Raw genomic sequence first — 144,179 nt, 5'->3', positions numbered from 1 at the left:
GGGGGAGGAATACTCAGAGTTTTTTGTTTTTTATGTGTTTTTTGCGTTTTCCTTTGGGTTTTCCTGGTAGGGGGATGTCTTCTTGGGCTAATAGGATGTTGAGTGTTGGCGGGAGACACGTCAGGATCCGGCTCCACAATTTCACAGTCCGTTTCCATTGTGGAGCGCTCGGCAATGCCAGAGTCCAACTGCATCGTAGTGGGGGGGAAACATAAAGCCCTGCCAGGGTCCTGGTGCAGCGTTGGGGGGGAACATAAACCCCTCCCAGGATCCTGGTGCATCGTTGGGGGGGGGACCTAAACCCCTCCCAGGGTCCTGCTGCATTGCTGGAGGGGGGGAACATAATGCCCTCCCAGGGTCCCGCTGCATTGCTGGTGGGGGGGAACATAAAGCCCTGGCAGGGTCCTGCTGCATCGGGGTGGGTCCTGCCCGGAAAGCCATGGCTGGGTCCTGCTGCATCGTGGGGGGGCCAGTGTGATACGCCATGCCTGGGTCCTGCTGCATGGGGGGGCGGTCCTATACGCCATGCCTGGGTCCTGCTGCATCGGGGGGGTGTCCTGCCCGGAAAGCAATGCCTCGGTCCTGCTGCATCGGGGGGGGGCCGGTCCGATATGCCATGCCTGGGTCCTGCTGCATCGGGAGGGGGCCGGGCCGATAAGCCACGCCAGGGTCCTGCATCATCGTGGTGTCAGCGGAGGAGGTCCAAGCCGGAGCAGCGGTTGTCACGGTGGTGGCGGTGGGATGTCCAACAGCACTCGTCATCGTGTTGGCGCTGTAGTGGAGTACACCTGTGGATGGAATAGAGGTGGCCGTGCAGTGGTATGCAGCAGAGGTAGGAATGGTGGTTAATCGTGACAGTGACGGCACAGTTGGATATGCCGCCACTGTCTGCTGTAAATTACGACTCTGACTCTGCTGCATAGCCTGCACAAAAGCAACATTGCAGGCCTGCATCACACTCAGCTGGAGATCAGGGCTAAGGTGCTCCAACATGCCCTGCTGTATTTGGTTAAAAAAATGATGAGCTGGCCTCTGGAGGTCGGCTTTAACTTGATCAAGGCTTTTGGCGACATCCTGGATCCGGCAATCTAACAGGTTATGGGACACATCCATTCTGTCACCTAAAGCCTTGATTGCTTCATGTAAAACCGAGCTCAAGTGCAAAAAATCGGGCATGAGTGACCTATCCGAAGCCCTCTGTCGCTGCCGGGATGAGCCCGCAAAAATGGGTGCAGTGAAAGAGGACTGCGAAAGGGGAATACCTGATGGGCCAGCTCCCTGGTCTCCAGTGAGTGTGGAAGGCCCACCTGCTGCTGCGCTGCTGGATGGCTGGGACAGGTCCGTGGCTGCCTGCTGAAGGACCGCTCCAGAACCTGTTGCGACAGTCGTGCTGTGTGTGCTGTGAAAGAAGAAAACAAAAAATTAAAACCAAAATATAACAAGATGGTACATCCTGTGGAATTTAAAATTACATATTATGGCAATGCAATACAAGCGGAAGCATGTGAGAAATACTTACGTTCTCATGAGAAGGACCGGTCTTAAAAAGGCCAGCACACGGTGGTATTTGTACAGCCGGTGCCTTGCTCCGGAACCACTTGCAGCACGATTCTCTGTGCGAAGGTCCTTGTTGAAGCGGTCCTTCATGGAACGCCAACGTGTTCTTATTTTGTCCACTGTGAAATAACAATAAAATATAATGGTCAGAAAATGTACTTTTGGCCGTGCTCTCTTGACTGTGTGATGACAGAAACTCCGGAAAGGTAACTTTCATCACACACAGTCAAGAGAGCCCGGCCAAGGTCTCTGCTGCTTCACACTGCAGTGCAATACTTACCAAATGCATTACGGACCCGTGGCGGGGAATTCTCCCAGCCATCCCACAACGCTTGGGCCACCTCACTCCACAACCGACGGAGCGTACTGTTGACTGCGTGCTGTGGATCCCGGCTGTCCCACAACGGGACTCGCTCCTGGACCAGGGTGATTAGGAGGTCATTATCGATCCGGTCATTGTCCCGTTGTGAAACCTAAAATTAAAAGAAAATCATATAACTTTACTCAATCACATTGGGGAAAAAAAATACCAGAAGATGAGAAATGGCAGGAATATGAAAGTCAACTTTCAGAAAAGGATCATACCAGAAAAATTAAAAATAAATCAAGGGTACAGAAAGGAAGATTCAAGAATATTACAATGAGGACAGTCTGCCTTCTATACATACCCGCTGCCGTCTTCCCACCGGACCTTGACTCCGCTGCACCGTCCCTCTCTGTTCCTCAGTAGAAGTGCTCTATAAAAAAAAAAAATCAAATTGTCTCATGTGTCGATGTGACAGTCAATACTTACCAAGCTGAAGGACAAAAAACTAACCTCACTGACATGATCCACTCCTGACTGACGTGGCTCAAACTCCTCATCAGATGAAGACTCCGCAGAAGACATTCTGATGCATGTTGAAAGAAAAAAAAGGAAGAAATTGGGACATGTAGATCCAAAAAATTGAAAATAAATGCATTGGCTAGGATATACTCACATTGCTCTGGGTCTTGTCCACCAATGCGTCCGGGCAGTGTCTTGTCTTCTTTGGAGTCTGATGAGAAGTGACCAGAAACTTCCCCCAACCTTCCTTTTATCACCCTGCTGCTATGGGGGAGGCTTATCAGTGTCTAGACAATCTTATCTACAGTCTAGTCAACCTTAGCTAAAAAAACGCATGCGTCAAAAAAACGCATGCAAACGCATGCACAAAAAAAGTATGCGTCCCCATTGACTCCAATGTATTTTTTGACCCAAAAAAATGCATGAAAACGCATGCGTTTTTATGTGTCCAAAAAACGCCTCTCAAAAATACTACAAGTTGCATTTCTGAAAATGAACGCAGGCAGGAAAAAAATGCATGCGATTGAAAACGCGACCAAACGCGTACACAAAAAAACGCATGCATTTTCAATGTTAAATATAGGGAAAAAAACGCATGCGTTTTTTGTGCAAAAAACGCTGCAGACAAAAACGCAAGTGTGAAACCACCCTCACCGAGGTCGCGACTGGGAGAGGCATGTCTGGATGATGCGGCTGGCGGTGCAGCCTGATGACGCGGCGGGGCATGCGCAGTGGGACCACGCCGGCCGATGATGTCACTATCGCGTCCGCACCTGATCCAGGTACCCGGCGATTATGCAGTGGGGGCAGGTTTGCGGATGGGCCTTCAGAGGGGGGTCCGAAGCCTGTTACAGTCGGTCTGGGGTGCGGCCCTGGGGGAGGCACTCCAACAGTTAAACATGGTACCGGGCAGATCACCTGGAGCCTGCTGGCCCCCATCAGGGGGCGGTACCTTGGGGGTATTTAATGAGGAGTCTGACAACTGCTGAGTGCTTCTGACTCATTGTGATGATGGAGTCGCTAGAGCAGGGAGCACCACTGCCTGACAAGCAGCAGCAGCAGATTCAGGCCATTGACGAGCCTCGAATTTTATCCCAGCGGTGATCTAGTGGCAGCAGTCGCACTGGGGGATGCAAGAATATCCAAAAATCGAGGCAGAGCAAGTCCCGTTTGCCGGCTAGGAAGGACCCCCCACTGATTACGGTACCAATCACTGCACGTTTGGGTAAGTGATCTACGTGAAAGTTCACTTAGTGATTTCCTGTTCCTACTTATATTCCCTCTCTCCTTTTTGGGGGAGAAAATGTTCTGCCAACACAGAAAGCTTAATTGAGGAAGAAGCCCTTGACCTTACTTCCACTCTAAGGGATATGGTTAGACAGGAAGTTAAAGGTTCTATTAAATACATGTCCCAGAAAACGGATGTCAGGAGAAGCAAACATATTAGGTCCCCAGTTTCGGATTTTGGGTTTGTTCTCGGGTGAACAGAGCTCTGATTCCTTTCCGTCATCCTCTTCATCCATATAGACCAACTCTGGTCACTCCTGCTTGCCGCTAGACAGAGTAAACCATCTTGTTAAAGCGGTAAACAACACAATGGGGATCGAGGAGACCCAGTCGGAATGCTCCATGCAGGACATTATGTTTAAAGCCTAGATCGAAGGTCTTTTCCGGTGGTGGATAAGATAAATATGTTGATTACAAGGGAGTGGAAAAAACCCGAAAGGAAAGGTTTGCTTCCACCAGCATTTAAGAGGAGATAGCCATTCGAGGAGGAAGCTTCGTCCTCATGGGACAGGGCTCCGAAACTGGACGCAGCAGTGGCCAAGGCGTGTAAAAGGACCTCTCTTCCGTTTGAAGATCTAGGAAATCTAAAAGATCCGCTAGATAGGAAGGCGGACGTTTTCCTGAAAGGGGCTTGGGAAACATCAGCAGGATCCCTAAGACCAGCAATTGCAGCCACTTGCACAGCACGGTCACTGATGGTGTGGCTTGACTGCTTAGAGGATCACTCAAAAATAAGGCTCCCAGGAATGAGATCCTATCCTCCCTACCTATAATTCAGGAGGCAGCTAATTTTCTGTCAGACGCATAGGCAGATTTTGTTAAATTAGCCTCCTGATCTTCAACCCTTTCTAATGCAGCCCGTAGAGCTCTATGGATTAAATGTTGGCCTGGAGATTTGTAAGCCAGATCAAAACAGTGTAGCATTCCATGTGAAGGGGCACATTTATTTGGACCAGTTCTTGATGAACTATTAGAAAATGCGGGTGATAATAAGAAACGGTTCCCTTACCTAGGAAGACCCTCTTATAGACGGGATTACAATAATGGATGGTTTAGCCGCAGAAGGTCGAATAGAGAAAGACCCAGATATGATAACAATAGAAAGAAAGGTAGAGGATATATGGTTAATACCTCTCGGGACTATAAAAAACCTCAATGACTGCCGGACCTGGTAGGGGGTAGGCTTTCAGCCTTCTATCTTGCCTGGTTACAAATTTCCAACAGTCTATGGATTCTTAGTGTTATTGAAACTGGCCTAAAGTTTGAGTTCCAACGGATTCCTTATGATAAATTTACTTTAACACCTATTCATTCTTCTTCTGCAGAACAATTGGCACTAGAGGCCGAAGTTCAGGAACTTCAGAAAATAGGGGTTCTGATTATTAAAGTGCCCACGGTACAAAGAGTTAAAGGGTTCTACACCCCTCTCTTTCTGGTCAAAAAACCTGACGGATCTTTTCGTGCCATCATTAATTTGAAAGGCCTGAATAAATTTTTGCTGGTCCCGTCTTTTAAAATGGAATCTGTAAAGATGGCAATAAAAGTTCTCTTTAACAATTGCTTCATGGTTGTCCTAGATCTGAAAGACGCCTATTATCATGTCCCGATACACGTAGATCACCAACAGTTCCTTAGGGTGGCGGTTTCACTAAACGGCTCAATGCAGCACTTACAATATCGTGCACTTCCCCTCGGAGTCGTGGTTGCACCCCGGGTTTTTATTAAAGTCATGGTAGAGGTTATGGCACACCTTCACGAACAGGACATATTAATAGTTCCCTACCTAGATGACTTATTGATTGTGGGACATTCAGAGTCACATTGCAAAATTCAACTGGAGAAGGTGACATCCATGTTACACAAATTAGTGTGGATTATAAATTTTACAGCCTTTAAAAGTTCAGGAGTTTCTGGGTCTTACCATAGACTCCAGTCGGCAGGAGTGTCGTCTGCCGGATTCAAAAGTCGATGGTATCCAGTGACTATCCAGAATGATTAATAATCCGTCAGTCTCTGTAAGAGGGGCGATGTCACTATTGGGTTCACTCCCATCGTGTATTCCGGCGGTTCTCTGGGCTCAATAACATACCAGAACACTACAGTGGGACGTTTTACAGAATTCCTGTCGCCTAAAAGCTCAACTTGACAATAAATTTAATTGTCTGTTGAATCCATTCAATCACTACATTGGTGGACACACGTACCAAATTTATGTAGGGGGGTTCCCTGGACAAATCATATAACTCGGATAATAACTACAGATGCTAGCCCCAGGGGATGGGGGCACACTTGGAAAGTAGCTGGGTCCAGGGGCTGTGGTCTCAGTCCGAACAGAGTTTGTCATCCAATCTAAAGGAGTTATTAGTGGTAGAACGCGCTTTAAAGGGACTCTGTCACCTGAATTTGGAGGGAACAATCTTCAGCCATGAAGGGGGGGTTTCGGGTGTTTGATTCACCCTTTCCTTACCTGCTGGCTGCATGCTGGCTCCAATATTAGAGTGAAGTTCATTCTCTGTCCTCCTTGCCAATCTTGCCTTGCGCAGGCGTGTACTATGGAGGACAGAGAATGAACTTCAATCCAATATTGCAGCCAGCGGGTAAGGAAAGGGTGAATCAAACACCCGAAAACCCCACCCCTATGGCTGAAGATTGTTCCCTCCAAATTCAGGTGACAGAGTCCCTTTAAGTAGTTTTCTTATACCCCCACAGGGTCGGCATGTCAGACTTTTCTCCGACAACCAGGTAACCGTAGCCTACATTAACCATCAAGGAGGTACTCAGTTCGGTTCATTAATGGAGGTCGCGGATCGTATTTTTCAGATGGCAGAAAATTATCTACTATCACTCATGGCTCTTCGCATAAAAGGGAAGTACAATATCATGGCCGACTATCTAAGCCGCAACCAACTCAGACAGGGAGATTAGACACTAAACTCATCCATCTTCAATCAGATCATACAATTGTGGGGATGTCCAGACATAGATCTCTTTGCCAACCGAGAAAACAGAAAGCTACATCGATTCTGCTCCTTAAACCCCAGAGACAGTCCGTATGCGGTAGACGCTCTTCTAATTCTATGGCACTTCAATCTCGCCTATGCGTTTCCCCCTCTGAACTTAATCCCAATAGTTCTGAGGAAAATACAGGAAGACTTGGCCCGAATAATCCTGATAGCCCCATTCTGGCCCAGAAGATCATGGTTTCCTTGGCCGAGGAAGATGTCCATTTCCCAGCCATGGATTCTTCCAGAAATACCAAATCTCCTCTCCCAGGGGCCAATCCTCCCTCCACGAGTGGCCAATTTACATCTAGCGGCGTGGAATTTGAAAGGTCGTTACTAAGGGGGAGGGGTTTTTCGCGGGACTTGGTAAATACATTACTTAAAAGTAGAAAAGACTCTACAACAAAAAGAAACACGGATTGGTCAGGAACCCTGTATTAACCAAATTTTAGAATTCCTGCAAAAAGGATTAGATATGGGCCTAGCCACAAGTACTCTTAGGGTTCAAGTATCGGCTCTATGGGCACTTTTCAATAGAAATTTGGCCAGCAATCAGGTTCTTCAAGGCGGTTACGAGATCTAGACCAAACATTAAACCAAAAGTAGTTCCGTGGGACCTAAATCTTGTTCTCTCAGCTTTAACGCAAGCTCCATTTGAACCTATTGATGATGCCCCAATTAAAATCCTATCCTTGAAAACAGCTCTCTTGGTGGCACTTACATCCGTGAGAAGGATTGGTGATATACAAGCTTTGTCCAGACAGCCTCCGTACATGCAGTTTAGGGAAGATAGAGTTGTTATGATACCTGATCCTCTTTATCTTTAAAAGGTAGCTTCAAAATTTCATAGGTTATAAGAGGTTGTTCTTCCCTCATTTGGTCCTAATCCCACTAATGATAAGGAACATAAATTTAATGCTTTGGATGTGTTAAAGAAATGGTTAATCTACATTTTGTTAAATATCAGAAAAATAGCAGAAAAACAAAGTATTGCACAAGGTTATCATCTGAGTCTCATTTCCTGGATATTTTACATAACAGTGGTCAATAATTCCCAGAAAATGTCAAGGACGTCTGGTTGTTATTGCCCAGATTCTGTTTCTGTCCGAAGACGCCCCAAAAATGTTGAATGTTCAGCCAGAATTTCATAAAACCACAGACATGTGCAAAGCCTCCCCGCATTCTTTCACCTAATTTATCTTGCATACTAGGATGTGTCTGACAACTAGTGTTGAGCATTCCGATACCGCAAGTATCGGGTATCGGTCGATACTTGCGGTATCGGAATTCCGATACCGAGTTCCGATACTTTTGTGGTATCGGGAATCGGTATCGGATCCATATTAATGTGTAAAATAAAGAATTAAAATAAAAAATATTGATATACTTACCTCTCCGGAGGCCCCTGGACATCACCGCTGGTAACCGGCAGCCTTCTTTGCTTAAAATGAGCGCGTTTAGAGCCTTCCATGACGTCACGGCTTCTGATTGGTCGCGTGCCGCTCATGTGACCGCCACGCGACCAATCACAAGCCGCGACGTCATTCTCAGGCCCTAAACTCCTCATTCTAGGAATTTAGGACCTGAGAATGACGTTGCAGCTTGTGATTGGTCGCGTGGCGGTCACATGAGACCCTGGGAACCATCAGGATACCTTCCAATACTTGGTGTCCCATTGACTTGTATTGGTATCGGGTATCGGTATCGGCGATATCTGATACTTTTCGGGTATCGGCCGATACTATCCGATACCGATACTTTCAAGTATCGGACGGTATCGCTCTACACTACGGACAACCCATTGCCAATTTATTATGTAACTCGACATTTCCTTTTGATCTTGGGCCTCTAAAAGCCCAACCCTAAAAATAAAGACCAGAGACTATTTGGACAGACAACGAGCGTGTGTCTCTCTGATTATTGCTTCATTGCGTAGGTACCTAAAAGACAGAACACCTGAGTAGGTTGGAAATCCCTTCTCTAACAACTTGGAGGCCTTCAGCGGGATAATATAATTTCTCCTTCGACTTTTATCTTAGACTGAACAATTGACTGCCTCCGTCCTAAACAGAAAACCAGATGCCGGGTAAATGAGTAGATTTATTACTCACACAGTTTTCTCTCCGGGAAAGGAGGCTTTCTAGAGTCAGTCTTTGGGGATTTCTAATGGGAAAGCTCTCAGGTAAAAGAAAGTATCTGTTATTTGTTTTGTTGTCTCTTGCTTGTCTTTGTCTGTTTTGGTCTGTTGTTTGTTTAAGTGCTGTTAACAATTGTTTTTGTTTCATTATGAAGTACGATGATTTTCCATCATTTGTTTTGTCTGTATATATAATAATGGTTCCTGTCTGTTTGTAATGATGTCAATGTTTGTTAATACTGTAAAGATTGTAAGTGAAGTGTCTTGATCCTGCTCTGTTCTGCTATGCTATATTTGTACTATGTTTGTTCTATTGTTTCTTTCCTTCTTTATTACTCTTATTCTGCTTTTGGTTAGTTAATTATATTAGTTGAGTTTATTGGTGCCTTGTCAGTTGATAATTGATAAGTAGTACTGATAGTTCTGATTATACTGGGTTTCTGATATATTGCTGAATCTGTGTTGTAGGGTACGAAGCAGCGCTCATGATATGATGTATGGAGACTAAATGATGTGTGCTCAGTATATAAATAACCTTCTCATTAAAAGCAGTAAGATAAAATTCTCCGGTTAGTTGCTACTTGAAAAAACTTACAGGAAGGTCTCGGGTGGGAGTTTGTAGTGAAGTGGGAAAGAGCACGTGAAGACAATCTATGTGAACATGAATGCTCATTTTTGTATACAATCCCGTACTCAGATAGGAAATGAATTAGAGGATATAGTGAACCAAGTAAGAGATTCCATAAATAGATGTGATTTATGTTTTTGTCCATTGGCACTAGAGCATTTTGATAAAATGTGAGGAGCGAGAAAGTGCAGAAGTACTGTGTGTATGGATGTGATTGAAAAATCAGACAAATGCTTCCCATGTGCCCAACACATGCTGTGTGAAAAGTGTCTATGTTCAGTTCACCAGTTTAGGCGCAGAGAATACCTTTGTCATTTAGTAACTCATCCTCATGGATTGATCAGAAGCTGGGTAGATATATCAGACTCTAGATGGTATATGCCAAGGTGGGAAGATAATGTCATGCACGAATATTATCTTATTGAACCCGGAGTGGGTTCAGGAATAGACCTTGCATATTCAGAGTCTAGTGAGGACTCAGATCCAGATGTATGAGGAGTATATAGCGCTTGTGGTTGGAACTGTGTTGTTCATAGTGATCTACTTTTTCAGGACAGTGTGCAACAACATCAGGACAGAACAGAGGACTGCGGTTCAGCTTATTGCTTTGGAAGCAGGATTGCTGGCTAGATAGTAGACCAGTGGGATCAAGCTTATACATAACAGGGCTGAAGATAGGGGTCGCAACCTTTGACAGCAGTTATGGGTGATAGATTAACCAGGTCAGGATAGATTACGGATCCGAGATATAATGTAAAGGACCTGGTGGGAAATAAAGCAGATAAGGATACCGCTGATAATTCTAAAAAGGCAGGAATGCCAAGGAATGGATGTTTGGATGCTGAGAGATGGAAGCATTTAAGTAAGACGCATGCCACATGGATTGATAAATATGACTATGGGATACAAATTGCAGTGTGGATCAGAACCTCTGAATGGCATGGTCCGTTTTAAATACTGAGAATGAGGAACGTTATTGAAGTTACAATGTGAGAATGTATGTAATGTGATTTGCAGCATTCCCCCACAGGCACATGCAGCCCCCCTTACCGAGTCTGTGTCTTCATAGCTCCCTCCAACCCTGTAACGGAGGGGGGATGAGATCAGCCCCCTTCCAGCAGCAGCAGCCAAGTAAAGAGTGAGTCTATGTGTGAAAAAGGAATGCTCTGTAGCTTCTCTGAGTCCCCAGCCTGAACCTCTGTGGCTAGCACAATACCTTATTTACCTAGTTTTATATCCACCCCTTCATTCGCATCTCCCATTGGGGTGCAAGCCCTGGTGATCTGCCAGCAGCCGCTTCTCCAGCAAGGGACACCATGGATGTCCTTGATGGGAGGAGGGTGGATGCCGGTGCCAGGGCAGGTACAGTTAGAATATCCAGCTTGTGAGGCTTCCCCTCTGGGATTTTTAGCTACAAACCAATACCCTGGGCTGCCAAAAGGATCCCCGAATAGTTTTTCCACTCCAATAAATAGTCCCCAGCAGCAGGGGGTCTTCACGGAACAGAGTGAAGATAGGTTTCACTTACAGACTACCCCTACACCTCCTCCGGGTGACAATAAAGCAGAGTAGACAGTGAATGCAGGTGTTTAGGAGATGACCAGTCCAGTGAAGGGTTGGTGGGGGGGGCTACAGAAAGTAGTCCCACACACCCACAACCCCCAGTGCACGCAGGCAATCAACAGGATAGGCAGAGGGATAAAAGAGCCATGAGATCCACTACCTGGATCTGTAATAAATGTAACAAGCCACAAGATAATGGAAAAACCCAATGTGACTTCTGTGCTATGACTGAGAGGGGTGACACTGCAATAGCCCTCCCTGTAATAACACAGACCACCAGCAAACCACCGGATATTGGAGAGGAAAACACAAGGATAGATACAACTACTTGGTATAAACCATGGAGCAGATATGAGCAACTTGCCATGGCAAATAGTTTCCCAGACCCATATAAAAATCCCCTTGGGTTTTATAAAGCCATGGAGGGTACAGCTGATAGCTATGATGCTGCATGGAATGATTTGGAGCCATTATGCTGCATCTCTGATGGGGTGTCGCTAGCTGAGAAAATAAAAGCAATTCAGGGGAATGCCATAATACAGGAGATACCAGCAGACAAGAAAACTAGGGAGTCGGGACAGCAATTTCTAGCCAGGTTACTTGTGGTTGCCAGAAAGCAGACAGAGGACTTACGTAGCTTCAGGATTACAAGAAGTATTTTAGGGTTCAGAGGAGCCTATTGACAGATTTTATGCTAAATGTACAGCAGTGTTCACAGATCATGATTATGACCTGAAAAATCATAGGGAAATTAGGTTTCTTAAAAATATGTTGCTGACAGGATAAGAGAAGAGTGAGGCCAGAATGTATCTATGCTACACTCGATCAGTTCCTTCCCATGTTTAGGGGGATAGAGGACCAGATTTAACAGTAGGAAAGCAAAAGCAGAAAAAGCCAAGCCCTGTTATGGTGAATATACCTCCGGATGTATTTAATAATGCTGTGAAAACTGTGGTGCAGGGGACAGGTATATATCACAAGGGAACAGGGGGAGAGAAGAAAAGGAAAAATGGGATTCTTCACCAGAAAAGAGTAAACAAAAATAGTGGTCCCCACAGGATGGCAATCACTTTCACACAATTAGAATGCCTGATTGATACATGGGCGAGTCGTACTGATATAAGAAAATGGATATGCCACAACGGGTCATGACAGGGAAAACAGTCCAGGGTGTAGGGACAGATGGGGCAGTCTATCCCTTGCATAAAACAGAACCCAAGAATGTGTGAATAGCAAGTACTACGGACTTGTGTGCCCAATTGCTAGTCTCAGATAAATGTCCTAAGCTTGATAGGTGCTGATATCCTAAGTGCAATGCATGCAGTTATTAATTGTTTGGAAGAAGAGTATTACTGTTACAGGCCCATTGTCTGGAGCAACCCTCTCCACTATGATGTCGCTAATTTAGCTAGATGATGAAAAACTGCAAATTGACAAAGATGAGGACATTCAGCAAATGATCGAACAAACAGCTGCAGTATGGGTAAAGGATAAGAAAGATGTTGGTTTGTTAAGGATAACACAAGTATCCATGAAATTGAAGCCAGGTATTGTACCGGTGTGTATTAGACAATATCCCCTGAGCAGAGAGCAACCGGGTATGTCTAATTGAAGCAGATTCTTTGCTAATCTTTTTGTACTATGAAGGATGTAAGGTTTCAAGAGATAAACAGCGGAAAAAAAAAGAAGAAAAAGTTGTTTTCTTAGGTCGTTGCACTTCACCTCAGCTGAAACACATAACACCAGAAAGGGTAAAAGGCCATAAGCTAAGCAATTGTTCCCACTTCCATAAGTACACTGAGGACATTCCTAGGGCTGATCAGCTACTGTAGAGAATGGATTCCCTCTGCATCACAGATCATGCACCCTCTACTTGATGTGTTGTTAATGTGAAACAAGGGTCAGCCATACCAACTGACCACAGAAGCAAAAGAGCGGTTTAAGGACCGGAAGGAAGCCATTCTCTTAGCCCTAGCACTAGGAATCCCAAGTTATGACCTCCCTTTCCATTTGTACTGTCATAAATTCGGGGGGACATGTTATGGGTGTACTGTTTTAAAACAAATACTTGCTAATATGCAAGAGACACCAATCTCTAATGTAAATCTAGAGCTTTATGTAAATGGTTCACAGTTTTTTTTCAAAGATATAGCACCTCATAGAGGTTGTGCAATAGTTGATCAACACGAGGTGGTAAAAAGTGAAGCTATACGTTCTAGAATGTCTGCTCGGGAAGCTGAATTGAAAGCACTCCCTGAGGCATGTATAATGGCAGAGCATTTACTGATAGTGCCACGCATTCGGCATTTTCCATGATTGTGGTCCCATATGGAAGAGCAGAAAGTTTATTGGTTCTTCTGGTAAACACGTTAAAAATGCAGACTTGGTTGCTCAGCTCCTCAGGGCGCTAGAACTGCCAAAGAAAGTTGTAATAATCAAGGTGCAGGCTCATACTAGAGAGTGTACTAGGGAAGCCGAAGGCAACAACAGAGCTGACCTTGCAGCAAAAGCTGCTGCGCTGCTACCTCTCCCCGCAGAAATATAAACGGTGCAGGTGTCCGGGGGGATGGACTTACAACTACTTCAGAGCCTGCAAGATCAGGCCTCTGCACCGGAAAAAGAAGATTGGCAAAGGCACTCCTGTGCGAAGGAAGAAGATGGACTGAGGAGAGCGGACAGTAAGTACTGCCTTCCTAGGGCACTGTTCCCCATGATGTGCGCTCTCTCTCATGGACTGGTGCATCAGTCCAAAGATGCAATGGTAAGTTAGGTAAAAGCTAATTGAGTGACCACAGAATTCCATTGTGCTGCTGCTAGATTCGTATAGGGATGCGTAGTGTGTGTATGCCTAAATGTGGGAAAAGTGCACCGCCTGACCATTGTACCTGCTCCAGCTGCCTCAAATTATTTTCAGACAGCTTCTAGAGGTAGGCATCTATGAATATGTATTGGTATGTATCGACTAGGTGACTTTTTGATAGTATAACTGATTATTTATTTGATGCTCTAAATGTTGAATCAGCCTACATGAAACAGCTTATAGCTATTATTAATCATCATTCTATAGTACATAATTATCTCACAGCCTCTCAAGGAGGATTCTGTCAGGTGGTAGGACCTGCCTGCTGCCACTATATAGATCCTTCCGGACTAATGAGAGTTACTCCTGATATAGAATAACTTGAAATGATAAAGGGAAGGGGTGAAAAAAGCTAATTCACTGGATGATTTACCCCTCCCTGAATGGCTCTTATGGTTACACCCAGTGAACCTGTTCAAAGAAATAGGTGGATGGATATCGGGTGTAATTCATGTCCTAATTCAAGCAGTTTTAGTGATTCTAATCATTGCAGTGATGATAAAGTTATTTGTGATGCAATAAAGAAAATTCTTAGTTCTAATTGCAAATGTTTTCCAGGTAAACGTAAAGCTAAAATCGATACTGACTCTGAGATGCAAACTCAAGTAATCACTACCATGATAAGAAAGTAAACCCAAGTGATGACTACCTCAATAACTGCACTCCAACCTGAATGCATATTCTGCAACAAGCAACTTCAGTAGACTTGGCGGATTGTATTTCAGAAGACCAAAGGTCTGATAAAAGACAAAGAGCCCACAGAGAACTTACAAAGACTCATTGACAATATGGACTCTATGAATTATACTAACAAACAAAAACTATATTCTATTTTCTAATACATATTTTAATATATTAATATAAATGTCTATATTTCTATGTCATAAAAATGTATCTATATCATCCCCTTATAATAATCCCTCGATAGAAATAGGGTTAGAAGGAACAGAAGGTCTGACCCACAAGTATAATTTGAATGGATACCCAGCATGTCGGTATCCCATGATATACACTGGATAAGCCATGTATTTCGTGAAGTAGGGTTATCTTGCAGACCTGAGTAACAGGAAGGAATCAGTTAGGGCAAGGTAGATCAGATGATAAAAAGAGGGGAATTGTTAAAGAAATGGTTAATCTACATTTTGTTAAATAGCAGAAAAACAAAGTATTGCAGAAGGTTATCATCTGAGTCTCATTTCCCGAATATTTTACATAACAGTGGTCAATAATTCCCAGAAAATGTAGACACTATAGACTAAATCTCTTTAGCTCCTCTGATCTCACGTTTGGGAGAAGGGTGCTTGAAGCAGTTATCCCTCCCTAGTCCTTTTTACTTCTCTTGAAAGTCTCTCATGGTGCTGTCATGGCAACTGAATAAATACGTAATCTACTTACCGGTAGCGGTGTTTTTCAGGAGCCCATGACAGCACCCTTATATTCCCTACCCTATTTTCTCGTATGGGTCAACACTTTCTTTTCCTTTTAAGTGCTAAGTTTATTCACATGGTGAATTGTATCATATTTTAAATTGATTATGTGTTACTAACCAGGGAGGTCCTCTCATGCTCTGTAAACCAACTGATGCTGGAGAGAGGTGCCGCCCTTTTATGTTTGTAGGTTTCCTGTCCCTGAAGGGCAGATCCCCTCTCTCGTGGTGCTGTCATGGGCTCCTGAAAAACACCGCTACCGGTAAGTAGCTTACGTATTTTGGCACCTGAACAGGTACTGTGTCAAATCAGCCTATTCGGAAGCTGTACTGAGGATTCCTGAGAAAGTGAAACTTCCAGCTGCAGTGTAAGCAGGTGGTCGAATGCAACAGACAGAGGAACATGAGGCGGGAACAAGTAATGAGCTATTTGTTTCCTCTGGTATGGTGGCAAATGTGCAATAGTTATAGCAACAGTTAACAAGATGCGATAAGTAAATTATACAATACAGAGCAAACAATGAGTCTTTACCTTCTTCACCTCTGGGCCTTTTTTTTTTTCGTTTTTGCGTTTCTTATTTTTGCTCCCCTTCTTCCCAGAGCCACAACTTTCTTATTTTTCCATCAATATGGCCATGTGAGGGCTTGTTTTTTGCAGGACAAGTTGTACTTTTGTATGACACCATTGATTTTACCATATTGTGTACTGGAAAATGGGAATAAATTCCAATACTCAAATTGACCTTTCATTATGATTCTTTAGGCCATTATGAGTTCATAGATGCAAACATGTATAAGTTATTTTTATTTTGAGTGGTGAAAAGTTTGTTTAAAAATAAAAAAGGTGCCATTTTCGAGATTCTTAGTGTCTCCATTTTTCGGGATCTGGGGCTGGGTGAGGGCTTATTTTTTGCACGTCAAGCTGACGATACCATTTTGGTATAGATAAGATGTTTTGATCACCTGTTATTGCATTTTATTGCAATGTTGTGGAGACCAAAAAACATAACTCTAGCCTTTTGAATTATTTTCTCGTTACGCCGTTTACCGATCTGATTAATTATTTTTTTTATATTTTGATAGATTGGGTGTTTTTGAATGTGGCGATAACAAATATGTGTATTTTTGATATTTTTATTGTTTAATTTTGAATTGGGTGATTTGAGTTTTTATATTTTTGCATTTTTTAATATTTTTCAAAACATATTTTTTTCACTTTTAACAAGCTTTTATAGTCTCCATTGGAGACTTGAATCTGCGATGTTCTTCAGCCCTGCTCTTTGTTGCAGAAATGTTCATCTGCTATGAACGCCGACCACTGGGCAGCTCTCATAGCATATCAACTACGATAACCACAGGGGTCTCCTGCAGACCCCGGATTGTCATGCCAACCCTTTGGTGCCCCATGATCATGTGACGGGGATGCCAATGGGCATAGTTTGTGACGTGCTTCCGGCTTGTGCATGTTAAACACTGCTGTCAGAGTTTGACAGTGGCATTTAGCATGTTAACAGCTGCAGGTAGATTGTGCTAGAGAACCTGTCAGTTGATTAAATAAGCTGTCATATGGTGCTGGAAAAGATGTGAGCTCCGGCACTGAGACACCACGTGTCGTGAAGGCGTTACATTTCTATTTAAACATTTGAATGCTTCTTGAGGATTACACTTTTGTCTTTCTAACAGGGGTAAATACACATTTCAGTGTACCTACATGGAGAGTAAAAAGCAGAAGTCCAGCATGGGTGATGTCCATAAAAAATATCTTTTATTCCATATTCATTAAAAGCACCTAAATCCAAAGTCCATCTTCATATCCATAGACACAAAAACGGGTGATTCCTACCAGTGACAGTCACAGGCTTAAAGTGCATTAAAATCATACGCGTTTCAACGGTCGTGCCGCCTTACTCATTGTACACAATGAGTAAGGCGGCACGACCTTATCTGAAGCCAAAGGCAGTAAGGGACCACAACACCACAGCGCTAGAGGAAAGCTTTGATTTCCACCTGGATAAGGGGACTCCTAACTTGCCTCCAAGCTGGCCGGACCCTGCCTGCCCTGTGATCTGGTGCCCTGGACTATGGCTGTCTGAAGTCTTCAGTAAACAAGGTAAAGAGACTGCAAAACTGCCTCCTCCTTTTTTACTGCGCGATTCACCATCTTCCATCTACACACTGGGAGCCCTGGAGATACACTTCATCTGTGGGAAGTTATACCATCTAGCTGCCATAACATCACCCCAGAGGATCCCTTAAAGCAGCGTCAGTCCCCACTGACCGAATACCACAGGTGGCGTCATGAACATAAACTTTATTCCCTTTAAAGATTCCCTTTAAAGATCTTCCCCTTTTACATGGGCGCCCTGGGCCATGGACCGGGTCGCCACCGTGACATCCCCCTGTGAACTCAGGACCCGGTACCGAGTACCCCACAGCCCAGGAGGGGTGACTCACAGATACATAGTGCTATTAAGTGCATGGAGTGTGTTTAAATAGATGTTACAAGAGACCAGATTTGAAGGAAAATGTTGGAAGGGCAAAACAGGAATAGTTAGAGAAGTGAGGTGACAGGCCAGTCTAAAGAAATGCATTTTAGGGCACACTTAAACTAGTTTTTTGCAGTTTTTTGCAGTTAATTGAACTGTGCATGCCAGAGAATTGGAGAAGCATGCGAGAAGTCTTGGAGTGGGAGGTTCTGATTATTGAGCATGTTAGTCTTAGGTCACTAGCAGAATGGAGGACACGTTTAAGGTGGTAGACAGAGGGGAGGGAGGCGATGTGGGGTGGTACAGAACTGTGGAACGCTTTGTTGGTGAGAGAGATAATGTTATATTGTATTCTATAGATGAGCAACTAGGGCAATGGCTAGCACAGACCGATTAGTTGAGAGAGACAATAGTTCAGATGAGAATGAATAAGAGCAAAAGTTACAGTTTTGCAGAGTAAATAATAAGAAAAGGTCGAATTCTAGTGATGTTTTTGAAGTGCAGCTGACATGAGCGAGTGAGTGATTGGATGTAGGAAGTGAAGAAAAGATCTGCGTCAATTATAACCCCCAAGATACTGGATGTGCTTGCTTGGGAGTTATGGTAGAACCCACAAATAGGGTCGAGCGACTTTTAGTTTTTTAGGGTCGAGTCGGGTTTCGTGAAACCCAACTATCTCAAAAGTCGAGTCGAGTGGAATCGGCCGATTATTGCGAAAGGTCGGGGATCGACCGAAACACGAAACCCAATGCAAGTCAATGGGGGAGCATAGTCGGCAGTGAGTGGAGGCCAGGAAAACATGTACAGTGCCCATTTTAATGGCAAAAACATACATTCTTGTTACTGAAGCTTGTCAATCTTAATTTACCTTATAATAATAGTAAGGCATTGGAAATTGGGGGTCATTTGGCTAAAGTTGTGGGGGGTAGGGCTGGTTCAAGTATTTAGTGGGCCCAGGAAATCTGGACCACGTCACGGCAGTGGAGCAGGGAGAGGTAAGTATTTTAACTTTGCAAGTGTTGTGATCCTGAGCAAGCAGGGGGGGCCCACTCGTTGGCATTGGCACTGGCACAGGGCCCCTCAAAGTACGGCGGTGTGTTTGCACGGCGGGGGCGCCTCCCACCGGCAGCGACACTTTTGCATACTATGAGGGGCCCTGTGCCAGTGACGTCGCCAACGAGTATTCCTCCCCCCACCTGATGAAGGAACCTGCACTTTCATCTGCACCTTCCTCTTTGTCCCCGTGTAAGGTGGTATGGTATGCGGGAAGGGGAACCTGGCTTTCAGCAGGGTCACAATCTTGCTGTGTAGCGTGCACGGGAAATTTTGAGTTATGGGTCAATGTACCAGCAGACTCATCTATCACTGGCTGGGCAATGGGCAGGATGAGGAGGAAACACAGATATAGGCCCAAAGAATAAAGTGGGCTAAATGCAGTTCAAAATTGGTAACAGGACTAACCAGGGGGCATTGCTTTGTTCAGTGGAGTACAACTGTAATGAGAGGCTGACACAGTGAGTAGGCCCAAATCAGTAAGTAGGCTAAATGCAGTTCAAAATTGGTAACAGAAGTAAACAGGCGGCAATGGTTTGTTCAGTGGAGGAGATCAGCAAGGAGCGGCAGACACCGATAGTAGGCCCCAACCCAACTAGTAGGCCAAATGCAGTTTAACATTAACAACTACTTAACGAGAGCCTGAAAATGGAATTTCAGGACAGGAAACCAGGAGAACAGCAAGGAGCGGCAGACACTTTTAGTAGGCCCCAACCCAACTAGTAGGCCAAATGCAGTTGTTCCATTTAAAAACTATTTAACAAGAGCCTGAAGATAGAAGCTCAGGAAAGGCAACCAGGAGAACACCTTGGAGCGGCAGACACTGTTAGTAGGCCCCAACTAAACTAGTAGCCCCACTGCAGTTTCAAAATTCCGATAGGCTGAAAACCTGATAATTGCAGGTCATTTTGTTAAAGAGGACAGCTGTATTGAGTGGCGCAGCCAGACACTGCAAGTAGGCCTTACACCACAAAGTTGGCTGGACGCAGGTTTAAAAAAGGTTACATGGGTACACGGTCTTCATTGGTGTGCTCAGTGGAGGACAATTGGAAGGAGGGACCACAGAAAGACTTAGTAGGCCTAAAATAACAAAATAGGCTCTATGCAGCTTTGATTATGTGGCAACCTGGAGAACACCTTGGAGCGGGAGACACCGTCTCTACAACCCAGACCCAACTTGTAGGCCTAATGCAGTGTTGTTTCAACAACTACTTAACGAGAGCTAGAAGATAGAAGCTATGGAGAGGCAACCTGGAGAACACCATGGAGAGGCAACCTGGAGAACACCTTGGAGCGGCAGACACCGTCTCTACAACCCAGACCCAACTTGTAGGCCTAATGCAGTGTTGTTTCAACAACTATTTAACAAGAGCATGAAGATTGAAGCTATGGAGAGGCAACCTGGAGAACACCTTGGAGCGGGAGACACCGTCTCTACAACCCAGACCCAACTTGTAGGCCTAATGCAGTGTTGTTTCAACAACTACTTAACAAGAGCATGAAGATTGAAGCTATGGAGAGGCAACCTGGAGAACACCTTGGAGCGGGAGACAACGTCTCTACAACCCAGACCCAACTTGTAGGCCTAATGCAGTGTTGTTTCAACAACTACTTAACGAGAGCTAGAAGATAGACGCTATGGAGAGGCAACCTGGAGAACACCATGGAGAGGCAACCCGGAGAACACCTTGGAGCGGCAGACACCGTCTCCACAACCCAGACCCAACTTGTAGGCCTAATGCAGTGTTGTTTCAACAACTACTTAACAAGAGCATGAAGATTGAAGCTATGGAGAGGCAACCTGGAGAACACCTTGGAGCGGGAGACACCGTCTCTACAACCCAGACCCAACTTGTAGGCCTAATGCAGTGTTGTTTCAACAACTACTTAACAAGAGCATGAAGATTGAAGCTATGGAGAGGCAACCTGGAGAACACCTTGGAGCGGGAGACACCGTCTCTACAACCCAGACCCAACTTGTAGGCCTAATGCAGTGTTGTTTCAACAACTACTTAACAAGAGCATGAAGATTGAAGCTATGGAGAGGCAACCTGGAGAACACCTTGGAGCGGGAGACACCGTCTCTACAACCCAGACCCAACTTGTAGGCCTAATGCAGTGTTGTTTCAACAACTACTTAACGAGAGCTAGAAGATAGAAGCTATGGAGAGGTAACCTGGAGAACACCATGGAGAGGCAACCTGGAGAACACCTTGGAGCAGCAGACACCGTCTCTACAACCCAGACCCAACTTGTAGGCCTAATGCAGTGTTGTTTCAACAACTACTTAACAAGAGCATGAAGATTGAAGCTATGGAGAGGCAACCTGAAGAACACCTTGCAGCGGGAGACACCGTCTCTACAACCCAGACCCAACTTGTAGGCCTAATGCAGTGTTGTTTCAACAACTACTTAACAATAGCTTCAAGATAGAAGCGAAGGAGAGGCAACAGAGAGAACACCTTGGAGCGGAAGACTCAGTATGTAGACCACAACGAAACTTGTGGCCCCAATGCAGTTTTATAATTCTGACAAGCTGAAAATCCGCCATTTTTTTTTAGAGGATGACAGCTGTATTAAGTGGCGCAGACAGACACTGCTAGTAGGCCTTACACCACAAAGTAGGCTCACTGCAGGATGACAAAAAGTTACATGGGTACACGGTCGGCATTGGTGTGCTCAGCGGAGGACAAATGGAAGGAGGGACCACAGACAGACTTAGTAGGCCTAAAATAAAAAAAATTAGCCTCAAAGCAATTTCAATTATCTTGCAGGGGTACACAGGCAGCATTGGTGTGTTCAGTGGAGGACAATTGGAAGGTGGGACCGCAGACAGACTTAGTAGGCCTAAAATAAAAAAATTAGGCTCAAGGCAGTTTCAATTATCTTGCAGGGGTACACAGGCAGCATTGTTGTGTTCAGCGGAGGACAATTGGAAGGAGGGACCGCAGACAGACTTAGTAGGCCTAAAATAAAAAATATTAGGCTCAAAGCAGTTTGAATTATCTTGCAGAGGTACACAGGCAGCATTGGTGTGGTCAGCGGAGGACGATTGGAAGGAGTGTCTGACACAGTACTCCCAAAAAATAAATAGATGTTAATGTCTCGCAAAACAACAAAAACAAAAAACAAAAGGGTGGCATACTTAGGTACAGGGGTGGGCTCCTCTGCTGAGTTTCAAACATTGTAATTTGGCGCTAAGTATTTACTGGTATCAATATAGGACACTGACCCTGACTATTTTAACTAGCATCATACATGTCAACAAATTGGTATTGTCAGTGCCAGGCATTGAAGGATGTCAGAGCATAGACTAAACATTGGTGGAGCTGTGAGAGATAATTTTGCAAGTGGTAGAGCACTGTTTGAGCTGGGGGGGAACTCTCTTGTGGCCGGCGGTACAGGCCCAGGGCCCCTCATGTTACAACGGTGTGTCTGACGTTGGGTGCGCACCACCACCGCCAGAGACACTTTATTGCACTATGAGGGACCCAGTTGCAGTGCCGTTGACCAAAAGCGGGCACACCCACCTCTTCAGACAAACGGCACTCTCATGGGTGCTTGCGCCAAGTGGCGCGACCACGGCCCCGTGGGGGGAGTTAGCCCATTTAGGGAGGTGTAAACATGTATGCTGGACAAACAGCTGCTGCAAATTAAGAGATTGGAACAGTCAGTAAGACAAGTCCACAAGCAAGACCTTTTTATAGGAAAGCTAGGTGTCAGCCGGGAAAGTTGGGGCAAAATAATTCGAAATCCATGAGTGGTTCATTTTAATGAAGGTTAGATCATCAACATTTTGGTTAGCCAGACGAGTCCTTTTTTCGGTCAATATTGAACCAGCAGCACTGAATACTCTTTCTGATAGCACACTAGCTGCTGGGCAAGCAAGCTCCTGCAATGCATATTCTGCCAATTCAGGCCAGGTGTCTATTTTGGATGCCCAGTAATCAAATGGGAATGACGGTTGAGGGAGAACATCGATAAGGGATGAAAAATAGTTAGTAACCATACTGGACAAATGTTGTCTCCTGTCACTTTGAATTGATGCTGCAGTACCTGTCCTGTCTGCGGTCATTGCGAAATCACTCCACAACCTGGTCAGAAAACCCCTCTGTCCAACGCCACTTCTGGTTTGTGCAACTCTAACACCTCTGCCCTGTTGCCCCCTGCAGCTCGTGTGAGAACCATCACCGGCGCTGTGTGCTGGGAATGCCTGAATCAAACGGTCTACAAGAGTTGCTTGTTTGGTTGCTAATATTTGTTCGAGGTTCTCATGTGGCATGATATTTTGCAATTTGCCTTTATAGCGAGGATCAAGGAGGCAGGCCAACCAGTAATCGTCATCGGTCATCATTTTAATAATGCGTGGGTCCCTTTTGAGGATACGTAAGGCATAATCCGCCATGTGGGCCAAAGTTCCAGTTGGCAAATCTGCGGTTGTGCTGGGTTGAGGGGCAGTTTCAGGCAAATCTACGTCACTTCTCTCCCTAAAAAACCCTGAACCCGGCCTTGCAACGCCACCAGTTGCTATTGGCCCCGGAGAAGCTTCCTCATACAAAAAATCCTCATCCCCATCATCCCCCTCGTCCTCCTCCTCTTCGCCCGCTACCTCGTCCTGTAGACTGCCCTGACCAGACAATGGCTGACTGTCATCAAGGCTTCCCTCTTCCTCGGCTGCAGACGCCTGCTCCTTTATGTGCGTCAAACTTTGCATCAGCAGACGCATTAGGGGGATGCTCATGCTTATTATGGCGTTGTCTGCACTAACCAGCCGTGTGCATTACTCAAAACACTGAAGGACTTGACACAGGTCTTGTACCTTCGACCACTGCACACCTGACAACTCCATGTCTGGCATCCAACTGCCTGCCCGTGTATGTGTATCCTCCCACAAATACATAACAGCACGCCTCTGTTCGCACAGTCTCTGAAGCATGTGCAGTGTGGAGTTCCACCTTGTTGCAACGTCGATGAATAGGCGATGCTGGGGAAGGTTCAAAGACCGCTGATGGTTCTGCATACGGCTGGAGTGCACGGGCGAACGGCGGATATGCGAGCAAAGTCTGCTCACTTGGAGGAGCAGGTCGGATAATCCCGGATAACTTTTCAGGAAGCACTGCACCACCAGGTTTAAGGTGTGAGCCAGGCAAGGAATGTGTTTCAGTTGTGAAAGGGCTATGGCAGCCATAAAATTCCTTCCGTTATCACTCACTACCTTGCCTGCCTCAAGATGTACAGTGCCCAGCCATGACTGAGTTTCTTTCTGCAAGAACTCGGACAGAACTTCTGCGGTGTGTTTGTTGTCGCCCAAACACTGCGGATGGAGTGCTCGTGCGACTGCGGTCTGTGGACGAGCTCTTGCTTCTGCAGGAGGACGAGGAGGAGGAGGGGGGCGAACGCCAAAGCCAACTGTTTCCTAGACCGTGGGCTAGGCAGAACTGTCCCAATATTGCTGTCCCCTGTGGACCCTGCATCCACCACATTAACCCAGTGAGCCGTGATGGACACGTAACGTCCCTGGCCATGCCTACTGGTCCATGCATCTGTTGTCAGGTGCACCTTTGTACTCACAGATTGCCTGAGTGCATGGACGATGCGGTCTTTTATATGCTGGTGGAGGGCTGGGATGGCTTTTCTCGAAAAGAAGTGTCGACTGGGTAGCTCGTAGCGTGGTTCTGCGTAGTCCATCAGGGCTTTGAAAGCTTCACTTTCAACTAACCGGTAGGGCATCATCTCTAATGAGATTAGTCTAGCAATGTGGGCGTTCAAACCCTGTGTACGCGTATGTGAGGATGAGTACTTCCTTTTCCTAACGAGAGTCTCATGTAGGGTGAGCTGGACTGGAGAGCTGCAGATCGTGGAACTAGCGGGGGTGCCGGTGGACATGGCAGACTGAGAGAGGGTTGGAGATGGTATTCTTGCTGGTGCCCTACATGCAGTGTGTAAGTACTCGGGCAGAAATCCGAGAGTGGACCCTCTGGGTCGTGACTCTAGAGCCCCCGGGGTCGAGCGGACCAGATGGAATCACCCCCTATACAGGGAGTGTTAGGAGCAGGACCTCGAGGGAATGGAGACACAACAGCTAGAGCCAAAGGGGCGACCCAAGATAAAGAAGGAAACCACAGGCTATAAGGATGGCAGGGAATAATAGGAAAACAAGACTTAACTGAAAATGACTGGAACACGGAACGGCAGAACACAGCAGGAACATGGACTGGCAGGGTACAGCAGGAACATGGACTGGCAGGACACAGCAGGAACACGGACTGGCAGGATACAGCAGGAACACGGACTGGCAGGATACAGCAGGAACACGGACTGGCAGGATACAGCAGGAACACGGACAGGCAGGATACAGCAGGAACACGGGCTGGCAGGACACAGCAGGAACACGGACAGGCAGGACACTGAGACAAAGTAAAGACTGGGCTGAGAAAAGACACTGGTACAGGGGAGCCTAGGGCATAGGGACACTGACGGCAGACAGTGCACCTACAAATCAAAGGCGTCTTACCTAGGAAGACGCCGGGAAGAAATAGCCGATGGGCGCCGCCATGTTGGGGCGGAGCTATCGGATCGCGACCTCCCAGAGGGCTCAGCGCTGGAGGAGACGCGACCGCGCATGCGCAAAGACGCTGGACGCCGGGAGCCAGAGAAAGAAGCAGCAGAGCGGCGAGGAACGGGATCGCGAGTGCGCCGCTGGATGGAAGAAGATGGGTAAGTATGTGCGGGCGTGACACAGTGTTTCCTACTACGAAACTGGTGATTCCCTGACTGCTTTGGCCTGGCTGCAGGTGGTGCGGGAAATGGTGGGCTTACAGTGAGGGAAGGGATGTAGCGTTGCTGACTAGCTTCATTGGCCGAGGGTGCTACAACCTTAAGGGACGTTTGGTAGTGAGTCCAGGCTTGCAAATGCATGGTGGTTAAATGTCTACGCATGCAACTTGTATTTAGACTTTTAAGATTCTGACCTCTGCTTAAGGTAGTTGAACATTTTTGACAGATGACTTTGCGCTGATCATTTGGATGTTGTTTAAAAAAATGCCAGACTGCACCTTTCTACTATCGGATACCTTTTCAGGCATTGCAGACTAAGCTTCTTTAACCGGATGTCCACGCTGTCCTACAACTGGTTTTGCCACGCGTTTTTGGCCAGATACGGGCCTGGCAGATGGAACCTGTTGCGATGTTGATGCCTTCTGCGGCTCCTCCTCCTCCGCATCAGAGCTACTGCTGCCTGCACCCTGTTCCCCCAATGGCTGCCAATCGGGGTCAACAACTGGGTCTTCTATGACCTCCTCTTCTATCTCGTGTGCAACTTCGTCTGTGTCACCGTGTAAGCCGGTGGTATAGCGTTTGTGACGGGGCACCATAGTCTCATCAGGGTCTGATTCTGGATCAGTACACTGCAAGGGCAATGTTGTGGTCTGAGTCAAAGGAACAGCATAGTAATCTGGCTGTGGCTGTGCATCTGTGCACTCCATGTCCGATTCAACTTGTAATGGGCATGGCCTGTTAACTGTTTCACTTTCTAACCCAGGTATGTGTAAAGAGCTCCATGGAGTAACCCGTTGTGTCGCCTGACGCATCCTTCTCTGTTGTTCTTGGTGAAGAAGACAAGGAAGCGACTTGTCCCTGACTGTGAACATCCACTAACGACGCGCTGCTTTTACATTTAGCAGTTTCAGAAGAGGAGGCGAAAGAGCTAGAGGCTGAGTCAGCAAGGAAAGCCAAAACTTGTTCTTGCTGCTCCGGCTTTAAAAGCGGTTTTCCTACTCCCAGAAAAGGGAGCGTTCGAGGCCTTATGTAGCCAGACGACGAACCAGGCTCCACAACTCGAGACTTAGGTGCTATATTGCTTTTCCCACGACCACCTGATGCTCCACCACCACTACCATCATTACCAGCTGGCAATGACCGCCCACGGCCACGACCTCTTCCACCAGACTTCCTCATTGTTTTGAAAACGTAACCAAACTAACGGTATTTGTTACTGTAAAACCAGTTACAAGGTGAACTCAAACTTCTGTTGGATTTATATATCCCTTTATAGGTGGGTCAGACTGCAGGGAAAATCAGGCCCAATGTGTAACAGTACACAGCTTCAGTGGCAGACAGATATGCCACTAACAGGAATGACGCTGATGCAGACACTAACAATTCAAATCTCCCCCTTTTTATTTTTTCTGGGAGAATATTGAAGAAATGTGGCTCACTCTCATACAGTATATGTTCTGTGGCACAAAATTTGAGACAGGTGGCACACACAGGAGTGCCACTGAAGCTGAAATGCCAATCTTAATCTCCCACAATTTTTTTTTTCAGTGAGAATTTAAAAGAAATCTGACCCAGTATTACACACTAGGTTTAATGTGGCACACAATTTGAGACAGGTGGCACACACAGGAGTGGCTCTGAAGCAGAAATGCCAATCTTAATCTCCCACTATTTTTTTTTCAGGGAGAATTTAAAAGAATTCTGACCCAGTATTACACACTAGGTTTAATGTGGCACACAATTTGAGACAGGTGCCATACACAGGACTGCCACTGATACAGATTTGCCAATTTTAATCTGCACTCTTTCTTCTTCAGGGAAGACTAGTTAATAAATCTGGGCCACTGTATTAGGCCGGCGTCACACACAGCGTAAAACAATACGGTCCGTATATTACGGCCGTAATACGCTGAAAAGTCCCGAAAAAAGTGGTCCGTAGCTCCTCCGTAGGCAGGGTGTGTCAGCGTTTTTTGCGCATGGCATCCTCCGTATGTAATCCGTACTGCGTGGTTTTCTCGCAGGCTAGCAAAACCAACATACCGCTATAGAAGTGATCCATGTGTCCCAAAAAGAATATGAATATATCTATATCTATATCTATATCTATATCTATATCTATATCTATATCTATATCTATATCTATATCTATATCTATATCTATATCTATATCTATATCTATATCTATATCTATATCTATATCTATATCTATATCTATATCTATATCTATATCTATATCTATATCTATATCTATATCTATATCTATATCTATATCTATATCTATATCTATATCTATATCTATATCTATATCTATATCTATATCTATATCTATATCTATATCTATATCTATATCTATATCTATATCTATATCTATATCTATATCTATATCTATATCTATATCTATATCTATATCTATATCTATATCTATATCTATATCTATATCTATATCTATATCTATATCTATATCTATATCTATATCTATATCTATATCTATATCTATATCTATATCTATATCTATATCTATATCTATATCTATATCTATATCTATATCTATATCTATATCTATATCTATATCTATATCTATATCTATATCTATATCTATATCTATATCTATATCTATATCTATATCTATATCTATATCTATATCTATATCTATATCTATATCTATATCTATATCTATATCTATATCTATATCTATATCTATATCTATATCTATATCTATATCTATATCTATATCTATATCTATATCTATATCTATATCTATATCTATATCTATATCTATATCTATATCTATATCTATATCTATATCTATATCTATATCTATATCTATATCTATATCTATATCTATATCTATATCTATATCTATATCTATATCTATATCTATATCTATATCTATATCTATATCTATATCTATATCTATATCTATATCTATATCTATATCTATATCTATATCTATATCTATATCTATATCTATATCTATATCTATATCTATATCTATATCTATATCTATATCTATATCTATATCTATATCTATATCTATATCTATATCTATATCTATATCTATATCTATATCTATATCTATATCTATATCTATATCTATATCTATATCTATATCTATATCTATATCTATATCTATATCTATATCTATATCTATATCTATATCTATATCTATATCTATATCTATATCTATATCTATATCTATATCTATATCTATATCTATATCTATATCTATATCTATATCTATATCTATATCTATATCTATATCTATATCTATATCTATATCTATATCTATATCTATATCTATATCTATATCTATATCTATATCTATATCTATATCTATATCTATATCTATATCTATATCTATATCTATATCTATATCTATATCTATATCTATATCTATATCTATATCTATATCTATATCTATATCTATATCTATATCTATATCTATATCTATATCTATATCTATATCTATATCTATATCTATATCTATATCTATATCTATATCTATATCTATATCTATATGTCAGTAGACACATATATTAGAGAGAAAAGCCGGTAATTCAGTGCGGTGTACAGTAAAATCACACTGACAGCTTACAGTAGAATAGGTAGAATAAATGTGTACACATAGAATAGGTATATATATATATATATATATGTCAGTGAGACACATATATGTATATATCTTAATATTTATTCCAGCGCTAGACAGCTTGAAAGCCGGTAATTCAATTACCGGCTTTTTCCTTCTCCTTCCTAAAACCCGACATGATTTGAGACATGGTTTGCATACAGTAAACCATGTCTTCTCTCCATTTTTTTTGCAGATTCCACACTACTAATGTCAGTAGTGTGTATCTGCAAAATTTGGCCGTTCTAGCTCTTAAAATAAAGGGTTAAATGGCGGAAAAAATTGGCGTGGGCTCCCGCGCAATTTTCTCCGCCAGAGTAGTAAAGCCAGTGACTGAGGGCAGATATTAATAGCCTGGAGAGGGTCCACGGTTATTGGCCCCCCCTGGCTAAAAATATCTGCCCCCAGCCACCCCAGAAAAGGCACATCTGGAAGATGCGCCTATTCTGGCACTTAGCCACTCTCTTCCCATTCCCGTGTAGCGGTGGGATATGGGGTAATGAAGGGTTAATGCCACCTTGCTATTGTAAGGTGACATTAAGCCTAATTAATAATGGAGAGGCGTCAATTATGACACCTATCCATTATTAATCCAATACTAGTAAAGGGTTAAATAAAACACAAACACATTTTTTAAAATTATTTTAATGAAATAAAAACAATGGTTGTTGCAGTATTTTATTCAACGCCCAATCCAGTCACTGAAGACCCTCGTTCTGTGAGTAAAAAAACATAATAAACCAACAATATACTTACCCTCCGCAGATCTGTAACGTCCAACGATGTAAATCCTTCTGAAGGGGTTAAAACATTTTGCAGCAAGGAGCTGTGCTAATGCACGCTGCTCCTCGCTGCAAAACCCCAGGGAATGAGGCTAAAAATAGATCAATGATCTATATTTAGCTTCATTTGCGGTGAGGCGCCCTCTGCTGGCTGTTCATAGATCGTGGGAAATTACCTAGAAAGCTCCCTGGCTTTCTAGGTAATTTCCCACGATCTATGAACAGCCAGCAGAGGGCGCCTCACCGCAAATAAAGCTAAATATAGATCATTGATCTATTTTTAGCCTCATTCCCTGGGGTTTTGCAGCGAGGAGCAGCCTGCATTAGCACAGCTCCTTGCTGCAAAATGTTTTAACCCCTTCAGAAGGATTTACATCGTTGGACGTTACAGATCTGCGGAGGGTAAGTATATTGTTGGTTTATTATGTTTTTTTACTCACAGAACGAGGGTCTTCAGTGACTGGATTGGGCGTTGAATAAAATACTGCAACAACCATTGTTTTTATTTCATTAAAATAATTTTAAAAAATGTGTTTGTGTTTTATTTAACCCTTTACTAGTATTGGATTAATAATGGATAGGTGTCATAATTGACGCCTCTCCATTATTAATTAGGCTTAATGTCACCTTACAATAGCAAGGTGGCATTAACCCTTCATTACCCCATATCCCACCGCTACACGGGAATGGGAAGAGAGTGGCCAAGTGCCAGAATAGGCGCATCTTCCAGATGTGCCTTTTCTGGGGTGGCTGGGGGCAGATATTTTTAGCCAGGGGGGGGCCAATAACCGTGGACCCTCTCCAGGCTATTAATATCTGCCCTCAGTCACTGGCTTTACTACTCTGGCGGAGAAAATTGCGCGGGAGCCCACGCCAATTTTTTCCGCCATTTAACCCTTTATTTTAAGAGCTAGAACGGCCAAATTTTGCAGATACACACTACTGACATTAGTAGTGTGGAATCTGCAAAAAAAAGGGAGAGAAGACATGGTTTACTGTATGCAAACCATGTCTCAAATCATGTCGGGTTTTAGGAAGGAGAAGGAAAAAGCCGGTAATTGAATTACCGGCTTTCAAGCTGTCTAGCGCTGGAATAAATATTAAGATATATACATATATGTGTCTAATGACATATATATATATATATATATATATATATATACCTATTCTATGTGTACACATTTATTCTACCTATTCTACTGTAAGCTGTCAGTGTGATTTTACTGTACACCGCACTGAATTACCGGCTTTTCTCTCTAACAGCGCTGCGTATTTCTCGCAAGTCACACTGCTTGTCCGTGTGTAATCCGTATTTTTCACGCTTCCATAGACTTTCATTGGCGTATTTCTTGCGCAGTACGGTGACAAACGCAGCATGCTGCGATTTTGTACGGCCGTAGAAAGCCGTATAATACTGATCAGTAAAATACGGCAAATAGGAGCAGGGGCATAGAGAATAATTGTGCCGTATTTTTTGCGAGTTTTACGGACGTTGATTCTGCGCTCTTACGTCCGTAAAACTCGCAAGTGTGACGCCGGCCTTAGAGTATATTTTCTGTGGCAGAAAGTGGCTTGAAGAGGTATAACGAAACAAAAAAAAAAAAAAAAGAGACTGTCCTACAATTACTATCTCCCTGCAGTAATCTCAGCAATGTATGGCAGGCAGCAATAACAAGGAGTGGACTGCTGCACAAAAAAAGTCAACAATGTGGACAAACAAACAAGGAAGCTGTGCAGAAAGGAAGCAGCAACAGGACTTGTGCTTTGAAAAAAGCAGTTGGTTTGCACAGCGGTGTACAAACAGCAATGCAGCTATCTGGGAGCCTTCTAGGGCAGCCCAATGAGCTACAGCGCTGAGGCAAAAAAATGTAGCCTCCACTGTCCCTGCAAACAAAAGGTGGTGTTGGACAGTGGAAATCGCTACAGCACAAGCGGTTTGGGGGTTAATGGACCCTGCCTAACGCTATCCCTGCTTCTGACGAAGTGGCAGCAACCTCTCCCTATGCTCAGATCAGCAGCAGTAAGATGGCGGTCGGCAGGAATGCCCCTTTATAGCCCCTGTGACGCCGCAGAAAGCAAGCCAATCACTGCAATGCCCTTCTCTAAGATGGTGGGGACTGAGACCTATGTCATCACGCTGCCCACACTCTGCGTCCACCTTCATTGGCTGAGAAATGGCACTTTTCACGTCATTGAAACACGACTTTGGCGCGAAAGTCGCATACCGCATGGCCGACCCCACACAGGGATCGGGTCGGGTTTCATGAAACTCGACTTTGCCAAAAGTCGGCGACTTATGAAAATGACCGACCCGTTTCGCTCAACCCTACCCACAAACGTTGATGGTGATATTGGGTTTAGGAAGGTTAGTCAAGGGAGAAAACACAACGAGTACAGTTCTTGACAGATTCAGTTGTAGACAAATAGACGACATTATGTTAGAGACTGGAGACAGACAATTCCTGGTATTTTGTAGTCATGCAGGTGAAGCGCCCCCAATGGCCGTGGGGTACTCTGTATGGGACGGTTCTTAAAAGGGATGTGTGACGGCAGTAGTGACCCGGTCCATGGCCCTGGATGTCCAATATAAGGGGAGTAAGGGGAATAAAGTTTATGGGATAAATGCTCATGGCGCCACCTGTTGTACTCGGCAATAAAGATGTTAGCCGACACTGCTTGAAGAATCCGCTAGGGCTGATGGTGATGCAGCAGAGTTGGTACAGCTCTACACAGGTAAAGCTTTAGTCCCAGGGCACTTAGGTTGTAAATGATGGTGATGCTGATGGTGTATGTGGTGCAGGGTGGATGGTGCAGTAAATAAATGTGAGGACACAGCATGGTGGAGTTTCCAATGCTTTACTCACAGTTCTTAGTTGCCCCAGCTGGGGTGCTGTGTCCTTCAGATTTGTGGCCCAGCCAGCTCTCAAGCAATTTGGATTCACTTTCCAGAACCCTCTTTCTATATTCCTTTCTCTGGACATCTCTCTGTGCTGGCTTTGCCTCTCCTGCCCTGTGCCTGCCACATAGTGTCCCAAGCCAGCAGCCTCGGATCTTGTCGGGCGGCGAGCTTCTATGTCCCTCTGGATCCTATATGGCTGCCTTTTCAGCGAATGTGTGCAGATGTGACTGTGCTTACTGCAAAAGCCACAGTCTCTGGTTATTTAGCTGAGTCCTTAGTTTCTCCACTAGAATGGGGCTTGTCACCATGCCTGCGACCTGCTCCCTCCACCTGACTCTGGTCAGCATGAATACCAGCCCCACGGGTGGACTTCCCACTACCTCTCGGCCTCTAGGACCCCTTCTGGGAGCTTCCTTCTGCTTCTCCCTCTCATTTCTCTGTTGTTTTTCAGGAGCTGCAGATCCTCACTTCTGCTCAGCTCCCCTCCTCTCACAATCTAACTAACTTTCCCTCCTAATGAGCTCTTCCTCTACCTACCCCATCCACTCCTCCAACACCCTTTCCTGTCCAGCCTGGGATGAGTCCTTCCTCCTTTAGGGTACGCCCAGGTGCCCTAACTGAAGTGTCTAATGTTGGATGCAGGTGTAGGGTTCTGTGCCATGCCCCCTCCTCACCTGAAAGTGGAATACCACACCTCTGGATAAGGTGCAGTACTCTGTGGCGATTGGACCCTCAGGGGTGCCACACGGGGGTGATGTCAGGAGGTGATGTATAACTGGATGTCATAGACATAGCACTGGAAACCAAGAGGTTTCTGACGTCACTGCTTGGTCTCAAACCCGTGTGACTACCCTTCTTGCCTCCAACTTGCTCCATCGATTATCTGCTGACTCCATGACCCCAGCCCAAGGGTCCCTGTGTAAGCCCAGATCCCTATACAGCAGTGAAAGGGTGAAATCCAGAAACTCTGTGATCTGGTAAACTGAGTGTCTTGTGCTAAGCTTGTCTATGGAAGCTTTGCTAACAGCTGCCAGGCTTACAGTGCAACTGTGGCACCCTAGTTGTCCAGTTTGCCTCAGCTATCATTTTATTACCAGTATCCCACATAGATGGTAAAGTGCTTACTAGATCATCAAATTATTCAGAATCTGTGTATTTTTGTTTGTTTTAGCCTTAATTTTAACTTGTGACATTTTATTTTCAGAGGATTTACAAATTTACACCAAACTTTATTATTTGAATAGTTTTTATTGACTGATTTAAACAGCAAAATGATAGTTTCATATGAGAATTTAATATCAGTTAAGACGTGAGACCTAAGATTTCAGTTAACTAGATTTCGCCTGGATTCAGATTGCCATATTCATGGTCTGTATAAAATGCCTCAACTGCCTGCAATGTAAGTTCGATAAGGAGAACCATGGTCAGTCCGGGCATGGCTCCATGTACAGTTCATATGCAGACTGTAAAATATGGCCATCTGTCCCTGTCCCTAAGGATCATTCTAAAAAGTAAACCATGTAAATTGGGGAAACTCAATTAAGACATGCATTGCTTTATCAAAAACATCGCGCAAGTGAGTATGAGCCCTAAGTGTTATATACATGTGTTACTATTAGTGTTGAGCATTCCAATACTGCAAGTATCGGGTATCGGCCGATACTTGCTGTATCGGAATTCCGATACCGAGTTCCGATATTTTTGTGATATCAGAAATCGGTATCGGAGTGTGCGGTGCGTATGGTTCCAAGGGTCTGAAGGAGAGGAAACTCTTCTTCAGGCCCTGGGATCCATATTAATGTAAAAAATAAAGAATAAAAATAAAAAATATGGCTATACTCACCCCTCCGAAGAACCCTGGCTGTCACCGCTGCGAGCGTCTGCCTCCATTCCTGAGAGTTGCAGAGAGTGAAGGACCTTCGATGACGTCGCGGTCAGGTGAGCGGTCACGTGAGCGGTCAGGTGACTGGTCACCTGACCGCGACGTCATCGAAGGTCCTTCACTCTCTGCAATTCTCAGGAACGGAGGCGGACGCTTGCAGTGGTGACAGCCAGGGTTCGTCCGAGGGGTGAGTATAGCCATATTTTTTATTTTTATTCTTTATTTTTTACATTAATATGGCTCCCAGGGCCTGAAGGAGAGTTTCCTCTCCTTCAGACCCTGGGAACCATCGAGGATACATTCCGATATTTGTGTCCCATTGACTTGTATTGGTATCGGTATCGGCGAGATCCGATATTTTGCCGGCATCGGCCGATACCATCCGATACCGATACTTTCAAATATCGGAAGGTATCGCTCAACACTAGTTACTACTATTTCATTATTTATTTACTTAAGGCAGCGTGTTTGCTAATTGTTTTTATCCTAGGTTTTGTCTAAAAGATCCTAAGAAGTGATCAACTATGGCTAGTTAGATGTTACTTTATGCTATCTTCTGAAGTATCTACCACTTGCAATACTTTTCATAGTTCAGCATCTTTCCCAGTTTTGTTCCTGAAAGATATTTTTCAAACATGGCATCCACCACTTTGCTCTGATCTTCAGTAAAATAATTCTTCCAGTCACCAATCTCTCCTATTGATATAAAAAGTGCAAATTATTATCTTCAATGTGAGAAACAAAAGTATGACTGAAATGACAACACAATGAATTATAGCAAGCGTAAAAGTATAACTAGTCATAAGAAAATGGCAGCTTGTATTCTGACTGATATTTATATCAATTGTTAGATTCCCATTCTTCGAATTCTATCAGACTCAGAGATGGACATACCATTGGTGAAGCCTGTGCAGCAGCTCAGGGGCCCAAGAGGTAAGGGGGCCCATGTCTACCTCCAAAGCAGGTGAAATTGTGCATTATGATGCGCTATTGGACTGCAAAGGGCCCATGTATTGTGCTTGTACAGGATTCCTTTTCTGTCTGGGTCCTCTCTTGACTAGACATTACGTTAGTTAGTAGTAAACTGTGAATATTGCCTTCTTCCTTCTAGAAAGATACAATCTTCATCACAAGGATGTGTGTAGCAATGCAACTACATATATTCCTCATGTACCGCATTTTTGGACTATAAGACGCAGGTTTTTGCTCCAAAAATGTAGAGGAAAATTGGGGGTGTGCCTTATAGTCTGGATTTACCGACTCTGGCTGTGGTGGGGAGGTGGGGGAGCGGCAGCAGCGGAGCCCGTGGGCAAGGAGGGCAATGAATATTAATTTCCTTCAGCTTGTAAGCAGCGCATGACATCCCTGCCACGTGCTGCTTACAAGCATAAAGCAGCTGCTGGCACCGGATCACCGCTGCGAGGGAGCAGAGTAAGGCAAGTGTAAGGCCATGTTCACACGTTCCTGATTTCCCTGCTGTTTTTTCTGCACTAAAAACCGCAGCTCTTGGCAGAAGACGCAGGTCCTTTTTTTGGTGCGTTTTTTGATGCGTTTTTTTAGTGCGTTTTTTATGCAGTTTTCTATGCAGAGTCTGTGTGTTTTCTAGGAAGTTTTTTAGGGTTAAAATGGCTGAAAATACCCTAACCCTACCCCTAAAACTACCCCTACCCCGAACCCTACCCCTATTCTAACCTTAGTGGAAAAAAAAAAAAATTCTTTATTTTTTTATTGTCCCTACCTATGGGGGTGACAAAGGGGGGGGGGTCATTTACTATTTCTTTTATTTTGATCACTGAGATATAACCTATTTCAGTGATCAAAATGCACTTTGGAACGAATCTGCCGGCCGATTCGGCGGGCGCACTGTGCATGCGCCAGCCATTTTGGAAGATGGCGGCGCCCAGGGAGAAGACGGACACCGGGAGGCCGGGTAAGTATAAGGGGGGAGATGAGGGCACGGGGGGGGCGTCGGAGCACGGGGGTGGCATCGGAGCATGGGGGGGTGGGATTGGGGCACGGGGGGCAGCCACACTGCAGCGGTTCTGCACCACAAACCGCAGAAAACCCGCAGATATTTTTTTCATCTGCGGGTTTTACTGCGGGTTTGACCTCACAATGGAGGTCTACGGGTGCAGAACCGCTGCAGTTCTGCAAAAAGAAGTGACATGGTAATTCTTTTTTACCGCAGCTATTCAGCGCAGCTTTTTTAGTTAATTCCCGCATCATGTGCACAGTGGTTCCTGTTTTCCATAGGGTACAGTGTACTGTACCCTGCATGGAAAACAGCTGCGGACCCGCAGCGGCAAAATCGCGGCGGTTCCGCAGTAAAAAACGCACTGTGTGAACATGGCCTAATGGTTTGGGTTTTTAATGTTTTTTTGAGGGGGCCATGCATACCAGGATAAGGATGAGGGGGCCCATACACATCAGAATGGGGATGAGGACACCATGCATGCCAGGATAGGGATGAGGGGGCCATGGACACTAGGATGGGGATGAGGACACCATGCATACCAGGATAGAGATGAGGGGGCTATGTGTACCAGGATAGAGATGAGGGGGCTATGTGTACCAGGATAGAGATGAGGGTGCCATGCATACCAGGAAGGGGATGTAGGAACCATAATTACCATGCATACCAGGATGGGGATGTAGGAACCATAATTAGGATAGGGGATTTTAAGTACAGAATTGACCACATTTTTTGCTTCAATTTTTTCATCCTAATTTCCTCCTCTAAGACCTAGGTGCGTCTTATGGTACAGTGCGTCTTATAGTCCGAAAAATACAGTAGCTCCATTTTGTCTGCTTTTATGCAGTTTTCTTGTGTCAAATGATGTTTAAAGCCACCAATTGCTCCTTAAGAAAATATGGTAAGAAAAAGGCCAAGTCTGGAATAAAATGTTGGCAATGTTACCCAGAAACCCCATAGTTATAGGAATAGGTATGGTATAAATTAACAAGGCAATATAGTTATATCCACATTTGTATTTCATGGATTTTTTTGGAACACATTATCAAAATGGAATTCATTTTGCTATTTACTTAAAGGGAATCTTTCATCTTTCTACCCCATCTTAGGGCAGCATGATTTAGGGGGCAGAGATCCTGAATCCAGTGATGTGTCATTTACTTGGCTGTTTGCTGTACTTTTGATAAAAATCACTGTGTTATCGACTGCAGATATACCAGTTCTCTGAATGCAGAGCTATATATTGATTGGTAGCTTTTTGTGTACACTGTGCATAGGCAGAAAGCTGACAATCAGCAGTATGGGTTGGGTTATACAGCATTAATAAATATAGAGAACTACGTGGCAGCAGGTTTACTAGTCCTCTAGTGTTGCTCTCCTAATAATGAGACAGATGTTTTATCAAAACTATAGCAAGCAGCCCAGTAAGTGGCACAACGCTAGAATCAGGGTCTCTGTCTGTGCATTATGCTGCTCTCAGATTAAGTGGCAAAAAGTTGGTGGCAGATTGAATTTAATATTTGAAGTGGTGTTGTTTTCTTTAACCCCTTTACCCCCAAGGGTGGTTTGCACGTTAATGACCGGGTCAATTTTTACAATTCTGACCACTGTCCCTTTATGAGGTTATAACTCTGGAACGCTTCAACGGATCCCAGTGAATCTGACATTGTTTTCTCGTGACATATTGTACTTCATGACAATGGTAAAAATTCTTTGATAGTACCTGCGTTTGTGAAAAAAACGGAAATTTGGCGAAAATTATGAAAATTTCGCAATTTTCCAACTTTGAATTTTTATGCAATTAAATCACAGAGATATGTCGCACAAAATACTTAATAAGTAACATTTCCCACATGTCTACTTTACATCAGCACAATTTTGGAACCAAAATTTTTTTTTGTTAGGGAGTTATAAGGGTGAAAAGTTGACCAGCAATTTCTCATATCTACAACACCTTTCTTTTTTAGGGACCACATCTCATTTGAAGTCATTTTGAGGGGTCTATATGATAGAAAATACCCAAGTGTGACACCATTCTAAAAACTACACCCCTCAAGGTGCTCAAAACCACATTCAAGAAGTTTATTAACCCTTCTGGTGCTTCACAGGAATTTTTTGAATGTTTAAATAAAAATGAACATTTAACTTTTTTTCACAAAAATTATCTTTTCTCCCCCAATTTTTTATTTTTCCAAGGGTAATAGAAGAAATTGGACCCCAAAAGTTGTTGTATAATTTGTCCTGAGTACGCCGATCCCCCATATGTGGGGGTAAACCACTGTTTGGGCGGATGGGAGAGCTCGGAAGGGAAGGAGCGCCGTTTGACTTTTCAATGCAAAATTGACAGGAATTGAGATGGGACGTCATGTTGCGTTTGGAGAGCCACTGATGTGCCTAAACATTGAAACCCCCCACAAGTGACACCATTTTGGAAAGTAGACCCCCTAAGGAACTTATCTAGAGGTGTGGTGAGCACTTTGACCCAACAAGTGCTTCACAGAAGTTTATAATGCAGAACCGTAAAAATAAAAAACCATATTTTTTCACAATAATTATCTTTTCGCCCCCAATTTTTTATTTTCCCAAGGGTAAGAGAAGAAATTGGACCCCAAAAGTTGTTATACAATTTGTCCTGAGTACGCTGATACCCAATATGTTGGGGGGAACCACCGTTTGGGCGCATGGGAGGGTTCGGAAGGGAAGGAGTGCCATTTGGAATGCAGACTTAGATGGATTGGTCTGCAGTCGTCACATTGCGTTTGCAGAACCCCTAATGTACCTAAACAGTAGAAACCCCCCACAAGTGACCCCATATTGGAAACTAGACCCCCCAGGGAACTTATCTAGATGTGTTGTGAGAACTTTGAACCGCCAAGTGTTTCACTACAGTTTATAACGCAGAGCCGTAAAGATAAAAATAAAAATTTCCCACAAAATTTTTTTTTTACCCTCCAGTTTTGTATTTTCCCAAGGGTAACAGGAGAAATTGGACCCCAACAGTTGTTGTCCTATTTGTCCTGAGTACGCTGATACCCCATATGTTGGGGTAAACCCCTGTTTGGGCACACGGGAGAGCTCGGAAGGGAAGAAACACTGTTTTACTTTTTCAACGCAGAATTGGCTGGAATTGAGATCAGATGCCATGTCGCGTTTGGAGAGCCCCTGATGTGCCTAAACAGTGGAAACCCCCCAATTATAACTGAAACCCTAATCCAAACACACCCCTAACCCTAATTCCAACGGTAACCCTAACCACACCTCTAACCCTGACACACCCCTAACCTTAATCCCAACCCTATTCCCAACTGTAAATGTAATCTAAACCCTAACTGTAACTTTAGCCCCAACCCAAACTGTAGCCCTAGCCCTAACCCTAGCCCTTACCCTAGCCCTAACCCTAACCCTAGCCCTAGCTCTAACCCTAGCCCTAACCCTAGCCCTAACCCTAGCCCTAATCCTAGTCCTAACCCTAGCCCTAACGGGAAAATGGAAATAAATACATTTTTTTAATTTTTCCCTAACTAAGGGGGTGATGAAGGGGGGTTTGATTTACTTTTATAGCGGGTTTTTTAGCGGATTTTTATGATTGGCAGCCATCACACACTGAAAGACGCTTTTTATTGCAAAAAATATTTTTTGCGTTACCACATTTTGAGAGCTATAATTTTTCCATATTTTGGTTCACAGAGTTATGTGAGGTCTTGATTTTTGCGGGACGAGTTGTCGTTTTTATTGGTAACATTTTTGGGCACGTGACTTTTTTTAATCGCTTTTTATTCCGATTTTTGTGAGGCAGAATGACCAAAAACCAGCTATTCATGAATTTCTTTTTGGGGGAGGCGTTTATACTGTTCCACGTTTGGTAAAATTGATGAAGCAGTTTTATTCTTCGGGTCAGTACGATTACAGCGACACCTCATTTATATCATTTTTTAATGTTTTGGCGCTTTTATACGATAAAAACTATTTTATAGAAAAAATAATTATTTTTGCATCGCTTTATTCTCAGGACTATAACTTTTTTATTTTTTTGCTGACGATGCTGTATGGCGGCTCGTTTTTTGCGGGACAAGATGACGTTTTCAGCAGTTCCATGGTTATTTATATCTGTCCTTTTGAGCGCGTGTTATTCCACTTTTTGTTCGGCGGTATGATAATAAAGCGTTGTTTTTTGCCTCGTTTTTTTTTTTTACGGTGTTTACTGAAGGGGTTAACTAGTGGGCCAGTTTTATAGGTCGGGCCGTTACGGACGCGGTAATACTAAATATGTGTACTATTGTTTTTTTTTTATTTATTTTGATATAGAAATGTATTTATGGGAATATTATATATTTTTTTTTCATTATTTAGGAATATTTTTTTTTTATTTTTTTTTTTTACACATTTGGAAAAAATTTTTTTTACTTTTTTACTTTGTCCCAGGGGGGGACATCACAGATCGGTGATCTGACAGTGTGCACAGCACTCTGTCAGATCACTGATCTCACTTAGAGCAGTACAGCCTTCACAGTGCCTGCTCTGAGCAGGCGCTGTGAAGCCACCTCCCTCCCTGCAGAACCCGGATCCGTGGCCATCTTGGATCCGGGTCTGGAGCAGGCAGAGAGGGAGGTAAGACCCTCGCAGCAACGCGATCACATCGCGTTGCTGCGGGGGTCTCAGGGAAGCACGCAGGGAGCCCCCTCCCTGCGCGATGTTTCCCTGCACCGCCGACACATTGCGATCATCTTTGATCGCGGTGTGCCAGGGGTTAATGTGCCGGGGGCGGTCCGTGACCGCTCCTGGCACATAGTGCCGGATGTCAGCTGCGATAGGCAGCTGACACCCGGCCGCGATCGGCCGCGCTCCCCCCGTGAGCGCCGTCGATCGCGCTGGACGTACTATCCCATCCGTGGTCATAGGGGCCCACCCCACCTCGACGGGATAGTACGTCCGATGTCAGAAAGGGGTTAAAGGAGTTGTCCAGCCTCAGGGTACACATATGCTGTTGCTTTATTTGACTGCAGCAGACTTGTAAATCCTCACAGTGCCGACACTAGGAGAAGGCGGTCATGTGACTGCAAGTATTACATTTCCATACTATCGGCCATATTCCAACTAGTCATGACTTTCCTTGCTCAATACTCTTGTATTGCCTGAGGCCATGCATGTTTAGTCTAGTATTTAGTAATTGTCCAAAAATCGGGCCTTTAAGTTCAGAGATAACTGTTGGCGATAATAATGGCACAATTGGTGAAATTATTAACCTGTGGAGAGAATCATCATCACTTCACAGATCTTAATCAAATGACAGAATTCACATTTTTTTCTATGTTTTTAAGCTCTTCACCTAGCAATTTAAATGTTATGTGACGTTTATCATATGGTTTGCTCTCTTCAAAAAAAGGAGGAAAGGACCTTACAGCAACGATAAGCACACGTGTCTGTAAATATAAAAAACTTATTGAGACCATATTATATGCACTATGCTAAAATTATTAAAAACGAAATACCCACAACACTGACACCGACTAAAAATAATGACGATGATTGTATGACGCCCGCTATAGTTATTACTATCCCTATGATATATCTCAGGTTTCTGGATCCCATATTATGGACCAGATCTTAGTAGTATGGTATATTGGTTAGCTATTTTGAGGCATTACCTGTTTTATATATCGCTAATTTTTATTATTATTATTATTATTTTTATGATTATTATCATTTATATATTATATACTACTTTGTTTCATTGCATCATTTATATATGAAATACATTATGCATTTGTATTTTATTGGTAATCTGTGATGCTTCTCTAATATTCTTATCTGCCATATCTTTACTTATTGCACAGTGATGCTTTTTTTTCAGGTTCTGGTTACCAAGTTCAGATTGCTGGACACATTTCATGAAAAATATAGTGGGTGTCATGCAGTCATTATCATTATTTTTATTGGGAGTCAGTGTTGTGGGTATTTTGGTCTTATTTGATTTTAACCCCTTCAAGACATGCGCCGTACTAGTACTGCACATTTTGTGTCTCCCCTTTGATGTGTCCTCCGGCGCTGAGCCCACATCTTTCCTGGCACATGTCATCTGTTCAAAACAGCTGGCATGTGCCTCTAACTGCCACGGGTGGAATCCCGTAAAATGCCGCTGTCAATCCCGCCCATCTGTGACCCAGTCACGTGATTGCGGGTCACCGATGGGTTGGCATGACAACCAGAGGTCTCCAACAGACCTCTATGGTTGTCACTGCTGGATTGCTATTAGCACCGCCAGGTGGTCAGGGCTCATAGCAAGTCAGCAATTCTGCTACATACAGGCGATCTGATCATCGCCTGTTTGTAGCAGAGCCGATCGGGTTATGGCAGCTTCGAGTCTCCCATGGAGACTATTGAAGCATGCAAAAAGTGAAAAAAAAAAGTTTTTAAAAATAAAAAATATATAAAAATTCAACAGTAATCAGTGTCGCGAAAAAAAAGTCAAAATGCCAGAATTACTTTTTTTTGAAAATGCAATACTGGGAAATCAGAAGATCGTATCCACACAAAAACGGTATTAAAAATGTCAACTTAGCACACAAAAGATAAGCTCTCACCCAACCCAAGATCACGAAAAATGGAGACACTACAGGTCTCGGAAAATGACGCAAATTTTTTTTTAACAAATTTTGGACTTTTTTTCACCACTTAATTTAGAAAGAACCTAAACATGTTTGGTGTCTGTAAACTCATAATGACCTAGAGAATCAGAATGACAGCTCAGTTTAAGGATTTGGTGAACATGGTAAAAACAAATCCAAAAAAAGTTATGGAATTGCACTTTTTTTTGCAACTTCACTGTACTTGGATTTTATTTTACCATTTTCCAGTACACGATATGTTAAAACCAATGGTGTAATTCAAAAGTACAACTCGTCCCACAAAAAACAAGCCCTCATATGGCCAAACTGACAGACAAATAAAAAATGGCTCTGGGAAGAAGCGGAGCGAAATACAGAAACGCAAAACAAAAAGGGTTCCGTCATGAAGGGGTTAATATTGAGTATGTAATATGGTCTCAATATCGTTACTGAAATACCCTTTCCTCCTTTTTTGTTGTTCACTTGTCACAATACCATATATATAATTTAGGTCCAGAAATATTTGGATAGTGACACAAGTTTTGGTATGAGTGCTGTTTACCAAAACATATTCAAGATACATCTCACCATAATGGTCTGTAATGGATTTAATCAGACATAATTTCACCCAGAGATTATACTCAAAAAGGTTGTAAAAATATATTTAAAGGGACACTGTCACCTGAATTTGGAGGGAACAATCTTCAGCCATGGAGGTGGGGTTTTGGGGTTTTTGATTCACCCTTTCCTTACCCGCTGGCTGCATGCTGGCTGCAATATTGGATTGAAGTTCATTCTCTGTCCTCCATAGTACACACCTGCGCAAGGCAAGATTGCCTTGTGCACGCATGTACTACGGAGGACAGAGAATGAACTTCAATCCAATATTGCAGCCAGCATGCAGCCAGCGGGTAAGGAAAGGGTGAATCAAACACCCAAAAACCCCGCCTCCATGGCTGAAGATTGTTCCCTCCGAATTCAGGTGACAGTGTCCCTTTAAAGTCATATCAGGTGTAATACTTTTTAAACATATACATACTTCATTATCAAGTTTCCCATAGGAAACATGACTTGAGGTATATGCTGCTAATTTTCTTTTGCATTGGTGCACTCAGATGTACACTTCTGATGAGATGCATATGTTAGGACTATAGCTACCTTGGTATCCCCATAGTGAGGAACAGTGTGACTCATTGTTTCTGACAACTATTATATATTGTCATAACACAGATTGCTTATCTGTCATGGGTCTACCACAATAGAGAGGAGCTAGAAGTCTGCAGACTCTGATATCTCCTACTCCTGCACTGATTAGAAGCACTTCAAACAATATAAATTTATTTTAGCAGTGCAGGGGTAATCTCAGTTGAGAGCTCCTGAAGTGTTAAGGCTCTCAGCTGGGCACTGTTAGCCACTCCAATCTCCTATATAAACTGGTCCCTGGCTAGCACTCATTGTCAGAGTTAAGGTACTGTCACACATAACGATTTTGTTAACGATATTGTTGCTTTTTGTGACATAGCAACGATATCGTTAAGGAAATCGTTATGTGTGACAACGACCAACGATCAGGCCCTTGCTGGGAGATCGTTGGTCGCTGGGCAAAGTCCAGCACTTTATTTTGTCACTGGACCTCCCGCAGACATCGCTGAATCGGCATGTGTGACGCCGATCCAGCGATGTCTTCACTGGTAACCAGGGTAAACATCGGGTTACTAAGCGCAGGGCCGCGCTTAGTAACCCGATGTTTACCCTGGTTACCAGCGTAAACGTAAAAAAAACAAACACTACATACTTACCTTCCGTGTCTGTCCCCGGCGCTCTGCTTCCCTGCACTGGCTGTGAGCGCCGGCCAGCCAGAAAGCACAGCGGTGACGTCACCGCTCTGCTTTCCGGCTGGCCGGCGCTGACAGTGCAGAGGAAAGCAGAGCGCCGGAGGACAGACACGGAAGGTAAGTATGTAGTGTTTGTTTTTTTACGTTTACGCTGGTAACTAGGGTAAACATCGGGTTACTAAGCGCGGCCCTGCGCTTAGTAACCCGATGTTTACCCTGGTTACCCTGGGACTTCGGGATCGTTGGTCGCTGGAGAGCTGTCGGTGTGACAGCTCTCCAGCGATCAAACAGCGACGCTGCAGCGATCGACATCATTGTCGGTATCGCTGCAGCGTCACTTAGCGTGACGGTACCTTTAGCTTATGCTGCGTGTCTGGAGTTTCTTGATTATTATTGGAGAAGGCTTTTGGTGGATTTATCTGTGATTATTGCTAGGTTTTCAGTGTGTGACATGTCCCTTTCCTCTCCTACGTTGGTTTAACCCCATCCTGCACTCCCCAATGCATTCCTCTGTTATATGTATGAGTATATTTGTATATTTGGTATTTTTCGTTACCCCTGTTCGTACTACCTTGTTAGACTGTTTGGGGTACTACATTACACTGCTACTCCCCTCTTCCCTGAGGCGGATTCAGGAGCTAAGGCAAGGTACGTGGCCCCTGCGTCTTCACTATCAGACGTAATCTGGGGAGCGGGGTGAGCATTAGGGACAGAAGGAGCCCCTGGTCCCGGGACACCCAAAAACAAAGCCGTGACATTATCCATATCATCTTGCTTTACCATGTTCTTATTTAACCTCACTGATGGAATACATGTTATACTGGCATTCTGTGTATAGATGAGTCATTACTATATGCCATGCGTATGGGTAATGAATGTTAGCTAAAATTGTTTTTGCAGGCCGACAACTGCTGACATCATATAAGTGTACCATCTGTTAAACAATTGTATTACAAATATTTGTTTTGGACTCTGCACTATTAGATGGCCCTCATAGTCAGTGTTGCATGCTCTACCATTCATTTCCCACAGGATATTTAAATTGGGATAGTGGGGCCTCAACGCCGCCTTTTGCTGTTTGTCTATTTTAACTGATCTTGTGTGATGACTAAATATTTATCTATTTAATAAAGTATTTCATTTGATATCACTGTAAAGATGTTTCTCACAACCTTTGTGAGCATGAACTCTAGGTGAAATTGTGTGTGATTAAAACCATAAAACGGTTAGATTCTAAGTTTAGTATATGATTATGAGCAACCCCTCAGGGTGTAAAGGGAGTTACACCTAATAATTTCAGAGGATTGTTTAGGTTTTTATATTCAATATACAGTGTAGACTTTCAGCTTTAATTTGAGGCTAATCACATCCTAATTACAGCAAGGGTTTAGGAATTGCCTTTCCTTAATATGTAGTTGCCTCTTTTTCAAGGCACCAAAAGTAATTGGACAATTATCCCAAAAGCTGTTTAAAGGGCTGCATAGGCTTTTCCCTGGTTAATCTATCATTAATTAATCAGGTAAATGGTCTGGAGCTGATTCCTGTTGTGGCATTTGCAAGCTATTTGCTATGATGCAACATGCGATCAAAGGAGCTCTCAATGGGAATAAAACAGACCATCATTAGGGTAAAAAAAAAGAAATCCATCAGTAGAGAGATAGATGAAATGTTAGGAGTAGCCAAATCAACAGTTTGGTACATTCTGGAAAAAAATCAAACACTGATGAGCTTGGAAACTCAAAAAAAGTCTAGACATCCACGGCCAACAACAGTGGGGGATGATCACAGAATCCTTTCCATGGTGAAGAAAAACCCCTTCACAACATCCAGTAAAGGTACCGTTACACTAAACGATTTACCAACGATCACGACCACCGATACGACCTGGCCGTGATCGTTGGTAAGCTGTTACGACCTGGTGGTAAGGACAATAATGGACCTGGTGGTTAAGAGCACACGGAATGACCTGATAGTTACTAATAATAAAGGACGAGCTCTGAGACGTGGGAACTCTGCTGACCGCAATCCCTAATCCTATCACACACACTAGAAACAGCCGTGGATTGCTCCTAAAGCTCCCTATGCAACTCGACACAGCCTAAGAAACTAGCTAGCCCTAGAGATAGAAAAATAAAGCCTACCTTGCCTCAGAGAAATTCCCCAAAGGAAAAGGCAGCCCCCCACATATAATGACTGTGAGTAAAGATGAAAATTACAAACACATAGATGAAATAGATTTAGCAAAGTAGCAAAGTGAGGCCCGACTTACTGAACAGACTGAGGATAGGAAAGGTAACTTTGCGGTCAGCACAAAAAACTACAAAAAGACCACGCAGAGGGTGCAAAAAGACCCTCCGCACCGACTCACGGTGCGGAGGCGCTCCCTCTGCGTCCCAGAGCTTCCAGCAAGCAAGACAAAAAATCAAAATAGCAAGCTGGACTGAAAAATAGCAAACCAGAAAAAAAACAAGCAGGAACTTAGCTTCTGCTGGGAAGACAGGTCACAAGAACGATCCAGGAGAGAACTAGACCAATACTGGAACATTGACAGGTGGCATGGAGCAATGATCTAAGTGGAGTTAAATAGAGCAGCCAGCTAACGAATTAACCTCGTCACCTGTGGAAGGAAACTCAGAAGCCGCAGCTCCACTCACAACCACCAGAGGAAGCCCATGGACAGAACCAGCCGAAGTACCATTCATGACCACAGGAGGGAGCTTGACAACAGAATTCACAACAGTAAGCCATTGTGTGGTCGCTGGAGAGCTGTCACGCAGACAGCTCTCCAGCGACCAATGATGCCGAAGTCCCTGGGTCACCAGGGTAAACATCGCGTTAGTAAGCGCCGGCCGTAAAGCAAAGGTGTTAGCGCCGGCCGTAAAGCAGAGCGGTGACGTCACCGATGTGCTCTGCTTTATGGCCGGCCGGCGCTGACACAGGACGCAGGAGGAGTACAGGGAAGCGGACGCCGGGGGACGTGACAGGCACCGGAATGTGAGTATGTTTTTTTTTTTTACATTTACAATGGTAACTAGGGTAAACATCGGGTTACTAAGCATGGCCCTACGCTTAGTAACCCGATATTTACCCTGGTTACCAGTGAACACATCTCTGGATTGGCATCACACACGCCGATCCAGCGATGACAGCGGGTGATCAGCGACCAAATAAAGGTCCTGATCATTCGCAGCAACCAACGATCTCCCAGCAGGGGCCTGATCGTTGGTCGCTGTCACGCATAACGATTTTGTTAACGATATCGTTGCTACGTCACAAAAAGCAACGATATCGTTAACGAAATCAATGTGTGGCGGTACCTTAAAAGTAAAGAAAACTTATCAGGAATTAGGTGTTTCAGTATCTAAGTCTCCCATAAAGGCAAGACTTCCTGAAAGCAAATACAGAGGGTTCACCACAAGGTGCAAACCATTAATCAGCCTTAAAAATAGAAAGGCCTAACTAGACTTTGTCAAAAAAACATCTAAATAAGCCAGCCCAGTACTGGAAAAGTATTCTTTGGACAGATGAAAGTAAGATCAACCTATATCAGAATGATGAGAAGAAGAACGTATAGAGAAGGCTTGGAATGGCTTATGATCCAAAGCACACCACATCATCTGTAAAACATGGTAGCTGCAGTGTGATGCCATGTGCATGCATGGCTTCCAATGGCACTGGGTCACTAGTGTTTATTGATGATGTGAAAGAAGACAGAAGCAGCCAGAGAGAGCAGGCGGCAACTGATAGGAGTAGTATTTTACTGCCAATCAGAAGTGATGTTTGCCGTGCTGTCATGCACATGACAGCATGGAAAACACTGGATGTTTGGGCCTCCCATTCAAGTGGTACCCGAATCCGAACTTTTTCTAACTGTTCAGCCGAACCCACCGGACCCGAACATCCAGGTGTCCACCCATCTCTACCCAGAAGTTTTTTAACACAGAGAAGTAGAATATTCTGCTATCGCTGAATCGATCACCAGATCTTAACTCCATGGAGACTGCATTTTACATGCTTAAGACAAAACTTAAGGCAGAAAGACCCACCAACAAACAGTTGGCTGCAGTAAAGGCCTGGTAAAGCAACACAAAGGAAGAAACCCAGCGTTTCGTGACATCCATGGTTTCCAGACTACAGGCAGTCATTGCTTGCAAAGGATTCACTACAAAGTATTACAAATGAACATTTTATTTATAGTATACCAAAGAAAGTATAAAAAACACCAAAGAGTAGATAATTAAAAAGTAATTTTTATTAAATAATTAGACATAAAAAAAAAAAAATCACATAAAACATAATTCAGAAAAATAAGAAAAAAGGAGGAAACAAAAACAGGTACACAAATGGAAGGTCACAAGTCCACTGTGCGACCTGGGAAAGCAAGGGAAGTGTTGCTATGTAAACAATCAACAAAAACCAGGTGCAAAGATTAACAATCAGGCAGTAATCCCACAAGTGTCACACTAAGGCTATGAGCACACGTTCAGGTTTTGTTGCTTTTTTTCATGTTTTTTTTGCAGTAAAAACGTTATAAAAACTCATTAAAAACGCATACATTATGCATCCTATCACTTAGAATGTATTCTGCATGTTTGTGCACATGATGCGTTTTTTTCCGCGAAAAAAACGCATCGTGGTAAAAAAGCAGCATGGTTATTAATTTTGCGTATTTTCTGTGTTTTTCCCGCTATTCTATGCATTTGGGAAAAACGCACAAAATAACATACCAAAAACGCGTCAAAAACGCATGCGGATTTCTGGCAGAAATGTCCTGTTTTTGTCAGGAACATTTCTGCAAGAAATCCTGACGTGTGCACATACCCTAAACAGAGCACCACCAGGTCAAATCAGCACATGTTAATGTACTAAAATCAATGCTCACCCATAGTAAGTCAGGACTACAAGATGACCTTCCCATGACCCCTGACACGCATTTCGCGTGATGACTTTCTCGAAGGAGAGATGAGGGGCCTTTGATAGTAGAACGTGCTTATTGATTATTGTATTTGATTTTATTTATAGTAAAGTTAATTTGTTCAATTACTCTTGAGCCCTTGAAATGAGGAGTGTAGTGACACGGGGACAGTGTCACTAGGATTTAGGCCAGGGGGCTAGCCGGAAACGCGAGTCAATACACAAGGAGCGAGAAGACAGAGGTGTGTAGAGTGAACAGGACCTGAGCTAGGCCAGTCATGTGATCACAGGGGCAGCACTAAGACGGTCACATAACCAAAGGGGGCGGAGCTATCCTGTGAGCTGACGGAGAGCCGACCGTGGTGCCAAGAAAGGTGCACGAACCAAATAATGAAGTCTAAGCAAAGCCAAGGGTGAGAAGCCAGACAAGTATCAGGTAACAAAGGGCAAAACAAATGAGTAAACAGGGCCGATCCAAGGGGTCAGAATACCAGGAGGGACAAAGCAGTACCGAGCAGGAAGACAGAGACAGTGGTAAAGGGACAAACTGAGTTATACACAGCTAAACTCACACACGCAGAGGAACAGCGATTACAGAAGAGTAATCTGGGTCAGCAATCTCTAGCCGAGTAAACAGAAGTATCACTGGACCCAGGAACTACCAGCTTTAAATAGCCACCCCAGAGCCAAAGAGAGGAGGACAAATTAACCTTGACCTGATCAGGATGGAGCAGAACCACACCTTCCTTTGTCATGACAAGAAGGCCTTGTAGGAAAACATTTGCAATTCCTAAATGCTTCACAGAATATTTTTGTTCAACCCCTTTATTAACGTGAAAGTCTACACTTCAATTGCATCTCAGTTGTTTCATTTTAAATAAAAAAAATAGTGACATGCAGAGCCCAGATCACAAAGATTCAGTCACTATCCAAATATTTCTGGTTGTAACTGTGTATGGGGGGGGAGGGGGGTGTTCTAGTGCTTTTTCAAAATATCAAAATATAACCAAATTTTATGCATTTACTAACCTTTTTAATTTGAATAATAAAAATATTTTTTTGTCTAACTAGGTGACTTTAAAATGCAATCTGCTCCTTTTAGGCTAATAGGTATACAGCTATAGTACCCTTGGATTTTTTTTTAATAAAAGCCCTACTTGGCATGGCAGCCTATTTAGACCTCACAATTGTAAACGTGTAAGCCAAGTGGGTGCTCAAAAAAGATGGCTTCCGGACCTTTTGGTTAAGATCAAGTGTAGTATAGTTTGAAAAGACAGATTTTTTTGCCTGGGCTGCTCTTTTGCATCATTATATCATGCACACTGGGTATGGTGTACTGGACAGTACACCGTGTGGGATATTATAATCATCTGGTGGAGACCACAGCCCTCCAGGATTGAGGTCATTAGGTTAGGTACATTTAAGTGCATGAGGTGCACAGTGTCCCCGAGTTGGTGACCCTCGGGTGCCTTAACTCACTGAGTGTGGAAAACACACTTGAGATTATGGCTCTTTTGCACTGTACTTCAATTTTTTATTCTTTTTGTGCACAAACACTTTTACAGGCTTTTTGGCTAATATGGGAAATTTTTAAATTCCATTCAAAGGTCGGGCTAATATTACACTAAGACCGGCGTCACACTCAGCGTATGAAAATACAGTCCGTTTTTTACGTCCGTAATACGCAGAAATGTCCCCAATATAGTGATCTGTATGTCATTCGTAGGCAGGGTGTGGCAGCGTATTTTGCGCATGGCATCCTCCGTATGTAATCCGTATGGCATCCGTACTGCGAGATTTTCTCGCAGGCTTGCAAAACCGACATACGGACATACAATGGAGCCATGGGCTCAAATATTCGTAAAAACATATATACTGTCTCTCTCTCTCTCTCTCTATATATATATATATATATATATATATATATATATATATATATATATATATATATATATATATATATATATATATACACACATATACAGTGGGGCAAAAAAGTATTTAGTCAGTCAGCAATAGTGCAAGTTCCACCACTTAAAAAGATGAGAGGCGTCTGTAATTTACATCATAGGTAGACCTCAACTATGGGAGACAAACTGAGAAAAATAAATCCAGAAAATCACATTCAATGCCCTTGCTGATGGAAGGATGTTTGCACTCAAAATCTCACGATACATGGCCCCATTCATTCTTTCATGTACCCGGATCAGTCGTCCTGGCCCCTTTGCAGAGAAACAGCCCCAAAGCATGATGTTTCCACCACCATGCTTTACAGTAGGTATGGTGTTTGATGGATGCAACTCAGTATTCTTTTTCCTCCAAACACGACAAGTTGTGTTTCTACCAAACAGTTCCAGTTTGGTTTCATCAGACCATAGGACATTCTCCTAAAACTCCTCTGGATCATCCAAATGCACTCTAGCAAACTTCAGACGGGCCCACACATGTACTGGCTTAAGCAGTGGGACCCGTCAGGCACTGCAGGATCTGAGTCCATGGTGGCGTAGTGTGTTACTTATGGTAGGCCTTGTTACATTGGTCCCAGCTCTCTGCAGTTCATTCACTAGGTCCCCTCGCGTGGTTCTGGGATTTTTGCTCACCGTTCTTGTGATCATTCTGACCCCACGGGGTGGGATTTTGCGTGGAGCCCCAGATCAAGGGAGATTATCAGTGGTCTTGTATGTCTTCCATTTTCTAATTATTGCTCCCACTGTTGATTTCTTCACTCCAAGCTGGTTGGCTATTGCAGATTCAGTCTTCCCAGCCTGGTGCAGGGCTGCAATTTCGTTTCTGGTGTCCTTTGACAGCTCTTTGGTCTTCACCATAGTGGAGTTTGGAGTCAGACTGTTTGAGGGTGTGCACAGGTGTCTTTTTATACTGATAACAAAGTTTAAACAGGTGCCATTACTACAGGTAATGAGTGGAGGAAAGAGGAGACTCTTAAAGAAGAAGTTACAGGTCTGTGAGAGCCAGAAATCTTGATTGTTTGTTTCTGACCAAATACTTATTTTCCACCATAATATGCAAATAAAATGTTAAAAAAACAGACAATGTAACATAGTAACATAGTTAGTAAGGCCGAAAAAAGACATTTGTCCATCCAGTTCAGCCTATATTCCATCATAATATATCCCCAGATCTACGTCTTTCTACAGAACCTAATAATTGTATGATACAATATTGTTCTGCTCTAGGAAGACAATGTGATTTTCTGGATTTTGTTTTCTCAGTTTGTCTCCCATAGTTGAGGTCTACCTATGATGTAAATTACAGACGCCTCTCATCTTTTTAAGTGGTGGAACTTGCACTATTGCTGACTGACTAAATACTTTTTTGCCCCACTATATATATATTTCATACAGCGCTAGATAGCAGAAAAGCTAATTGTCCTGTAGTTTCCTTGAGTCGCGGAGATGCACCCTCTGTTGGATGTCCTCATATGAACTCGAGCATGGGAAAATATTCAGAAAAGATCCCAGGCTCGAGTTCATATGAGAACATCCAGCAGGGGGCGCATCACCGCAACTCGAGGTAACTACAGGTCATTCACCTACATTCCATTCATTCCCCGGGTTTTTACAGGCAGGGGCGGGTGCATCAGCAGGCTTCTGCTTGTAAAATGATTTATCCCCTTCAGAAGGATTTACATCGTGGGACGTGACAGAACGACGGAAGGTATGGGATATTGTTGATCTTTTATTTTTCCTTTTTTACAGAACGAGGGTCTTCAGGTGGATTAAGAGTATAATAAAATATTAAAACACCCTGTGTCTTTATTTCATTAAAATACTTTGTAATAGTGTGTGTGTGTGTGTGTGTGTGTGTGTGTGTGTGTGTGTGTGTGTGTGTGTGTGTGTGTGTGTGTGTGTGTGTGTGTGTTTTTAACCATTTCGTACTATTGGATTAATAATGGATAGGTGTCATAATTGACGCCTCTCCATTATTAATCTGGCTTAATGACACCTTACAATAGCAAGGTGACATTAACCTCTCATTACCCCATATCCCACGGCTACACGGGAGTGGGAAGAGAGTGGCCAAGTGCCAGAATAGGCGCATCTTCCAGATGTGCCTTTTCTGGGGTGGCTGGGGGCAGGTGTTTTTAGCCGGGGGGGGGGGGGGCCAATAACCATGGACCCTCTCCAGGCTATTAATATCTGCCCTCAGTCACTGGCTTTTTTCGCTGGCGGAGAAAATTGCGCGGGAGCCCATGCCAATTTTTTCCGCGATTTAACCCTTTAATTTAATAGCTAGAGCGCCCAAATTTTGCACATACACACTACTAACATTAGTAGTGTGGAATATGCAAAAAAAAGGGATATGAGATGGTTTACTGTATGTAAACCATGTCTCATATCCTGTCGGGTTTAGGAAGGAGATAGCAAAAGCCAGCAATTGAATTACCGGCTTTTAAGCTATCTAGCGATGTATGAAATATAAATACACATATATATATATATATATATATATATATATATATATATATATATATATATACGGTATAGACCTGAAGTTTGGCACTCCTTCTCATTTAAAGATTTTTCTGTATTTTCATGACTATGAAAATTGTCCCAACCCCATTTATAAGGCAATAAATCCCACTTATTAAACCTGACAGGGCACACCTGGGAAGTGAAAACCATACCCGGTGACTACCTCTTGACGCTCATCAAGAGAATGCCAAGAGTGTGCAAAGCAGTCATCAAAGCAAAAGGTGGCTACTTTAAAGAACCTAGAATATAAGACATAATTTCAGTTGTTTCACACTTTTTTGTTAAGTATATAATTCCACATGTGTTAATTCATAGTTTTGATGCTTTCAGTGTGAATGTACAATTTTCACAGTCATGAAAATACAGAAAAATCTTTAAATGAGGTGTGTCCAAACTGTATGTGTGTCTCACTGAGATATATATATATATATATACCACTATACTATGTGTAGACATTTTAGCTATTCTATTCTAACCTGTAAGTGTGATTTTACTGTACACCGCACTGAATTGTTGGCTTTTCTACAGAACACCGCTGCGTATTTCTCGCAAGTCACACTGCTTGTCCATGTGTAATCCGTATTTTTTGCTCCCCCATAGACTTTCATTGGCGTATTTTTTGCGCAATACGGTGACAAACGCAGCATGCTGCGATTTTCTATGGCCGTACAATACCATATATTACGGTTGCGTAATATACGGCTGATAGGAGCAGCCCGATAGAGATTCATTGGGCCGTGTGTAATGCGTAGTTTACGGACGTATTTTATGCGCTCATATGTCCGTAAAACTCACTAGTGTGACGCCGGCCTAAAAAAACTTCACTAGTTATTTAATTGTTTTCACTTTTGTGTCTCGCAATCACTGTATGTCCTGGCACTTGGACTTTTCAGCGTGAGGCTCCTCATGGGTTCCCTCTTGATTGGTCTAGAAGGCGAGTGTGTGGCCATCAGGTTCCAATCTCCCCTGAAAAAAAAAACAGATTCTCTTTTCTCAGGAGAGGAGCTGACAAACATTTTTCTTAGTTTTGCTATTGAGACTGAGATTGAGTCTCCCTTGGCTTTGGCTAAGATTGCTACTAGTCACGGACTTCCATCATGGCCTTTTGGGTCTTAGTTATTGGAAGCCTCTCTTCTGTTAGACATCATCCATATTGACCGCATTCTAGTGCACTTTTGGAGTAACCTTTTTTGCACATTTGTGCTCAAATAAAAAAAAAAAAAAGTCTCTAGAACTATTTATAAACCACATGGAAAATGTAATTGGTGACAGATTGAGAGTTACTTATTGAAAGATAATTGGATACATACAAACAGACAGACATGGTAAGAAAAACAAGGGATTCTCCCAAGCAATATAGTGACATACAAATAAATGCTGGTTAAACACTTGTTGTTATAGAGGACAAATAAATAGAAAATTACCTAATGTGAACAGTATAAAAATGTACAAGATGTACAAATCAGATCACATTGTGCAGAAAAGGGCAAATTTCTGCATTTTGGGTATAGAGGGACCGTGTCTGAATAAAAGTAATTCTGAAAGGCATTGATGGCAATTTAAAATGTAGATTAGTCATTTTGGCCTCCAGAGGAGCCAAACTTTCATAAGGTTGAAATGGTGGAATTAGCTTTCTCAAAGTCATGTTATGTACACACCTCATATAGAGAGACCAGGTCCTATATTTATTGGCAATGTGTATTCTTTTAGCCATTTTTATATATTGAAAAAATGTATAAGCAATTATAAAAGACGGAACCACTGCTGTTTTGTGTCTGTGACCTACCTTTTCTGAAGAATGAATCACCAAGTTTTCCATGAGTATTTTCTGATTGTTCTTTCATAGAGTTAAAAGAAGTGCGGCTTGTTACAAGTTCAATTTGTTCTTCATTCAATGGAAGCTGATAGAATTCTGATATTTTTTTCAGTGCTGTGGGAAAGTCCTTAATTCAAGGAAAAATAAATAAAAGGTGTATATTCTTTAACTGGAATCTAACAGCTAATATATGCTGCCCAATCTATGGGCAGCATTGATCAGACACTGGCTGTATGCTATCAGCAATATATTTGAATCTAAAACTCTACATTAAGAGAAAAAAACACTTTTAAAACTAATTCACTATATTGGCATGATATACATGCACGTTTGAGTAAAAATTCAGTCTTCCTCTGTTTTTATCATTTAAATTAAGAATATTTTCTGTACTATTGCTATAATTAGCTTAGCTCCTTAACCCTGCTGTTGTCTTCGGTCTGGGGAAACCGATTTTGAACTTTGGTATTTTTTGGGGTGTTCAAGATGTGGTTCTGAAACTTGTGGTTGATTGACTTAAATGAGGATGGGTCGGTCGGCCACGGATTTCAGAGCCGCATCTTGAATAATTTAAAGAATATTGAAGTTCAAGGTCGGTCGTTTTTGACCAAAGACAACAGCAGGGTTAAGGGCTGCAATCCCTTTTTCCTCAGAAGAGTCCCCCAAATATCACAGAGAGTAATGCTAGCGGGACCTTCAGCAATGTATGGTAACTCAGTTTTCCTGCAGCACCTCAAGAGAGCAACTGATAATTGCACAGTGCCTAGTGACAGTACCCATAGAAAAGCCAAGTTCTGAAATTCAGAGAAACTCCGATTATTAATGGAGGACTTAAGCAGAGTCATAGAATCATAGAATGCTAGAGTTGGAAGGGACCTCCAGGGTCATTGTGTCCATCCCCCTACTCAATGCAGGATTTAATAAACCATCTCAGACTGAAGTCTGTCCAGCCTTTGTTTGAAGACTTCCATTGAAGGAGAACTCACCACCTTTCATGGCAGCCTGTTTCACTCATTGCTCACCTTCACTGTCAAAAAGCATTTTCTAATACCTGATCTCTAAAAATGATGCGGGGGGGGGGGTCTGAACTTATTAAATATAGTCTGCCTAACAGTATGTGCACAAGATGCTCTTTTCAGGCAGATTTCAGAATGGAAACTGCCTAAAAAACCCTGAAAACACTCAAAAGAATGGAAATATGCATTTCTACATAAAAAAAAAAAACCTTTCTGTTCATATATTCAGCCCTTTCAATGTCTTTTAACTGCTTCAGGTTTCTAAACGTGCTAAATGGTTTAAAAAAAACATGGCTTTTCCATCCTTCTGGCGTTTTCCCCTCGAAAATGCCCTGTTCTTTACAAATAACCCAAAATAAATAATTAAAAAACACGGCATGCCCCCCCCCCCCCCCCTATTTTTGGCAACCAGTCTTGTTGAAGCAGACAGCCGAGTGTTGCAGTCCCCAGCTGTGAGTTTTGCCTGGTTGGTTATCAAAAATAGGGGGGGAACTCACGCCGGGTTTTTCATTCGTTTATTTAGTTATAGTGTAGGCGGCGGGTGAGGAATACCCCCGCCAGCCTCTCCTTCTGTCAGTGTTATTAGTGGCAGCAGGTGTACTTTGAAAGGAATAATAGTCCCAATAGCCCCCACCTGCTGTCATTATTCTGACTTGAATATACAGTGAGGGAAATAAGTATTTGATCCCTTGCTGATTTTGTAAGTTTGCCCACTGACAAAGATATGAACAGTCTATAATTTTAAGGGTATTTTAATTTTAACATTGAGAGATAGAATATCAAAAATAAAATCCAGAAAATCACATTGTATAAATTGCATAAATTTGTATTTTGCAGTGAGAAATAAGTATTTGATCCCCTACCAACCAATAAGAGTTCTGGCTCCTACAGACCACTTAGACACACCTAATCAACTCGTTACCTGCTTTAAAAGACAGCTATCTTACATAGTCACCTTTATAAAAGACTCCTGTCCACAGTCTCAATTAATCAGTCTGACTAACCTCTACAACATGGGCAAGACCAAAGAGCTTTATAAGGATGTCAGGGACAAGATCATAGACCTGCACAAAGCTGGAATGGGCTACAAAACCATAAGATGCATGGTGAGAAGGAGACAACTGTTGGTGCAATATTAAGAAACTGGAAGAAATACAAAATGACTGACAATTGACATCGATCTAAGGCACCATGCAAAATCTCACCTCATGGGGTATCCTTGATCATGAGGAAGGTGAGAGATCAGCCTAAAACTACACAGGGGGAACTTGTTAATGATCTCAAGGCAGCTGGGTCCACAGTCGCCAAGCAAACCATTGGCAACACATTACGCAGGTCCCCCTGCTCAAGAAGGCACATGTGCATGCCTGTCTGAAGTTTGCCAATGAATACCTGGATGATTCTGTGAGTGATTGGGAGAAGGTGCTGTGGTCAGATGAGACAAAAAAATGGAGGCGTTTTGGCATTAACTCAACTCGCCGTGTTTGGAGAAAGAGAAATGCTGTCTATGACCCAAAGAACACCGTCCCCACTGTCAAGCATGGAGGTGGAAACATTATGTTTTGGGGGTGTTTCTCTGCTAAGGGCACAGGACTACTTTACTGCATCAATGGGAGAATGGATGGAGCCATGTACCGTAAAATCCTGAGTGACAACCCTACACCAGGACATTAAAAATCAGTCGTGGCTGGGTCTTCAAGCAAGACAATGACCCAAAACATACAGCCAAGGCAACAGAGGAGTGGCGCAAAAAGATGCACATTAAAGTCATGGCCTAGCCAGTCTCCAGACCTTAATCACAAAAAACTTATAGAGGGAGTTGAAGATCTGAGTTGCCAAGCAACAGCCTCAAAATCTTAATGATTTAGAGATGATCTTCAAAGAGGAGTGGACCAAAATTCCTTCTGACATGTGCGCAAACCTCATCATCAACTACAAAAAAGTCTGACTGCTGTGCTTGGTAACAAGGGTTTAAGTCTTGTTTGCTAGAGGGATCAAATACTTATTTCTTACTGCAAAATGCAAATAAATTTATATAATTTATACAATGGGATTTTCTGGAATTTATTTTTGATATTCTATCTGTCATTGTTAAAACTAACCTACCCTTAAAATTATAGACTGTTCATGTATTTGTCAGTGGGAAAACTTACAAAATCAGCAATGGATCAAATACTTATTTCCCCCACTGTAATTCTCATCATTTTCCTCTGCTTGTGCCGATCGCCGGCAGAGCAGGGGAGAATAATGAGAGCCGTCTTCAGCACCTGCCACTGGGGAAAAAGCAAAAAAAAGCAAAAAAAGATATAAGATTGTATGGATGGAGCACCAACATAGGGGTATCTAGGAGATTTGAAGGGTGAGCCGCCGAGGAGCGGGAGCGCAATCTATCATTTTTTTGTGTTTTAGGGTGCCAACCTCCGCTGTTAGGCAGATATTCAGCCTAGGGATTATAGCATAGAGTGAACATAGGGAGCACTATATCTGCACGGTGATTGTTGTTGGTCTTTTTTTAGATACGGTGTTCTCAATAAAAGTTATATTTTATTGTATCTACCATACATGAGGGTTTTCTTTTGTTGCCTTTTCTTGATTCATTAAAACCCCAGACATATAATTTTCTATAAAATTTGACAGCACCTGCCACTGGGGAACAGCGCTTACTGTAGCGCTTCTGCGCTGGTGCCGATGCGTGTCACACAGATGACTTCCATGTGTGTTCTCCATGTGCACGTGTGCAGGATGTTTCGCGGCCCATGCTGACGGTAAAAAACAGACATGTCTACGTGTGGGGCACACGGACACATGGTCCGTGGAAACAGACTGACATGTGCACAGAAAATGAATGGGTCTACATGTGTCAGTGTCTCCGGTACGTGTGAAAACTGTCACCACACATACCGGAGACATGGATGTATGAAAGAGGCCTTAGGCATAGGTCCTAGGATTATCCGGGGGAAACCCTTATATATAATACTAATTTAATATGTCATATAAATATAACTGCTTATCCTTCATAGTACAATGTATCTCATAAATATTATGCAAGTGTGTGTTATATGAATGGTTATTCACAAATGGCATAGTTAAAGGGAGTTAGAGGAAAATATCGACTCCTCTGTAACAGGTGGTAAAGAAGTCTCAGTCCCTTTTTACTGCATATCTCAAGTATGGTTGGATAAATGACCAAAAAGAATACTGGATAATTGATAAATAAAATGTCCAAACAAGAAGAAATCCTGGGTGGATTGCGGAAGTTACAAGATTGAAAGATGTTTTCTGGGCTTATGTAAAATAAACTTTAATCATTATAGAAATTAAAATTTTTAAAACTTTCTTATATTAATGATCAAGAGCTGTGATTTCAGTCTATAATCAGAAACTACAGTATTTGCTTCCTTATCCTGAAGACTTGCCCCGGTATTGATCAGCTATAAAAAAGTACACGGTTCATTACATGGTAGACTTAATGAAGTTGTATGAAAGTAAAAAAAATATGTTTTTTTTTTTCAGAAAAAGCAACCTTCATGCCCAGGAGCTGCATATGGTAATTATGATAAAGATGATCAGTCTCATATAAATAAATCTATATTTTTTACTCTGCCTCTTCCATTCATGCAGTAGATAATGACAGAATATACGGCAAAAGCCAGCTCACCGATCATTGCAAGAAGCCCGGAACTTCGTCCTGACAAGACGCAGTAGGATTCCATAAATGAAAAGAGAATGGTTCCAGCTTCAATAAAATCATGAAAATTTATTCCAATTTTTAAAATGGAGAAACAACTCCTGGGACAGCACCATAGCACATGCGAGGTAGGCTACGCGTTTCGACCGACACAGCAGTCTTTATCACAGCTGATCTACTCACTGATTCCTCAGGTATAAAAAGAACCAGGAACCAATAAAATGATAGTGAGTCCTCACATGACCCGAAGGTCCTAAATACTAACAATGAACCTCTATATAAAATGCGTAAATTTGTGCAAAACTAACAATTAAATACACATAAACATATAGAAAAATACACACATACAATATTTCTAAAGTTAATGCAAAAAATACAAAAATAGCAAAAAATAAGATTGAAAAACGAAAAAAAAAAAAAAAAAACTGAAAATCTCTTTTTTTTTTTTTTTTTTTTTCTCTTCCTTTTTTTTTTTAAATGCATGAAAACTTTTTACAATACATGAAGAGACTATCAATAATGGAACATTAATTCATTCCTTCTATTTAGACCATTAGGAAACCTAGTGCCAAGGTTAAAAATCCAAAAAGCCTCCCTGTTTAACAACATTCTCTGAATGTCACCTCCTCGTGAAGGTTTTTTTATTTTCTCAATCCCTGTTACTCTCAATGATATTGTACTGCGAGAATGGTAATCAATAAAATGTTTGGCTGCTGCTGAAACAGTGCGACTATTATTTAAAGTACAGGAGATATCGTATAGATGTTCTGATATCCGATTTTTCAGTTTTCTAGTTGTACAGCCAATATATGTTTTATCGCAGTCAACGCAATCAATCTTATATATAACACATTTTGTGTTGCAGTTAATAAAGCTTTGGATTTTGTGCAGGCTATTATTTTCTGCGGTGCCAAATGATTTAGTGGTCACCAGGTGTTTGCACGTAGTGCAATTAGTCACATTACATTTGTAGCTCCCTGTACACTTGAGCCATGTGCTACTGCGTTTTTGAGACAAAAAATTATTGGGAGACAATTTGTTACCAAGAGTAGGTGCTCTTCTGGCTACAATATTACACCCTTCACTCAATATTTGGGAGAGAATGCGATCTTCATATAAGATAGGGATGGCTTTATTTATAATAGTTTTAATTTTATTAAATTGTGGGCTGAATTGTAAACAAACGAATGGTTTATTCATGACACTGTTTTTATTAATTAATTTCTTTGGCGTTGGTTTTAAACAATTGTTTGGGGGATTTGTCCCTGAACACATAGGGTTACTTTGCGATTTTGTATCGTTATTTACTAGATGTAACGCTCTATTCAGCATCCAATTTGGATATCCACGATGATGGAATTTCTTACAGGATTTTACAAGATCGTTTTGAAGTTCAGCATTATTGTTACAATTTCGTTTTAACCTAGTGAATTCACCTACAGGGATAGATTTGACACTAGGTTAAAACGAAATTGTAACAATAATGCTGAACTTCAAAACGATCTTGTAAAATCCTGTAAGAAATTCCATCATCGTGGATATCCAAATTGGATGCTGAATAGGGCGTTACATCTAGTAAATAAAGATACAAAATCGCAAAGTAACCCTATGTGTTCAGGGACAAATCCCCCAAACAATTGTTTAAAACCAACGCCAAAGAAATTAATTAATAAAAACAGTGTCATGAATAAACCATTCGTTTGTTTACAATTCAGCCCACAATTTAATAAAATTAAAACTATTATAAATAAAGCCATCCCTATCATATATGAAGATCGCATTCTCTCCCAAATATTGAGTGAAGGGTGTAATATTGTAGCCAGAAGAGCACCTACTCTTGGTAACAAATTGTCTCCCAATAATTTTTTGTCTCAAAAATGCAGTAGCACATGGCTCAAGTGTACAGGGAGCTACAAATGTAATGTGACTAATTGCACTACGTGCAAACACCTGGTGACCACTAAATCATTTGGCACCGCAGAAAATAATAGCCTGCACAAAATCCAAAGCTTTATTAACTGCAACACAAAATGTGTTATATATAAGATTGATTGCGTTGACTGCGATAAAACATATATTGGCTGTACAACTAGAAAACTGAAAAATCGGATATCAGAACATCTATACGATATCTCCTGTACTTTAAATAATAGTCGCACTGTTTCAGCAGCAGCCAAACATTTTATTGATTACCATTCTCGCAGTACAATATCATTGAGAGTAACAGGGATTGAGAAAATAAAAAAACCTTCACGAGGAGGTGACATTCAGAGAATGTTGTTAAACAGGGAGGCTTTCTGGATTTTTAACCTTGGCACTAGGTTTCCTAATGGTCTAAATAGAAGGAATGAATTAATGTTCCATTATTGATAATCTCTTCATGTATTGTAAAAAGTTTTCATGCATTTAAAAAAAAAGGAAGAGAAAAAAAAAAAAAAGAGATTTTCAGTTTTTTTTTTTTTCGTTTTTCAATCTTATTTTTTGCTATTTTTGTATTTTTTGCATTAACTTTAGAAATATTGTATGTGTGTATTTTTCTATATGTTTATGTGTATTTAATTGTTAGTTTTGCACAAATTTACGCATTTTATATAGAGGTTCATTGTTAGTATTTAGGACCTTCGGGTCATGTGAGGACTCACTATCATTTTATTGGTTCCTGGTTCTTTTTATACCTGAGGAATCAGTGAGTAGATCAGCTGTGATAAAGACCGCTGTGTCGGTCGAAACGCGTAGCCTACCTCGCATGTGCTATGGTGCTGTCCCAGGAGTTGTTTCTCCATTTTAAAAATTGGAATAAATTTTCATGATTTTATTGAAGCTGGAACCATTCTCTTTTCATTTATGGAATTAGTAGATAATGACCACAAGATTTTATGGAAGCCCAGCTTTGTGCAACCTCTTAATTAATGACTGACAGCCTTCTGTACGAGTACTTACAGAAATAACTGTACATTTATAATTAGCTCTACCAATTAACTACTAAACCCAGAATGAGCAGAGATTTTAAGAAAATAAAATCATATTTATATGAAATTTTTCCATCAATCTGCTCAGTTTCCCATGCTCGGTATCCTGCTGCTGGCAGATCAGACTGCATGTCCAATAATATAACAGGTTCCCTTAAAGGGACAGGAAGTCACACTTACCATTTTCATTTCTTCAAATGTTATTGCCATCATGGTTTTATCATTGAAGTGCTTCTCCCAGGCCACAACAAAATCAAAATACTGCCCATAACACACTTTAGAAAAAAATAGAAAAAAAGTTTGTAGATGAGGAATTTGAAGCAAACAAACAAATCAAAATGTCACATTCACTCTACATTGAAGGCTATTTAAAGTCTACCTTTTCATTCACCTCAAATGTGTAGAAAAGCATCGCCTTCTCGCTGTCTGCAACTTGCTATCTATTCCTTTTAAGTGAATAGATATTCAACAGCATTTTGCCAACAATGTAGGAGCTGCAACATCTTTTCTCTCACTTTTCATCTTGCATTCTTTCTGCGGTTATTTTCTTGCTTGTCCTGAACTGAAAGCTCACCCCACAATTATGGCTACAATCAGTTTCACAGACAGGAGAGCAAGAGCAGAGGGCCCATGAATGGGGCATTATAAATAACAAGGCAGGACTCCAGATCAGATTAAAAAAGTGTATTGTAAGCCACAAAGGTGCAATAATTTGGCAATACAATCGCTTTTGTCAAGCATGAAGTCAAAAATACAGCTGAAACATGGTTTTCTTTTTTGACTATGATACACTTTTTATGGCATCTGATGTAGAATGCTGTCTTGTTCTTTATATTTATTGATAGACTTCTCATTGGGTGAGTAGTGAAAAATTGTTCCCATCAGCGGGTGATCATTCTCTTCATTAAGTAAGCCAGGTATTCTGTTCCACTCTTTTGTTATTACAAGGCCTGACATCCTGCAATCTGTCTCAAGCTGGCCATGCACATTAGATGGCTGTCTGCTGATCACTCAGCCGACAGACATCTTGGCCATCTCTCTCATACTCTGCAGTGCTTACTCAGCAGAGTGCTCCTGTGTTCTCCATGAGTTCTCCAAGAGAACTAAGTGAATGTCAGTTTAAAATCAGACATGCCCAAACAACATCTTTCCCGACCATCAGTTGTCCAGTGCCCCCATACGCACTAGAATGTCAATCGAACCTGTTGATATCTATAGTCTAATGTGCATGGTGAACTTCAGTGTCTCTTCTGCTGAAGGTACTGCTGAACCCTGCTAAACCCTAACCACAAACCTAACCCCAACACATCCCTAACTCTAATCCCAACCCTAACCCTAATCCCAACCATAATCCAAAACCTAACCCTAATCCCAACCCTAACCCTAATCCTAATCCCAACTCTAATCCTAATCCCAACTTTAACCCTAATCCCAACTCTAACCCTAATCCCAACCCTAACCCTAATCCCAACCCTAACTTTAGCCCCAACCTTAATTTTAGCCCCAACACTAACCCTAACATTAGCCCAACTCACTTTAGCACCACTGTAACCTAATGGGAAAATGGAAATAAATATATTTTCCTTATTTTATTATTTTTTCCTAACTAAGGGGGTGATAAAGGGGGGTTTATTTACTATTTTTTTTTATTTTGATCACTGTGATAGGGTCTATCACAGTGACCAAAATGAACCAATAGGAAAAATCTACCTATTGTTGCCAGGTGCTGGCCAGCAGTTCTCGACGGGCACATGCGCATGCGCCCACCATTTCCTTCCTGGAAGAAGACGTGGGGGGACACAGGAGGATGAAAGCGGGCACAGGCATACCGTGGGACACCGGGAGGTACAGGGAGGGTCTGGGACCCTATTTCTCTCTCTAATATATGCTCTCAGCCTTTAATCTGTATAGGTCATAACTCCACTTATGACAGTACTTTTATAAAATATTTGTAATATTTTTCCTATATTACAATCATTATTAAAAATTATAATTTTAAATCTTGCCATTTTTACACTGACCACTGGGGCTTTTTGAGACTCTAACTTCCTGTTGTTTCAGGAAATCTAGATGCACATTAGCAGCAATGAACTGACCCTATATTTCATATTAAAACATCTAATAAATGTGTGCAAAGGTCTTTGGTAAGAGAGCAGAAGCACAAAAGCTGTGGCATCTTCTGTTGTTGGTGGATCCTATGTTATCATCTGAGAATAGAGTTTATTATCAGTTTTTTAAATTCTGCTTTTGATGGTAAGAAGGCTGCTGTAAATTTTAATGAAAGGATGGGAAGTATGAGTCTAAACAAGCCCACTTGGCCCTTGAAAAAAATGCAAGATTACCATTTTTTAAGTAAAGACTAGTGTTGAGCATTCTGATACTGCAATCATCGGGTATCGGACGATATTCGCGATATCGGAGTTCCGATACTGAGTTCCGATACTTTTGCAATATCGAATACCAGAATCGGAAGTTCCCATAATGCTATGAGCCAGTTTGATTTAATTCAGCCAATGAGGAATCCTAAGAAGTGCGGGCACATCCTGTTATGCATGCTAGGCATGTAACTAATGGCATTGCTGTGATTGGCTGCTGAAATGATGTCATGATGCACTATAAAAGCCACCGCCGCCATTTTTGGTTCACTCTGCTGTGAATTCAGTTAGGGACAGGACGCTGCTGTTCTGACTGAGGGACAGTTTGAGATAGCAATTTGCTTCATTGTGCTTTACCCAGGCTACTGTAGCAACCGCTGTTTGAGAACCTTTTTTTATTTGCCTTGCAGCACTGTTCACGGCTGTCTGCAAGGTCTCTGTGTGTGAATGCAGCTCACGCTGCAGTGTGTTCTGCAGCCACATCAGGTTGTAGTTCCCTCAGCGTGCGTCACTGCCTCATACTGTTACATTGTCCTTTTTTGCATTTGTGCTGCTGCACATTTTTCCTGATTTCTCCTATTAGTGTGTTTCCATCCGTATCCAGCTGGATAGCGTGCACATACTATATAGGAGTAGATAGAGGAACTTTTCTGCAGTCTTGCAGCGCCGTTCACGGCTGTCTGCAAGGTCTCTGTGTGTGAGTGCAGCTCTTGCTGCAGTGAGTTCTGCAGCCACATCTGGTTGTAGTCCACTCAGCGTGCATCACTGCCTCATACATTGTCCTTTTTTTCATTAGTGCAGCCCATTTTTCCTGATTTCTCCTATTAGTGGTGTGTTTCAATCCGTATCCAGCTAGATTGCGTGCACTATATAGGAGTGGATAGAGGAGCCTTTCTGCAGCCTTGTGCCCTGCAGCCCCAGCCAGATTAGTATTAGCCTATTTTTTGGTGTCTCATCTATTGCATTGTAGGTTACCTTCCTGTATTGTAATAGCTACAAAAAGTTTGTGATACTATCGGTTTTACATCTTTGGGCACATCCATTTTTTTTTGTAAAAAAAAACCTAAATAAAGTTCACCAAACACTCCACTTTACAGTTGTGTAGGCCACATTAGCTCATATTAAAGTCTAGTCCACACTTTATTGAATTAGTGTTTCTTATACCTGTTAGCAGCTGTTCAGGAATAAGCACACTAAGTCCTTAGTACTTTTCTCCCTATCTTTATCAGTTTACCAAGATGAAGAAGGCAGGGAGTAAGGCACATGGTCGTGGCCGTGGAGTTTCTGCAGGGAGAGGACGTGGGGATTCTGTGCCTGCTGCGGGCACCAGGGACTTAGCATCCCCCAGTTTTACCAGGGAACAGTCCTTTATGCGCAGCTTTGTAGGAGCTTGCCGTACCCCACTGCTGCAGGACGAACAAATTGAAGCCGTTGTCGGATGGATGGCAGCTAACGCATCGACTTCAATTAGTGTCACATCCTCTCAGGTCCAGAGCAATGACGAGCACCCATCTGTCTCTTCACCACCTGCCAAATTGCCCAGGCAGTCAGAGAGCCCTGGACAGGAGCCATCTCTACTTCTGTTCTCTGAATCTCTTGGCTTGGAAAGAGGGGGCCAGCCAAGCAGCATTCGAGAAATGGAAGAAGAGGCAGTATGCAGTGATGCACAACTGCTTTGTCTCTCTGAATCTGAAGAGGCAGGTGGGCCAGTGCCTATGGTCAGCACACCTCAGTGCGCATCTGATGATCAGACTCAGGTGTCACTTTCTGGTACGTACTGTGCTGCCGAGACTACCCAGGAGAAGCAGTTGTTGGAAGAGGGTAGTGCAGATGATGAGGTCCTTGACCCATCATGGCATGAGGTACAGGAAGGTGGTGGGAGCAGCTCTGAGGAAGAGATTCCCTGAACGGCCCAAAAAGGAGGGAGAGGGAGGGGGCAGACTGGGTTGCCTGTAGCGTCCACCTCGGACACCCATTAGGAGCATGCCTCTTCCAAAACCCAAAACGGGCGCTCCCAAGACTTGCAGTGCCTGGTCCTTTTTTGACACAGTTGCAGATGACATTTGCTTTGTCAAATGCAAGCTGTGTCATCAGAAAGTGAAAAGAGGGAAAAGTGTCAGCAACCTCAATACCACAAATATGTGGAAACATGTGCGGACCAAGTACGTGGTGGAGTTACAAAAACACACTGAAGACCTAGGCCAACCTACAGCGCCACCTACCACCTCTTCAGCTCGTGTTATAGCCTCTTCCTCCAGCTCACATACAGCTGGTTCGGCATCCTCACAGGATCGCCATGGAAGAAACTCTGGCAGTGTTGTACAGAGACCTAGTGTAATTCCACCCACAGCACCACGTTCCCTGTCATCCTCACACTCCCTGCCCAGTCTGCAGCCATCGGTAGCACAGGCATGGGCGAAAAGGCGGCCATTCTAGGCAAATCACCCCCGAGCACAGGCTCTGAATGCTGGCATTGCAAAACTACTATCCCTTGAAGTGCTCTCATTCAGGCTGGTGGAGACTGACACCTTCCGTAACTTGATGGCATTGGCAGTCCCACAATACAATGTGCCCAGCCGCTTTTATTTCAGCAGGCAAGCCATCCCTGCCCTGCAAAAGCATGTGGAGGGAAACATTAAACATGCGCTTCTAAACGCCAACAGTAGCAAGGTCCACCTGACCATCGATGCGTGGACCAGTCACCATGGACAGGAATGATACCATTCCCTCTCTGCCCATTGGGTAAATGTTGTGGAGCCGGGTACAGATCTTGAGAGTGGCACTGTACGTGTTCTGCCAACTCCAAGGATTGCAGGAATCCAGTCTGTACACATTGACTCCTCCTCATACTCCAGTTCCTGCAGGAGCCGTCACAGTCTACCCCCACATGGACCCGTGAACGCTTACCTGTTACGACCGACATGAGCACAGCCGTGGCCAAACATCAACAGGCGTATTGAATTTAATTTCTTTGGGGAATTAAAGCCACACAGTGCAGGAGCTCTGAAATGCCATCAAGCATGAGAGCAACATGTGGTTTGTGCCAGCGAATCTCCAGCCAGGCATAGTAGTGTGTGACAATGGCCGAAATCTGGTGGCAGCTCTGAGCCTAGGCAACCTCACTCACATCCCATGTCTGGCACATGTGCTCAACTTGGTCATGAAGAGATTTTTGAGGGACTATCCGGATTGTGATGCACTGCTGCACAAGGTCCACCTAGAGTGTGCTCACTTGCGGCGTTCCAGTATGGCAAGATCGCACATTGCAGCTCTGCAGTGCCGATTCTGCCTTCCGGAACATCGCATCACATGTGACCTACCCACCAGGTGGAATTCAACGTTACATATGTTGGAGAGGTTGTGTGAGCAGCAGGCAGCAGTAATGGAGTACCAGCTGCATCAGGTGCAAAAAAGTCACACTGCACGCTGTTCTGACTTCACCACCACTGAGTGGGCCACTATGAAGGACATCTGCCAGGTTTTGTGTGCCTTCGATGATTCCACGCAGATGGCAAGTGCAGATGATGCACTAGTCAGCATGACTATCCCCCTTATCTGCCTGCTTGAAAAATCACTGCAAGCGCTAAGGGAGGAGGTTGTGGACGAGGTGGAGGATGAGGAGTCACAAATGCCATCTGCGTCTGGACAGTCTGCACAACGTGGTTCCTTACAAAGGCCTAGGCAGGGGACACTTTGTGAGGAGGATGAGGAGGAGTCAATGGAGGAGGAAGACATCTGTCCAGAGGAGGGAGTTACACAATGCTCTAGTAGTCAGTATGTATAGCAAGGGTGGGGTGATGCAGAGCTGGCAGAGATCACGCCTCAAGCAGGGGACAGCATTTCTTGGCCAGTTGACAGTCTGCAGCACATGGTTGATTTCATGCTGCAGTGCCTGAGAAACGACCGCCGCATCGGCTCTTCCCCCTTCAAGTTTTGGGGCTCTAAGCTGGATACATGGCCAGATCTTAGCCAGTATGCATTGGAGGTGCTGGCTTGCCCTGCTGCTAGTGTATTATCGGAACGCATCTTTAGTGCCGCAGGTGGTGTACTAACAGACCGTCGCATGCGACTATCTTCCGATAACGTTGACCGGCTTACTTTTCTGAAAATGAGCAAGGCCTGGATCTCGCAGGATTTTGCCACTCCTCTCCCAGATTAAATAATTGGTTAGCAACAGTATCCAGGTCTCATGTTGTGTTCATGTTTCTACCACCTGAACTGTAATCCCTGGGCTCCAACACGACCAGTTGCTGCTCAGAAGTGCCGTATGCACAGTCAACACATGACCCAGTGTTATTGGGTTTCAGTAACGTCAGCTGATCACCAGCTGTGTATCCGGCAATTTCTCCTGCTCCGTCCACACTCACACTGCAACAGATATTAAACTTGCTCCAATTAGGCTTCAGTCTACACTCTGTTTCTAGCATTGACCCTGGGCTCCAACACTGCCAGTTGCTGCTCAGAAGTGCCGTCTGCACAGTCAACACTTGCTGCCGTGTTATTGGGGTTCAGCTGCTCCCCTGCTGTGTATTCAGCAATTTCTCCTGCTCCGTCCACGCTCACACTACAACAGATATTAAACTTGCTCCAATTAGGCCTCAGCCTACACTCGGTTTCTAGCATTGACCCTGGGCTCCAAAACTGCCAGTTGCTGCTCAGAAGTGTCGTCTGCACAGTCAACACTTGCTGCCATGTCATTGGGTTTCAGCTGCTCCCCTGCTGTGTATCCGGCAATTTCTCCTGCTCCCTCCACATTCTCACTACAACAGATATTAAACTTGCTCCAATTAGGCCTCAGCCTACACTCTGTTTCTCCTGTAATCCCTGTGCTCCAACACCGCCAGTTGCAGCTCAGAAGTGCCGTCTGCACAGTCAACACTTGCTCCTGTGTTATTGGGGTTCAGTAACGCCAACTGCTCCCCTGCTGTGTATCCGGCAATTTCTCCTGCTCCCTCCACATTCACACTAAAACATATATTAAACTGCCTTCAATTAGGCCTCAGCCTACACTCTGTTTCTCCTGTAATCCCTGGGCTCCAACACCGCCAGTTGCTGCGCAGAAGTGTCTTTGGCACGGGTACTCCCTCCTGCCCAGCCTGGTTCCAGCACGCCAGCTGTTTCCGTGTAGTATCAAGGTCACTTTGCCTGCAATACGTTGTCCTGTCAGGTTGCGGTCGGGTTAGCCGACTCTATGGTGCCTGCAGTTTAGGTGCTTCCTATGTGGGCTGCGGGAACTGGCAATTAAAGCTGGTTCCGTAGTGCCAATAGGACAAGCTCCCCCTGTAGGATTGTGGGTTTTCGGTAACTCCGGCCGGCTCGCGGCCTTGCAATTTTTTTTTCATGTGAACCTTCTGCTGCCTATCTGAGTTCCAGCACCATTAGCTGGTTCTTTGGAAGTCAATCATGAATAGGTCTCCCTGGGTTCCAGTACCGTCAGCTGGTTCCAGGCAGAGCCTTTGGCTTAGGTGCCTCCTTCTCGGCATCCGAGTTCCACCAACCTCTGGTGGTCCTTGGTAGTGCTTTCTGGCACGGGTACCTCCTGCTTAGTAACCAGGTTCCAGTACCGTCAGCTGGTCCTCGGTAGTTCCATTGGCTCTTGTACCTTCTGCTCCCCATCCTGGTTCCAGTACCATCAGCTGGTTCCAGGCAGAGCCTTTGGCTTAGGTGCCTCCTTCTCGGTATCCGAGTTCCATCAACGTCTGGTGGTCCTTGGTAGTACTTTCTGGCACGAGTACCTCCTGCTTAGTAACCGGTGTCCAGAACCATCAGCTCGTCCTCGGTAGTTCCATTGGCTCTTGTACCTTCGGCTACCCATCCGGGTTCCAGTACCATCAGCTGGTTCTCGGCAGTGTCTTTGGCACGGGTACTCCCTCCTGCCCAGCCTGTTTCCAGCATGCCAGCTGTTTCCGGGTAGTGTCAAGGTCACTTTTGCCTCCAATACATTGTCCTGTCGGGTTGCGGTTGGGTTAGCCAACTCTATCGTACCTGCAGTTTAGGTGCTTCCTATGTGGGCTGTGGGAACTGGCAATCAAAGCTGGTTCCGTAATGCCAATAGAACAAGCTCCCCCTGCAGGACTGTGGGTTTTTGGTAACTCCGGCCGGCTCGCGGCCTTGCAATTTTTTTTCATGTGGACCTTCTGCTGCCTATCTGAGTTCCTGCACCATTAGCTGTTTTTTTGTAAGTCAATCTTGAATAGGTCCCCCTGGGTTCCAGTAACGTCAGCTGGTTCCAGGCAGAGCCTTTGGCTTAGGTGCCTCCTTCTCGGTATCCGAGTTCCACCAACGTTTGGTGGTCCTTAGTATTGTTTTCTGGCACGGGTACCTCCTGCTTAGTAACCAGGTTCCAGTACCGTCAGCTGGTCCTCGGTAGTTCTATTGGCTCTTGTACCTTCGGCTACCCATCCGGGTTCCGGTACCGTCAGCTGGTTCTCGGCAGTTCCTCAGCCTTCTTGTACCTTCTGCTACATTTCCAAATTCAAGCTTTTTGAAATGGTTTTTGGTAATCACTCTGGATCTCCCTGATGATGACCCTAAAGATGATGACCCTGAAGACGAACACCCTGAAGACTACCCCGAAGAAGACAACGACCCTGGAGACGACGACCCCAGAGATGACGACTCTGGAGACGAACACCCTGAAGACTACCCCGAAGAAGATGACGACCCTAGAGACGACGACCCCAGAGACGACGACCCCGGAGACGACGACCCTGGAGATGACGACCCTGAAGACCACCCCTAAGAAGACCAAGAAGAAGATGACCAAAAGGACAAAGAACAACAAGACAACCACCAAGATACAGAAGAACAAGAGACAGAAGACCAAGAAGCAGAAGAACAAGAAGCTGCAGAACAAAAAGCAGAAGAACATTAAGCATAAGACTAAAAATCAGAGCAAAAGGTATTAACTAAATTATAAGCAGAAGAAGACTAAGCAGTGTATGGGGGTGAGTCCGTTCCTCCTCATGGTGCCCCTGGAAAAACCCTGCTGCTGCAGGCCAAACTGAACGCGGACAAATCCCGTTGTAAATCTTTTATGACAGGCAGAACGGAAGGTGTAATCTTCAAACTTTTATGGATAACAACTACAGGAATGCCTGTCACAAATAAGAATATGATGAAGAAGAAGAATATGAAGAAGATGAAGAAGTAGAATATGAAGAAGAATAATAGTTGAATAAAAAGAATATGAAGAATGTAAAAAAAAGAATAATAGGAAGAAGGTGAAGAAGACAAAGATGAATAAGGTGAAGAAGAAGTTGATGAAAAAGATGCTGCTGCTGAGGATGATGAAGGAGAAAGTGTGAGAGAAGTAAAAAGGAAAGTGAAGCGCATGGAAGTAGTGAAACATAAATATCTTAAAAAAAAAAAATTAATTCCTGCTATTCAATTTGATTGGGCTAAACCTCTATGCCTTTCATATCTACTCCACCTCCTCCAATACATTCTACATTTTTCTTAGTTGTTTTCCTTCATGTAGAATTAACCTACAAGGAAAGAAAGGGTTTATTTTAATTCCGATATTTTTGTCCCATTGACTTGCATTGGTTTCCGATATCGGAATCGGCAATACCCGATATTTTTTGGGTATCGGTCCGATCCAATCCGATCCGATATTTTCGGATATCGGAAGGTATCGCTCAACACTAGTAAAGACTGTGATAAGCTAAAAAAGAATGCCAAAATGTTTCAAAATAATATACTTAATAAAAAAAAAGCTTTATTTAAACACGTTCATTTTATTTTGTCTTTTTGCCTTTAAAGTTCACTGAAAAAAATGTTGATACAACTAAGTGTGTAAGTCTATGTTCACATTAGCGTTGTGCGGGGCTGCGTCGGGCGCAGCCACGGCGATGCATGCGCCATGCACCCCTATATTTAACATGGGGGCGCATGGACATGCGTTGTCTTGCGTTTTGTGACGCATGCGTCTGTTTGGCGCAACAGAAAATGCTGCATGATGCAGTTTTTTCTGCGCCAAAAATCATGAAAAAATGAACGCATGCGTCACAAAAAGCTGCGTTTTGCATGCGTTTTTGCATGCGTTGTGCGTTGCATCGCCGACGCAGCACCACACAACGCAAATGTGAACGTAGCCTTATATGAGCTTTAGTTTGAGCTTTTAGTGTCTGTAGAATAAATACCTTTTCCGCTTGTAAAGTCCTTAAAGAACATGTCCCAGGAATTATAGGAAGGAAGAGGAGGCATGCTATTATGAAAATTATAAAAGGAGATAGCTGTGTCTTTTGGGTTACGAAGAACCAGCAATATCTGTCAAAATATTAAAACAGTAAATATTACATTTTTGACCAATTTTCTACATGTTTTACAATATTTTATAATTTTTTGTTTGGCCCAGTCTTTTGCTTTCTTGTTTGAGCATGGATGTACTCCTATGCCTACAGTACTGTTAATATTTAAGTAAAATAGTTTTAAAAATGAATATCATATTCAGGGCCGGCTCCAGGTTTCTGAGGGCCCCGGGCGAAAGAGTCTCAGTGGGCCCCCCCCCCACCCCTCTAACACATACCATGATTCATAATGCACAGATACAGGAGAGAAATATAGCACAGCCACGTAGCATATTATAGCACAGCCCACGTAGTATATAGCACAGCCCACGTGGTATATAGCACAGCCACGTAGTGTATAACAGCCCACATAGTATATAGCACAGCCTTGTAGTGTATAACCGACCACATAGCATATAACACAACCCACGTAGTGTATAGCACAGCCCACGTAGTGTATAGCACAGCCCACGTAGTGTATAGCACAGCCCACGTAGTGTATAGCACAGCCCACGTAGTGTATAGCACAGCCCACGTAGTGTATAGCACAGCCCACGTAGTGTATAGCACAGCCCACGTAGTGTATAGCACAGCCCACGTAGTGTATAGCACAGCCCACGTAGTGTATAGCACAGCCACGTAGTGTATAGCACAGCCCACGGAGTATATAACACATCCATATAGTATATAGCACAGCCAGTCATGTAGTATATAGTCTATAAGTCCCACCCACACCTAGCATCACTCAGATGCCATACTGTAGGTCTGTGGTGGCCCCGTACAGTCGCACCTTGTCCTCCCAGGCTGCATCCCCCGCAATGCTTTGGGACCAGCCTGGAACTTGGAAGGATTGCTTTCACCGTCACTCACGTTGTACAGGGTGCACCGTTCACTGACTGCTGGCTGCTCGTGCTTGTCATCGTCTTCCTGCTTGGCGCTGGACCTGGCTGGACAGTGGATGATCGCTGAGCGCCTGAGCTCACCTGGAAGTGACGACACAGACAGCCCGGAAGTGACTCTTCATATCCATGGTGACGGGTGAGTATTCCAGCACCTGCGCAGCGAAACTCAGTCACAGAGAGAGCTCTGTGCCGCACCTGCTGCCAGGGATGGCTCCGCCTCCGAGTCCTGGCTGGGAGACGGAGATCACGGAGCTCAGCTGATCTTTTAATACACACACAGCACAGCCGGATGTAGTCTGGCTGCGGGGGCCCCCCGGCTCCAGGTCATCAGTGTAGTATCGTCCGTGTCTGTACTGCTACTACCTTAAATGGGCCCCACGTCTCGCCAGGGCCCCGGCATTTGCCCGGGTACGCCGGGTGCTGACGCCGGCCCTGATCATATTGTAGAGGCTCTTGTTTGTGTATATATATATAGGCTGTACTCTGTGCTAGTAATGTAGAAGTAAGTGGGTTTACGTAATTCTAAACTGTTCCATATTGTGAAGTATTTTTTGTTTTTATTCTGCATACCATTATCTATTTAAGGAAAAAATCAAATAAAATATTGCAATATTACATTTGTGACTAATCCTAATATTAGGAAAATGCTATTTGTACAGTAATGTAGTCAAAATGACAGAATTGCTTTTGAGTCACCTCACCTGCCTAAAGCAGGGTTCACATTAGCGTTTCTGTGCGCTGCGTATGATCTGCATACATCCGCATGCGTCATGCGTACATATTTTTAACATGGTGTACGCAGGGACATACTTTTGCGTACGTTCGCATGCTTCATTCACGGTGTGCGGCGGTTTCTGGTGAACGCAACATGTTGCATTTTTTTAGGTAACAAATATTGCGCAATCATGCGCATGTGGATTATTGTGGATGAATGCATAAAAAAACCGCATTACTATCTATGGAAACGCATTGGTATGCAAGGACATGCATATGCATGCATTCAATACGCATGCGTACTTTAGACTGTGCATGTCCAGGAAATTATGTCACCACCTCCACCATGCGCATAAACAACGCAAACGCATGTCAAAATGCATTTAAACGCATGCACACGCAGCATTTTTTTTGTGTGTCATGTGCGAAGGCGTAAGCATGCATTTGCATGCGCTTTGGCATGCGTTTGCATATGCAGATGATACGCTGCGCACAGAAACGCTAATCTGAACCTAGCCTAACAGCTACATCGATGGAAAAGTAAAAATGTGAGTTTTTTCAACAACTTAACCCCTTAATGACAGAGCCAATTTGGTTCTTAATGACCAAGCAAATTTTAACAATTCTGACCTCTGTCACTTTATGAGGTTATACCTCTAGAACGCTTCAACGTATCCCACTGATTCTGAGACTGTTTTTTTCGTGACATATTGTACTTCATGTTAATGGTAAAATTTCTTCGATATGGCTTGCGTTTATTTATAAAAAATGGAAGTTTGGAAAAAAATTGCAAATTTAGAAAATTTTCAAACTTTTAGTTGTTGTACACTTAAGGCCAGGGTTACACTTGCGAGTGTTATGTGAGAAACTTGCGCGAGTCTTTCGCATCAATACCTGGCACTGCCGCCTGCACTCGGACTGGAGCGTATGGCTGCATGTATTTCTATGCAACTGCAGTCCGAGTGCAGGCGGCAGTGCCGGTTATTGATGCGAAAGACTCGCGCAAGTTTCTCACATCACACTCGCAAGTGTGACCCTGGCCCAAATCAGAGAGTGGTGTCACACAAAATAGTTAATAAATAACATTTCCCAGATGTCTACTTTGCATCAGCACAATTTTGGAAACATAATTCTTTTTGTTAGGATGTCATAAGGGTTAAACGTTGACCAGCGGTTTCTAATTTTTTCCAACAAAATTTACAAAAAATTTTTTAGGGACCACCTCACATATCTAGCAGCATAAAATCATGGCTCTTTCTACTAACTCCATTGCCTTGCAATAATTTAAATATGGTCATATATTTGTTTGTGAGATACAATTCATGTAATGATATATAACATATTTATGCATGCCTGTTATTTCATGCATGAACCACGCTACCCTAACTGGTTTTAAGGATTTGTTAAGGAGCTTTTTGTACTGTCACCTTTTCACTGTGTGATTTATGTAATGAAGATGTTTTGCTTAATTATGAAACTATTTCAATACATATTCTTTACATTATATTTAAAGTGGCGGTATTTGTCTAAATAGAATTCTTACAGTGGTTACCCCCACATATTACTACTTTTTTCTTATACGTTATGGGTCTAAAAATCCTTTTAGAAAAACACAATGGAGCAACCATCAGCTCACAGGTTGAGAAATTCCTAGGATAGGGGTGTGGTGCACGGAGACTTCAGGATGATTTCCTAAGTTAGGGTATGTGCACACGTTGCGGATTCGTGTGCGGATTTTTCAGCACAGATTCTGAAAAATTCGCATTGTGTGCACATACCCTAAGTGAACCGTGAAAAAAAGAGAAAATCCAGCAACCGCAAAAATCCTTTTATCTGTATTTTTTAATGAAGACAGTGGATGTTAATATACAGTACCTTTAAGTTATACAACAGAAAGTTGATTTTATGTCATGCATTTCTGATAAATTTCTGAGAATATTCTAGATTTATTTTTAAAGTCACATAATAGGAACCTTCATTTTTACTTCCAGTGAATAGATATTTCATATCTGTTCAGGTTCATGGCACTTGACAAGGACAGAAGCGCTTTCCATGGTGAATCCACTGAACTAAGAAAGGAATTGGAAGGTTTTCTTTTTGCGCTGAACACCTACCTTAACCTTTTTTTCAAACATAGACTTTGGAATATTATTGAATTGCAAATGAGTTGAAATAATCCTTGGTGAAGGGCGATCTTTAAATCTCTAAACAGAAAAAAACAGTAACACTTGGGGACCATTTATTTAATTGGTAAAATGTTCTAGATCACAAAGCAAGTCAAAGCAATGACAATTTTTCAAACATACAGTAGGGAAAATATTTGATACTCTGACGATTTTGCAACTTTTCCCACCTACAAAGAATGAAGAGGACTATAATTTTTATCGTAGGTACACTTCACGTATGGGAGACAAAATCTAAAAATAAAACCCAGAAAAACATTGTATGATTTTTAAATAATGAAATTGCATTTTATTGCATAAAATAAGTACTATATTTTTCGGACTATAAGATGCTCTTTTTCCCCAAAATTTTGGGGGAAAATGGGGGGTGTCTTATAGTCCAAATGTACTTACCAGTAGTGTGGAGGTAGCAGGAGTTGGGGGATTTTGCCGGCCCTTCACTGGGAAGAGGGGGTGTACGGTGGTCCGAAACCCTTGGGAGATGAGATCTCAGTGCCGAGATCTCAATCTGTGCATGCATGGCCTCCGATGGCCATTTTCCTAGATGCCACTGCATTGCAGCAATGGATGTACAGGGGTTCCAGGCTTTCACAAAATGTCAATATAGCCCCCGCACCACCGAAACCGCTGCACCAGCCTGGGAAGCCAATTCATCGCCGGGCCCTGAACACCTATTGTGACACTGCTCCATCAGCGCTGCCAATCCCCCCGGTAAGCTGAATTCGGACTTTAAGACAGACCCCCATTCTCCCTATTTTCCTTCTGAAAATTTGGGGTGCGTCTTATGGTCTGGTGCATCTAATAGTCTGAAAAATATGGTGTTTGATCTCCTACCAAGCAGCAAGAATTGTGTCTCTCACAGACCTGGTAATTTTTCTTTAAGATGCCCTTCTACTCTGCACTTATTACCTGTATTACTTGCACCTGTTTTAACTCATTACCCATATAAAAGACACCTGTTCACACACTCCCACCTCGCCACCATGGCCAAGATCAAAGAGCTGCCTAAGGACAACAGGGACAAAATTGTAGACCTGGACAAGGCTGGGATGGGCTACAGGAAAATAGGCAAGCAGCTTGGTGAGAATGCAACAACTGTTGGTACAATTATTAGAAACTGTAAGGAACACAAGATGATTGTCAATATTCCTCAGTCTTAGTCTCCATGCAAGATCTCGCCTCATGGGGAAAGGGTGATTCTGAGAAAGGTCAGGAATCAGCCCAGAAATACATGGGAGGACCTAGTCAATGACCTGAAGAGAACTGGGACCAAAGTCCCAAATATTACTGTTGGTAACACACTACGCCATCATGGATTAAAATCCTACAGGGCACACAAGGTCCACCTGCCCATGTCAGCACATGTCCAGCCCATTTGAAGTTTACCAGTGACCACTTGGATGATGGATGATTCAGAGTAGGCATGCGAGATGATCATGTGATCAGGTGAGACCAAAATAGAACTTTTTGGTATCAACTCCACTCGGCATGTTTGGAGGAAGAAGAAGGATGAGGATGAAGAAGGATGAGTACAACCCCAAGAGCACCGTCCCAACCATGAAGCATGGTCGTGGAAACATCATACTTTGAGGGTGCTGTTGTGCAAAGGGGACAGGATGACTGCACCATATTGAAGGTAGGATGAATGTTTCACGAGATTTTGGCGAACAACCTCTTTGCTTCAGTAAGCGCATTGAAGATGGGTTCTGGCTGGGTTTTCCAGCATAACAATGATCCAAAACACACAGCCAGGGCAACTAAAGAGTGGCTCCATAAAAAGCATTTCAAGGTCCTGGAGTGGCCTAGCCAGTCTCCAGATCTGAACCAAATAGAAAACCTTTGGAGGGAGCTGAAACTTAATGTTGCCCATCAACAACCCAAATCCTGAAAGATCTGGAGAAGATCTGTATGTAGGAGTAGGCCAAACTCCTTGCTGCAGTGTGTGCAAACTTGATCAAGAGCTATAGGAAACGTGTGACCTATGTACAGTAATTGCAAACATAGGTTTCTGTTTCAAATATTAAGTTCTGTTTTTCTATTGCATCAAAAACTTATTTTATGCAACATAAATGCAAATTAATTATGTAAAAATCATACTATGTGATTTCCTTGATTTTGTTTTAAAGATTCTGTCTCTTACAATTGAAGCGTGGCCTGGATTCATTTTAACTTTCCTCGTGCTTCAGATCATCACTACTGCATACTGCTGCCAACCAGTTACTTATTTGAGGATCACGACCTGGTAATCTGACACATTAAGTCCAAAAATTTCTTCTGGTAAATTATATTAGGATTTCTTAGACTCTGCACCTCACTTTAGTAAGTGCCAGATTTTGGTGGTATGTAGTTCCACTGTCTTATTGTACTAATCCTAAAAGTGTACTTAGGAAGCAAGCAGACATTGCTCAAGTGATTGTTTTGCTGAAAAAGTCACATTACAAGAGCAATTTCAGAAAGAGAGTATTCAGTTCCTCTAGCGCCAGGATGCACAATATGTTTTGGTTCAAGGGCCGTAATGCCTTACTGAACCATTCCCAAGGGCCACAAAAAAATATATATAATGAGCTTCTATTAGTACATAATACATCACCAGAACCAAGTTTAGAGTATTTGAGGAGGACTTGATGAAACTGCTCAGTTTCTGTTTCAAAAAATAAGTCTGAACATACAGTAATTTAGAACGCGTTTTTGGAGCAGAGTCTCACCAAATCCTCCTCATAATCTCAAAAATCTAAGTTTTATGGATTTTTAAGTTTTAGGATAGCCATGAAGCACGTTTTGGATTTCTAATTGTGTACAGTTTTAAAACCACTATCAGCACATGAACACTGCACCAGAACAACCATCAGTACATGAAAGAGCTTAAATGTACTGTCCTGAAATGTTGTGCTAAACAAAGCTTGAGAAATGCTATAAATCTGAGTTTCACTTGTTTACATCATGTCTGCCCAGCATTTGAAAATAGGCACAAACAAGGTGTCTACTATCCAGCTACATGACAGCTACTACAGACAATGAATACATACCTTTTCTTTGGTAGCTGTTCTTACCACTGGCACACATATGTAATGTAAAAGGTTAAAGTGTCACTCTTGATCTGAAGTGACAGTGTTAAAAAGATATACTGTATGTCTTTGTGTTAGGTTCATTCCGATATTCTTCGGTCACTACTTGTTCATGCACAGCCTTGGACAGACACCTCCATGGGTTTTTTTGAACAAATTTCCAGAAATGACACCTTTTGTTTTCTTGTAGAGATTGCCCTGACCTCCATTTGGCCAAACATTGTTTAAGGAAATGTTTCATAACTTTGACCTCACCATATGGTTTCAGATTTTTATTTTTGCCCAAATTCTTTAGGTCTTTTTGCACACTTCTGGAACTTTCTCTGTAAAGCTATCATACCTACACCAATATATAGACTGAAAAGGAGTGTTGTTACTTCTCATTTTCTGGTTTTGACTCCTGGACAGAAATTTGATTTTACCTTTATTTTCTCTTTCAAGGATTGTGCAGTTAATTGATATTCTTATTTTATCCCATGGCTTCATAATGCTACCCTCAGTTCTGTCATTGCTGCATACTGCTACCAATTGGTGGCTACTTTGATGACTGTAACCTCAAAATCAGACTGTGGAGTAGTGCAAAGGGAACTACCATTACGGACACTCAAAATGAGACTACCGTAGTTAAGTTCAAATGTATGGTCCTATAAACTCTGCACCTCAGTTCAGTCAGTGGGAGACTGGTTACAGTGCTTAATTCCACTGTCTCAAGGTATGCGGCCTTACAGCTGCCTGGTAATTTCATTAAAGGGACACTGTCACCTGAATTTGGAGGGAACAATCTTCAGCCATGGAGGCGGGGTTTTGGGGTTTTTGATTCACCCTTTCCTTACCCGCTGGCTGCATGCTGGCTGCAATATTGGATTGAAGTTCATTCTCTGTCCTCTGTAGTACATGCCTGCACAAGACAATCTTGCCTTGCGCAGGCATGTACTACGGAGGACAGAGAATGAACTTCAATCCAATATTGCAGCCAGCATGCAGCCAGCGGGTAAGGAAAGGGTGAATCAAAAACCCCAAAACCCCGCCTCCATGGCTGAAGATTGTTCCCTCCAAATTCAGGTGACAGTGTCCCTTTAAGAGGTAGTAGAAGGGAGCTGCTACTAGTTGCAACTATTGTGAAGTTTAGTATTTTGAGTTATCTGTCACCCTTAATTGAACCAGTGATTCAATATTATAAAAATTTTCAAATACATTATAGAAACTAGCATCTGTGTTATTAATTCATCCCTTACTCACCGCAAGTATTTCTGGACTCCCAAATTCAATCATTGTTGTATCAAGCAATGCTTCTTTATTGTGAATGACTGACACCATTTCATATAGTATCTGAATTAACCAATTTGTTCCTGAAACAAATAACATATGTTTGTTCAATATAACTATGTATTTTACAGATTGCTTTTCTTTATTAAGTTTCTATATGCAGGATGGAAAGGTTGAGAGGACAATACAAGTGCAATAGGGTCTTATCCAATAAACTGGTATAGGAATAAAGGATATGGTTACTGCTTACCTTGTGAGGTTGGCTGACCCCCAACAGAAGTTGTACGTATAAGAGAAAAATTATTCCAGCTGCTGCAACACCAACATGTTGTAAGCATCAATATGCCAATCAAGTAGTGATTTTTCCACCACTCGATATTTTTGCACAAGGCACCTTAGTTGTGAATTTGTTATACCTATTTATTATATCATCCATATCAGCCATATCCTCCTTCTTCTCTTCTCGCTTCCTCAAACTCAATGTGGACAAACCTGAACTCATCATCTTTCCTCCATCTCATAGATCTTCCTTACCTGACCTATCTATCACAATTAACGACATCATGTTTTCCCCCGTACCAGAAGTCCGCTGCCTCGGAGTAACCCTTGACTCTGCCCTGTCCTTCAAACCACACATCCAAGCTCTTTCCACCTCCAGTCGCCTCCAGCTCAAAAATATGTCCAGAATCCATCCTTTCCTCAACCCGTCAATCTACTAACATGCTTGTGCATGCCCTCATGACCTCCCACCTTGACTACTGCAACATCCTTTTCTGTGGCCTCCCTGCTAACACCCTTGCACCTCTCCAGTCCATCCATAACTCTACTGCCCGACTAAAGGATCTCCTCCCACGATTGCTCTGTTTGGCTGGAGGGCCAGGTCTAGGAAGACTTCTAGTGGTCCCAAACTTTTGCATTTCATGATTATGGAGGCCACTGTGCTCTTAGGAACCTTGAGTACAGCAGAAATTTGTTTGTAACTTTGGCCAGATCTGTGCCTTTCCACAATTCTGTCTCTGAGCTCCTTGGCCAGTTCCTTTGACCTCATGATTCTCATTTGGTCTGAAATGCACTGTGAGCTGTGAGTTCTTATATAGACAGGTGTGTGCCTTTCCAAATCAAGTCCTATCAGTTTAATTAAACACAGCTGGACTTCAATGAAGGCGTAGAACCATCTCAAGGAGGATCACAAGGAAATGGATGGCATGTGACTTAAATATGAGTGTCTGAGCAAAGGGTCTGAATTCTTATGACCATGGGATATTTCAGTTTTCCTTTTTAAATAAAGATGCAAACATTTCAACATTTCTGTTTTTTTTTTAGTCAAGATGGGGTGCAGAGTGTACATTAATGAAAAAAAAATGATTTTTTTTTTAATTTGCCAAATGACTGCAATGAAACAAAGAGTGAAAAAAGGGGTCTTAATACTTTCCATACCCTCTGTATATCATCATATAATGAAAAAACGTACTCTAGAATCAACAATTACAAACATATTTATTAACCCCTTTAATAAATCCATAAATGTGACCTGAGCCTTATAGCCCAGGAATGGGATAGTAAGTCAAATGCTATTAAACGTGATTGGACGCGCTCACAATTGCTGCCGGGTGTCAGCTGATTCTCACAGCTGACACCCGGCACCAAGTGCCAGGAATGGTCACGGACCACTCCCGACATTTTAACCACCGGGACACTTCGATCAAAGATGAACGCAGCATTACGCCGGCTGCACACAGGCTGACTACTCCTCTGCCTTTGGATCGGAGACCCTGCGGGGTCCCGATCCTTCCCATGGAGACCCAATATCATCACGACAACATACGGGTCTCCAGAGCAAAGAAACTTCCTGACATGCGCAGTGCATGTCAGGAAGTCTCAGGTTAGTGCACAGAGAAGCTGCAGCGCTGCAAGCGTCATGGAGTTACCGTGACAGAGCAGTACCTGAAGATACAAAAAATTGGATCTGAAGTAAATATTTTGTGAAAAAAAGTTAAATGTTCATTTTTTTTTAAACATTCCAAAAATTCCTGTGAAGCACCTGAAGAGTTAACAATCTTCTTGAATGTGGTTTTGAGCACATTGAGGGGTGCAGTTTTTAGAATGGTGTCACTTTTGGGTATTTTCTATCCTATAGACCCTTCAAAGTGACTTCAAATGTGATGTGGTTCCTGAAAAAAAACGGTGTTGTACAAACGAGAAATTGCTGGTCATGGTCATCTTTTAACCCTTATAAGTTCCTAACAAAAAAAAATTTTGGTTCCTAAATTGCACTGAAGTAAAATATTTAGTTACTATTTTGTGCGATATATCTCTCTGATTTAAGGGCATAAAAATTCAAAGTTTGAAAATTGAAACATTTTCAAAATTTTTGCCATATTTCCATTTTTTTCATAAATAAACGCAAGTTTTTGCAACTGCACTTGGGGACATTTTCAAAGTTTTCCCAATTTTTCGGACTGACTGACCTTCATTTCTGAAAGTAATGATTGCCACTGGTTTTTCTTTACTTTGCTGCTTTTTCTTGCCATAATACAAATTCTAACAGTCTATTCAAGTAGGACTATCAGCTGTGTATCCACCAGACTTCTGCACAACACAACTGATGGTCCCAACCCCATTTATAAGGCAAGAAATCCCACTTATTAAACGTGACAGGGTGTGAAGTGAAAACCATTTCCGGTGACTACCTCTTGAAGCTCATCAAGAGAATGCCAAGAGTGTGCAAAGCAGTCATCAAAGCAAAAGGTGGCTACTTTGAAGAACCTAGAATATGACATATTTTCAGTTGTTTCACACTTTTTTGTTAAGTATATAATTCCACATGTGTTAATTCATAGTTTTGATGCCTTCAGTGTGAATTTACAATTTTCATAGTCATGAAAATACAGAAAAATCTTTAAATGAGAAGGTGTGTCCAAACTATTGGTCTGTACTGTATATCGAAGAAATTTTACCACTAGCATGAAGTACAATATGTCGTAAGAAAACAGTGTCAGAATTGCCAAGATCCGTTGAAGCGCTCCATAGTTATAACCTCATAAAGGGACAGTGGTCAGAATTGTAAAAATTGGTCCGGTCATTAACATGCAAACAACCCTCGAGAGTAAAAGTCAGGGCCGGCTCCAGGTTTTTGAGAGCCCCGGGCAAAAGTGTCTCAGTGGGCCCCCCCTTTAACACATGCCACGATTCATGATGCACAGATACAGCAGAGAAATATAGGTATAGTACAATGCCAGATTTCAGTTCTTACATGAGTGATAGCTATTGTAATTTAAATGCTACAATAACATACAGCTGAGGGGCTTTATATAAGTCAACCCCTTATATGCCAATTATGCAAGAGCGATGTACGAGTCTTGCATTGCATCACCCAAAACATCCATATTTCTATGCAGCTGCACACTCCTATCCAAAGAACGGGCGGCTGTGCAGGGTGAAGTGATGCAAGGCTCTCGCAAGTGGAACTCCGAGTCCGACGTAATATATAGTAATGATTGGTCACTTAGTCATCCACATGTGTGTTCTGAAAAATAAGTCCTGATAGTGGCGTTTCTGCACTGTGTCACTCTTGGAGTAGGTGACATGTAGATCCTGTGCTTTAGCAGATGGCTAACTCTGGTAATCTAAGGTCCACAGGTCTCAGGGTATCAGTACCTGTAGTATTAGAGGCAAATCAACATTATAGAATAAAAGGGGGGAACACACAAGCGCTAATCCTATACACAAAGTCCCTAGCAGCTGGAGTCAGGGCAGGTGAGTGCCAATCCTGCTATAAAAGTACTAAAGATAGAAAATACAGCTGAAACCGCGCATAAAGGGACCAAAACCACGTGTGGAAATGTAGAAACACACATGCAAACAATGGAAATGGCAACTGGGGGGCTGCTGGAGACTAGACAGAACCTCCCAGGAAGCAGGCAGAAGAACCAAGGGTCCGTTGCCGCTACTACAGAGCGACACAAAGACCAGCAATAATAATATGGCAGGCCCCCTACCAGATCTAAAGTATGATCTAAAGGATATGGGCGGGCCGCCTGGGGGTTGATTGACAGGGCTCCTGCATAAATCACCTGAGCACCCAGGGACCGGTAACCCTGACGAAGGAGGACGGAGTTCCTCTGAAATGCGTTGGTTTAGTCTGGTCCCAGTGCCACTCCGTAGTTGTGACGTCACACGCTGAGTCTCCTGTCGGCCATCTTCCCCCTCGCTCGTATCCAGGGACGCCACCGGCCGGGGCTTTCCATGGCTATACGCAGCTACCGCACAGCGTCTCTGTGCCCGTTTATCTGCAGGTTTGCCCGCACATCCATTCCTTCACTGGACTCAGGGCTTCCCTGCGCAGTACCTACATGTATTCACACACTGACCCTGTTGGACCTATATCTCGGTGCACCGCTGTGCTGCAGCCCCTTTCAGGCTTGCTTGCCTGCACGCCTATTCATCTTTCTGGTGCTGGGCTCTCCACCACAGAACCCCATGTGCGCCCACCTCACCGACATCGTTGCATCTGAACCCTGGTAAGTCCCCCCCTTTTTTTACACATTTGTGCTTCTATTTGCATATATCATTTGATACTTTAGATCTGGTAGGGGGCCTGCCATATTATTATTGCTGGTCTTTGTGTTGCTCTGTAGTAGCGGCCACGGGTGGACCCTTGGTTCTTCTGCCTGCTTCCTGGGAGGTTCTGTCTAGCCTCTAGCAGCCCCCAGTTGCCATTTCCATTGTTTGCACGGGTAATTCTACATTTCCACACGTGGTTTTGGTCCCTTTATGCGCGGTTTCAGCTGTATTTTCTAACATTATAGAATACTTTTGGGTTTTCATTGGCTGTAAGCCATAATCATCTACATTAACAGAAATATACACTTGAAATAGTTCACTAGGTTTATTATGACTATATAATATGGAGTTTCATTTTTTGTATTGAGGAACTGAAATAAATTAACTTTGATGATATTCTAATTTTGTGAACAGCACCTGTATGCATACAACTTGATGAATGGGCAGCATTTTGTTTAGTATAATACACCCCATAGTCCTCCATATATTATAATGTTCACCACAGTCCTCCATATAGTATAATACAGTCCTCAGTCCTCCATATAGTATAATACACTCCTCAGTCCTCCATATAGTATAATACACTCGTCAGTCCTCCATATAGTATAATACACTCCTCATAGTCCTCCATATATTAAAATACACTGCTCAGTACTCCATATAGTATAATACACTCCTCATAGTGCTTCATATAGTATAATGCACCACCATAGTCATCCATGTAGTACAAGTCACTTCCCATAGTATAATGCACCCCATAGTTCATATAGTGTAATGTACAGTTAGGGCCAGAAATATTTGGACAGTGACACAATTTTCGCGAGTTGGGCTCTGCATGCCACCACATTGGATTTGAAATGAAACCTCTACAACAGAATTCAAGTGCAGATTGTAACGTTTAATTTGAAGGGTTGAACAAAAATATCTGATAGAAAATGTAGGAATTGTACACATTTCTTTACAAACACTCCACATTTTAGGAGGTCAAAAGTAATTGGACAAATAAACATAACCCAAACAAAATATTTTTATTTTCAATATTTTGTTGCAAATCCTTTGGAGGCAATCACTGCCTTAAGTCTGGAACCCATGGACATCACCAAACGCTGGGTTTCCTCCTTCTTAATGCTTTGCCAGGCCTTTACAGCCGCAGCCTTCAGGTCTTGCTTGTTTGTGGGTCTTTCCATCTTAAGTCTGGATTTGAGCAAGTGAAATGCATGCTCAATTGGGTTTAGATCTGGAGATTGACTTGGCCATTGCAGAATGTTCCACTTTTTGGCACTCATGAACTCCTGGGTAGCTTTGGCTGTATGCTTGGGGTCATTGTCCATCTGTACTATGAAGCGCCGTCCAATCAACTTTGCAGCATTTGGCTGAATCTGGGCTGAAAGTATATCCCGGTACACTTCAGAATTCATCCGGCTACTCTTGTCTGCTCTTATGTCATCAATAAACACAAGTGACCAAGTGCCATTGAAAGCCATGCATGCCCATGCCATCACGTTGCCTCCACCATGTTTTACAGAGGATGTGGTGTGCCTTGGATCATGTGCCATTCCCTTTCTTCTCCAAACTTTTTTCTTCCCATCATTCTGGTACAGGTTGATCTGTGTCTCATCTGTCCATAGAATACTTTTCCAGAACTGAGCTGGCTTCTTGAGGTGTTTTTCTGCAAATTTAACTCTGGCCTGTCTATTTTTGGTATTGATGAATGGTTTGCATCTAGATGTGAACCCTTTGTATTTACTGTCATGGAGTCTTCTCTTTACTGTTGACTTAGAGACAGATACACCTACTTCACTGAGAGTGTTCTGGACTTCAGTTGATGTTGTGAACGGGTTCTTCTTCACCAAATTAAGTATGCGGCGATCATCCACCACTGTTGTCATCCGTGGACGCACAGGCCTTTTTGAGTTCCCAAGCTCACCAGTCAATTCCTTTTTTCTCAGAATGTACCCAACTGTTGATTTTGCTACTCCAAGCATGTCTGCTATCTCTCTGATGGATTTTTTCTTTTTTTTTCAGCCTCAGGATGTTCTGCTTCACCTCAATTGAGAGTTCCTTTGACCGCATGTTGTCTGCTCACAGCAACAGCTTCCAAATGCAAAACCACACACCTGGAATCCACCCCTGACCTTTTAACTACTTCATTGATTACAGGTTAACGAGGGAGACGCCTTCAGAGTTAATTGCAGCCCTTAGAGTCCATTGTCCAATTACTTTTGGTCCCTTGAAAAAGAGGACGCTATGCATTACAGAGCTATGATTCCTAAACCCTTTCTCCGATTTGGATGTGGAAACTATCATATTGCAGCTGGGAGTGTGCACTTTCAGCCCATATTATATATATAATTGTATTTCTGAACATGTTTTTGTAAACAGCTAAAATAACAAAACTTGTGTCACTGTCCAAATATTTCTGGCCCTAACTGTATTTCCCATAGTCTTCGATACAGTATAATGCAGCCCACATATAGTATAATGCTGCCACCTCACAGAGTATGATGCAGCCACCCCACAGAATATATTGTAGCCCCCTGAGTATAATGTAACCCCCAGAGAATTTTAATGCAGCCCCTGCATATATAATATATGGTAGCCCCCCATAGAGTATAATGCAGCCCCCATAGAATATAAAGTAGCCCCTCCATAGAATACAATGCAGCCCCCCTCATATAGTATAATGCCGCCCCCATAGAATATAATGTAGCCCCTTCATAGAGTATAATGCAATCACCCCTAATAGAATATAATAAATGTAATACATAGAATACATTTAATACATAGAATATAATACAGCCTACCTCCACATAGAATATAATGTAGCCGCATAAAAGAGTATGATGCAATCCTCCCACATAGAATATAATACATCCCCATAGAATATAATGTAGCCCCCCAGAGAATATAATACAGCCCCCCATAGAATGTAATACAGTCCCCCATAGAATATAATACAGCACCCCATAGAATGTAATACTGCCCCCATATAATATAATACAGCCCCCATAGAATGTAATATAGCCTCTCATAGAATATAATACAGCACCCCATAGAATGTAATACAGCACCCCATAGAATATAATACAGCCCCTCCATAGAATATAATACAGCCCCACACAGAATGTAATACAACCCCCCATAGAATATAATGCAGCACCCCATAGAATGTAATACAGCCCCCACAGAATGTAATATAGCCCCACATAGAATATAATACAGCACAGCACCCCATAGAATGTAATACAGCCCCACATAGAATGTAATATAATACAGCCCCCCATAGACTGTAATGTAATACAGCCCCCCATAGAATGTAAAGTAATACAGCCCCCATAGAATATAATACAGTCCCCCATAGAATATAATACAACCCGCATAGAATATATTGTAGCCCCCCGAGAATGGCCACACAATCCAGTTGTCACTCATTGATAGATTTAAAGAAAAAACACACAATCCTCACCTCTCCTTCTGCCCCGCGCTGCTCCAGGCTCGGCTCCGGTCTCAACGGCTGCAGTCTGCCCATTACACAGCTGGTATGCGATGATATGACATCATTGCACACCCGCAGTGTCAGAGGCAGAGGGGAATGATGGGAGAGGGAGTGTCATCCGACGCTTTCTCCTCCATCATTGCATTGAACTGTACCGGCATCATAGACGCCCGAGTATTTGAATGCGGCGGCGCTGGCGGGAGGGTGAGTCGGCGCTGGCGGGGGGTGAGTCGGCGCTGGCGGGGGGGTGAATCACATGTATTCCAGACAGCGTAAGTGGGCCCCCCCATCTCGCCAGAGCCCCGGTACTTGCATCGGGTGCTAACGATGACCCTGGTAAAGAGGTTAAATACTGAAAGATTTTTACATATATAGACTAAGCATATTAAAAAGTGTGAAACCACAAAGTGGTGCAAAAATGCTAAAAACCTCCAGACACAAAGCTTACGAGTAATTGATAAATTGTGAGTGAAAATAGGTCAATTAAACAGATACCTATGGTGGATATATGCATATGAAAAAGGGAGTAGGTACCTATGGTTAGATGTTAACCAAGGGCCCTACATGGTCAAACATTACTTGCCACTCTGATAAATCCACACCTAATGTGAAACAAAAAGACCCATTCCACTTCAACTGCAGTATACAAATGTATTACACATGAAGCAATACTTGCACACACATAAGATCCTTGTTATATATAGTATAATGTACCCCATAGTGATATAATGCACCCTATAGTATAATGCACCCCTATAGTAGAATAATGCACCCCCATAGTAGTATAATGCACCTCCTTGTCATATATAGTATAATGCACCCCATGGCAGTATAATGTTCCCCTTGTCATATATAATAAATTGCACCCCCATAGTATAATGCACCCCTTTGTAATATATAGTATAATACACCCCTGTAGTATAATGCACCACGTTGTCATATATTATAATGCACCCTCAATTTATAATGTACCCTTTTGTCATATATAGTATAATGCACCCCAAAGCAGTATAATGCAGCCCCATACTGCAGCTTTAAAAATCAAAAAAATAAAAAGATTCTCCTTACCTAGCTGAGGTCCAGCGGTAATCTCCCCTATGATTCAGTTGAGGCATGCTGCGTCGTTCCGGCGTATGACAGTGACATCATGCATTAGCGACGTGCGTACTGATGTCAGCTGCCGGCCTCTAATTAGCTGGCAGCTGTTAACTGTTGCTGTGCGGGAGGAATCTCCTGCACAGCAAGAGATTTTAACTGCTTCTCTTGATATCTCACTTAACTACTCATCCCCTCACAGTCCAATGTGATGCTTACATACAGTAGCTCTTTCCAACTCTAATCCCCTTTACTCTATAGTAACAACAGCCAACAAAAAGTAGCACTTCAAGGTGTTCAAGTTCTATTATAGAATTTACATACGGACATTACACACTTAATCCTTTTTTCACGGACAACTGTGTAATAAAATATGGGCTTAATTTTCACCTTTCTCAGGCATATCATATTTTCAGGAGGTATACTGTATAAGCATAAACTAGATAAAACTGCAATATGCTAGTGCTGAAAAAAATGGAGAAAAACATTATATCATGTTGACCATTTCAAAACTCTGACATTTTTACAATTTTAAGGAAAATAGATTTAATTTTCATAGTGATTTCCATTCCCTAGGTTAACAAATATATTTAACACAATGCTCCACTGCAACATACTGAAATGTTAAATCTGCAACCATTGGACTAACGCAGATGCAGACTTATTTAGTAGATGAACTATATCGACAGTATGTACAGTGGGGGAAATAAATATTTGATCCCTTGCTAATTTTGTAAGTTTTCCCACTGACAAAGACATGAAGAGGAGTAGTGTAGCATCCATATGTTTCGTCAAACTCAATCTGACAGGTGCCCCGCCCCTATCAAAGTGTATCAAAGTGTGTAACCCCTCCCCTCCCCTTGTCTGACGGCTGGTATCCAGCTGTCCCTCCTTGTTTGATTTCCCCTTTTGATATAGTTTGATATAGTTTGATATTATTCCCGTATTTGTTTTATATTAGATTTTATATGTAGTTCGAGCTTGATTCTGTAAGCTGTGTTTTATTCACAGTGTACACATATAGTGCAGAACTTTGTTTTATAACACACTCAGCTGTTTATTTGTGTCTCTACTGACCATTAACTAAATGATGGTCACCTTATTTACACAAACAGAAAAGACAGATTTTCTGTTTGTGCCTCAGAGGTCATTTGCCGGGCAGTGTGTTTTATTTATGTTTTTATAACGCAGCTGTTTATTTGTGTCTCTACTGACCATTAACTAAATGATGGTCACCTTATTTACACAAACAGAAAAGACAGATTTTCTGTTTGTGCCTCAGAGGTCATTTGCCGGGCAGTGTGTTTTATTTATGTTTTATAACGCACCAATGTTTAGTACTGTCATATGTTGCATAATTTTAGCACATTTCCTGTACCACAGTATATTTTATCATGTGCATCATTATTAGTCATTTAGGACTTATTTATGTTATCATGTTTTTGCACTTTATTAATATGCTGACCACATAGGTCAGTGATTTTTTGCACTTTATTAATATGCTGGCCACATAGGTCAGTGATTTTTGCACTTTATTAATATGCTGTCCACATATAGTATTTTTTGATATCTCAAAAGGGTGTGACAAATTCCCATATATTATTCCAGCTTTCTTTATTTCTACATTATTTTAGCACATATTAATTTTACAGGTGCCTGTGCTGTCTATAATTTGACTCCTTTTTATTCAAAGACATCTAACATATACAGACTTTTAAAGCTTTTTTACATTTCTATTGGTGTTACATTTCTATTGGTGTTACTTTTGCACATGTATTACTGGCGTCTTTAAAAATATGAATATTATCTAGTTTACTTATGTTGCAGATTATGTTGCAGTATTTTATTTCCCTGGTGTTACTTTTGCACATGTATTACTGGCTTCTTTAAAAATATGAATATTATTTAGTTTACTTATGTTGCAGTATTTTATTTTCCTGGTGTTACTTTTGCACATGTATTACTGGCGTCTTTAAAAAAATATGAATATTATTAACCTTATGTTTTTGCACTTTGCCTGTGCTGCCTATAATTTGACTCCTTTTTATTCAAAGACAGCTAACATATGCAGACTTTTAAAGCTTTTTTACATTTCTATTGGTGTTACATTTCTATTGGTGTTACTTTTGCACATGTATTACTGGATTCTTTAAAAATATGAATATTATCTAGTTTACTTATGTTGCAGTATTTTATTTTCCTGGTGTTACTTTTGCACATGTATTACTGGCGTCTTTAAAAAATATGAATATTATTTAGTTTACTTATGTTACAGTATTTTATTTTCCTGGTGTTACTTTTGCACATGTATTACTGTTTTTCTTGTTTTTGTGTAAAATCTCGGTCAGGCAGGCACGAACACACACACACACACACACAACACAGAACCCACACACAACAAACACACATAACATACAAAACACACACAACACATACAACACACACGACAAACATACACACACAACATACAGAACACACACACACACAAGAAATAGACATTTAGGACTTATTTATGTTATTATGTTTATGCACTTTGCCTGTGCTGTCTATAATTTGACTCCTTTTTATTCAAAGACAGCTAACATATGCAGACTTTTAAAGCTTTTTTACATTTCTATTGGTGTTATATTTCTATTGGTGTTACTTTTGCACATGTATTACTGGATTCTTTAAAAATATGAATATTATCTAGTTTACTTATGTTGCAGTATTTTATTTTCCTGGTGTTACTTTTGCACATGTATTACTGGCGTCTTTAAAAAATATGAATATTATTTAGTTTACCTATGTTACAGTATTTTATTTTCCGTGTGTTACTTATGCACATGTATTACTGGCGTCTTCAACAGTTATGATCCATACCTTTTCTATATAAATATGGGTAAATGAATACACCATTATAGAACCATTTCGAATCCATGTTTTGTTGAAAATAACTGGGCATACATAAGAAACCGTGCAATATATCTTTATAGAAATAACACTACTGCACCCACGGGCGCGTCTCAGCAACCCCTGCATCCGGTACTCATCAGGCACTGTGAAATAATGCAAAAATACAGCTGTGTGCGGCTGGCGGGATCAACATTTTGCTATTATAAGTTTATGGTTCTGTAAAAGAACACACAACACATACAGAACACACACACACAACACACAACAAGCACATATTATGAAAAAATGACAATTATTGTATGTGATTTAAAAGACTTTAGTCGCTCACACGTATCACAGAAAGATTTAGTTTAAAAACTGCTTAGTCATGGGGATTTAGATTTATCAGGGGTGATTTAGTTTGAAAGCACACAGCTCCGCGATAATGTCGGGGGTTGGGCAGGCATTTAACAGTCTTTCATATGTATCACAGAAAGATTTTAGTTCCATCTGTGCGAGTTTGCTTTGAGCGTACTGCGCAGCCATGTCAGTAAACATTTTGACATGGTCATCATCCCACGAAGGACGACCTGTGTAAGGTGTATGTACAGCAACTTTCTGTTTTTTTACCTACACGGCGATGGGATACTGCGCGTTTCTTTAGATGTAATACAGGGGCAAAAACGCTGCAGATTGCACAGACTGGCACACAGGTATATTGAGGGGATCTATGGGTGACCACATACCCTCGGAGAGCTGTTCAATTTCTCTGTTTTCAGGAGTAGCTTGCGGTATGGCGACTGCGCTATTGGCGTCCCGAGTTATGCAGGGACTAGCGTTCTGCGATGCACGTCTCTCTCTTGAAACGTGCGTATATTTCTGATGGGGAATCTTGGGGCTTGGATTCCCGGGTTGTTTTGGTGCCGCGTAGCATTCATCACGATCCACAACACAGATGGGCGAAAGAGATGTTGTTCTCGCCGCCGTATTAGCTCTTTGTGGTTGATTCTCTGCAGCTCCGTAATTACGCCGGTGCAAAACTCGTTGCTGAAGAGCCGACGTATCTAAAAGAAAAGACACAAGTGGCGGTTAGCCGTGAAACGGAGCAAAATTGGAAGAGCTAAACGGCGACGCCTAGCTATGATCCTGCATAATATTTGAAAAGTTAACGGGGACAGTTACCCATGAAATCATTGTAACAATATTTACATAAACCTGTATAGAGCAGTCCAGATATATACTTACAAGTATGAAGCGGGAATTGACCCACAACAGCTCCTGGTTTAACGGACGGCGCAATGCTCAAACTCGTCGAGATGGGAATATTCTCTTTTTTAAGCTGTATTTTCTGGGCAACTAGATTAGCGGGTCTAAGTAAAAATATAACGATTAGCTAACACAGAATTGATTTTCTACACAAAACTGCAGCGTTGAGACGGATATATATATATATATATATATATATATATATTTTTTTTTTTTTTTTTTCAAAATGAATTTTCTGACAGTTAGTTAGCAGCTGTAAGTAAATATGAGCATTACACAAAAGTGAGAATCGCCTGTATTTCAAGTGAACAGATACCTTTTCTATTCTTGAAACACCTGCGTAACGAGCTGCCGCGTCTTTTAGGTGCATCGGGTATCAATGAAATTGCAGGGTTCATGACATCTATGATCTCCACGTCTGAACCCAGCGTATCGCATGGCTCGGGAACACACCAGTTTTCAGCCATTTCGGCCGATGTCTTCGTGTCAGTATCTGTATGAGAAATTGCGTGTAGTTCGTGTTTACATACAGTGGATTAAAGCAACTGACATAGTATAATATAGTTTTACGGCATAAACATATTTGCGGTGTAAAATTAATATAGCAAGACTTATGCTGCTATATATTAATAATTCAGTCTTATATTGGTGGCTACCGCTATTATTTGTTTTATTAATTTAATCATATATTTATTATGACATAATTTGTGTAATACAATAGTTAATAGATGCTATAGTTTTACGCCATGAACAGTATATATTAACATAGATAATATATATATATATATATATTTAGCTTTCTTACATGTGATACATGAAAGATAAATATCTTTGTACCGTGTTACAATGACATTTTTCCCTATCTAAAAGCAAAAAGGCGCGCCTAATTACCCATGATGAGGTGAAGAGCAGGCCCATTATCGGCTAGCGGCTCCATGGCTTCAACGCGCTCATAATTCTGCGTTATGAAATTATTGCGCCAATCGGGCGACATACACGGCTCTTAAATAAGAAAGAATGCATGAATATATAATTAATATAAATTACTTATAATATAATGACACAATCAGAATGAGTCAATACTCTGTACATTATACGCGTATAATACTGAGTTAATACATGCATTAATTGCATGTATGGTTGTGTTCTGGGTGTTAACAGAAGGCGTGTGGTGGGGCGTAACTGGGTGTGTTTCTGGGTGTTAACAGCGGGCTTGTTTTCTGACACTCAGGATAAATCGGTGGGTGGTAATTTCTCTTTAAATACATGGATAGTTCCTCCAAGCTTGAGAAGCAGAATCTTAAACACCATTTTTCTGGGACTCTGATCAGCTGCGCTACTCTCTGAAAAAGTAAGTGTTAACTGTTTTATTTGCGGCCTAATATTATCATTGCCTGTAACGCATATTTTTGTAACATAGTTTTAAACTGTATTTATTGGCGGCGCAGTTATAGATAAAACTTTTCCCCTATTTATTTAAGATGGAAGTCCAATACCCTCGCGATCAATGCAGCCCACTTCTTGCAAGCACACAATTAGGTATTATACGCGTATAATGTACAGAGTATTGACTCATTCTGATTGTGTCATTATATTATAAGTAATTTATATTAATTATATATTCATGCATTCTTTCTTATTTAAGAGCCGTGTATGTCGCCCGATTGGCGCAATAATTTTATAACGCAGAATTATGAGCGCGTTGAAGCCATGGAGCCGCTAGCCGATAATGGGCCTGCTCTTCACCTCATCATGGGTAATTAGGCGCGCCTTTTTGCTTTTAGATAGGGAAAAATGTCATTGTAACACGGTACAAAGATATTTATCTTTCATGTATCACATGTAAGAAAGCTAAATATATATATATATATATATATATATATATTATCTATGTTAATATATACTGTTTATGGCGTAAAACTATAGCATCTATTAACTATTGTATTACACAAATTATGTCATAATAAATATATGATTAAATTAATAAAACAAATAATAGCGGTAGCCACCAATATAATACTGAATTATTAATATATAGCGGCATAAGTCTTGCTATATTAATTTTACACCGCAAATATGTTTATGCCGTAAAACTATATTATACTATGTCAGTTGCTTTAATCCTCTGTATGTAAACACGAACTACGCGCAATTTCTCATACAGATACTGACACGAAGACATCGGCCGATATGGCTGAAAACTGGTGTGTTCCCGAGCCATGCGATACACTGGGTTCAGACGTGGAGATCATAGATGTCATGAACCCTGCAATTTCATTGATACCCGATGCACCTAAAAGACGCGGCAGCTCGTTACGCAGGTGTTTCAAGAATAGAAAAGGTATCTGTTCACTTGAAATACAGGCGATTCTCACTTTTGTGTAATGCTCATATTTACTTACAGCTGCTAACTAACTGTCAGAAAATTCATTTTGAAAAAAAAAATATATATATATATATATATATATATCCGTCTCAACGCTGCAGTTTTGTGTAGAAAATCAATTCTGTGTTAGCTAATCGTTATATTTTTACTTACACCCGCTAATCTAGTTGCCCGGAAAATACAGCTTGAAAAAGAGAATATTCCCATCTCGACGAATTTGAGCATTGCGCCGTCCGTTAAACCAGGAGCTGTTGTGGGTCAATTCCCGCTTCATACTTGTAAGTATATATCTGGACTGCTCTATACAGGTTTATGTAAATATTGTTACAATGATTTCATGGGTAACTGTCCCCGTTAACTTTTCAAATATTACGCAGGATCATAGCTAGGCGTCGCCGTTTAGCTCTTCCAATTTTGCTCCGTTTCGCGGCTAACTGCCACTTGTATCTTTTCTTTTAGATACGTCGGCTCTTCAGCAACGAGTTTTGCACCGGCGTAATTATGGAGCTGCAGAGAATCAACCACAAAGAGCTAATACGGCGGCGAGAACAACATCTCTTTCGCCCATCTGTGTTGTGGATCGTGATGAATGCTACGCGGCACCAAAACAACCCGGGAATCCAAGCCCCAAGATTCCCCATCAGAAATATACGCATGTTTCAAGAGAGAGACGTGCATCGCAGAACGCTAGTCCCTGCATAACTCGGGACGCCAATAGCGCAGTCGCCATACCGCAAGTTACTCCTGAAAACAGAGAAATTGAACAGCTCTCCGAGGGTATGTGGTCACCCATAGACCCCCTCAATATACCTGTGTGCCAGTCTGTGCAATCTGCAGATACTGCTCTTGCAGGCTCTTCTAGTGTTTTTGCCCCTGTATTACCTCTAAAGAAACGCACAGTATCCCGTTGCCGTGTAGGTAAAAAAACAGAAAGTTGCTGTACATACACCTTACACAGGTCGTCCTTCGTGGGATGATGACCATGTCAAAATGTTTACTGACATGGCTGCGCAGTACGCTCAAAGCAAACTCGCACAGATGGAACTAAAATCTTTCTGTGATACATATGAAAGACTGTTAAATGCCTGCCCAACCCCCGACATTATCGCGGAGCTGTGTGCTTTCAAACTAAATCACCCCTGATAAATCTAAATCCCCATGACTAAGCAGTTTTTAAACTAAATCTTTCTGTGATACGTGTGAGCGACTAAAGTCTTTTAAATCACATACAATAATTGTCATTTTTTCATAATATGTGCTTGTTGTGTGTTGTGTGTGTGTGTTCTGTATGTGTTGTGTGTTCTTTTACAGAACCATAAACTTATAATAGCAAAATGTTGATCCCGCCAGCCGCACACAGCTGTATTTTTGCATTATTTCACAGTGCCTGATGAGTACCGGATGCAGGGGTTGCTGAGAAGCGCCCGTGGGTGCAGTAGTGTTATTTCTATAAAGATATATTGCACGGTTTCTTATGTATGCCCAGTTATTTTCAACAAAACATGGATTCGAAATGGTTCTATAATGGTGTATTCATTTACCCATATTTATATAGAAAAGGTATGGATCATAACTGATGAAGACGCCAGTAATACATGTGCATAAGTAACACACGGAAAATAAAATACTGTAACATAGGTAAACTAAATAATATTCATATTTTTTAAAGACGCCAGTAATACATGTGCAAAAGTAACACCAGGAAAATAAAATACTGCAACATAAGTAAACTAGATAATATTCATATTTTTAAAGAATCCAGTAATACATGTGCAAAAGTAACACCAATAGAAATGTAACACCAATAGAAATGTAAAAAAGCTTTAAAAGTCTGCATATGTTAGCTGTCTTTGAATAAAAAGGAGTCAAATTATAGATAGCACAGGCAAAGTGCATAAACATAATAACATAAATAAGTCCTAAATGTCTATTTCTTGTGTGTGTGTGTGTGTGTGTAACACCAATAGAAATGTAAAAAACTTTAAAAGTCTGCATATTTTAGCTGTCTTTGAATAAAAAGGAGTCAAATTATAGACAGCACAGGCAAAGTGCAAAAACATAATAACATAAATAAGTCCTAAATGTCTATTTCGTGTGTGTGTGTGTGTGTGTTCTGTGTGTTTGTTGTGTGTGTGTTGTGTGTGTGTCGCATGTGTTGTATGTGTTCTGTATGTTGTGTGTGTATGTTTGTCGTGTGTGTTGTATGTGTTGTGTGTGTTTTGTATGTTATGTGTGTTTGTTGTGTGTGTGGGTTCTGTGTTGTGCGTGTGTGTGTTTGTGCCTGCCTGACCGAGATTTTACACAAAAACAAGAAAAACAGTAATACATGTGCAAAAGTAACACCAGGAAAATAAAATACTGCAACATAAGTAAACTAAATAATATTCATATTTTTTAAAGACGCCAGTAATACATGTGCAAAAGTAACACCAGGAAAATAAAATACTGCAACAGTGCAAAAGTAACACCAGTAAAATAAAATACTGCAACATAAGTAAACTAGATAATATTCATATTTTTAAAGAATCCAGTAATACATTTGCAAAAGTAACACCAATAGAAATGTAACACCAATAGAAATGTAAAAAAACTTTAAAAGTCTGCATATGTTAGCTGTCTTTGAATAAAAAGGAGTCAAATTATAGACAGCACAGGCAAAGTGCAAAAACATAATAACATAAATAAGTCCTAAATGTCTATTTCTTGTGTGTGTGTGTGTGTGTTCTGTGTGTTTGTTGTGTGTGTGTGTTGTGTGTGCCGCAAGAAAAACAGTAATACATGTGCAAAAGTAACACCAGGAAAATAAAATACTGCAACATAAGTAAACTAGATAATATTCATATTTTTAAAGAATCCAGTAATACATGTGCAAAAGTAACACCAATAGAAATGTAACACCAATAGAAATGTAACACCAATAGAAATGTAAAAAAGCTTTAAAAGTCTGCATATGTTAGCTGTCTTTGAATAAAAAGGAGTCAAATTATAGGCAGCACAGGCAAAGTGAAAAAACATAAGGTTAATAATATTCATATTTTTTTTAAAGACGCCAGTAATACATGTGCAAAAGTAACACCAGGAAAATAAAATACTGCAACATAAGTAAACTAAATAATATTCATATTTTTAAAGAAGCCAGTAATACATGTGCAAAAGTAACACCAGGGAAATAAAATACTGCAACATAATCTGCAACATAAGTAAACTAGATAATATTCATATTTTTAAAGAAGCCAGTAATACATGTGCAAAAGTAACACCAATAGAAATGTAACACCAATAGAAATGTAAAAAAGCTTTAAAAGTCTGTATATGTTAGATGTCTTTGAATAAAAAGGAGTCAAATTATAGACAGCACAGGCACCTGTAAAATTAATATGTGCTAAAATAATGTAGAATTAAAGAAAGCTGGAATAATATATGGGAATTTGTCACACCCTTTTGAGATATCAAAAAATACTATATGTGGACAGCATATTAATAAAGTGCAAAAATCACTGACCTATGTGGCCAGCATATTAATAAAGTGCAAAAAATCACTGACCTATGTGGTCAGCATATTAATAAAGTGCAAAAACATGATAACATAAATAAGTCCTAAATGACTAATAATGATGCACATGATAAAATATACTGTGGTACAGGAAATGTGCTAAAATTATGCAACATATGACAGTACTAAACATTGGTGCGTTATAAAAACATAAATAAAACACACTGCCCGGCAAATGACCTCTGAGGCACAAACAGAAAATCTGTCTTTTCTGTTTGTGTAAATAAGGTGACCATCATTTAGTTAATGGTCAGTAGAGACACAAATAAACAGCTGCGTTATAAAAACATAAATAAAACACACTGCCCGGCAAATGACCTCTGAGGCACAAACAGAAAATCTGTCTTTTCTATTTGTGTAAATAAAGTGACCATCATTTAGTTAATGGTCAGTAGAGACACAAATAAACAGCTGGGTGTGTTATAAAACAAAGTTCTGCACTATATGTGTACACTGTGAATAAAACACAGCTTACAGAATCAAGCTCGAACTACGTATAAAATCTAATATAAAACAAATACGGGAATAATATCAAACTATATCAAACTATATCAAAAGGGGAAATCAAACAAGGAGGGACAGCTGGATACCAGCCGTCAGACAAGGGGAGGGGAGGGGTTACACACTTTGATACACTTTGATAGGGGCGGGGCACCTGTCAGATTGAGTTTGACGAAACATATGGATGCTACACTACTAACAGGCTAGAATGTTAAGGGTAGGCTGATGTTAACATTGAGACATAGAATATCAAAATAAAATCCAAAATATCACATTATATAAATTATATAAATTGATATGCATTTTGCAGTGGCAACTAAGTATTTGATCCCTCTGGCAAGACCTAATACTTGGTGGCAAAACCCTTGTAGGAAAGCACAGCAGTCAGACATTTTTTGCAGTTGATGATGAGGTTTGTGCACATGTCCGGAGGAACTTTGGTCCACTATTCTTTGCAGATCATCTCTAAATCATTAAGATTTTGAGTCTGTTGTTTGGCAACTCGGAGCTTCAACGCCCTCCATAAGGTTTCTATGGGATTATGGTCTGGAGCTGGCTGGGCCACTCAATGACCTTAATGTGCTTCTTTTTGAGCCACTCCTTTGTTGCCTTGGCTGTATTTTTTGGGTCATTGTCTTGTTGGAAGACCAAGCCACAACCCATTTTTAATGTCCTGGAGGAGGGAAGGAGGTTGTCACTCAGGATTTTACGGTACATGGCTCGATGCATTTTCCCATTGATGCGGTGAAGTAGTCCCGTGCCCTTAGCAGAGAAACACTCCCAAAACATAATGTTTTCATCTCCATGCTTGACAGTAGGGATGGTGTTCTTTGGGTCATAGGCAGCATTTCTCTTCCTCCAAACACGGTGAGTTGCGTTAATGCCAAAGACCTCAATTTTTGTCTCATTTGACCACAGCAATTTTTCCCAATCACTCACAGAATCATTCAGGTGGCAAACTTCAGACAGGCCTGTACATGTGTCTTCTTGAGACACATGTACAGAGACCTTACAGGCTTGAGGGAGACCTTATGGGCACGCAGGATTTTAAACCTTTATGGCGTAATGTGTTGCTAATGGTTTTCTTGGTGACTGTGGTTCCAGCTGCTTTGAGATCCTTAACAAGTTCACCCCCATGTAGTTTTAGGCTGATCTCTCACCATCCTCATGATCAAGGTTACCCCATGAGGTGAGATTTTGCATGGTGCCCCAGATCAATGTCGATTGAGAGTCATTTTGTATTTCTTCCATTTTCTTACTATTGCACCAACAGTTGTCTCCTTCTCACCCAGCATCTTACTTATTGTTTTGTAGCCCATTCCAGCTTTGTGCAGGTCTATGATCTTGTCCTTAAAAAAGACAAAAACTGACTGGCACATCCAGACTAGTGTGAATATGTGACTACCAGGAGGAGCTACCTCTATATACAATATACAAAAAAGGTTGCACTCTATCATGCTAAAGCATGTCAATTTGGAATAGGCAATACGGCTTTGGAGGATTAGGAAAAAACAAGCATCTCATATTTTTTTCCTAATCCTCCAAACCCGTATTGCTATTCAAATTTCACATATTCCAAATTGACATGCTTTAGCATGATAGAGTGCAACCTTTTTTTTATATTGTATATAGAGGTAGCTCCTCCTGGTATGCACCTATTCACACTAGTCTCGATGTGCCAGTCAGTTTTTTGTCTTTTGTAATGTTAGCTTCCTGACCGAGCACTCCGCCCTCCACCAGGTGGTGATTTTAATTACAGCAGGTCCCTACTTACCCATAAATACAGGCATTGCTGACAGAGGTGTCCACATTCACCCAGGAATTCAGTCATCAGCCTTTGAGAGGTATTCACACAGGTCAGGGACCCATCAGGCTGAGACCACCTTGACGATGGTTGATGGGCACATAATATTTGGCCAAATTTTATGCTAAGCGTCTCATATTTTTTCCTAATCCTCCAAAGTCGTATTGCTATTCAAATTTCACATATTCCAAATTGACATGCTTTAGCATGATAGAATGCAACTTTTTATTGTATATGATCTTGTCCTTGACATCCTTGGTCTAATCAATGAGTTGATTAGGAGCGTCTAACTGGTCTGTAGGAGCCAGAAATCTTAATGGTTGGTAGGGGATCAAATACTTATTTCCCACTGCAAAATGCAAATAAATGTATATAATTTATACAATGTGATTTTCTGTATTTAATTTTTTATATTCTGTCTCTCAATTTTAAAATTAACCTACCCTTAAAATTACAGACTGTTCATGTCTTTGTAAGTGGGCAAACTTACAAAATCAACAAGGGATCAAATACTTATTTCCCCTCACTGTAATTATTATGTTTTTCATTCCCCAATGGTATAAAATTCTGTGACAATTCTGTACATTTTCTTCTCTTACCCTTGTGAAAAACAACAATTTGGTATTAGAGCAACATTTTTGCTTGAGATGTATAGTTGACAAAATGAAGTCACTTGCTGGGGATTTCCACTGTTTTATGCACATCAAGGGCTCTGTAAAGACAACATGTAATAGTATGCAGGTATTGAGTATGTCACCATGGAAAGGACAGACCAACAATTGAGGGGTTTATTAACAGGAATCAGGTTCTCCTCGCAGGGAGGAAGCAATGGAAAATAACTAGTAATAAAACAGTGCAAAAATATGTGAGTCAAACAATGTAACAGAAGTAAGCAAGATTTCTTGAGAAAAGAACACTTATCAGTCTGATGAGGACTTGCTTGAAGGGTCATCTTCTCCAACGTAGGCACCGAGAAACAGCGGAACTTGCCGTCCCTCTGTTGTCCGTGGGCTGAGTAGTCCCTAGGAGCCCGCTGCCTGGGGTTTCGGGAGTTAATGTGATATGCACATGCTCTGAGTCTTTAGCTTTTACATCACAGCCTATCCCGGGAAAACGATGGTCAGTCTATTATTAAGTCTCTCGCCAGGAATCAGGGGCTCTGCACTGTTAATTCTCTCACCAGGAATCAGGGGCTCTGTACTGTTAAGTCTCTCACCAGGAATCACAGGCTCTGTACTGATACCGCGGGTACCAGGGGGTCGCAGTCTCTGCACGGGCCAATGTCTCTACACTGGTCTCAAAACGCCCCTCTCCAGTTACAGCAGACCCCGCTTTCATGTACTCACAAGAAGCAGTCTTTCTGGGCAATCTCCCTGTATTTTTCCTCTGACCGGGAGCTCTCTATCTCTCCCGGAGCGCAGCTGCACCCTGCTCTGACCACTGCTCATGCTACTCACGCTGCTCTGTTCTTTGCGCGCTTGCCTTTTCTGCTCTCTGCCCGGCTTCCTTCCTGTCCCAGTCTTGTGTTTCACCTCCTTACATCTATTCCAGTGAAAAGTCAAAATGTGGCCCTTCCCCTCTGAGCCCTGCCATGTGTCCAAACAGTAGTTTTCAATCAGATACTGTACACTACCGTTCAAAAGTTAGGGTCACTTAGAAATGTCCTTATTTTTTAAAGAAAGGCACAGTTTGTTCCAATGAAGCTAACATTAAATGATTCAGAAATGCACTCTATACATTGTTCATGTGGAAAATGACTATTCTAGCTGCAAACATCTGGTTGGTAATGCAGTATATTCATAGGTGTATAGAGGCCCATTTTCAACAACCACCACTCCAGTGTTCTTATGGTGCTTTGTGTTTGCTAACTGTGTAAGAAGGCTAATGGATGGTTAAATTAACCTTGAAAACCCTTGTGCAAGTATTTTAGCACAGCTGAAAACAGTTTAACTAATAAGAGAACCTATAAACCTGACCTTCCTTTGAGCTAGTTGAGAATCTGGAACATTACGTTTGTTGGTTCCATTAAACTCTCAAAATGGCCAGAAAAAACTCAACACTCTATTCTTGTTCTTAGAAAGGAAGTCTATAACATACAAGAAATAGCCATGAAACTAAAGATTTCCTACAACGGTGTGTACTACTCCCTTCAGAGGACAGCACAAACAGGCTCTAACCAGAGTAGAAAGAGAAGTGGGAGGCCGCGCTGCACAACTGAGCAAAACAAGTACATTAGAGTCTGTAGTTTGAGAAATCGACGCCTCACAGGTCCTGAACTGGCAGCTCCATTAAATAGTACACGCAAAACTCCAGTGTCAACGTCTACAGTGAACAGGCGACTCAGGGATGTTGGCCTTCAGGACAGAGTGGCAAAGAAAAAGCCATATCTGAGACTGGCTAATAAAAGGAAAAAATTAATATGGGCAATAGAACACAGGCATTGGACAGAGGAAGATTGGAAAAAAGTGCTATAGACAGACGAATCCAAGTTTGAGGGGTTTGGATCACATAGAAGAACATTTGTGAGATGCAGAACAACTGAAAAGATGCTGGAAGAGTGCCTGTTAGGAGTCGAGTTTCCTCTGCTGCACAGGGGGAATCTCGATCCGTGTCTGCTGCGGTCTCCCATTCGGTATCGGCCGCAGTGGGCTCTGCTCAGCGGAGACGTCGCTCCCAGCGTCTCGCTGGGGCTGATTCGGTGCATAGGGTCACTACTGCCTTTTCTGGCTTTCCTATGGTACCCTGCACTGATCTGCGGCGAGCGAGCCTCTCTGGGACTAAGTCCTTGTTTACTCACACTGAGCATGCCCAGGGCAGGGTCTCCCATTGGAGGTCGAGGGCCACATGTTCAGTCACATGCTCAGGTGCTGCAGTACATTCCATTGGTCCTTCTGGAAGGTCCTGAAAGGGCAAAACATGCTCAGGTAATGCAGCACTTTCCATTGGTCCTTCTGGAAGGTCCTGAAAGGGCAAAAACTTCAGTAGCAGCTTCCTGTGCTGCAACTATATAAACTGCGCATGACCGCACGGCCATGCGCTAGTATTGTCTTATGTCATGTGCTTTGCGCCAGTGTGGTCACATGTATGTGTGTTCAGGGACCCGGCTGAAATAAGCCCCTAGAATGCTGGCTCCTCCGGCGAGGAGATTGAGTCTGAGTGTATTCAGGGACCCGGCTGAAATAAGCCCCTAGAATGCTGGCTCCTCCGGCGAGGAGTTTTGTGTGTTTGTGTGACCACTGACTGCTCTCTGTTTGGGCAGTTAGCCTGTGCCTCTGTGGAGTCTAACAGGGCACAGTGCTTTCCTTTCACGGCTACTCAGTGAATTAACTGAGTTAGTCTACACCGCCATATAGCTCCGCCGTTTGCTAGCAGCAGGTACTCCTGCACGGTGGACCCCGGGCTGCGAACGCACCAATATCAATAAACATCTCTATTTTCTCGGTGCGTTCCGCTAGCCCTAACAGAATACTAGCTCCAGGGTCTGGCTAGTAAATGGCGGACATTCAGCAATCTTTGAGGTATATCCAGCAGCTGGAGGGTAGGTTGGCGGCTCTCGAGAGCTCAACCTCAGCTGTGGATGTTACCGCAGTTGCTGTACAGGCTGCTAGCGTGGCTGCAGCAACCTTGTCCACTGCCACCCCTGTTCCGACGTTATCTCGCCTCCCGCTGCCAGAAAAATTTTCTGGAAATAGCAAAACTTGTAGGGGATTCGTGAGTCAGTGCTCTATTCACCTCGAGCTCCTGGCTGCACGTTTTCCTACAGAGCGGGCTAAGGTGGGATTTATTGTGTCTCTTTTGTTGGACAGGGCGTTGGAGTGGGCTACGCCGCTGTGGGAGCGTGGTGATCATGTGGTGCAGAGTGCTCCATTGTTCCTGAGCACTCTGAAAAAGGTTTTTTTAGGACCTCAAGTCACCCATGACACAGCGCTCCAACTACTGGCATTAACTCAGGGTGAGTCCTTGGTCAGCCATTTTTCCGTCTGCTTCCGTACTTTAGCTTCCGAGCTGGAGTGGTCGGATAAAGCCCTTATCCCCATATTTTGGAGGGGCCGGGCTGACCACATTAAGGACGCTCTGGCCACTAGGGAGATTCCTGCCACACTGGAGGAGTTAATAACTGTCTCTACTCGTATTGACCTCCGTTTTAACGAGCGGAGGTTGGAGCGAGCCCAGTGTAGGCAGAGGTTTCGGCTGGCTCCCACCTTCGCCAAACCTTTGGAATCTCCAGTCCAGGCATCCGAGTCACATGAGGCCTTAGAGGTGACACGAGCGGGATCCAAGTCTCAGTCTGCCCGTGCACATAAGGTCCGTCATATTTGCCAGCAGTCAGGACACCTTGCCTCCAAGGGTCCTCAGCAGTCGGGGAAACGTCAGCGTCTAGTGGCAGTTGGAGGAGGTACACTAGACACGGCGACGTTTGCCTCAAAGTTGTCCTTCAAGGGGACAATTACCATAGGCCCATCCACTCTTATGGTCGAGCTATGCGTGGATTCTGGGGCAGAGGGTAACTTTATGTCTTCCGCTTTTGCCCAGCGTCACGCAATACCCTTGGTGATGCTCGCCAAGCCGGTAACCGTTCGAGTGGTAAATGGGTCAACACTACCTTCACAGATTACCCACCAAACCATTCCTTTCACGCTATCTGTGTCTCCATCACATCAGGAGATAATCTCCCTATTAGTCATTCCTGAGGGAATTGATGAGGTCCTGTTGGGGATACCATGGCTTCACTACCATTCTCCTCATATTGAGTGGTCCTCTGGGAGAATTTTGGGATGGAGTAAATCCTGCGAGGGTAGATGTCTGAGGGAGTGCGTTCAGGTTGCTACTACACAGGTACCCGCAGATCTTTCCTCTCTCCCCAAGCACTATTGGCCCTATGCAGACGTGTTCTACAAAAGAGCTGCAGAGACCCTTCCGCCTCACCGCCCCTATGACTCTCCTATTGACCTCTTGCCTGGTGCTGAGCCTCCCCGGGGTCGAGTCTATCCGTTATCTCTCCCAGAGACGGAGGCAATGTCCCAGTACATCCAGGAGAATCTGGCAAGAGGATTCATTAGGAAGTCAGTGTCACCAGCAGGGGCAGGGTTCTTCTTCATACAGAAAAAGACTGGAGACTTACGTCCATGCATAGACTACAGGGGTCTTAACGCCATCACCGTTAAGAACAAGTACCCACTACCCCTGATATCTGAGCTGTTTAATAGGCTACGGGGAGCGAGGGTATTTACAAAGTTAGATCTGCGGGGTGCTTACAACCTGATTCGCATCCGTGAGGGGGATGAATGGAAGACGGCTTTTAACACCAGGGATGGGCACTATGAATATCTGGTGATGCCCTTCGGGCTCTGTATTGCCCCAGCCGTTTTCCAAGACTTTGTGAACGACATATTCCGGGATATGCTCACCACCTCGGTCGTAGTCTATCTGGATGATATTCTCATCTTCTCTCCAGATATTGACTCCCATCGGAGAGATGTTCGCAAAGTCTTCGACCTCTTACGGGCAAACTCCCTCTACGCCAAGTTGGAGAAGTGTGTGTTTGAGCAGGAGTCCTTGCCTTTCCTTGGTTATATCATCTCTGCCCAGGGTTTGGCTATGGATCCTGCCAAGCTACAGGCTGTAATGGACTGGCAGGAACCCCATTCTCTTAAAGCGGTGCAGCGCTTTATGGGGTTCATTAATTACTATCGCCAGTTCATTCCACACTTCTCAACTTTGGTAGCTCCCTTGGTTGCCCTCACCAAGAAGGGAGCAAATCCCAAGTTGTGGTCAGAGGAGGTCTCCAAAGCCTTTCTCTCGATCAAGTCACACTTCGCTAGCGCTCCCATCCTACATCGCCCCGATGTTGATAAGCCATTTATCTTGGAGGTGGATGCCTCATCCGTTGGTGCTGGAGCAGTCCTTTTCCAAAAGGATGCTCAAGGTCGGAAGCATCCTTGCTTCTTCTTCTCCAAGACCTTCACACCAGCGGAGAGGAATTATTCCATCTGGGACAGGGAGTTGCTGGCCATGAAGTTGGCTTTTTCGGAGTGGAGACATCTCTTGGAGGGAGCTCGCTTTCCCTTCCAAGTCTTCACTGACCACAAGAACTTGGTGTATCTGCAAACGGCCCAGCGGCTGAATTCTCGCCAGGCTAGATGGTCCCTGTTCTTCTCCCGGTTCCATTTTACTCTCCATTTCCTCTCCGGGGAGAAGAACGTTCGTGCTGACGCTCTCTCCCGCTCCGTGGTGTCATTGGTAGAGGAGGAGCCTCGGCTTATTGTCCCTTCTGAGAGCCTGAGAACTGTAGCTCCGGTTTCGCTAGAGTCTGTGCCCTCGGGCAAGACTTTCGTACCAGCTAACTTGCGACCGGAGGTTCTCTCTTGGGCTCACTCCTCCAGAGTGGGTGGGCATTTTGGGACCAAGAGGACATCTGAGCTTCTGGCGAGAACATACTGGTGACCGCATATGGCCCGAGATGTCAAGGACTATATTCAGGCGTGCGTTTCTTGCGCCCAGACTCGGTCTCCTTGGCAACGGCCTGCTGGGTTGCTTTACCCTCTACCGGTGGCAGACAGGCCCTGGGAGATGGTCGGGATGGACTTTGTGGTGGGTCTACCCAAGTCGCGTGGCTGCTCCATTATTTGGGTTGTCACCGACCATTTCTCCAAGATGGTGCATTTGGTGCCGCTTCCTCGGTTACCCTCAGCACGGGCCTTGGCGGTGTTGTTCATTAAACACTTTTTCCGATTGCATGGTATGCCTGATAAGATTGTCAGCGATCGGGGTCCCCAGTTCGCATCTCGGTTTTGGAGAGAGCTCTGCCGTTTACTCAGCATACAGTTAAACCTCTCCTCTGCATACCATCCCGAGACGAATGGGTTGGTGGAGAGAACCAACCAGACTCTGATGACATATTTGCGACATTTCGTCTCTGCTAGGCAGGATGACTGGGCATCTTTGCTACCTTGGGCGGAATTTGCCCTGAACAACGCTGTAGCTGATTCCACTGGTCAAACTCCTTTTCTCCTTAATTACAACCAGCATCCGCGTGTCCCTGTGCCCATGCCCGTGTCATCCACCGATTCTAGGGTGGCAGACTGGGCGGTGGAGGCACGTGACATCTGGGACCGCACACAGGATGCCATCCGGGCCTCCAAGGAGAGAATGAGGGTTTCGGCTGATACACACCGGTGCCCCGCTCCGGTCTTTGCTCCTGGCGACTTAGTGTGGCTCTCCGCCCGTAACATCAGGCTGCGAGTTGAGTCCACTAAGTTTGCTCCTCGCTACTTTGGCCCGTTTAAGGTTCTGGAACAGGTCAACCCTGTGGTCTACCGTTTGGCTATTCCTCCACGCCTTGGTATCACCGATACTTTCCACGTTTCCCTCTTAAAGCCCGTTCATTTGTCCCGGTTTTCCGAGTCATCTGCTGGGACATTGGGTTCATCCACGGATGAGTTTGAGGTGAATGCTATTGTGGGGTGCAAGGTGGTACATGGCAAGAAATTTTATCTGGTGGACTGGAAGGGTCACGGCCCAGAGGATAGAACCTGGGAGCCTGTGGAGCACATTCGGGCTCCGCTGCTTATCGCAGCTTTTGAGCGTAGTGAGGCTCAAGGAGGGGGGGGGCCCTAGGAGGGGGGGTAATGTTAGGAGTCGAGTTTCCTCTGCTGCACAGGGGGAATCTCGATCCGTGTCTGCTGCGGTCTCCCATTCGGTATCGGCCGCAGTGGGCTCTGCTCAGCGGAGACGTCGCTCCCAGCGTCTCGCTGGGGCTGATTCGGTGCATAGGGTCACTACTGGCTTTTCTGGCTTTCCTATGGTACCCTGCACTGATCTGTGGCGAGCGAGCCTCTCTGGGACTAAGTCCTTGTTTACTCACACTGAGCATGCCCAGGGCAGGGTCTCCCATTGGAGGTCGAGGGCCACATGTTTGATCACATGCTCAGGTGCTGCAGTACATTCCATTGGTCCTTCTGGAAGGTCCTGAAAGGGCAAAACATGCTCAGGTAATGCAGCACTTTCCATTGGTCCTTCTGGAAGGTCCTGAAAGGGCAAAAACTTCAGTAGCAGCTTCCTGTGCTGCAACTATATAAACTGCGCATGACCGCACGGCCATGCGCTAGTATTGTCTTATGTTATGTGTTTTGCGCCAGTGTGGTCACATGTATGTGTGTTCAGGGACCCGGCTGAAATAAGCCCCTAGAATGCTGGCTCCTCCGGCGAAGAGATTGAGTCTGAGTGTATTCAGGGACCCGGCTGAAATAAGCCCCTAGAATGCTGGCTCCTCCGGCGAGGAGTTTTGTGTGTTTGTGTGACCACTGACTGCTCTCTGTTTGGGCAGTTAGCCTGTGCCTCTGTGGAGTCTAACAGGGCACAGTGCTTTCCTTTCAAGGCTACTCAGTGAATTAACTGAGTTAGTCTATACCGCCATATAGCTACGCCGTTTGCTAGCAGCAGGTACTCCTGCACGGTGGACCCCGGGCTGCGAACGCACCAATATCAATAAACATCTCTATTTACTCGGTGCGTTCCGCTAGCCCTAACAGTGCCTGACGCCATCTATCAATCACGGTGAAGATAATGTGATGGTCTGGGGTTGCTTTGGTGCTGGTGTAGTGGGAGATTTGTACAATGTAAAAGGAATTTTGAATAAGGAAAGCTATCACTCCATTTTGCAACGCCATACCATAGCCTGTGGACAGTGCCTGATTGGAGCCAATTTCATCCTACAACAGGACAATGACCCAAAGCACACCTCCAAATTATGCAATAACTATTTAGGTAAGAAGCCGGCAGCTGGTATTCTATCTGTAATCGAGTGGCTATAGCAGTCACCAGATATCAACCCCTTTGAGCTGCTGACCATATGGTGCACAAAAGTGCTCATCAAGCCAAACCAACTTGTGGAAGGGACTTCTGGAAGCATGGGGTGAAATTTCTCCAGAATACCTGAGCAAATTAACTGCTAGAATGCCAAAGGTCTGCAATGCTGTAATTGCTGCAAACGGAGCATTCTTTGACGAAAGCAACGTTTGAAGAAGAAAATTATTATTTCAAATAAAAATCTTTTTTTCGAACCTTGTCAATGTCTTGACTAGATTTTCAATTCATTTGGCAACTTTTTTGATTAATAAAAGTATGAGTTTTCATGGAAAACACAAAATTGTCTTGTTGACCCTAAACTTTTGAACGGTAGTGTATAAGGTACCGATGTACGCAGGAGAAATTGTACATCAAATTGTATAATCCATTTTCTCATGTTACCCTTGTGAAAATGAAAAAAATGGGGCTAAAGAAACATTTTTGTGGGAAAAATTGATGTTTTCAGCTTCACGCCTCAACGTTATAAAATTCTGTGAAGCAAATTCCTTGAAGGGTGTAGTTTCCAATATGGTGTCACTTGTGGGGAGGTTTCCACTGTTTAGGCACCTCAGGGGCTCTGTAAATGCGACATGGTGTCCACTATCTGTTCCAGCTCATTTTGCTCTTCAAAAGTAAAATGGTGCTCTTTCTTTTGGAGATTTGTCGTGTGCCCAAACTTCTTACCCCCAAAGAAGCAACAGCAAAACGCGCAGTGGGGTATCTGCGCAGTGGTTCTGGCATCCGGTGGGTAAGAAGTACTTAACTTCGATATATATATGCACTTTTGGAATTTTATTGTTGGCTCTTAAGGTGTGTGCCAATTTTGCCGTACTATAGTGCCTTGCAAAAGTATTCGGCTCCCTGGAACTTTTCAACCTTTTCCCACATATCATGCTTCAAACATAAAGATACCAAATGTAAATTTTTGGTGAAGATTCAACAGCAAGTGGAACACAATTGTGAAGTTGAACAAAATTTATTGGTTATTTTAAATTTTTGTGGAAATTCAAAAACTGAAAAGTGGGGCGTGCAATATTAATCGGCCCCTTTACTTTCAGTGCAGCAAACTCACTCCAGAAGTTCATTGTGGATCTCTGAATGATCCAGTGTTGTACTAAATGTCTGATGATGATAAATATAATCCACCTGTGTGTAATCAAGTCTCCGTATAAATACAACTGCTCTGTGATAGTCTCAGGGTTCTGTTTGAAGCACAGAGAGCATCATGTAGACCGGCGGCGGAGTGATACAATGCGGAGGATTATCTCCGTCATTGTATCATCCGAGCCCCTGGAGAGCGGTCACATCAGCTGATGTGACAGCTCTCCACGGGAGATCGTCGTGGGACAATTGGATTAATTGGATTACGTCGGAAACAGGGAGTATATTGCTGGTTTATTTTTTTTATTTTTTTCAGGTGAGCGAGGACTTCGGGGATTAGGTGTAGATGGTGAGTGTGAACTATATTAGGTGTAGATGGTGAGTGTGAACTATATATGTACTGTATGTGTTGTTTTTTGTTGTTGTTTTTTTACATTCAACACATTAACCGGATGATGGGACTACTACTGTCCCATCATTGGCTAATGTATCAATCACTGCCACTGTAGCAGGCATAGCCGGATGGGACGATGCCTGCATACACACACTGACACAGCCCCAGCAGACCCCCACACAGCCCTGCAGACCCCTGGACTGTCCAGACCTCCGCACATCCCCGGCAGACCCCCACACAGCCCCGCAGACCCCCGGACAGCCCACAGACCCCTTGCACAGCCCCGGCAGACCCCCAGGCAGCCCACAGACCCCCGCACAGCCCCAGCAGACCAAAGCACAGCCCCATCAGACCCCCGGACAGCCCTGGAAGACCCCAGACAGCCCACAGACCCCTGGACAGCCCGCAGCCCCCTGCACAGCCCTGGCAGACCCACACACAGCCCTGCAGACCACCAGACAGCCCGCAGACCCCCACACAGTCCCAGCAGACCCTTGCACAGCCCTGGCAGACCCCCGCACAGCCCCGCAGACCCCTGCATAGCCCCGCAGACCCACGGACAGCCCGCAGACCCCCGCACAACCACAGCAGACCCCTGCACAGCCCCGCAGACCCCCGGACAGCCTCGTAGACCCCCCGCACAACCCTGGCAGACCCCCAGACAGAATGCAGACCCCTGCAAGCCCCGGCAGACCCCACACAGCCCCAGAAGACCCCCACACAGCCCCGCAGACCCCCTGACAGCCCACAGACCCCCAGACAGCCCCACAGACCCCCGCACAGCCCCGCAGACCCCCACACAGCCCCGGCAGACCCCGGTACAGGCCTTTTAGAGACAGATTCATTTCCAGCTTGCTTAACTGTTCACAATAACAGTAATATTGACTTGGCGTGCCCAAACTTTTACATTCCACTGTATCTTATTTAAGGGCATAAAAATAAAAAGTTTCAAATTGAGAAATTTTCAAATTTGTTGTCAAATTTTCATAAATAAATGCAAATCATATCTACAAAAATGTACCACTAACATGAAGATACAATGTGTTATGAAAATACAATCTCATACTCGCTGTGATATGCTGAAGCATTCCAGAGTTATTACCTCATAAAGTGACACTAGTCAATTTGGCCTGGTTATGAAGGTGAAAACATGCCCGTGATGAAGGGGTTAAGGCTGATTTTAACTTGAGCCTATTTTGAAGTCTATTTTCTAGCTAATCCTCTGTTAACCATTGTGAGTATAGTTTTTTTGATACAGATGTTTGTAACTGATTCATTATTTGAAACTATTTAAAAAGTCACACTTTGTTTGCAGTTCAGTTTTCCCCTGAAGTGAGGTTTTTTCTTCGAGTCATGTGTGGCTTTGTAATGGTTTAAACAATCTATATAGGCACAAAAAACATAAAAGACAAAAATTAAGGGTATTTTTCATTGTGAACCTTTTTTTTAAGAATTTGGTTCTAATACAAAAAAAAAATGAAAAATGAGCACAAATGAATCGGACCCTAAGTGTTGTGATGAAGTAATAGCAGAAAAAATTGTTATGTATTAACAGAATTTTTGTCATTTGAAGGAGTTGTCCACCATTTAGTTTTTAATTTTCATTTTCCAAAACCAATTCATGCTCTAAAATAAAAAATAAAACCTCATCTAAACAATCCTATACCACTTGTCTGCCAGTGCTGCCCGCTACCCAAACAGAAGTTCTATACTCTTCCAACTGGAAGAAGAAGCATGCTGATTGTGAGTGGGACTCGAACAGTACAGTTACAGGATCGGTAAGGTGAAAAAAAAAATTTTTTTTTTCATTTTTCGGTATGATATGCTTAATGGTAGACAACCTCTTCAAAGGTGTTTTTTGGCATGAGATAATTCAGTTGGAGATGCCATGATGGTCAGTTGATCCACGCAGATTTGACTCTAAGCATACAGATGATTTTGCTGGGGGAAGTCTAGGTAAGGCAACCATTAACAGCCGTTAAGATGTATGGACAACCACGTAATATAGTGAAACAGATGTTCTCCCTAATAGGAATCCATCATCAGGATTTACCCCTATAACTGTTAGAAGCAATGTATCAACCTCTTAACAATATACATGGACTTTTCCAAGACTGCTGCCATTCATCCCTAAACATCACTGTTATGACGCTAACATCAGCATGATTGACATTGTGTACAGGGAAAGTGCAAGGAAGAGACGAGAGGTGACTCTTGTATAAAATATCCAACAGTGTGTTATGGTTTGTATTTTAAACGAAAACCACAATGTGAACATAGCTTTTGTGAATGACTTTTACAAGCATATGACATATGTAGCGCATACTGTATGCTTACATAAGCATGTGCTCTATCATAAATTGCATTATCAGAGACATTCTTTAGCTGTAAACAAAAAAATCTAAGTGCTAATATCATGATTCCATTTTAACACAACTCACCGCTTTTAGGATAGGTTACAATCAATAAATCATCTTCTCTTGCTTCAAAAATTTCCAATGCTTGAAATGTCTCCAAGCTACATAGAATGCTAGGATATAATGTGCCCTTATAAGAAATCAGCAAATCTTCAGCTGATGTTTTGCTAGTCGAATGCATCATTTCCAGCAACATTGCACGATCATGTTGACCTGATTGCTTACAATCACTCATCTTTTATTAGTGTGATCCTGACCAGAAATGTCGACTCTCTTCTGATGCATTTGGCTTATGTAGACAACGGTAATATGTACATAATAGGGAATAAGAAATGCCAAAAAAGTTCAAATCATTTGCCAATGTGAGTGTAACATGATATTCCAGGGAAACAGCTACCAATTGTATAAGTATTATCCCTGTAATAAATACTACAGCATGGTAATAATAGATTTGGAGGCGATTTATTTTTATTGTTCATTTGCTTCACAAATAAAAAATTAAATAGTCTTCATAAAAAGATTCCTACCATTTTGATGAAGCAAATTCTGTGTAACTCCCATATATAGTAGGCTGTGGTGCTGCTTCCAAGGGCACAGTCATACACCTTTATAACACGGACAATGATCTCATCGCAGTGCATGGACTGGCCAGCGGCTCTCTTGACCTGAGCATGACAAATTGTATATCTATGCAGCTGTCACACTGGGGTCAGGACAGCTGCCAGCCAGTCTAAGCATTGTGTCATGCTCTCAGCCACAGGTCCGGTCTCCGCTGCGCAGGGAGACCGGCGCCTATCACACAGTCTTACTCACCCTGTCTGTGGCTCCAGACGATCAGCGGCTTCTTTCTCTGCTAAGAACCTGCATCCTCTTGGCAGGTCTCCTGGAAATGCTCTTAGGAGCCACGCCCCGCTTCCTGCACATTCTTGAAACAGTAGGGCACCTGTTCCCCATTAGGGCTGTTTGTGCTATGATGCTCTGTGCATAAAAAGCTTCCTCCCCTTAAGGGAGGTGCCTGGGCAACTTGTTCATTCTCTGGGATTTTTGCCTCAGCTTCAGGCCACGCTCTGCTGTGCTCTGTACTATACTTACATTTCTATTTTCACAGAGTCCTCTTCTGGTGATTCCTATCCTGGATCCCTCTGGTCTCTCTGATTCCCACTCCAAGTTCACTTGCCTCTCCTCATGGAACCCTCCAGATACTGCTACCGGCAGGATCAACCTTTCTGGATTTCATGGAGCTTCCGGGATTCTGAGCCAAGCCAAGTATTCCACAGTGTTTCTAGTCTGTCAATACAGGTTGTCCGCTGGTCCTGGATTCGTGGCATTCAGACCACCTGGTGTTGTTGCAGCGCCCCAGAGACCTGGTCGTTGCAGTATGACGCTATGCCGCTAAGGGGAGTGATGGTACGTCTGATGGCACTAAAGGAGTTCTTCTGACCAGGTATCACCAGCACACATTATACTTCACACTCCGGCCACTAGGGGGAGCAAAGGGTTTTATTTATTAGACCAGCGGGTGCCTGCCCCACGATGCAGCGACCCAGGGTCACTGCAGACCAGCGGAGCTGAACCAGGGCTTGTCGCCACCGGAGGATCCAGACCTCTTGGAGCTGCCGGAGGAGGCATCGAACCACACGACTCTGGACGTGGGGTCGGCGACGGCGAAGAAATGGAAGTCAGAGCTGTGCAAGAAGATCGCACAGGGAGAACCGTGGTCAAAGCCGCAGCAGACTCCAGTGTCCTCGTCAGCAGAGTCGATCGACATCGGTGGAACCACATCAGACGCAGGTACCAAAAACGACCCTGCCCCACTGACCGATCCAGCTCCAGCGACCGCTCCCCATCCCACCTATAACCGGTCTCCCGCTGTCGAGATCGTGGTAGCAGCCCTTTACACACATACCGACATCGATGGGGGAACCGTTAGACGTGAGTCCCGAGGGGGTGATCTTTGAATGGGATGCGCCGAGGATCCAACCAGACGGGTCCAGACAGGAGGGCTCCTATGTCGTCGGGCTCACCTGGGAACAGTATAGACAATGCTTAATTTCACAATGGAAAGACCGGAAACGAGCCAAACAGACCGTCCGATCAGAGGTGCAAACGTTCCCCTGCAACTGCTGCCCTGAGTTCCCACAGCGTACCCCCTACTCGACTCTTGTACAGGGGGGACTATGTGACCTACACCCGCCACTGGAGTGAGCGGATATGGTATGCCAAGAGAGTCAGACGATGTGAGCCTGTGGTAGCGCCATCTACTGTCATGACTGAAACTAGTGACGGTATCCCGCCGATCCCTGAAACCGCGGGACCCAGTACGACTACTCCTGTGTGTAGTGACCTGCTGGTGGAGGCTGCCACTGACCCTGCTATCCGTACCCAGACCACTAATGACTTGATTGTGTCTAAGGCTACTTTCACACTAGCGTCGGAATCTCCCCGTCGCAATGCGTCGGGCAGAAATTTCGATGCTAGCGTTTGACGCACTGCACAACGGGTGCAGCGGATGCATTTCTCCGGCGCATCCGCTGCCCCATTGTGAGGTGCGGGGAGGTGGGGGCGGAGTTCCGGCCGCGCATTCGCGGTCGGAAAAAGCGGTCCGTCAGGAGCAAAAAACATGTAACTTTTTTGCTCCCAGCGGTCCGCCACAACACGGCGCAACCGTCGCACGACGGTTGCGACGTGTGGCAAAGCGTCGCAATGCGTCGCTAATGTTAATCTATGGGGCAAAACCGCATCCTGCAAACAACCTTGACCATGGTTGATGGGCACGTAATATTTGGCCAAATTTTATGCTAAGCGTCTCATATTTTTTCCTAATCCTCATTGCTATTCAAATTTCACATATTCCAAATTGACAAGCTTTAGCATGATAGAGTGTAACCTTTTATTGTATATGATCTTGTCCTTGACATCCTTGGTCTAATCAATGAGTTGATTAGGAGCGTCTAACTGGTCTGTAGGAGCCAGAAATCTTAATGGTTGGTAGGGGATCAAATACTTATTTCCCACTGCAAAATGCAAATAAATTAATATAATTTATACAATGTGATTTTCTGTATTTAATTTTTTATATTCTATCTCTCAATTTTAAAATTAACCTACCCTTAAAATTACAGACTGTTCATGTCTTTGTAAGTGGGCAAACTTACAAAATCAACAAGGGATCAAATACTTATTTTCCCTCACTGTAATTATTATTTTTTTAATTCCCCAATGGTATAAAATTCTGTGACAATTCTGTACATTTTCTTCTCTTACCCTTGTGAAAAACAACAATTTGGTACTAGAGCAACATTTTTGCTTGAGATGTATAGTTGACAAAATGAAGTCACTTGCTGGGGATTTCCACTGTTTTATGCACATCAAGGGCTCTGTAAACACAACATGTAATAGTATGCAGGTATTGAGTATGTCACCACGGAACGGACAGACCAACAATTGAGGGGTTTAATAACAGGAATCAGGTTCTCCTCGCAGAGAGGAAGCAATGGAAAATAACTAGCAATAAAACAGTGCAAAAATACAGTATGTGAGTCAAACAATGTAACAGAAGTAAGCAAGATTTCTTGAGAAAAGAACACTTATCAGTCTGATGAGGACTTGCTTGAAGGGTCGTCTTCTCCAACGTAGGCACCGAGAAACAGCGGCACTTGCCGTCCCTCTGTTGTCCGTGGGCTGAGTAGTCTCTAGGAGCCCGCTGCCTGGGGTTTCGGGAGTTAATGTGATATGCACATGCTCTGAGTCTTTAGCTTTTACATCACAGCCTATCCCGGGAAAACGATGGTCAGTCTATTATTAAGTCTCTCACCAGGAATCAGGGGCTCTGCACTGTTAATTCTCTCACCAGGAATCAGGGGCTCTGCACTATTAAGTCTCTCACCAGGAATCACAGGCTCTGTACTGATACCGCGGGTACCAGGGGGCCGCAGTCTCTGCACGGGCCAATGTCTCTACACTGGTCTCAAAGCGCCCCTCTCCAGTCACAGTAGACTCCGTTTTCATGTACTCACAAGAAGCAGTCTTTCTGGGCAATCTCCCTGTATTTTTCCTCTGACTGGGAGCTCTCTATCTCTCCCGGAGCGCAGCTGCACCCTGCTCTAACCACTGCTCATGCTGCTCACGCTGCTCTGTTCCTTGCGCGCTTGCCTTTCCCGCTCTCTGCCCGGCTTCCTTCCTGTCCCAGTCTCTAAGTCTGCCCCCTGGGGAACCTGCAGCACAGCTCAATGGTTCCAGGCACAGAGCCGAGAAGGTAACCGCCCCCAGACTCTTCTTGTGTTTCACCTCCTTACATCTATTCCAGCGAAAAGTCAAAATGTGGCCCTTCCCCTCTGAGCCCTGCCATGTGTCCAAACAGTAGTTTTGAAACACATACTGTACACTACCGTTCAAAAGTTAGGGTCACTTAGAAATTTCCTTATTTTTGAAAGAAAGGCACAGTTTGTTCCAATGAAGCTAACATTAAATGATTCAGAAATGCACTCTATACATTGTTCATGTGGAAAATGACTATTCTAGCTGCAAACGTCTGGTTTGTAATGCAGTATATTCATAGGTGTATAGAGGCCCATTTTCAACATCCACCACTCCAGTGTTCTTATGGTGCTTTGTGTTTGCTAACTGTGTAAGAAGGCTAATGGATGGTTAGAATAGCCTTGAAAACCCTTGTGCAAGTATTTTAGCACAGCTGAAAACAGTTTGGCTAATTAGAGAACCTATAAACCTGACCTTCCTTTGAGCTAGTTGAGAATCTGGAACATTACGTTTGTTGGTTCCATTAAACTCTCAAAATGGCCAGAAAAAACTCAACAGTCTATTCTTGTTCTTAGAAAGGAAGGCTATAACATACAAGAAATTGCCATGAAACTAAAGATTTCCTACAACGGGGTGTACTACTCCCTTCAGAGGACAGCACAAACAGGCTCTAACCAGAGTAGAAAGAGAAGTGGGAGGCCGCGCTGCACAACTGAGCAAAACAAGTACATTAGAGTCTGTAGTTTGAGAAATCGATGCCTCACAGGTCCTCAACTGGCAGCTCCATTAAATAGTACACGCAAAACTCCAGTGTCAACGTCTACAGTGAACAGGCGACTCAGGGATGTTGGCCTTCAGGACAGAGTGGCAAAGAAAAAGCCATATCTGAGACTGGCTATTAAAAGGAAAAGATTAATATGGGCAGAAGAACTCAGGCATTGGACAGAGGAAGATTGGAAAAAAGTGCTATAGACAGACGAATCCAAGTTTGAGGGGTTTGGATCCCACAGAAGAACATTTGTGAGATGCAGAACAACTGAAAAGATGCTGGAAGAGTGCCTGACGCCATCTATCAATCACGATGAAGATAATGTGATAGTCTGGGGTTGCTTTGGTGCTGGTGTAGTGGGAGATTTGTACAATGTAAAAGGGATTTTGAATAAGGAAGGCTATCACTCCATTTTGCAACGACATGCCATAGCCTGTGGACAGTGCCTGATTGGAGCCAATTTCATCCTACAACAGGACAATGACCCAAAGCACACCTCCAAATTATGCAATATCTATTTAGGGAAGAAGCAGGCAGCTGGTATTCTATCTGTAATCGAGTGGCTATAGCAGTCACCAGATATCAACCCCTTTGAGCTGCTGACCGTATGGTGCACAAAAGTGCTTATCAAGCCAAACCAACTTGTGGGAGGGACTTCTGGAAGCATGGGGTGAAATTTCTCCAGAATACCTCAGCACATTAACTGCTAGAATGCCAAAGGTCTGCAATGCTGTAATTGCTGCAAAGGAAGCATTCTTTGACGAAAGCAACGTTTGAAGGAGAAAATTATTATTTCAAATAAAAATCTTTTTTTCGAACCTTGTCAATGTCTGGACTAGATTTTCAATTCATTTGGCAACTTATTTGATTAATAAAAGTATGAGTTTTCATGGAAAACACAAAATTGTCTGGTTGACCCTAAACTTTTGAACGGTAGTGTATATGGTACCGATGTACGCAGGAGAAATTGTACATCAAATTGTATAATCCATTTTCTCATGTTACCCTTGTGAAAATGAAAAAAATGGGGCTAAAGCAACATTTTTGTGGGAAAAATTGATGTTTTCATCTTCACGCCTCAATGTTATAAAATTCTGTGAAGCACCTTCGGGTTCAAGGTGTCCACCCCACCTCTATGCAAATTCCTTGAAGGGTGTAGTTTCCAATATGGTGTCACTTGTGGGGAGGTTTCCACTGTTTAGGCACCTCAGGGGCTCTGTAAATGCGACATGGTGTCCGCTATCTATTCCAGCTAATTTTGCTCCTACAACAGGACAATGACCCAAAGCACACCTCCAAATTATGCAATTGCAGCGCCCCAGAGACCTGGTCGTTGCAGTAACGTTGCTCTGCCACTAAGGGGAGTGATGGTACGTCTGATGGCACTAAAGGAGTTCTTCTGACCAGCTATCACCAGCACACATTACATTTCACACTCCGGCCACTAGGGGGAGCAAAAGGTTTTATTTATTAGGCCACTCCTCACACTGGTAAAACTAGGGGTTGGATAGGAAGTTAGTCAGAAGCTGACTGGGTTTTGTTCAGGCAACATCCCGTGGCAGGGGGTGTTGCGGGGGGAAGATTCAGGGGGGTGCCTGTCAGGCGAGGGGACCTGGCAGGTATCTAGCGACTAGAACAGAACGTTACGGAACCGCGCCTGCACCACCCGCGGCGGTATCCTAAGAAAGAGACACAAAGCGAAGGATATTGTGGACAGTGAGAAACGAGATCAAAGCACAAAGGAGAGCCAGTAGGAGTCGTGCCCAGAGAACGACAACATCCTACTGAGGCGCGTAGCCGGTGCCCAGAACACTGAGGAAGTAACTGACTTTATGCCTTACTTTAAATACCGCAGGACAGTTAATTATAGGTTGGCTGTCTACCTTACATCACCTAAGCAGACATAGGGGCAACGCGTGGAGAGCGGCATATCTAGGGTCCCGGAAGCGCTCCGAGCCTTCCCGTCAAACGGGTGTGTCCTAGTCATAACAAACCTGGGGGACGGAGAATATAAAGAACGAGAAAGAACTGGAACGAACGAGAACAGAAGTTGTGAGGACTATCCCGAATGCTCAGCAGGGAAGCACTACAACACACAGGCGCTAGTGGTAGGCTACGATTTCCACCTGCAAAGGGAACTCTGGATGTGCCTTCGGACCGGCCGGTCTCAGACAGCCCTGTTAACCGTGCTCTGGATTGCGGATCCTGAAGTCTTCAGTAAAGAGGTAAAGAGACTGCAACCTTGTGTCCTCGTTATTGACTGCACCTCACACCATCGCCATCTACATTAATGGGAAGCCCTGGGGACATACTTCACATGTGGGAAGGTATACCATCTAGCTGCCATCACATCACCCCAGTGGACCTCAAGCCGCGTCGGTCGCCCTGACCGAATACCACAGGTGGCGTCACGAATCCTTGACAAACTACCATCACTCCTTTTATTGGGCGCCCCTTAGCAGGGTCACGGACCGGCTCCAACCACCGTGACAACCCCAGAACTGAGACAGAGAGGACCGGTACTGAGTAACCTGTGGCCCTGTGTCTGGGGGTGCTCCACAATAACTATTTAGGGAAGAAGCAGGCAGCTGGTATTCTATCTGTAATGGAGTGGCCATAGCAGTCACCACCCGATATCAACCCCATTGAGCTGCTGACCGTATGGTGCACAAAAGTGCTCATCAAGCCAAACCAACTTGTGGGAGGGACTTCTGGAAGCATGGGGTGAAATTTCTCCAGATTACCTCAGCAAATTAACTGCTAGAATGCCAAAGGTCTGCAATGCTGTAATTGCTGCAAAGGGAGCATTCTTTGACGAAAGCAACGTTTGAAGGAGAAAATTATTATTTCAAATAAAAATCTTTTTTTCGAACCTTGTCAATGTCTGGACTAGATTTTCAATTCATTTGGCAACTAATTTGATTAATAAAAGTATGAGTTTTCATGGAAAACACAAAATTGTCTGGTTGACCCTAAACTTTTGAATGGTAGTGTATATGGTACCGATGTATGCAGGAGAAATTGTACAACAAATTGTATAATCCATTTTCTCATGTTACCCTTGTGAAAATGAAAAAAATGGGGCTAAAGCAACATTTTTGTGGGAAAAATTGATGTTTTCATCTTCACGCCTCAATGTTATAAAATTCTGTGAAGCACCTTCGGGTTCAAGGTGCTCACCCCACCTCTATGCAAATTCCTTTAAAGGGTGTAGTTTCCAATATGGTGTCACTTGTTGGGAGGTTTCCACTGTTTAGGCACCTCAGGAACTCTGTAAATGCGACATGGTGTCCACTATCTATTCCAGCTAATTTTGCTCTTCAAAAGTAAAATGGTGCTCTTTCTTTTGGAGATTTGTCGTGTGCCCAAACTTCTTACCCCCGAAGAAGCAACAGCGAAACGCGCGTTGAGGTATCTGCACAGTGGTTCTGGCATCCTGTGGGTAAGAAGTACTTATCTTCGATATATATATGCACTTTTGGAATTTTGTTGTTGGCTCTTAAGGTGTGTGCCAATTTTGCCATACTACAGTGCCTTGCGAAAGTATTCAGCTCCCTGGAACTTTTCAACCTTTTCCCACATATCATGCTTCAAACATAAAGATACCAAATGTAAATTTTTGGTGAAGAATCAACAGCAAGTGGAACACAATTGTGAAGTTGAACAAAATTTATTGGTTATTTAAAATTTTTGTGGAAATTCAAAAACTGAAAAGTGGGGCGTGCAATATTAATCGGCCCCTTTACTTTCAGTGCAGCAAACTCACTCCAGAAGTTCATTGTGGATCTCTGAATGATCCAGTGTTGTCCTAAATGTCTGATGATGATAAATATAATCCACCTGTGTGTAATCAAGTCTCCGTATAAATACAACTGCTCTGTGATAGTCTCAGGGTTCTGTTTGAAGCACAGAGAGCATCATGAAGACCGGTGGCGGAGTGATACAATGCGGAGGATTATCTCCGTCATTGTATCATCCGAGCCCCTGGAGAGCGGTCACATCAGCTGATGTGACAGCTCTCCACGGGAGATCGTCGTGGGACAATTGGATTAATTGGATTACGTCGGAAACAGGGAGTATATTGCTGTTTTTTGTTTTTTTTTCAGGTGAGCGAGGGCTTCGGGGATTAGGTGTAGATGGTGAGTGTGAACTATATTAGGTGTAGATGGTGAGTGTGAACTATATATGTACTGTATGTGTTGTTTTTTTTGTTTTTTTTACATTCAACACATTAACCGGATGATGGGACTACTACTGTCCCATCATTGGCTAATGTATCAATCACTGCCACTGTAGCAGGCATAGCCGGATGGGACGATGCCTGCACACACACACTGACACAGCCCCAGCAGACCCCCACACAGCCCTGCAGATCCCTGGACTGCCCAGACCCCCGCACAGCCCCGGCAGACCCCCACACAGCCCCGCAGACCCCCAGACAGCCCGCAGACCCCTCGCACAGCCCCGGCAGACCCCCAGGCAGCCCACAGACCCCCGCACAGCCCCAGCAGACCGAAGCACAGCCCCATCAGACCCCCGGACAGCCCTGGAAGACCCCCGGACAGCCCACAGACCCCTGAACAGCCCTGCAGACCCCCCGCACAGCCCCAGCAGACCCTCAGACAGCCCGAGGACCCCTGCACAGCCCTGGCAGACCCACGCACAGCCCTGTAGACTACCAGACAGCCTGCAGACCCCCACACAGTCCCAGCAGACCCTTGCACAGCCCTGGCAGACCCCTGCACAGCCCCACAGACCCCTGCATAGCCCCGCAGACCCCCGGACAGCCTGCAGACCCCCACACAACCGCAGCAGACCCCTGCACAGCCCAGCAGACCCCCGGACAGCCTCGGAGACCCCCCGCACAACCCCACAGACCCCCGGACAGCCCACAGAACCCCACACAGCCTCGCAGACCCCCTGACAGCCCGCAGACCCCCAGACAGCCCCACAGACCCCTGCACAGCCCTGCAGACCCCCGTACAGCCTCGGCAGACGCCGGTACAGGCCTTTTAGAGACAGTTTCATTTCCAACTTGCTTAACTGTTCACAATAACAGTAATATTGACTTGGCGTGCCCAAACTTTTACATACCACTGTATCTTATTTAAGGGCATAAAAATAAAAAGTTTCAAATTGAGAAATTTTCACATTTGTTGTCAAATTTTCATAACTAAATGCAAATCATATCTACAAAAATGTACCACTAACATGAAGATACAATGTGTTATGAAAATACAATCTCATACTCGCTGTGATTTAGCCTAGTTTTTTTGGGGGGCCTACTAACTGTGTCTGCGCCACTCATTAAAGTTGTCCTTCACTGAACAAAGCTATGCCGCCTGTTTAGTCCTGTTACCAATTTTGAACTGCATTTAGCCTACTTTTTTATTGTGGGCCTGCAAACTGTGTCTGCGCCACTCATTACAGTTGTCCTCCACTGAACAACGCTAGGCCGCCTGTTTAGGCCTGCTACCAATTTTGAACTGCATTTAGCCTACTTTTGTATTTGGGCCTACTAACTGTGTCTCCACTGAACAAAGCTAGGCTGCCTGTTTAGTCCTGTTACCAATTTTGAACTGCATTTAGCCTACTTTTTTATTGTGGGCCTACAAACTGTGTCTGCGCCACTCATTACAGTTGTCCTCCACTGAACAAAGCTAGGCTGCCAGTTTAGTCCTGCTACCAATTTTGAACTGCATTTAGCCTACTTTTGTATTTGGGCCTACTAACTGTGTCTGCGCCACTCATTACAGTTGTCCTCCACTGAACAAAGCTAGGCTGCCTGTTTAGTCCTGTTACCAATTTTGAACTGCATTTAGCCTACTATTTTATTGTGGGCCTACAAACTGTGTCTGCGCCACTCATTACAGTTGTCCTCCACTGAACAAAGCAATGCCGCCAGTTTAGTCCTGTTACCAATTTTGAACTGCTTTTAGCCTACTTTTTATTTTGGGCCTACTAACTGTGTCTGCGACACTCATTACAGTTGTCCTCCACTGAACAACGCTATGCCGCCTGTTTAGTCCTGTTACCAATTTTGAACTGCATTTAGCTTACTTTATTATTTGGGCCTATATCTGTATTTCCTCCTCATCCTGCCCATTGCCCAGCTACAGCTAGATGAGTCTGCTGGTACATTGACCCAGACCACTACATTCCCCTTGCACTCTACACAGCCAAAATCTGACCCTGCTGAAAGTCAGGTTCCCCTTCCCGCATACTATACCACCTTACACGGGGACAAAGAGGAAGGTGCAGATGAAAATGCAGGTTCCTTCATCAGGTGAAAGGGGGCATACTCGTTGGCGACGTCACTGGCACAGGGCCCCTCATAGTATGCAAAAGTGTCTCTAGCAGTGGGAGGCGCCACCCCCCATCAAACACACCGCCGTACTATGGGGGACCCTGTGCCAGTGCCAAGTGCCAACGAGTGGGCCCCCCCTGCTTGCTCAGGATCACAGCACTTGCAAAGTTGAAATACTTACCTCTCCCTGCTCCATCGCAGTGACGTATCCCACGTTTCCTGGGCCCACGAAAATCTTGAGCCAGCCCTACCCCCTCACAACTTTAGCCAAATGAACCCCTGTTTTCAATGCCTAACTAATATTATAAAGTAAATTAAGATTGACAAGCTTAAGAAATAAGAATTGATGTTTTTGGCATTAAAATGGGCACTGTAGGTGTTTTCCTGTCCTCCACTCACTGCCGACTTTGATTCCCCATTGACTTGCATTGGGTTTCGTGTTTCGGTCGGCCCCCGACTTTTCAAAATAATCAGCCGATTTTACCCGACCCGACTTTTGACAAAGTCGGGTTTCGCGAAACCCGACTCGATCCTAAAAAAGTAAAGGTCGCTCAACTCTACCTAGGAGCAGTGTCTGCATGTCAGAAGAGTAGCCCGCCTGGGAAACAAACTATACCGCCTGTGTATCTCAATTTTCACTGGATCTAATCCAGTTAATAGTATAGGGCCTAGGAGCAGTGTCTGCACATCAGCAGCGTAGCCCGCCTATGAAACTACACCGCCTGTGTATCTCAATTTTCACTGCATCTAATCCAGTTATTAGTTTAGGTCCTAGGAGCAGTGTCTGCACGTCAGCAAAATAGCCCGCCTGTGAAACTAACTACACCGCCTGTGTATCTATTTTTACTGAACCTAATCCAGTTAATAGTTTTGGGCCTAGGAGCAGTGTCTGCACGTCAGCAGAGTAGCCCGCCTGTGAAACTAAGTACACCGCTTGTGTATCTCAATTTTCACTGCATCTAATCCAGTTAATAGTTTAGGGCCTAGGAGCAGTGTCTGCATGTCAGCAGAGTAGCCCGCCTGTGAAACTAACTACACCGCCCGTGTATCTCAATTTTCACTGCATCTAATCCAGTTATTAGTTTTGGGCCTAGGAGCAGTGTCTGCATGTCAGCAGAGTAGCCCGCCTGTGAAACTAACTACACCGCCTGTGTATCTCAATTTTCACTGCATCTAATCCAGTTAATAGTTTAGGGCCTAGGAGCAGTGTCTGCATGTCAGCAGAGTAGCCCGCCTGTGAAACTAACTACACCGCCTGTATATCTATTTTTACTGAATCTAATCCAGTTAATAGTTTTGGGCCTAGGAGCAGTGTCTGCACGTCAGCAGAGTAGCCCGCCTGTGAAACTAACTACACCGCCTGTGTATCTCAATTTTCACTGCATCTAATCCAGTTAATAGTTTAGGGCCTAGGAGCAGTGTCTGCACGTCAGCAGAGTAGCCCGCCTGTGAAACAAACTACACCGCCTGTGTATCTCAATTTTCACTGCATCTAATTCAGTTAATAGTTTAGGGCCTAGGAGCAGTGTCTGCATGTCAGCAGAGTAGCCCGCCTGTGAAACAAACTATACCGCCTGTGTATCTCAATTTTCACTGCAGCTCCCTTTGCAACTGCCGACCACTGAAGTTCAGATTTGCTTGATAGGAGAGAAATCCATGGATGCTGCACACCATGGTAGCAAGTTTAGGCCACACAGGCTGCTCACAATAGCATGTCAAGGCGTCTGCTAACTCATACGCTGAATGGTGGAAAATGGGGCCAGCAGCCCTGTACTCCATCAATGTATTCACCGCTAGAAAGCGGATAGCATTGACAGCAGGCAGAAGAGGGCTTGGTGCGACCCGTGGGCAACTGTTTTCAGCCCCTTGGCTGTCTTAGTCCGTGGTCTGGACTGGAATAGACAGAGGTCTAGATCTGGCCCCTTCACCACATTTTGTCCAGCTCTTTCCTTGCCTGACCCACCATATTCTATACTGTGCGGTTTCTGCCACTGGCGCTGGATGTCTGCCCCACACATATCTCATGTGTTTGTCCAGTTTCTTGTATGGCTATTCCGAACTGCTGCTGTGAAGTTTACCCCTTTTCAGGGTGCACAAACATGAAACTATTCCCAAAATAGGGATCACTTTTACAGCTTGTTGACAAGTTACTTTTGAAATGGCTAACCTGTTCCTGACTCGTAAATAAATAATATGGATAATTTTTGACATCTTGAAAAAAAGCCATTGTAATTATTTATTTTACAAATAGCGAACCTGTTGCAGATCCCCAAAATGAGATCATTTTTGTATAGCTAAAAACTTGCTGTACAGCTTTTTTTCTATCTAAACCTTGAATTTGCTATTGTCTAGTGTACATAAATGAGTATATAGTGCATGTAATTGTGTGTACGTAATATATAGTATATGTAATAGTGTGTATGTAGCACGATGGATGAAAGACTGAGTAAATGTAAGCAAACACAGCCATCTGCTGGACCAAACTGAAAGTGAAAGTAAAAAAAAGAATTTTGTTATCAGCAACCAAATTGTGCTGGGAGATTTGCAGGGGAAGTGAATTCACCTGCTGAACCTGATCAGGTGGCATACAGGAAGGACATCCTGAATATAAAAGGCCTGGCCAGGCTGAAAAGGGAAGTTGGCGCCAGAACCTGCAGCAGGGCAGGTTGTATGCCTCTGAGGTGGACTTGCAGCCACCATCGGCACAGAAGACTCCAAGAGCGGTCAGATGCTGGAGAAAGCCTGAGTTGTGAGGAAGATCCGTGCCCTGCTTCAGTGGAAGGTCGTGACCAGAGCCAAGCCAGGGCCGTGGTCATTCCCCACCCCTGCTGTAAATGATACTGTGAATATTGTTCTTGTGCGATTTATATGTGATAATAATCTTCACTGCATTTAACCCTCTTAAGGGAATAAAGCAGAAGTAGATTGTTGATCCTGCCTGTTGTCTCCGCTGTTGAATTCAGTTCACCTGCATTACATGTACAGTGGGTACAGAAAGTATTCAGACCCCTTTAAATTTTTCACTCTTTGTTTCATTGCAGCCATTTGGTAAATGTAAAAAAAAATTCATTTTCTTTCTCATTAATGTTCACTCTCCACCCCATCTTGACTGAAAAAAAATGAAATTTAGAAATGTTTGCAAATGTATTAAATAAAGAAAAACTGAAATATCACATGGTCATAAGTATTCAGACCCTTTGCTCAGTAGAAGCACCCTTTTGAACTAGTACAGCCATGAGTCTTGGGAATGATGCAACAAGTTTTTCACAATGTTGGATGGTGAACGTTGGTGGACAGCCATTTTCAGGTCTCTCCAGAGATGCTCAATAGGGTTTTGGTCAGGGATCTGGCTGGGCCAGTCAAGAATGGTCACAGAGTTGTTCTGAGGCCACTCCTTTGTTACTTTAACTGTGTGCTTAGGGTCATTGTCTTGTTGGAAGGTGAACCTTTGTCCAAGTCTGAGGTCCAGAGCACTCTGGAAGAGGTTTTTATCCAGGACATCTCTGTACTTGACAGCATTCATGTTTCTCTCAGTGGCAACCATTCATCCTGTCCCTGCAGCTGAAAAACACCCCTGTAGCATGATGCTGCCACCACCATGTTTCACTGTTGGGATTGTATTGTGCAGGTGATGAACAGTGCCTGGTTTTCTCCACACATACCGCTTAGAATTATCACCAAAAAGGTCTATCTTCATCACATCAGACCAGAGAATCTTATTTCTCATATTTTGGGTGTCCTTCATGTGTTTTTTAGCAAACTCTATGCGGGCTTTCATATGTCTTGCACTGAGGAGAGGCTTCTGTCTGGCCACTCTGCCATAAAGGCTCTACTGGTGGAGGGCTGCAGTGATAGTTGACTTTGTGGAATTTTCTCCCAGCTCCCTACTGCATCTTTGGAGCTCAGCCACAGTGATTTTGGGGTTCTTCTTTACCTCTCTCACCAAGGCTCTTCTCCCATGATTGCTCAGTTTGTCTGGATGGCCAGGTCTAGGAAGACTTCTGATGGTCCCAAACTTCTTCCATTTAAGGATTATGGAGGCCACTGTGCTCTTAGGAACCTTGAGTACTGAAGAAATTCTTTTGTAACCTTGGCCAGATCTGTGCCTTGCCACAATTCTGTCTCTGAGCTTCTTGTCCAGTTTCATTGACCTCACGATTCTCATTTAGCCTGACTTGCTCTGTGAGCTGTGAGGTCTTATAGAGACAGGTGTGTGCCTTTCCAAAACAAGTCCTATCAGTTTAATTAAACACAGCTGGACTCCAATGAAGGAGTAGAATAATCTCAAGGAGGATCACAAGGAAATGGACAGCATGTGACTTCAATATGAGTGTCTAAGCAAAGGGTCTGAAAACTTATGACCGTGTGATATTTCAGTTTTCCTTTTTTAATTTGCAAACATTTTTACATTTCTGTTTTTTTCCAGTCAAGATGGGGTGGAGAGTGAACATTAATGAGAAAAAAGTGAACTTTTATGCATTTACCAAATGGCTGCAATTAAACAAAGAGTGAAAAATTTAAAGGGGTCGGAATACTTTCCGTACCCACTGTACAGTATATAGTATTCAATCTATGTTATTCTGTGTACATAGTATGTAGTGTATAAAAGACTTTGTATGTACAGTATATAGCATATGTCTTTCTCTATATGTACATAAGTGCATGTGAATTTACTATTATGATTCTTCTGTACAGTGAAGGAAATAATTATTTGATCCCTTGCTGATTTTGTAAGTTTGCGCAATTATAGACATGAACAGTCTAGAATTTTAAGGGTAGGTTAATTTTAACATTGAGAGATAGAATATAAAAAATAAAATACAGAAAATTACATTGTATAAATCATATACATGTATTTGATTTTTGCATTGAGAAATAAGTATTTGATCCTCTACCAAGCATTAAGAGTTCTGGCTCCTACAGACCAGTTAGACGCTCCTAATCGACTCGTTACCACCGGCATTAAAGACACCTGTCTTACATAGTCACCTTTATAAAAGACTTCATTCCACAGACTCAATTAATCAGTCAGACTCTAACTTCAACAACATGGGCAAGACCAAAGAGCTTTATTAGGATGTCAGGGACAAGATCATAGGCTTGCACAAAGCTGGAGAGGGTTTCGAAACCATAAGTAAGACGCTGGGTGAGAAGGAAACAACTGTTGGTGCAAAAGTAAGAAAATGAAAGAAATACAAAATGACTGTCAAACGACATCGATCTGGGGCACCATGCAAAATCTCACCTCGTGGGGTATCCTTGATCATGAGGAAGGCGAAAGATCAGCCCAAAACTACAACTGAACTTGTTAATGATCTCAATGCAGCTGGGACCACAGTCACCAAGAAAACCATTGGTAAAACATTATGCTGTAAAGGTTTAAAATCCTGCAGTGCCCTTAAGGTCCCCCTGCTCAAGAAGGCACATGTGCAGGCCTGTCTGAAGTTTGCCAATGAACATCTGGATGATTCTGTGAGTGATTGTGAGAAGATGCTGTGGTCAGGTGAGACAAAACTGGAGATGTTTGGCATTAACTCAACTCGCCATGTTTGGAGGAAGAGAAATACTGCCTATGATCCAAAGAACACTGTCCCCACTGTCAAGCATGGAGGTGGAAACAGTATGTTTTGGGGGTGCTTCTCTGTTAAGGGCACAGGACTACTTCACTGCATCAATGGGAGAATGGATGGAGCCATGTATAGTAAAATTCTGAGTAAACACCTCCTTCCCTCCGCCAGGACATTAAAAATGGATCATGGCTGGGTCTTCCAGCAAGACAATGACCCAAAACATATAGCCAATGCAACAAAGGAGTGGCACAAAAAGAAGCACATTCAGGTCATGGAGTGGCCTAGCCAGTCTCCAGACCTTAAAAGTTGAAATGGACTGTTTCAATCTGTGCAAGACCGTGTGGAGAGAATCTTCAGCAATGTAGAGAAGATTCTGACGGTGCAGAATATGACGTCACAGTTACGCTGATTTATTGAAATTAATTACATGTGACAGGAGGCCAGGGCACATATACATTGCAATGCTCGGTCATGACTACGGCCCTGGTCGTGCCTCTCACACAACAATCCTCGCTCGCGCCTTCCAGTCTGGGTGCGAGCATTACATACACCTAATAATACACTGCTCAAAAAAATAAAGGGAACACTAAAATCCCACATCCTAGATATCACTGAATTAAATATTCCAGTAGTAAATCTTTATTCATTACATAGTGGAATGTGTTGAGAACAATAAAACCTAAAAATGATCAGCGTAAATAACAAATAATATCCCACAGAGGTCTGGAGTTCGAATGATGTTCAAAATCAAAGTGGAAAATTAACTTACAGGCTGATCCAACTTCAGTGGAAATTACTCAAGAAAAGGAAATGATGCCCAGTAGTGTGTGTGGCCTCCACGTGCCTGTATGATCTCCCTACAATCACTGGGCATGCTCCTGATGAGGCGGCAGATGGTCTCCTGAGGGATCTCCTCCAAGAACTGGACTAAGGCATCCGCCAACTCCTGGACAGTCTGTTGGTGGATGGTGCGAATAGATCAGTGGCTGCACTCAACTTTACTAAAGCAAGGAAATGTGCGATACATGAAATGCGAATAGTATAATGGCTTGTGAAATCTATGAAAAAACATATGAGATGCTTAGCACAAGATTTGGTCAAAAAATGTGAGCCCATCCATCAAACATCAAGGTAATCTCAGATCGGATGGGTCCCTGACCTGTCTACCTAGTGTGAACACTTACCTCTGGCTAATAACATGGTAAAGCCTGCATTTATAGGAAGGTTGCAACAAACTGTGTTTGGATGTAATTAAAATCACAGCATGGTGAAGGGCGGGGCATTCAAGTGAGAAAAAATAGTACATAGTAAGTATAAGGTAAACTGACTGAACAGCAATCTAGTCTGAACTGGTGCATAACCAAAAAAGACTTACATAGCAAATAGATCAATGGCTGCACTCAACTGTACTAAATCAAGGAAATGTGCGATACATGAAATGTGAATAGCATAATGGCTTGTGAAATCTATGAAAAAACACATGAGATGCTTAGCACAAGATTTAACCAAAAAATGTGAGTCCATCCACCAAAAGTCAAGGTAATCTCAGATCGGATGGGTCCCTGACCTGTATACCTAGTGTGAACACTTACCTCTGGCTAATAACATGGTAAAGCCTGCATTTATAGAAAGGTCGGAACCAACTGTGTTTGGATGTAATTAAAATCACAGCATGGTGAAGGGCGGGGCGTTCAAGTCAGAAAAATAGTACATAGTAAGTATAGGTAAACTGACAAATCACAAGCCATTATGCTATTCACATTTCATGTATCACACATTTCCTTGCTTTAGTACAGTGTGCCTGCTGTAAATGCTATGGTAAATACAGATGTGCTGTGTAACGAAGTCAGTAAAGTTGTTCTTATAAAAGTTGAAATGGACTGTTTCAATCTGTGCAAGAACGTGTGGAGAGAATCTTCAGCAATGTAGAGAAGATCCTGACAGTGCAGAATATGACATCACAGTTACGCTGTGTCACGATTCACACCGTGACCGTCACCCCCACGTCACGGCTTGGGGTGACTTTAGGTCAACAGACGGCTATCACATGTGCAGGGGGGCTTATATTAGTTACCCCTCCACTGCTACAATGTGAAGAAAAAAAACACACAAGTCTATGGACCTCTTAGTTTATATACCACGAACTGCAGGGATTTATGTATATCCCGCTTTACAGTTCTGCTTGAACTTGCTGCTCTCTGGCACCCCCCTAACCCTCAGGTCAGATTAGGTACTGCACCTAGGGTAATTAGTCGCCAGAAAGTCTGCCTGCTATGTACTGGCTATTGGGCACGCTGCAACGACGCGATATAACTACTCCTGCTCAGGCAGGAACAATAATTATCAACGCCGCAGTCGCTACGACACCCAAAGGCACCGCACACGGTATGCTGCCACCAGCTTCAATTAAACGGGTCCGAAGCTAACCCAAAACAGTAGCGTAATTCCCTTTAGAAGACTTAGGGTACGTTTTAGAACTGGAAGAACACACCTAGTAATTTATATATTTTACTCCGAAAGATTAGGCAGTGTTTATAGAAAATATTACAAGGATGTTACAATATGAGACAATTGAAATTATGTACAAGCAATTATAAAATAACATGGAATAAAGAAGAAAGGTAAAACTTACATGATCTCAGTTCATGTCAGGCAAAACCATGCTGCAGGCAAAGCTCCCAAATGTCCTAATGCATAGTACAGCTCCTCAGGGAAAAAAACTCAGACTCCCGGCTGGGTTAAGAGTGGGGGCTTATATACTCCAGCCTTGGGACATTACTAAAGGGCTGGTTAATGATATTCACTGAGGTCAGAAATCTTTACGTTTTCAGACCCTGGAGACAAATAAATTCCTGACTGAGAAGGGAGGGACCACAGGTGGCTTTGCAGGATTGGTCACCTGCAGTTTAAAGCCACACCATGCTCAGACACTAGCTTCAAATTACCCAGTGTCTGCCATAGGGCTGGTTTGTTGTATTCAGGGGGGGGGGAAGAGAGGAGGGTTTTACAGCTGCCATGCTTTTGGGACCATGGTCAGAAGTGCAAAAATACCTCAGCTATGGTTTTTACATTATCGTGACATACATTTTCCTCACACCTCCCCCTTTTGGTCTGTGCTAGGGAGGCAGAACCCCACGGTATGCCTCCATGTGCACCTCAGTAGGTTCACCCTGGCGGGACAGTCCATCTGCATTGCCATGCTCCCTGCCCGTTTTGTGTTCAATGGTGAAGTCAAACTGCTGAAGGACAAGGCTCCAGCGTAGCAACCTGCCATTGGTTCCACACATGGCGTTTAGCCAGCGCAGAGGGTTGTGGTCTGTCACCACGGTGAAGGTGCAACCGTACAAGTAGGGCTGCAAGCGCTGCAGGGCCCAGACTATGGCCAGGCACTCCTCAATCGTGGAGTAGGCCACTTCCCTCAGCAAAAGTTTCCAGCTCAGGTACTACACGGGGTGATCTTGATCCTTCGAGTCAACCTGGCTGAGCACAGCACCAAGGCCAAACTCACTGGCGTCGGTCTGTACCAAGAACGGTCGACTGCTGTCGACGGCTTTCAACACGGGCGTTGCACAGTGTTGTTTTCAACGCCTGGAAGGCCCCCTCACAGCCATCGGTCCAGTTGATGATGTGGGGTAGCTTCTTCCTGGTGAGGTCCGTCAAGGGTTTTGCTAGGCTACTATAGTGCTGTACGAAGCGCCTATAGTACCCTGCAGTGCCCAAGAAGGACATTACCTGTTTCTTGGTCCTGGGAGTGGGCCAATTCACTATCACTCCCACTTTCTCAGGCTCTGGCTTTAGGGTGCCTCCGCCTACCCAGTGCCCCAGGTAGTGGACCTCACTCATGCCCATCTGGCACTTTCCCGGCTTGATAGTCAATCCAGCTCGGTAAATTCACCTGAGCACCTCCTCGAGATGCTGCAGATGTTCCTCCCAGGGGGAACTGATGATGGCAATGTCATCCAAGTACGCCACTGCGTACTCCTCCAGTCCCTGAAGCAGGAGGTTGACCATCCGCTGGAAAGTGGCTGGGGCATCCTTCATGCCGAAGGGCATGACCTTGGACTCATACAGTCCAAAGGGCATGATAAAGGCGGACTTCTCCTGCGCCTCGGGGCTCAGGGGAATCTGCCAGTATCCTTGACTCAGATCCATTACTGTTAGGTAATCTGCGCCAGCTAACCTCTCCAGCAGCTCCTCGATGCACGGCATTGGGTGCACATCAGAGGCTGTGATGGCGTTGAGCCCCCTGTAGTCCACGCAGAACCGGGTGGTCCGATCCTTCTTTGGCACAAGAACTACAGGTGAGGCCCACGCACTCTTTGACCGTCGAACCACCCCCAGCTGTAACATCTCATCGATCTCCTGGCGCATAACCTGCTGCACCTGGTCAGAGATTCGATAAGGTGTTCGCCGTAGTGGGGCATGATTCCCGGTGTCCACCTCGTGGACTGTTAACTCAGTCCTTCCAGGTCGGTTGGAGAAAACGGCCCGGAAGGGTTCCAGCTTGGTCCGAAACTGTGACCGCTGGGGTTCGATTAGTGAGGCGCTTACCTCCACGTCCTCAAGGGGCCGACCGGCCTTTGCTTGGGCCAGTATGTCCAGGAGGGTGTCTTCCTCCCCGTCTTCGGGCAAGCTGCAGAACGGTAGGACGAAAGGTTCACGTTCATGATGAGCCTTCATCATGTTGACGTGAAAGGCCTTTTGCCTACCCCGAGCGTGGTCAAGAGTGACCACATAGGTGACCGGGTTGAGCTGTTGGTGGACGACGTATGGGCCCTTCCAGGCTGCCTGACGCTTATCCGTTGGCACGGGGACCAGCACCCACACCTTTTGACCCACGTGGTAGGTCCGCTCCCGGGCGTTCTGGTCGTACCAGTGCTTCTGGTCAGCCTGAGCCTGTGCCATGTTGTCATGCACCAACTGCATCAAGGTCTCCATCTTGTCACAGAAGCGCATGACATACTCCACTATGAACACTTCAGAAGGGTTCGGCTCCTCTTCCCAGGATTTTCTTACCAACTCACGGGGTCCCCGGACTCGCCTGCCGTACAGGAGCTCGAAGTGGGAGAACCCCGTCGAGGCCTGCGGAACCTCTCGGTAAGCAAATAGCAGGTATGGGAGGTACCACTCCCAGTCGCGCCCTTTGGTCTCAACCAGCATGCGTAGAATCTGTTTGAGGGTACTGTTGTGAATTCTGCTCTTGGGTTCCCTCCAGTGGTTGTAGGTGGGAATGCAGTTGTCTCTGAGTCACAGACCTGGCCAGGTGTATCGGATGATTACAATTCTGACTGGGATATTTAAGTGGGCAGGATCCTTTAGCCCTTGCCAGTAGTCAATGTTCCTTGTGAAGTGTTGGATCACTTTCTGGCTTCTCCTGCTCGCTGCCTATTTCAGCAAAGATAAGTGTTTGGTTCTTGTTTCTGTGGCACACTGCCAGTGTGCTTGTTTCCGTTTTATTCCTGCTCTGATTGTAGGATTCACTGGAGTTGCAGATTTACGCTCCTACATCTTTTAGTAAAGATGTAGGAAGTTTTTGTATATTCTGCTGTGGATGTTTTGAAGGGTTTTTAAACTGACCGCACAGAACTCTGTCCTATCCTGTCCTATTTAGCTAGAGTGGCCTCCTGTGCTAATCCTGTTTTTCTGCCTGTGTATGTTTTTTCCTCTCCGACTCACCGCCAATATTTGTGGGGGGCTGTCTATCCTTTGGGGATTTTCTCTGAGGCAAGATAGTATTCCTATTTCCATCTTTAGGGGTATTTAGTTCTCCGGCTGTGCCGAGGTGTCTAGGTGTGTTAGGTACACTCCACGGCTACTTCTAGTTGCGATGTTAAGTTCCGGATTGCGGTCAGTACAGTGGCCACTTCCTCCAGTGAAAGTTCTCATGCAGCTCCTAGGTCACCGGATCATAACAGGGTACCATTGAAGCGTTCACACAAGCCATTGGTCTGTGGGTGATACGCACTCGACACCAGGTGCTTCACCTGCATTCTCTTACAGAGAGCCTCCATTAGGTGAGACATGAATTGGGTCTCTTGATCAGTAAACATCTCCCTGGGAAATCGTACACGTGAAAAGATAGCCAACAGGGCATCCGCCACCTTATATGCCCTAGTTGACGATAGAGCTACTGCCTCTGGGTACCGGGTAGCGTAGTCTACCACAGTAAGGATGTATTGCTCTCCAGAGCTGCTGGGGACGGCCAGCAGGCCCACAATGTCCACTGCGATCCTCTGGAAAGGCTCCTCTATCACTGGCAAAGGGATCAGGGGAGCCTTAAGAGCAGGTCCCGCCTTCCCCACTCTTTGACAGGTGATAAAGGAGCGGCAGTAGTTTGACACATCTGTCCCCATCTTAGGCCAATAGAAGGGTTGAGACAGCCGGGCCTTAGTTTTGCTGATCCCCAAGTGTCCAGCTAGCAGGATCTCATGGGCAATCCCTAACAACTCACCCCAGAATTGCTACGGGATGACCAGCTGTCTTTCCCTCAACCACTCCTTTTGCGATTCTCCGGGTACTGTCTCCCGGTACACCTTTACTCTATGTCAACCCTCAGCTGTCAGCTTTATCATGGCTGATTATCAAGAATAGAGGGCTCCCCCATTTTTTACAACTACCCACGCTAAAGCAAACAGCTGGGGACTGGTAGTTTCAGACTGGGAAAGGGCCATGAATATTGCCCCCCCCAGCCTAAAAATAGTAGCCCGCAGCCAGGGCCGGACTGGCCATTGGGCAATTCTGGCAAATGCCAGAAGGGCCTGTCTGGTTGTGGGCTGCCTTGTAACATAACATAGTAACATAGTTAGTAAGGCCGAAAAAAGACATTTGTCCATCCAGTTCAGCCTATATTCCATCATAATAAATCCCCAGATCTACGTCCTTCTACAGAACCTAATAATTGTATGATACAATATTGTTCTGCTCCAGGAAGACATCCAGGCCTCTCTTGAACCCCTCGACTGAGTTCGCCATCACCACCTCCTCAGGCAAGCAATTCCAGATTCTCACTGCCCTAACAGTAAAGAATCCTCTTCTATGTTGGTGGAAAAACCTTCTCTCCTCCAGACGCAAAGAATGCCCCCTTGTGCCCGTCACCTTCCTTGGTATAAACAGATCCTCAGCGAGATATTTGTATTGTCCCCTTATATACTTATACATGGTTATTAGATCGCCCCTCAGTCGTCTTTTTTCTAGACTAAATAATCCTAATTTCGCTAATCTATCTGGGTATTGTAGTTCTCCCATCCCCTTTATTAATTTTGTTGCCCTCCTTTGTACTCTCTCTAGTTCCATTATATCCTTCCTGAGCACCGGTGCCCAAAACTGGACACAGTACTCCATGTGCGGTCTAACTAGGGATTTGTACAGAGGCAGTATAATGCTCTCATCATGTGTATCCAGACCTCTTTTAATGCACCCCATGATCCTGTTTGCCTTGGCAGCTGCTGCCTGGCACTGGCTGCTCCAGGTAAGCTTATCATTAACTAGGATCCCCAAGTCCTTCTCCCTGTCAGATTTACCCAGTGGTTTCCCATTCAGTGTGTAATGGTGATATTGATTCCTTCTTCCCATGTGTATAACCTTGCATTTATCATTGTTAAACCTCATCTGCCACCTTTCAGCCCAAGTTTCCAACTTATCCAGATCCATCTGTAGCAGAATACTATCTTCTCTTGTATTAACTGCTTTACATAGTTTTGTATCATCTGCAAATATCGATATTTTACTGTGTAAACCTTCTACCAGATCATTAATGAATATGTTGAAGAGAACAGGTCCCAATACTGACCCCTGCGGTACCCCACTGGTCACAGCGACCCAGTTAGAGACTATACCATTTATAACCACCCTCTGCTTTCTATCACTAAGCCAGTTACTAACCCATTTACACACATTTTCCCCCAGACCAAGCATTCTCATTTTGTGTACCAACCTCTTGTGCGGCACGGTATCAAACGCTTTGGAAAAATCGAGATATACCACGTCCAATGACTCACCGTGGTCCAGCCTATAGCTTACCTCTTCATAAAAACTGATTAGATTGGTTTGACAATCATTGTTAACAGAATCGATGTTCTCAGGACACCAATACTGTTAACAGTTGTGACAAAGCACATGGTCACTAACTCCGTCACTTACCCCACCAGGCCACGGGTATCATTAGAAATATTGGTCTTGTAGTAAATCTTTCTTTCCTCCATCCAGGGTAATATTAATAATATATTTAATCTGGTTCTTGGGGATGGGGACAACATGGGCCTGTGTGGTTTCAAATGCCAGGGCTGAATTTCAGTCCCAGTCCGTACCTGCCCGCAACCATCTTAGAAAAAGCGCATCTACTGGATGTGCCATCTCTGGTGCTTTACCCTGCTCTTCCCACTTGCCCTGGTGTGGTGGCAAGTGGAGTAATAGTTGTGGGGTTGATCTAAAATGTTTTATGACATCAAGCCCACAGGGTAATAATGAAGAGGCATCTATCAGACGGCCCCATAGTAATCCCATAGTTAGTGTGTAAAAAAAACACAGCGAGAATAAAATCATTTAATTGAAATAATGATACATAGTCCTCTATTTGCAATAAACATCAAAAAGCAAAGATATACTCACCTTTATGCCTAATCCATTAAAGTTTAGCATACAAATAGACAAATAAACATAAATGTTGTGTATCTGCTAGATTATATATTACCGAAAAATTACCGAAAAATGTGACATTAATGATATTTTAATTTGACTTTGGTGCATGTATTTGTCAACATATATGTATATGTACACCCCTAAAATTTGCCCTGCACTATTGGTAGTTGACATTAAGCCCTGGGGTTAGTAATGAAGAGGTGTCTATAAGACACAGTCATACTCATTACTAACTTCATAGTCAGATTCTAAAAAAGACAAGACCACAATAAAATTATTTAATTGAAAGAAGAGACTGACACCTTTATTTGAAATAAAAATAAAAAAAGCACAATTATACTGTACTTACCTTTATGCCTAATCCATTGAAGCCCATGTCCTCTGGAAAACAAAACAGAAAATAATAATCAACCATATCCCTCACAGGTCCGATGTGAAGATAATCCGTACTGTCCCACAAAGATCTGACTGATGTGGATAGCAGTCACATCAGTGATGGAACCGCTATCCACGCCAGCCGGCTCACACTGAAGTTTGCAGCGCTGAGCTGCTGTGAGAAAGCTCACCGGAGTTCATAACTGTTGAAATGTGCCTCATTTGCGAGAGAATGAGGTTAATTTTAAATCCTCCTTCAATTTTGTACTATTAAGGCTCTTTTGCTGAAACTTTGGGACATTCCTAGCAAATTTTGGACAGAAACATTACAAAGTGCCTTATTATTATTGTTTATGAATAATATTATATTTGTAGCTAATTGTAATTGTAGAGGCTTTATACAGTTATAGAAAGTTATAAAATGGAGATTACCAACACGAAATTAGAGTTTATTTACCGAAATATTAAAGTAAATTGGAATTGTGTATGTTCAGCTAACTGAGGTTAGTTACTGTCTAATAAAATATTAAGGGAATCGTAACAGCTGAGAGCAGCAAAGAAAAAGTACAGTGATAGGACATTCAACAATAATTTCAAAAGCAGCAATAAAGCTCATATTTAGCAAGGGTTATATAAGATTTGGAGCCATAGTGTACTAATAGATATTTGCAAAAGAAGAGTTTAACCATTATGTTGCATAATAATGGGTTAAAAATTCCCAAACCATTTTTGTGTATCTTACTGTTGCTGCCTGTTCAATATACAGAACTGCAGTGCTTGTCAGGTACTCCCACATGCCCAGAACTCCCACCTCATATTCTTTATAGATATTCCAGGCTGCAATGAGTCATCATTTGAGACAGCAGAAAAATGTACATGCGCAAAGTGCCAAAAGTGCCCTCCTGGCTGCCTAGAAAGCAAATATAAGAAAAGTCAGTCGTCTCATAAACCATGGATTCTTATCTATTTAGTCTTGTGGCTCTTCATCTCTTGCTAGGACACAAATTGGTTCTCAAATTAGCACCAGTGGTTTAATCATCAAAGTAATTTAGAACACATATTATAAATAAAAG

General features: G+C 43.3%; 1 protein-coding gene across 1 annotated transcript; it reads right to left on the bottom strand.

Annotated features, from left to right (window-relative positions):
- Positions 1 to 35,071: 35,071 nt before the first annotated feature.
- Positions 35,072 to 117,428, bottom strand: LOC138681554 (sulfotransferase 6B1-like). Its single transcript, XM_069769152.1, has 7 exons — positions 117,216 to 117,428; positions 82,868 to 82,977; positions 78,495 to 78,584; positions 74,618 to 74,744; positions 64,279 to 64,373; positions 56,399 to 56,555; positions 35,072 to 35,489 (listed from the first exon to the last, which is right to left on the bottom strand). The coding sequence occupies exons 1-7, from the start codon at positions 117,424 to 117,426 to the stop codon at positions 35,359 to 35,361; spliced, it is 921 nt and encodes a 306-aa protein (XP_069625253.1). The 5' UTR covers positions 117,427 to 117,428; the 3' UTR covers positions 35,072 to 35,358.
- Positions 117,429 to 144,179: the final 26,751 nt, after the last annotated feature.

The sequence above is a fragment of the Ranitomeya imitator genome, chromosome 5 (genome assembly GCF_032444005.1).
Source record: "Ranitomeya imitator isolate aRanImi1 chromosome 5, aRanImi1.pri, whole genome shotgun sequence".
Taxonomy (NCBI): Eukaryota; Metazoa; Chordata; class Amphibia; order Anura; family Dendrobatidae; genus Ranitomeya; species Ranitomeya imitator.
Note: the sequence above shows the minus strand (reverse complement) of the source record. Positions and strands in the feature narration are given on the sequence as shown.

What these genes read in the sequence shown, in the direction of transcription:
- LOC138681554 (XM_069769152.1), bottom strand. Translation starts at nt 117,426, where the DNA reads ATGAGTGATTGTAAGCAATCAGGTCAACATGATCGTGCAATGTTGCTG. An exon ending in GGACTTTACAAGCGGAAAAG is followed by an intron (nt 64,374 to 74,617) that starts GTATTTATTCTA and finishes TTTTTTCTAAAG; the next exon opens with TGTGTTATGGGCAGTATTTT. An exon ending in CATTTGAAGAAATGAAAATG is followed by an intron (nt 56,556 to 64,278) that starts GTAAGTGTGACT and finishes CCTTGAATTAAG; the next exon opens with GACTTTCCCACAGCACTGAA.